Genomic DNA, 144179 nt, shown 5'->3' with positions numbered 1-144179 from the left:
GAACAAACGTGACATTACAGTTTGGTGTTAGATCTTGCTGGCTTTTAAAAAAATATTTACAAGTCATTGTGTGGAGTATACATGCCTACATAGGTACAGGGGGTAAATAGATAAATTTCCCTGGCAGGAGCTAGAAGCAAAGTCCTGGTTATCCTGTGAAGACACATGTTTTTGAGCCCAATTTTGCAGAACCCAGAAGATTTAGCTAACTTCTCTGACCCAATTTCCACATCTTCACAATGGGCCCATTAAATTATATTTATCTGCAGATACATGTGGCTTAATTCGTTAATGGCTTTTAAAGCAGTTTGAGATCCTTACATAAAAAGTAAATGCCACGTGTTGTTCATGACATATTTCCTTTCTTCAGTGTATATTTACAACAATAACCCCTTATTTTTGTTCTCTGCATAAAAGCTGCCATATGCACTGCAAAGTCTGTAAGATCCTAGAAACATAAATTTTTTCATATTGGAGCAGACCAAACATCCATTTAATCCAATATCCTGCCTTGCAGACCGACCAGTACCAGATGCTTCACAGGAAAGGACTAGAAACCCTACAAGCGAACAATTACAGAATAGCCTGTCCATAGAATTTTCTTTCCGATAAAACCACACGTTTGAGGTTATCTCCCTTCTACATATTTCTCCTATCTATATAAATGTCTAATTTTTTTGACATGCATCAGACGAAGTGGGTATTCACCCACGAAAGCTTATGCTCCAATATGTCTGTTAGTCTATAAGGTGTCACAGGACTCTTTGCTGCTAATTTTTTTAAATTCACTAAGCATTTGCCTTTAACATCTTGTAGCAAGGAGTTCCACAGATTATGCATTGTATATAGATTTCCATTTATCTGTTTTAAATTTGTTGCCTTTCAGTTTTGTTGACCATCTCCTGTTCTTGTATAATGAGAAAGGGCAAATAGGAGTGCACAATTTACCTCCTCTGATCCATGCATTATTTTGTATTCATGTGATATGTCCCTTCTAATTCACACGGAGAGAAACTCACCCCTTGCAGAATCCCAGCATGAGGTCCATTCACCACTTCCATGCTATTTAAGCCCCTAAGTATAAGTATGTGTTTGAATGTTTGGGCCCATATTTGCAGAAAGCGATTCAGCTGTAGCAGACTGCTCGGTCTGGTCATTCATGCACAGGGCCCACTTTGCTTCTGACGTCAAGGAAGGAAATACACACATCACCTGCTTTGGCCTTGCTCCAGAAAGTTAAACTGTTTTTAAAACTTCAAGAAGCTAAATGATGGATGGATCTGGTTTTTATTTACTCCCTATGCAGAATATAACCTACTTCATAAAATATTAACCATCAGCTTGTGTCTGATTTATAGGCCATCCTATTCCAAAGGGATGCTCTTTGCAGTCATACTTCTTGTACCTTGCTTAGCAGTAGTAAAAGAGCATGCTGCTCCTGTCAAGCACTATGTAATGTGGTATGGGTGCAGTCTGCTCAACTAAAAGGAGCACAATACTGGGATCCAGGAACTGCTGGGTTCTAATGCTAGATCTCACTGGCAGTGTGGCTCAGTTTCCCCAACTATGAAATCAGAATAATAGTAGATACTTAGGGGTGTTGTGAGGATGAATTAGTTAATGGTTGTAATAACAATAGCTAGCTCTTACAGCATTTTTCATCCATAGACCTCACAGCACTTTAAAACAGAGGTCAGTATCATTATCTCCATATGGAGAAGTGCCTCACTCCATAGGCCACTCACAGAGCTGGAAACAGAACCCAGGTCTGCTGAATCTTAGTCTAGTGCTCTCTCCATTAGGCCACACTGTCTTGCACTGCATGTTGAAGATAAATGCTAAATATTATTAGACCTGACATGACTGAAAGGTATCAAGCATGTGCAATACTCACTGGCTTCAAGGGTAGGTATTCACAATGGGACCTAGTATTATAGTAGTATTATAGTGCCGTGGAGCCCCCTAGTGGTGATTCTGTCTATTATCAGGATATCCATGCAGGCAAGACGTTGTACAGATGAGCTGACAGGAGCCTGAAACTGTGAGAGAATTCCTGGATTGGATATCTGTTATGGCATTTAACTGAAACTCCACACAACACTGGACTTTTTCCATACTTAACATTCTAAAAGCAAGAAAAACACGTTGCAAAATAGTTTGCCTCCTCACCCTGATTGTATCAACATTTTAATCGGAGTGTTTTTTGTCACTGCTGTCCCTTCCACATGGCGTTCACGGTCCAGCAATATCCTGTGGCAGAATAAGGTCATTCACTACTCTTCTGTCAAGAGGCATATATCCTTACTCCATAAGGAAATAGTCTCTCTCCTATGCGGGAATTCTCTAAACCTTTTACTGTTTCTTTAACAAAGGAAAGCAGAGATTAGTGGGTGGTGGAGCAGGCTGATGACAAAAACAGCGTGGTGAGAAAACTGAAATTCCAGCAGATGTTGGATATTTCCCCTGTATTAGAAGAAAGCATTGCTGTTGCATGTGGACACTTCTGTTAAAAGAAAAAAATACAATTTAATCATTGTCATCAAGAAAAACCGCGAGGCACATTCCTCTTCCCACCATTAGTCTGGAAATAGGATTTGCTCTGGGGTTTCATCTGTCTGTTTTACCCTGCTCATTACTGTGATATCTGAGGGGGTGGGGCAAGATCTCCGGCTAAAACCAAATACCATATACATGGTCACCTGTAAACGGGAAAGACAGTGTAGTCTACTGGTTACAGTTTGGCACATGGAAAGTAAGAGACATCAGGATGTTCTTTGTAGGACTTTGAGCAAGTCTCACCAATTTCTTTCTGCCTTACTTTTCTCCATGTGCAAAGTGGGGAATAATGATATGTTCCTACATTTTTAAATGCTTGGCGATCCTCTGAGACAAGGGGTTACTCGCTAGCCCATTCTTTCCTAGCAGTGCTACGATTTTGGAGTGCTGAGAAGCCAAAAAATCAAGCTGATTGCATGTAACAGACAGGGTCAAATTTTCTAGGGCACAGCACCTGCAGTTGGGGCCAGATTTTCAAAAGAGTTGAACACATTGGGTGCTGAGCTTTTTGGAAGATATCAGGCCCTTCCCTAGGTGCGTAAATGGGAGCTAAGCTCTTTTGTAAATGCAGTCCCAGCTGTGGATGCTGAATTCTTCTGAAAATTCTAGGCATGGAAATAGGAGTGCTGGGACGTTTTCAGCCTGGCTCTTATCCCCACTCTTTTTGATTTTCTAAAACACCCACTTTATCCAAAGGAAATGGGAGTCTCTTGTCCCCTTGCTCACTTTGTTCATAGTTCTGTGCCAGAAACATCTGGTTCTTCTATTCAGTCTCAGATTAAAAACAGTTGTGTTAGGGCCCATACAACAGGCGACCAGGCTACTTTCTTCACACCATATGATGGGGGCCCTGATCATTACACACCCCAAATGATAAGGACTGAGAGGTAAGAGACTCTTTCTCCCTGCAACAAAAAGAAAACTCCATTGGTCCATAGCTGAGGCAGCAGCAAGAAAAAGTCATCTTATCATGTTCTCTAAAGATAACCCTCCCTATCCATGAGCCTGAACTAATCCTGATTTCCAAAGCAATTCAGAGTTGCCCCATTCATTAATAATATCTTTTTTTAAGGTACAGTGTAGCCAGTAAGAGATTAAGCAAAGAATTAGCAGGCATAAGGTGAGTGGGATTGGATGCAGCCTTGTCCAGGGGATAGAGCGTTAGACTGGGTATCAGGAGAGCTGGGGCTGGCTTCTCCTGTGTGCATCAGGAGTAACTGATTAAAATAATGGAAATGCACCAGTTTAATGAGGAGAATCAGGCTCTGCCATTGACTCATTGTGCAGCCCTCGGCAAATCATTTCATCGCTTCCTGCCTCAGTTTCCCCATCTGCAAAATGGGGATAATGATACTTTCCCACCTTTGTAATGTGCTTTGAGATCTACAATGGGAAAGTCCTCCCTAGAAGTGCTCCTTCTTCTTGTTGCTTTTTAGCTGAACTAGCACAGTCAACTGCCTTGATCCTCTGAGAAGAGAGTAAGGGCCTGAACTTGCAGTCCTTACTCAGGCAAACCAGCAATATTAGGGCAGCATCAAGAAAAGAAAATGGAAGTGAACGTGCCATAAGACAATGGAGTATGGCTGCTTGGTTACATCCTCCTCTTCACTTTATATTGGGGTTTGTTATCTTCTCTCCTGAGCATAGGAGGTTACATGTATTGGCATCAAGTCTCCTTTCAGCCTCTCACTGCTCTGACCCTCCTGGGTCACTTTGCAGTTTGGTTCTGCCTTCCCAGGTGTTTGATACCCCTCTCTGCATTGCACCTGCACATTCAGTGACAGCTGGGAGGAAAGATGGTCTAATAGCTAGAGCACTGGACTGGGACTCAGGGGGCTTGGCTTGTATTCATGCCTCTTCTACTGGCCTGCTGGGTTACTTTGGGCTTGGACACGTCACTTCATCTGTCTGTGCATCAGTTTCTTCATCTGTAAAATGGGGATAATGATACCGACCTCCTTCGTAAGGTGCATTGAGATCCACTGATGAAAAGTGCTAGGTAAGAGCTAGTATTATTATTATTGGTTCTGCCATGGGCTCTGTGTGTGATCTTGAGAAAGCCACTTAGACTCAGCTCCCAAAATTGGGGTGTGATTTTTCTAAAGGGCTCAACATATTGAAGGCTGAGCAGTTCTGAAAATCTGGCCCCCAGGAGAGCTGCTGGGTGCTGAGCACTCTTGCTCCTTTTCAGCGGCTAACCACATTGACTCCCCAGTTGTTATATTATGGGCTGCTTTATCAGGTTGCTCTTCCATAGACTCTGTTCAACACCACCATACGATCAACAGGGATGTTGCAAGAAGGTTTATTTTAAAAATGTAGAACAACAGGAACCAGGATTGTTTTGATGAATAAATTATACTGGTGTTTTAAAGTCAAGATACCCGTTTAACTTGAGCAGGGGTGAACAATAACGGAAAAGCAGTAAGCGAGCTCTTCTCTGTCTTCACAATTCCTCAGAAAATTGCCATGATCCTTCAGCGTGTTTCCACGCACCGCCTCTAAGTGATCTTAACAAGTGTTTAGGACTGCACAGCTCTGAGGAAAGCTTCCTTCCAGAACCCTGTGCTAATCCTAGGGTAGAGAGCCCCACAGGAGAGTCTTAGGGCCAGATCCTACTTCCTGTTAAATCAATGCCAACAGTCTAGTTGTCTTCAGTGGGACTGGGATTAGGCCTTACAACTATATTTTTAAAATATGTTCTAGTTTGAACACCGATTGGCCCCATCCATACTCTGGGTCAGATTTTCAAAAGAATTCAGCACCCACAATTGAGGCGAGAATTTCAAAAGAGATCGGCTCCCACCAGGCACCAAAGTCAGTGGCATCCGGTGTGCTGAGCTGTCTTGGAAATGTGGCCATAAGTATCACAGTGGGGGCTGCTGGGTGCTAGAGAACTTTTGAATAGCTGGTTCTTGTTTCAGTGCCAAATGGGAGCTGAACCCTTGAAAATCTGGCCCTACCTGGTCAAAATGTGTTGGAAACTGGTTTAGCTGGAGCTATGTTTAAATTCTGCTCACACTCTGCTGTTTAATTTTATTCCTGGCCCAGCATGAATCAGGCCTAAAGCAGCAAATCCTTCCAGCTCATTTGGATCCAAAGAACTAAATGCCTCGTTTTTTGGAATCGTTCTTTTAATTCTACTTTTCCCACCAATGCCGGGATTTGTACTTTGCCTTGCGGTGCAATATACTATTTATAGCTCCAGTGTAATTGTATAGGAAGAGCTTATGCTGTCATTGCTACTGTATCAATGAGCTGGTGGGAATGAAATAAGTGCACAGAGGAAGCAGACAAAATTATGTAACGTTTCCAAATACGGTCATTTCATGTTGATATTCTCTAAACAAACAAGTAGATTTCCGCCCCCACCTCCCAAGTCACAATCACAGGAATATATATATTCAGAAACATGAACGTTTAAGATTCACAGGGCTCTTTTAGGCTCACTTCAGGAAGAAGAGAAGAGCAACTGGCATTTTTCAGACTGATAGCCCTCCATGGGCTACTTAACATAAACATTCTTTTAAGAGCACTTGTAGTTGCAAACACACAGCCTGTAAGAATTCAAACCTGCCACTTCTCATATTTTATGAAATCAGGCCCCTATGGCCTTCCGTCACCCCAACCAAATGGGCAACATACATGTGTTCAAGTGGTCGTTAAAAGATCTTGTGCCACATTCTCTCTCTCTCACTCAGAGTGATGTAAACCAGGGGTAACCCCATTGAAATCAGGGGAGATACACTAGGGTAAAAGCTTGGAGGACACCAACGGAGCAGGGAAGAACTTCCAGCATCCCATGTAGCAGACTGATGTCATCAGGGCAAATCTCCATCCACCAGAGTTTTCTCATTTTGGCCTTTGGTAATTGACGTCAGTAGAACTAACCATCAGAACTAACTTTCATTCAGTGACACTTGGGCTATAGGACCCCAAGAGTAAAAAGAAGGGTAGGACTGTCAGGAGAGAAGTCCCTGGTGGGGAGCAGAGAGTGTGGCCAAGATGTAGTTACTCTGGTGTAAATGTGAAAGAAAAGAGGAGTGCTTGAAATTGTTTTGGGGTGGGGAAGTCCAATAGGGTTAGGGTGGAAATAAGAAAAACAGCAAAGGATTAAAAAACAAAAAGAAAAATGAAAAGGTTACAATCAAACAAATGGAAAAATAGAAAATAAAAATCAGCAAAATGGCAAGGGCTGAAAAAGCCCCAGAGACACGATGATTAGAATGGATTTTGAAGAGTCTTGGGTTGCATCCCTTCCCCCTTCCGTTGTATTCTCCCCAGTTAAGCCCCAGTCCTGCAATTGGATCCGTATGGATGGACCCTGCACAGGGTCCCACTGCAGTCAGTGAAGGTCTGCATGGGCACAGGGGTCTGCTCGCTCAAATCCAGTTGCTGGATGGGGGACATGGATTGTGAGCTCTGAGGCTGGGATCCCATGCGGTTTATGTGCTGCACCTATCCCTGCTTTGGGTGCTGTAAAAACAACAATACATACTGAGGAGATTTGAGTGAATTAGCAAATGTCGGCCCTGGTCCGGCAAGAAGTTATTGATAGGTCACCATGTGAAGTGACAGATGTTGCCTCCTCCCAAGAACACCTTGCACGACCAGGGCCTTAGAAAGAGTAATCCTTTGAAGTAATGACAGAGTTGTGTTTCAAGACATCTCATCAGCCGTCCTGGTGATTTGATTGCGGATGTGCTGAACAAAAGAAAACAAGATAGCTAAGAGTTTGCGTCCATTTCATCTCTGCTGTCTCCGTTCAGAGATAACACAGATATAGCAATATAGACGTCCTGCGTCTGCTCTTCTTTTCACTATGCATGTGCGCGCACTGAATATGCCCTGGGTTCCTGTGTTACTTTGTCTGTGTGACATTTCAATCTGTCAGAACCGTTAAAAAAACCCCAACCTTGAAGATCTGCAGTGATCCCAAAAGCTAATGCAAATCCCGTCACTGAATCAAAATAACGTATCAGTCAAGCAGAGAGAGTTTTGACTACCTATGAAAAGCCACTTTTCAAAACAAAATGTACATCCCATCACTTCAAGCTCAAGGCAGCAAGTCTATGCTAGGAGGGTGGTTAAGGCCAATACAGTAGGCTAGAAACGTTTGTTAGTCAGAGGCCCTAGTCCTGCCAACATTTATGCGTATAATAGCCTCATTGACCGTACTGGCACTACTCACCTGTGTAAAGTTAAGCAAACGCATAACTATTTGCAGGACAGGGCGCTCTGATTCTAACTTGGGGTCTGCTAGTGCAAGCTCCTGTACCTATGAGGAGTCCCGTTGAACAGGGCTGTCCACAAAACAACAGCTCTTTTTTTTTTTTTTTTTTGCAAAACAAAGTCTGAGGTTTCAAAATTTGTTTTTGTTCCACTGTGCAACAAAACTGAGACCTTTCAAAATGTTTTGCGAAAAAAGCATGCCCGAGAGACTGGCTGTATAGCCTGCTGGTTAGGATGCTCACCTGTGATGTAGGAGAAGCAGGTGTAAGTCCTGCCTACAAATCAAGCTGAGTAGGGACTTGAACCTAGGTCTCCCAACTTACCTAACAACTGTGCTACTGGTAAATCTGCATGGGGGGAATTCCATCCTGTCAGCAGAATTTCCATCCTGGACCTGAGAAATTTAATCAAAACAGATACATTTCTGCAAAACTTCTTGATTTTGACAAAATGGCATTTTCAATGGAAAAAGTGTAGTAGAAAGTTTTTTTGACCAGCTCTGTGTTGAGATCAACGGGCCTGATTCTCCTCTCACTTACACCAGTTTTACACTAATGTAGACTAGTGTGAGTGAGAGGAGAATCTAGCCCTCTGGGACCCCACAGGTTTTCAGGGATTCCGAAGAGCAGATTACAATTTAGAGCCCTGATCCTACAATAGTGAATTCCTTCAAGCAGGGACTGTGTCCTCCTATAAGCGTGTACATGCCTAACACAATTGGCCTCTCATCCTGGTTGAAGCTACACTGGTGAAATGCAAATAAGAGTCACTTTGATAGATGGCTGTTTATGAGAGGAGCTCTCAGGAGTACTGGAAGTTTTGCAGGAGAAAGTAAAGTGCTCTTTTAACTCAAGTTTTCTGCTCGTGAAATATAAAAACATTCAGGAACATACTAGCTCTTGACGTACTTGCCTTTAAAATAGGCTTAGCACAATTCAGTTTATTTTTAAACATTTTTTTTCTATTTTTATCTATTTAAATTTTTAGAGTTGTGGGAAATTATGGGGGGCAGTGGTCAGACAATTATTTAATGACAGTAGATGCTGAGATTCAAAAAGTTAAAGCTTTATAACCATTAAAAACAAATTGTCAACATCACTTATCAAAATACATAAAGTCAATGGCCTTAAATCAAACTTTAAGAGTTCTCAAGCTGCAGTTTTCATACTTTGCCTGTCTGTAAATTTTGACTATTATTGATAGAAATATTTTTTCTTCGGTTTGTGTGCGCATTGTGAAATCAACATTTACTGATAAAAATCTAATCCTTCCAAGCCTACCTTTAAAGCATTTTAGATTAAATTAGTCCTGGGACCTTGTAATAAAATGAAACTGAAGTGAGGAAATGACATTCAACCACTGTGCAGGCCACACACTGTTCTCAGACAAAATATAACACAAAACTTGCTGACCTTATACGCTGTAATGGAGAGAGGACTGTAAGTGAAATTATATATATGGAAATTTTAGTACCAAGACTGAAATATCATATGAAAATATTTCATAAAATTGTGCAATTGACCTAAAATTTGAATCCAGGGAGGTTACACAAGGATTTATTTAAACTTCATAATACTAATGATCATTTTTGTAACATCTTATCTGAAAGCACATTAAAAAGAGGTGACATTTTCAAAACTCCGTTGTCTGAATCCCTGAGGTAGCTTTGAAAATATCATATCTAAGGCACTTTTCGTCAGTAGATCTCAAGATATTTCACAAAGTGAGGTTAAGTATTATTATCCCTGTTTTATAGATGGGGAAACTGAAGCACAGAGAGGTGATGTGACTTGCCCAAGGTCACCCAGCAGGCAGTGACAGAGCCAGCAATAGACCCAAGGACTCCTGTGGCCTAGTCTAGGCCTCTCTCCACCAGGCCACAGTGCCCCCCACTTTGCTGCACCCACCATTGAAATACAGTCATTTCGGGGGAGATATGTAGCAATTTTTTAACATATCAAAGAAGAAAGGCCTAGGAGTCAGGTAACGTGGGTTCTGTTTCTGAGTTTGAGCAGGTCTTTTCACCTCTCTTTGTGTTGATTTCCCCGCCTGTAAAATGGGACATGAGAATAGTTACCTGCCTCACAAGGCTGTTTTGAGGCTTAATTCACTGACGTTGGTAAACTCCATTGAGATCTTGGAGTAAAGCTGCCATGGGAGTGAAGCACCATGGGATCTCTAATGCTGACTTCTCATCCAAAAGAGCACACCTCTGGCAGCACAGAGATGCCCCACACCTGCAAAGGCACTACTTTCTGGGGACTCGGAGGGCATAGTGCCATTCCTGCAGCACCTACCTCTGCCTTGCAGGTTTTGCCATCCAAGCAGTGATTAAGCTTAGCTGTGCCTGCTTACAGATCTGAGGGCATTGGCATGGTGATAGCATAGCTAAAGGCACATCTCTTATCAAACTTGGGTGGACATTATCTCTTCCCAACATTCCTGGCTTTTAAACTGAGGATTGAATCACAAGCTGCAGGTGATACCTTTTTACTGGGCTCCCTAGAAACACTCTAGTTAAGTTCTCCAGAGTCAGACTGTCTTTTTCAAGCCACAAGGTATTTTCTGCTTCCTCCCTCTCCTTTACACAAATACATAATAATAGTCATCATAACTTAAAAAATACCCAGAAAGTTCAATGTAGTTTAGAATAACCCTCCCTTGAGTTACCTGGAACAAAACCGAAATGATGAGGAAAGGGGGCTACTTGAATGTCCTTGAATGATGGGTCTCTTAGAAGAACCAAGCATCTCTGTTGAGTGGGAAAGGAAATTTCCTCCCCACCCCATCCCCTTTTTAGGGGCAGGGAGGAAAAAAGTATTTTAAGGTGTGTTCACCAGAGCTTGGTGAAGCCAGGAGAGTTTGGGGGAATTTGTGACAGAGGGCTGTGAACCTTTAGGTGAGGCTGGGTGGCCTTTCAAGTGGGTCTGGGGCTACTTATTATTTTTGCGGGGGAGACTGTGAAATTGGATGACTTTGACTGACTTTCAGTTTGATTATTTTTTTGGGGGAGGGTATTTGAACCTGAAACTCAAGAAGCATAAAGTAGCCCAGAGCAAAGCCTTTAAAATAAAACACAGAGCCCCCTGTGAATCCATGTAGCTCAGTACAGCTGCTGGGCCTACAAGGCAGTTTTAAAAATGACTCCCTGTTACGATGGGGGATTTTTTACAGTGCATCTGTCATGCATGGTAATTAATAATTGTACAAAAAGCACCTTGCATTGGGGAATCTCAGAGTACCTCTTACGTACTGGTGCATTCAGCCTTGCAACACACCTGTAAGGATTGCCCTGGTCTTTATTGATAGATGGGGAAACTGAGCACCAGAGAAGTGATTTGCCCAAGGCCCCTCAGTGCATCGGTAGCCGAGCTAGGAACAGAATCCTTACCCAAGTCTTCTGATTCCCAGTGCTGTATCTTGGCCTCTATCCCTCGTTCCCTTAAAAACACATAGGGCACTTTAAACAAAGCCCTCATTGAAATTGCCCTGTGGAGACTCCCTCCTCAGCTGCCTGCAAGCATTGTATGGGGATCTACATTTTCCAGCCTCCCGCTTGCTTTTGTGGCTGGGCTCAGGCCTGGGAAACGGGGAGATTAAGGTTTGTGTGCAGCTCTGACAAAAACAGCTGGAATGCCCCTCCCTCCCCTGCTCCTTCCCCTTTTGTTCCAAGCAGGCGGGGAAGGGGGATTCGCAGAGCCCAGCGTTAGAGGCACATTGACTGAGCCTCTTCAGCAAGAGCAATCACCTTGCTAGGCAGCCGAGCCAGCCCCCATGACTGCAGTGCCTGCTCCCCTCCCCATGGCCTGCTAGGGGGAGGGAGGAGACTCCTCTGGACAGTCCCTGGGCTTGCCTGGCAGCAGCATCCTCCAGCTCTGGCTGCATCGCTGTCGTCAATTCCCTCCTGCTCCGGTTTCTCTCCCTCGCCTGCCTGCTTGGATGCAGCTAGTGTTAGCCTGAGGGAGTGGCAGGCTGTATTCTAGAGGGCTGCAACCTCCGGCTAGGGCTGGGGGCAAGAGGGGTGTGCAAACCGCCTGGAGGGCTCCTCCACAGCCCCCCTGCAAGCTGGATGCTAAGGAAGAAGGTAAGAAGGGCCTGGGTTGAGGGAGGGTGGAGAACACAGCAACAAACGAGATGCAGGGGGGCTCATCATGCAAGCCCATGCTGCTCTAGGAATTATTTGGGGGGCAGTTCTCTGGCCTGTGTTATCCAGGGGCTCAAACCAGATGACCACAATGGGCCTTCTGGCCTTGGAATCTATGAATTTTGAGCCAGCAACAAAGAAGGGGTGGGGGAATGAATGAAGCTGGTGCGGCTCCCTGTTGGAAAATGCCAGGGGTGGTGTGGGGGTGGGGCGCTGAAGTCTTGCATTGCATCTCCTTGCTACAGGATTGTTCATGGCAAAGCATTGTCCTTGGGCTGAGGAAAGAAAAGGGCATAGTCCTTATGGTAGGCTGGGTTTTGTGCTAGGGATGCTGCTGCCTGCAGCAGTCCCTTTTGGCTTGGCAGCAATTAAACGTGGAAGGCTATGTGGCGGGGAGAGACTGTTAGACGAGATTTTTGTTTTGAGATGTGCACTCCATCCCTAGCCCCCTCTCTCCCTGGAACACACCCACCTGAACACCGTCAACACTGCAATCCTGGCTTGGTTTGGATTGTAACCTCCACGCATGGGTGTAGGTTTGACAGGAAGGACACACACATGCTCATTGAATGGCATCCTCTCCTTAATTCCAAGCAGAGGGAACAAACGGGGACCTGAAACCAGAGAGATGGGACGGACATTGGCCGTCGTCATCTACTGCTTAACTCGGATCAAGTTCTGGTTTCAGACAGGAACTGGGTTTTCCTTTTGTGTGCTGGCTGTTTGATTGCGTGGCACTCTTTGGCTGCCGGGCTGGGCATCGCTGCTGATTTCTGGTTGTCTCATCATTTAGAGGTTGGCATTGACGTGCTATAGGATCTGTTTTCTTCTTGTCTGTAGCTGGGAAATGCCATTCTAAACAAGGGCAGACTGGAATGTATTGTTCATATTTCTGTAGTGCTGCAGGAGTATGTGGTACTTTGGCTAAATAATACAGCATAAAGACCAGGTCCCTGCCCCTTGCAGCTTCCATTCCAAACATAGGAAGGGGCTAGTGGTGCATCTGGACAGGCCCCATAAACATGAGCGAGCCAAAGGCAGAGGCGCCCGCCCGTTATCTTTCGGTATCTAGGCAGGCTGGTCAGAGATGTGTTTGGAAATGGCTTGAAGACAAAGCACTATGTCAGTGCTAAGCGCTGTTTGCTGGTCTGCTGATTGTCAGTCCCGCAGGCCTGTGAACCCCAGCTCAGAAATTATTCCTGCTGGGATGAGTGTCAAGTTTCATCAGCCCAGCCTGCATTGTGGGAAAGGAGGGGTTTCTTGGGGATGACTTGCATTTTAAGGGGTTTTTAGATTTGCGGTACCTGCCTTAGCTTTTGCTCTCTTTGCTGCTAAGCGACATTCCTCTATCCAGCTGCGCTCATGAAGAGCCCCTTCTAATCAGCACGCTTCAGCCTGGCCCTGGTATTGCTAGGGAGGAGCTGCCTGCCCTGGTCTTAAACTTGGGTTCATTATTGGGCAGTTTAAAACAATCGCTGCCTGCTGTTAAGATGCTTGAATGTAATCCATTTCTATGGGCCGGGTCCTGCGAGGAGCAGGTCTGCAGTCAGACTGCCATGCTCTCCCCAACCAATGTCACTGGCCCTGCCAGAAATCACTAAGAGTGCAGAACTTCAAACGGGCAGCGCGGAGACAAGCCACAGGTTAAAATGTGAGCAAAAGCCATTATAAGAATGTCAATGACGCGTTGTGTGAAAGGTTGAGTTATGATCTTAAAAGGCTGAGGGCTGATGTTTCGGAACTAGTGTAAACCTGCCTATTCAAAGGGACACTGTTGTGATCAAAATCACGGCCTGGATTATCTGCTGAGGCCAAGATTCAGTTGTGGCTCCCTTATATTCTGCTCAGCTCTGTGCTGTCTCTGGGCTGGGGGGCTGTACTAACCCAGTGGCGGTCAAGCTTTCCAGACTACTGTACCCCTTTTAGGAGTCTGATTTATCTTGCCTACCCCCAAATTTCACCTCACTTAAAAACTACTTGCTTACAAAATCAGAGATAAAAATACAGAAGTGTCACAGCTCACTATTACTGAAAATTGCTGACTTTCTCCTTTTTACCATATAATTATAAAATAAATCAATTGGAACATAAATATTGTACTTACATTGTCAGTGGATACTACATAGAGCAGTACAAACTAGTCATTGTCTGTATGATATTTTAGTTTGTACTGATTTCGCTAGTGCTTTTTATGTAGCCTGTTGTAAAACTAGGCAAATATCTAGATGAGTTGATGTACTCCCTTGAACACCTCTGCATACCCCCAGGAGCACACATACCTCTGGTTGAGAACCACTATTCTAACCTATGCCGCCTGGCAGTGGTCCTCTGTGGACTACTTACATATTAAATAAATGTGTGAGCCCAGGCAGAGAGAGCTAGGCTAGAACATGGCTTGTTCTTGTTCACCTAGTTGTTAGAACTTGGTTTGGCCTCATTCACAATGGTCAGATAAAAAGTATTTATGTAAACCCTCTATGATCTGATTTGTTTCAAAGGTGCTGACCACCCAGAGCTCCTGTTGAAGTCAGTGGCGGTTCCTGGTAGGGAGAGAGAGATAAATGGACTCATGCACTTTTTTTACTGCTTTATGAGTTTTATAAAGATGGCCTGTGAGTCTGTGGCTTTTATTTCTTCTCCTGACCCCCGCACTTGTTTTTTACATTAGAAACTCAGGTCTTGTTTGTCCTAGAGGACTCTGTGGTTGACAGTAGTACTGTAGCTCCCAAAGACACCAGCCAGGATTGGGGCCCCATTGTACCAGGTAGCACTACACAAACTCAGAAGAGATAGTCCCTGCTTAGACAGTGAAATGATGAGATTGCATGATTCGAGAGAGTGAAAGCTGAGCTGTTGGGTGAGGAAGGGAATTCAAGTTAGACAAAGCTTTGTGTGTTAATGCCTATGTAGCTTCATTCATTAACTAACATTTTGAAGATAAGATGTCTTGGAAGCTTTCAGCTCCTGTATCGTTTCAGGTTTCAGAGTAGCAGCCGTGTTAGTCTGTATTCGCAAAAAGAAAAGGAGTACTTGTGGCACCTTAGAGACTAACCAATTTATTTGAGCATGAGCTTTCATGAGCTACAGCTAAGCTCAGCTGTAGCTCAAGAAAGCTTATGCTCAAATAAATTGGTAAGTCTCTAAGGTGCCACAAGTACTCCTTTTCTTTTTGTATCATTTCAGTTGAGGTGTGAGAACTCACAATACACATGGTCTGAGACAAGTCATAGTTCTTCTAGCAAAACGAGAGAAGACTAGAGTTGACATTTCTAGTATTTGTAAGGTTAAAAAAGATCAAGCATGGGAAAAAACCTCTTTGAGGCCTTCTTTATACATTATAAACAAAGACTCAAGCCCACTTTTAAATAGAAAACTTTGTGGGTCACTGTTAGTGTGGGCCTATGATATAAAAACCTAGCTCCTTCTTCACCAACACATCTGCTCCCTATTTGTGTTCAGAACTGTCTCTGCTAACTTTAGTGACAAAAGTAATTTTTTATTACTGTTTACTCCTCTTAGCCCTGCAGAGCCAACACAGCTTAGAGAGAGTAGTCTGGATTCTATTCTAACTCCCTCATCATCTCCAGGATTGCTAACTGCTTTATTACCGTAATTCCCCAACAATGTCTGGAGACTGGGGCCACGTTATGCTAATCACTGCACAAATTAATAGTGAGAGACGCTATCCCAGAGATCTCTATGGTCTAATTGGATAAGACTGGCAAAGGGTGGGTGAAACAGAAATTAAGTGATTTGCCCAAGATTGCACAAGAAGTCAGCAGCAGATCCAGGAATTGAACCCAGACCTCCTGAGTCCTATATTAGTGCCTTAGCCACAGAATCATCCTTTCTCTCCTAACATGCATTTCTGTTGCAGAATCTTTATTGCTGACAGTGATGCGTGAGCTGTAAAAAAACAAACAAACAAAAAAAAAAACAAAACCATTTCAGCTCTCAGGTCATTGGTTGATTCTCCAGAGCTAGCAGTTGGGGAAAAAACATCTTTTTACTTGTAAACTGAACATGGGTGGTAGGTAGATTAAGAAACAAACACAGAACTCTACCATGTACAGAGTCCGTTTCAACAGCACAGACACACTTTTAACACAGTTCCACCTGCTCCTTAGATGGGGGCCTCATGCAGTTTCTTTATATTTTGCTGGAATGATAAAACTACCCAGGTCAATTTCACTTAGTTTATGGTCTGTTTCAGCTTCTGGTTTTCATGTTCTAGCACAGTGCTTCCCTCAGTGGAGAGATGACTTCATTCCACATGACTCTTGGAGTCGCACTTTATACCAGCACTCATCTCTCGTTTTGTCTTTAAAAAAAAGTTTTTTGTTTTTGTTAAAAAGCCAATAAAAATTACAACACTTTTGCATCAGCCCTATTGCCTTGGAACAAGTCCTAAAGGAACAATATTTTTATTAGCTACTTTGTAAAAGGAAAAACAAAATCTGATCCAGAAAATAGCCAGAGTTGGCTCAGTTACAGCAGAAGTGAAAGGAACACATTTAAATAAATGCAACCAAGGATTGTCAAATTGCAATCGTGTGGCTTAACATTGTTAACTCCAGCTTGATGACTTCAAATACTATATCAGTTTGGGTGGGTGGAGACTGTCTGGGCTCACAACTTAGAGTGCTTCTCTATGGATGTTTTATTATTTCTATTACAGTAGTAATTAAGTCTCTTGTGCAGTTAGCTGCTGTAAAATAATAAATAATTAAAATCATAAAAGAGGCGTGAAGTGAAGTGACTTGCTCAAAGTTATGTAGCAGAGCCAGGAATAAAACTCAGCTCTCCTGGGTCCCACTCGAGTGCCCTATCCCCTGGACCCAGGCTGTCTCCCAGGAAGGAATGACCCATATTAAGGCACAAAAGAGATGTGAGACATTGACATGGCTTAAATTTGTTACTTTATTTTGGGAGAACTATCTGAACTCCGGCACTGATTCTCACAGTGGCCTAGAACAAGTCACTTAACCTGTGTACCTCAGTTTTCCCATCTGAAAAATGGACTTATTTATCCATTACTCAAACAGAGTAAGATTTTTTTTCAAAAGCATCCAAAAGAATTAGGGCACCTAACTTCCATTGACTCTTAAAGGTAGCGTGAGGTAGCGTGACCTTATGAGGCAGAGCACAAGACGGGGATTCAGGATTCCAGTGTTCTATTTTCACCTCTGTCACTGGTCTGTTGGGTGACCTTGTGGCAGTCAGTGCCCCTCTCTGTGCCTCAGTTTTCCCATCTGTAAAGGAGGATAATGATAGTTCCTTTATAAAGCACTTATGACCTATGGACAAAAAGTGCTCTAGAAGAGTTAAATGGTATTGCAGCTCCATCAGGCACATTTGAAACTCACACCCATAGTACCTTTAAATGCATAATACACATAAAACCATATTACCTGACCCCAAGACCTTAGTCTAAATTAATAATAATAATTAACTTATTTAATGTATTAACATTTCACAGTGTTGCAGGGAAGGCTTCGTTAAACATTTGTATTGTACCTGGATTACAGTAAGAAGCTATGTACATGTTACTTGGGGTTTCCCTTTGATTTTTTTTTCCAGTCTGTTTAAATTCATTTTAGCTCATCAGCCCCTTCATGCCACTTCCTACCCGTGCCAGGGCTGATGGGCAAGTGTAACTTCCCTCCCAATACAGCCCCTGTAAAACCAACAGGCCCAAACGTTGCCCCAGGTTTTGGCACAATTACTGACAATGCCTTTCTCTGGGCGATCTGCTTTTTCTGCTGACCCCCTTGTTTGTTGCATCAGGTTCTGAAGACCTTTGTGTTCGCCAATTAGTGTTGGAAAGTTTTCAATAATTCTTTGAGCCTGGCAGGCGCGAAAAGCAGCTGCCTCTAGAAACAACCCAGATTTTCCCATCATTTGGGAGCGCTCCCATTTCCATTCATGACTTGTGAGCGTGTCTCCTGGATGGTGAAGTGCTTCTGAATGTGTAAGTACCCCAGAAAAGGAGGCCTCTATTGGAACAGTTTACGAGGCAATTGTGTCATGGAAAATGTACTGAACAGATTTTTCTTCAGCTTCGTTTTGAATATCGAGTATTTTGTGTTTGTAAAACACTGGTTTAATGCATGTGGTCACATCTCTGCATAGATGCTGCCCCGAGACTATAGTCTGCTTCTTAGTTACATAGCTTCTGTTTATCTCTACTATAGCAGTTCAATAGAGCTTCCACTTAGCTTAGTTCTATCACTTCTGTTTAGTGTATAGCTAACAGAATTACTGCTCCAGCTTGGTGGGTAGGGTCGGTCAGTGTGGGACATTGAACAAGTCACTTCACCTCCCTGGGCCTCAGTTTGCCCTTGGATAAAATAAGGACATCCTTGACTAGAACTAGGATATTTTACTTAGCGGCCATCACAGCAGTCCCGCCTTGAATGGAGATTTACTGGGGGAAAACATGGCAGAAATAAAATGGTGTCTCAACCCGTGTGTCACAAGGAAAATTTCTGTCCTTTCTTCCCTGCCTCGACTTCTGCTAACGCACGTTTGCTCAGTCCCTGGCTATCCTCTCCTTTGTGACCGGAGCCTCGCACTAAGTGTGGCACCAAGTCTAACGTTGCTTTTCTGAAGTGCTGCGGCACTTGTGGTGTGGTTTGAAGCATCCTGGGGAACCAGTGCAAAGGGTTCTGGGGTGAAATCAAATACAACCATTTAAAAGTGGATGAATGGTGAGGATTGTGAGTTAAAACCGCTATACTTGGGTAGTTTCCAAGGTGGATAAAAATCAATGATTTTTTTAAAAAAATCAATAAAATCAGGGTTTTTTTAGTTGAATTTTTTTAATAAAATGCTTTTTGAGGAAAAAACCTATTTCAAGATAGATACATTATAGCTCAAAGATATCTCATCATGGAATAGGGATTATAAATTCTAATTCTATAGTGTGAGACAATATATTCATGTAATGTTTAAGAAAAGTTTTGTAAATGAGTTCTAATAGTTCATGGATTAGGGACCCAATTTTATGGAGTTCCAGGGGCTCCTGTATAGATTTAAGTTAATCTTTCCATCTGCCCAATGGGACTCAGTGCTCAGGCTAGAAGGTACCATCCGAGATGCTTAGTTTTGCAGTTCTCAAACTGTGGATTTGTGTATCCAGAGGTAACATGCTTGTTAACAGCAAAAATGTTTTTAAATAAATAAATAATATCTAGTGGTGAGAAATAACAGACCTCAACCCTATTGTCCCTCTGCAAATTTGTGTACACAGAGTCAATCCCTTACCTCTCTCTAAAAGTGCAAAGTTTCAAAAAGTTCAATGAATAGAAGATTATTGGGGGAGGAGTAGATCTGGACAAGGAGAAGAAGTCTGGAGATAAATATAGGAAGGGAGGGTCAGGCAGCAGAAACAAAAGTGAAACTGTTTGAGCAGCATATTCCAGAAGTCTTGAGGTCTTTCTGAGTGTAGCCTTCATTGTTTTGAGATCTACCATACCATTCTCTCACTAGAAGGGAAAACCTATAATGGCAGCAGGCTGTAAAATATACCTATCTTGGGAATAAGAACCATTTAAGAAATGTATGTTTGCTGATGATGTTTTAAAGCAAGTCACACCAGTGAACTGGTGGAAGTCACTTGAGCACTTGGATTCAGACTGTTGAAGTGATAATCTCACTTTTAAGAGCAGTAGCTTCTTCTATTGGTGTAGAAAGAATATTTTCTTTCTTTGGACTAATTCATTCCAAAAAGAGAAATCGTTTGGGACCTGAAAAAGCAGGAAAGCTTGTTTTTCTTTTCCAGATTATGAACAAACAGGAAAATGAAGGTGAAGACGACTGAGTTAGCTGCAGAAGCCAATATTTAAAGTTTCTCATGTTGACCTGGCTGACGTAGTCTATTTTAATTTTTGTTTTTTGTTTTTAAAATATTTCATTTAACTATTTTAGTTAAAAACAAACAAAAACAAACCTGATTTAAAAAAAAACTTGAACGTTTAAATACATTCAAAAATTCTTATGCTTGTTTTGTTCAAATATTATATGTTTGCTGTTGAAGAAAAAAATCCAGAATACTTAACGTTGTTGTTTTAGTTAAGTAAAACAATTTAAATGTCTGTCTGGTGATGTTCTCCTCCTAATCCAGCAGGGCAAGAAAATCCTCCAAATATTAATGATTAACCTGTTGAATTGGAGATAGTTCACCTCCCAGTGACTTCATAAATATCTGCTTCAATTACCTTTGGTAAATGAAATAACCAAACAATCATTCATTTTCTGATATAGTTGTAAAACTAACTGAAAAGTTTTTAAAATAAATCACTTAAAAATGTACAGTGTGTACCTTCTAAAAATGAAACCTACATCTATCTCTGAGTTGTGAAGAATATGTATTAAGGTCATAACAACCAACAAGAATGTACTTATATTTATAAAAACCATGATTAAATCGAGTCTTCCTGACTAGTGATTTAAATCGTGATTTAAATGCATTTGATTTAAATCAAATCCCTCCTGGTAGTTCCTTTGCATTTGTTTTTTATTTATTTTAGGGAAAATACTGATCTTTGGCACTGAGAATCTCTGTATCTAGACGAGAAAAGCAGGTGATTCCATATTTGGAACAGGGCATGGAAATATTATAGGTCATACAAATACATGCAATGCACCAGTTAATACATCATCTGGTTAAAGTGGCAAAGTCATTAAGCTATTGGAACTAGAATGAATATAGATGAATAGCACTATCCTATGTGATCAGAACGGCCTCTTCATAGGACTGCCCGTTAATCAGCTATCTGTCAGCCAAACTTGTACTGAACATCGTGCTCAGCCTTGGGAAAGTCTATGCGTAAGTTCAACAGGACAGCACAGAATATTATGGAATTTTTTTTTTCCAGGTTTCGTTGGGATCTGCGCAAAAGCTTTTTGAACTTGCTAAATTCTGTTCTATAGGAGAAGCCTTCTGTAAAGGCATCCCCATAAATGGTGCTTGAGATTTTTAGTCTTGAGGCCTTTGAAGCATCAGCAAGCACAACTTTCCCCTATGAAAATGAAACTTCATACGTGATGTGACAAAGTTCCTCCTCTACCTTGGTGGGTCTTGCGCTTATTGGCGGATTTGCTCGCCTTGGAGCTTCATGGCAGCCCTTAGTTTGGCCGTTTTCGTGAACCCACAGTCCGATATATGAGTGCTTTCCGATAGCGCAGTGGCTTGTAGAAACCGTAAGATTAGAAGTATGATTAAAACCAGGCTGTGCGGCAAAGCTGCTCTTGCAAAAGAATCCTGTGCTGGTGAAAGATGCCGGATTGATAGCCCTGTCCTGGGATGTGTACACCCCATGCAGTGCAAGCCTCCCCCCATCCCACCCAGCCAGCTGTGTCTGAGCCCTGACGCAAAGAGAGCGGAGCGAGGGAGTAGTTCACTTTCCTTGCCTACTTTGCTATCCAACTGCCGTGCAGAACAGTGATTTCTGCACTGTGGATACCCATCTGCTAGGAACTAGCCTGTGACCTCTACCTTGTGTTGCATAAGCCTCTGCGCACCCATCTGATGAGATTGTTGTGGCTCTGTTGCATTAGCACCTAGAGGCCCCACTCTGCTTGAGGCTTCTTTATGGCAGTCACTGTACAAATGCAGAGCAAAGTCAGCCCGTGCCCCAAGAGCTTACAATCTAAAAGTCAAATGGTAAGAGGTGGGTGGAACAAAGAAGCTGGCAGGCGGGAGGGCAGTGTAACAATGATGGTATGATTACATGTTAGTTGTAATAAGTCACTTCGTAGCAGTAATTGAAACTTGCCATCTGCTGACTTGGGCAGAATTTGAACTGGTGACTTGTAGGGGGAATGCCCTTCTTCCATCTCCAAGCCCCTGAGTCATCCGGAGCTTTTCTTCCGAAGAGGCCTTTGTTCTGGTGCTCCGTAGGCTTAAGCAGGAAACTATATGTGACTAATGCACACTGGCCAAAAAACAAACATTGTTTAAGTTCCTGGCCTTCTTGTCTCCACCGCTATGGGTGGTGGGAATTACATAAATGAGTCTGTGTTAACTGTGGTCTGGGGAAATCACAGAGCTCGTCTAGAGACTCCAGAGAGAGCAGCAGTCGGAGAAGCATGAACCATGGTGGGTGGGTCAGCTTTTTGTGTGGGAAACTTAATGTGCTCTGGTGAATCAGCAAAGAGGAGGAGGGGTTCTGGGAACTGGTCTCAGTCAGTGCCGAGCTGCCCCAAGAATAGTGACGGACAGAGAGCAGAATGACTGCAATAGAACAAGAGCAGTGACAGGGCCTCCTCTGTGGCTTAAGGCTCAGTAATAATAGATACTTCACTCTTCCATAGCACCTTCAATCTGGTGATCTCAAACCACATAACTATCCGTGAACTAAGCCTCATGTCATTTTCCCTCCCATGAGACTGGTACTCTTATTTTCACTCTTCATCTGGCACAGGAAGCTGAAGTTACTGGCTCAAGTGAAAGTAGAACCCAATAGTCCTTGCTGCCAATACATTCTTCAGCCACAAGACCCATGCTCTAGGGCAGGGGGTCTCAAACTGTTTTCCCTGAAGCCGACCTGTGCAGCTGCTAATAGGCACCCACTGTTAACCCTTCTTGAGGAAAATTATTAATTTTAAGGATTAGAACATATAAACCATAATACTGTAAATAATGTCCATGCTTCCTTTTCATTTTAATGTAAACCAGTTGTAACGAGAGAAATCCCTGGCAACAGGCACTCAAAGCAATACTTCAGGATCATTGAAACCCAACAGTTTGACTTGACTGGAGAAGGCAGTGACTCCGGTGAACCACTGGGGCCTGCCTCAGCGCACGTTAGAGCTGCACAGTTTGGGAACCCCCTGGTCTAGCGTTTCCTCTCCCTAGAGCTCTGGGTTCAACCCTTACATTAGGTCAGCTCTTTGCTTTTGGGGGTCAGGCAGTGAGTCAAGTTAGTTGTTTCCTTATATTGCTTGTGTTAAGACCACTTGAAGAGCTTGCCTCCATGGGAGAATGCCCGTGTGTTAACTGATCTGATTTAGCATTCAGCGTTGGGTCACCAGATAGCAAATGTGAAAAATTGGGACACTTTTTTTTTGGCAAGGGGGGTGGGGGTGGGGGTTGGGTATCATTGCGTATATAAGACAGACATGCTCAGAATTATGTCTCAGCCGGTCACTGTTCTTCTAACGGGATTCCTGTAACAAATGTGGCACCTACAGCATACACGGTGGTCTGGTGTGAAGATTCACTCCATGGCTAACCAGGATGGTCCTTGTCTATCATGCTTAGGTCACGCTGTGTCCGCTAGAACGCAGTGGCCTTTCCCTGGAGAGACAAGGCATAGGAGGTTAAAAATACATCAGTAATTGGTTCAAGTGCTTTCAAAAGACTCTCTGGAATTCAGTGCAGTGAGGGATTCTGAGCACAGTAAAGGCGCCTAGTTTCTACCCAGTGGCCTGGCAATTTGTCAAGTGAAAACTTGATCCTTTGGGAGCCCCAGGAAATGGAAAAAGTCTGATGCTCCTCTGTGGTGAGGAGAGTTCAAAATGCTGCCATCCAAACTGTTCTGCTTTGATAGTATGATACATGTAGACATAGGGGCAAGATTGGCTCACCTTACTTATGTGAGTAATCCCCTTGACTTCAGTGGAACTACTCCCAGGTTTCGACCCACACAAGGGTGAATTTACCAGAGGTATGCAAGGGAGAGTAGGTGAGGCAGGTTACACTTGCTCCCCTTTCTCTCCATACACATCCAACTTAATTCCTTAAACTTCTCTTAGAAACAAGAGCCTGTTGGCACTTTGCTGTTCAGTCTCCATCTTGAAGTTGGATGCATCAAACCTTTCAGCAGTAAGACTTTCAATCCTACCTTTAATATAAACCCACTGGGCTAAATACTTCCTTGTCTTGCACCTGCCTGTGGGGTATCAAGTGGGTCAGAATGTAGCCTGCTGTTTTAAGGTGAATCTTTGCTGCCCCTGGGTAAACAGAAGTGTATTCCCCCCCCCAACTTTCTGAATTCAATACCGTATGTTGCACCTGCCTTTCAGTTCCTCTCTGCAAAGTGGGACAGTGCGTGGGTAGAAAAAAAGACCTTAGTCTTGTTTTCATTTCATAATCAAAACCAAGGGCAGAGGTTAGACTACTAACCATGACCAAATCAAGCCACATGCATAAACCCAAGGTGTGACGAATAACTGAGTGAGTACAAGCACCAACTTTAATGCAGTGTTAAATGAAGCAGTCAAAAGCCAGGACATTCCCAAAGTGATGGTTTCTGTTGGAGGATATACTCCACCATGCGGTACATCTGGTGTATGTTATGGCATGTATTTAATTACAGAAAGAGTCAGATCTAAAAGGGTATGCCATGTTTGGTAAGTTGCAGAGCTGTATGATGGACTGTATTTATCATACCTCTTTAACTGCCTCCCTGGGACTTTACCCACTATTCTGTCTCCTACACGACTCTTTCTAAATAGGGCTGGGTGATAATTGGTAAGTATTTCCATCAAAAATTTGTAAAGAAACAATTCCCTCCCCCCCCCCTTTTTTTTTCCAATGAAAAACTTGGGCTTGACCATTGAAGTCTATGGAAATCTTTCCATTGATTTCAGTAGTCACTGGATCAAGCCTAAGATGTCCCACACTGATTAAACCAGTAGGACATGCCTTGCCTGCCTGCCATGGTTGTACCATTGCTCCTATCCCCCACATGGATGCATGGCAGGACCCATGGCATCTCTGGGAGCTTTCAGTCCCTTTGTGGCCTGTTGGTGCCAAATCGCAGCTCCACTCCACAGACAAGAACCCCACTCCATCCATGGGAGGATACCAAGGAGTTGGAGGTCATGCAGTTTCCAGGCCCTTCCCTTGGATTTTTCCCATTGATGGGGGATGGTTTGGGCCTTCTACTAGCACATTTGTGTTGTTTACATTACTGATATCTAAGGGGCTGATCCTTCAGTTTTCAATAAGCATGTTGCCAGCATGGGGAGTACGCATCCCTGTTGACTGCCATAGAGATTTTGAATCTGTTAACTGAAGGCCCAGGCTCATAATTATTCCCCAGTTGGTTGATGATGAGGTGTCTGAGTCTCCTTAGCCTGTGTTTTTTCTACTTTGGTTTAGTTTCTGTATTGTGGGTATTTTTATTACACCGTATTAGGCAATAATCTCATATTTTTCCTTTGATAGTGTTTTCTTATGTCTCTGTGGCTTATTGAATGCCTAGACAGCACAGTGATTAGTGCAATATAAATGCATAGACTGATTATTTAGTAAAAAAAACCAACAAAAAATTAAGATACATCTAGGATTTCCTATTGCACTATGCACTAATTATTAGAAAACCTGGATAAAGAAGAGATTAAAGACAGACATATTAAGAGATGAACATCTTCCATGCATGTGGCGAGAGCAGTGTGAGGGCAACAAATCATTATGACCATATCAAGAAACTTTTGACTCCTCACCAGGGAAAGAGAGATGTTTATGTTTGCCAGATAACTACTGTGTAGTCCAGTGAACACTCCATGGTGCCCTTCCCTTAAAAACTTGATTATAGCACAGAGCCACTCTTTTCTCTCAGCTATTTATCACAGAAAATATTTTCTTGGTGAGTGATTCTGGCCTTCTTAATTAAGAAGGAATATCTTTTCTTCCCCCTTCCATCATGCATTGATTAAATTTGAGGATTTAATCCTAATCTAACTGGTGCTTTAGAAATAGTTATTTTATCTCTGACAAGCGGTCAGAAACTTTATTAGAGAAGCAAAAAGGTGAATGCATGACCACGTTGGATCAGAGGGAACAATTTATGGAATTAAATCTGCAGCAAGATAAAACTGCTCTCTGTTTTCAGCATCTGCTTTTTCCTTTGGTATCGGCAAAGCCGCAATTTGGCTTTATCAAATCATCCTCTTTATTTTGACTGGCTTCATTTCCTGTCCCTCACGAAGGCCTGGACAGTTTGAGCCTTGCCTTCAGAATTACTTCACTCTCGAGGCAAATCCTGCTCTTTGGTACGTATGGCGAGTTTGGATATTCTGAACTTTGCAGAATTCCTATGGCAACAAAGACAATTCCCTGCATGTAGGGAGAGTGAGGTTTTTTTTTTGTTTTTTAAACTCTGTGCTGTGATGAACTGAGGGCAGAATTTTTCCCTCTGTTGGCCTATACTCTGTGGGTGGGTGGCAAGATGTGTTTGTGCACCATAACTGGGAGCCACACGTTCTTATTACAAGGCCTGTGCTGTTTCACGCCGCTCTTTTAGTGACTCTCATTCACTGTGTTGCATCAGCATAAGACTTTGGGGCAGGGCAAGGATTTAATCCATGCTTCCTTTGGAAGTCCATGCGAATTTTGCCATTGACTTAATCGAGTCAGGATATTATGTTCTATTCTGTATACATATTCCATGCTCATCACCTTAGTATCCGAGCACCTTCCAGTCATGCATTAAGGAACATGGCTGACATCCGTTACATGTTTGTTCTCTCATCTTCTCCCCAGGAGGAGAAGAATGTGCAATGGGATGTCTTGTATTTATAATATAAATGTTGCTGTGTGCTTATGTTAAAAAAGGCAAGGACAAAGAAATGCACCTTACACTTGGAGAGGAAACTGATGAGGTTTCTAAAGGTCCTTAGTTCTTAGGGGATTCTGTTCTACAAGATTTCACCTCAGGTCTTTGCATTCCTCTGAAGCATCTGGCACACGTCTGGGAGCTGTGTAAAGAACATCCGTGGGAGATTTGTACTAGGTTTAAAGACAACATAGTATATGACTTAACTTTTTTATAAAATGAATGATATACTAGTAACTTGTTTAGTTGCTTTATTAGCGAAAAGTAGAGCTGGTCAAAAAAGGGCAGAAAAATTAGCAAAAAACTTCAAAATTTCAAAAAATATTGGAGTAATTTTCATTCCTCATGGTTGTTAAAAGGACCCATTTTTTTCACTTTGAATTTTTGTCATTAACACTTTCATAGATATATGATTTTCAAAAAAAAATGTTGGTTTCCTCACCCCTTTTCCTGGTTACCTAAGGAGGCTGTGGAATCACCATCATTGGAGATTTTTAAGAGCAGGTTGAACAAACACCTGTCAGAGACCTCAGGTGTACTTGGCCCTGCCTTAGTGCAGGGGGCTGGACTAGCTGATCTCTTGAGGGCCCTTCCAGCCCTACATTTCTGTGATTCTATGAAAAAAATTCTGTTTATGAAGATAAATGTAATTTTTCACCCCAAAATTGTTTAAAACATTTCAACCAACTTAAGTCACATGTTTTAAAAAAATTAAGATTCCCCTTCCCACCCCAATAAGATTTTAGTTTAAGGGAACAGTAGAATAAAAATTACTTAGTTGTCACTGATACATTATTTTTTTAAAAAAAAAAAGTCAAGTCCTATCAGTGGTACATGATAGAGTAATAGCAGAATTAGCAATAAATAACATCGCTCATATAGGTCATTAATTCTGCAGAACACATTTAATAAGTGGTGTGACCGAGAGCCTCATAAATCTCTGGCTTTCCCTAGCAGTGAGAGCTGGTCAAAGTTAGGGTGTCTGTGTGTAGAGCTCTCCTACGTCTGGGCAGTCCAAGCCCTAAATATTTATGTCCGTTTTTTCCATCCTTTTGACACATCCCAAACACATTCAGTCCACAGGCATTATTCAGTTAGATTTAAAGTAAGAAGGAAACCTACCTAAATCTTCAGGTGCCCTACGAGTATTAATATCATAAAGTCCCAGCAGCATTACGTCCTCATTCCAGCAGGAACTCAGCCATCTAGCTATCTAAAGAGATGCCTTTTCATCCCTCCTTCATTATAGGAAGTATACCCTTAGCCCTCTCCAAAAACTGCATCAAACAGAGCTCTTTTGTAGCACGCCTGGAAGATTACCAAATTCAGCTTATTTCCAACCAAGTGGGGGAACAGCTTTCAGAAATGGAAAAGATGACTGGGAGCAAGGAGCCTGTCCCTCTGGAAACATAAGGGGAGAACTTTCAAAAGCACCTAGGTAACTTAGGATCCGAAGTCCCATTAATTTGCACTGAGACTTAGTTATTCCCCCCTCCCAATACTCCTTGCAGTATTGGATGCCACACTGGAACTTAACATAGCTTATTTCCATCCTTTTGGGAATAAGTGCTTCAGTTCAGATGTTTGCTTTGTGATTCCCCCCCCCCGCTCCCTTGGCTGAGAGACTGCGACCCACACATGTGCACAAAGAATCTTGCTTGTCTTGGTAGGGTCTCTCCCAAGAACCCATTAGCACATCAATCGGGAAGCAAGGTAGCTTACTGTGTTGTTAATGCCAGGTGCACTCCTAGCTGCAGAGGAGAGCACACCACCAAGTAATGAAACAGGTTCGCTCACGTGATTCTTTCATCCCCCATAATCCTCTTCAATACAGAGCCAATATTTTAGTTGTAAACTTTTCCTTTATTCCTCCTCTTCAAGCTAATTGAAAGCCCATGGAGTTTGTCTGCAGCTGCTGTGACGTTTTTGTATCCCTTGTTGCTCTTCTGGGTCTTACATGTATATTTTAAGGAATGGGATCTTCAGTAAATGACTCGATATTAAAGTAGTCCTGCACTACCACCAATCCATGGACTGGAGCCACAAGGGGTTAGTCCTCCTACCACTGGGGTCACCCCACCCAGTCACACCTCTCAATTCAGTCCCCTTCCATCTGCAATGGTTTAGCAAAACAAAGTTTAATTTTTTTTTGCTTCACTTCAAAAAATTACATGGGAAAGGTTTTTTACTTTACTTTTCCTCTGTATTGCTGTAAACTTGCTGCAAGGGGATTGGGCCAGTGCCTGAGAACTAGAAAGTGAAACAGACTGACTGTTTTCAAAGGCCAAGCTGAACCAAGTGCAAAATGCAGAGGGCAAAAATCAGAGATGGTGTTGATCAGAGGTGACGCATGGGGCAGGGAGGGTTATGCAGGGTCATGTCTCCCTCCTCCCCCCCTCCCCGATTTCTGCCAGGATTTATCTGCTTTGCCCTGAACCCCGCTGCATCCCACAAAACCTTTAAATTGTGCCCCCTTCTCCCCCCACCAACTATCAACGGTTACACATCGTTTCTGGTGTTGATAACTCTTGATTTCATTTAAAGTCTAGCAATATTTGGTGTTTTACTTAACATGACTCCAGGAGCTGGAGTTTTATTAAGTGAGAATCTCAGCTTTCTTTTTAAAAACATGTGTAAGGGGATTTTAAATTGGGGAATGTCCTGCAACACGTTGTTCACCCAGATGATCTGCCAGCATTTGGAATTTTATTTATCTTTTAGCCATAGTATATATGGAATATATCGCACAAGCACAAAATGAATTTGCTATTACTGTGTCCGGAGTCAACGTTACTTCTTTAGCAAAGCAGCTGTGAACAGAGGAGAGAGAGAGAGAGAGTGTGTGTGTGTGTGTTTTGCTTCACAAGCTGCCTCTTTATTGTTAAAAGTGCCAGAGCCTTTGAGCATAATTCAGATGTGTTGCTGCAAGGTCACGCAAGCCCTAAAAATGAATGAGAGGCTATTTACCCCCTTGCCTTCCCCTTAGAGGGCCGCATTCCCCGTACATTGTACTTGTGTGTGGAAAGCTGGCATATTACACTTATTCCAACAGCACAAGCAATTGGGTTTCTAAAGGTTGTTCTAGCTGGGAAGAGCTTAAAATGAGAGCAAGGATCTGACCCTGCAAATGGTTACTTATACAAGCAGTCCCATTTGAAGTTGTGGTTACTCCCATGAGTCAGTATTTTACAATGTCTGTTTTAGACCACTTCTCAAACAGCACATTGTATTCCTAGGCAGCATGTTGCATGACAGGGTTTGGTCTCTTTTCTTGTCAATACTGCTGAGATGGTAACTTTGGCTACTTTTTCTTTTCCTATATTTGCTTTCGGGCCCTGATCCTGCAAACGTGGGCATGCATGGCCATAAGATTTAAAAATCAGGCTACTTTTGTTTAGTTGCTTAAAGGTGGATTTAGGACTCTAAATAGTAGGCGTTCACACTTATAAATTTTGCCTTTACGTTTTATGGAACGTATCACCAGTGCTTTGGAGAGTATTTTATTTCCAAATGCCACGTGCATCTGTGACAGTTGCTTGCAAGCCGAGATCTGTATTCTGTGGCTGACCCTGTCTCACACTGATGAGCTGAACCAAAACCTGAGATTGGAATATCCCATTGATTTGAAGGGGGGTGGGGTGGGAGGACAGGTTGAATTCAGGATCTGAATTTTGCACCTTGTGCTTCCCTTCAATGGGACGCCAAGCTGGGGCGGTGTTGGATATGGAGGGCAGGGCTCCACGCTTATTGGGGAGAGCAGAGTGGCTCACCAGCAGGGGATCCTGCAGCAGGACTCTGCCAACAAAGCTGACAAAGGCTTCTGCATCTCAGCCCTTTTATTTGTTCTGTCACTCCTGCTTTCCCTCTCTCGTTTGCTCACCACTCTTAAACAAACGCTTCCTGTAACAGGAGTTCAGAGTAATAGCAAATCCATCATTGCATCCTCCTTTATGCATGCTGCTTTGATGATTAACTAGGGTTCTTCTGAAGCAATTCTGTCCGGGGTTATGTACTTTTTATAGAAAGCTGTTTTCTGAGCCTGTGTCTGCACTTAGCTGGCGGCTGTTTCCCTTTTTTCTATGCCTGCGAGTGTGCTGAGGTAACGCAGATTCATCTTCTTCTCTCTGGCTCTAAAGAGAGAATATAAAATTTCTGCTGTCAGAAAAGGACTTTCATGTCGTGCATTCCTGGGATGTTTTTTCTTGGCTGTGGGAACACACAGAGCCATTGATTTTAGTCGGAAGGGACTGGGGAAGAATTTAGTTGAGATTTAGAAAATCCCTGTAGTCTGCATCATCTCAGAAGAGGAAAAATGAGAGCAGAAGAATCCAAGCTGGCAGGCCCAACGTCTCCCCAAAGGGAGGCTGGGGTTTTAAGATGGAGTCAGTCTCCTTCATTTTCATGGGGTTGCGTTGAAAGGCGAAGCGCTGTAACCCGAGCAAATGCGACCGCGTGTGGGAAGGGGAAAAGGAATAGGAATATGGGAGGCATTTCCAGTGAGCGGCAGATCTTCAGGGGCTCAGTGCCCATAATCAAAGACAGATTTTCAAAAGAGCTCCATTCCCACGTAGGCGCCTCCAGAAAGACCAGATTTTCAAAAGTGCTCAGCACTCAGCAAACTCCCATTGTGACCCTCCTGGCCAGATTCTTAAGAGCTGATCATGCTGATGTCTTGAAAATTAGGTGGACTTATTTTGGTACTTTAATGGGAGAGGAGCTCTGTTGAGAATCTGGCCCCCATTGTGGGGGCTGAACATTTTCCGAAAAATCTGGGCCATGATGTATTGCGTGTGGAACACTGGTTCAGCTCTTGAGCTCATCCTCACTGCCCCTCTACCCATTCTAATGGCTCATGTTAAGTGTGGAAGCCGTGTGCAGACTAACATTTGTTGGTTAGAATGAAAACCATGAATTTCCTTGGTATTCGTTTGCTTGTGAGCATTGATTGAGTGTTTTGAAAGTAAAATCCTCCCAAAATGCTTTTGCACAGAGGTTTCTGCCAGAAGTGCTTGAGTGATCATTTTGAAACCCTTTGGTTTCCCTTCTCCGGTTTTTGTTTTGTTTTTTAAAAATAGTTAGTCCCAGCAGGGAGTAGAAACAATATAATGTGACTCATGTGGCCAGTTGCACCCCAGGAACACTGAATAGTTGAAGATTTAGTTGACGCACATAGTTAGTGGAAAAACGCATAGGCCGCAATATGCTTGCGCGGTATTCTCACCATTCCAAATAATGAACGAATGCATCCAAGTCTGTTCACAGATAATCTGCAAAACAGATGAGCAGGCTGAACTCATTGAATAAATGATAAACTTCCTATAATTAGCTTGGCTGTAACTGCAAAGCCCTGGATTATGAGACTTCCTCTGCTCTGAGGCTGATAAACTGTGAGGCTTCTTTCTTCAGTCTTACATTATTGTTAAATCTCTCCCTTCACCTACCCACCCTGTGAACCTGGGTCATGAGAATGGATTTAAACAGCATTTCTGCTACAATTCATAACGTAAAGGCCTCCCAAATGCAACAGCAATTCATGCAGATGAAAAATAAGACCAGGGTGGAGTGGGGTGCAGGAGAGAATGGGTATAACGAGGGTAACAGCATTAATAAAGGAAGCATTTAGGCTGAATATGACAGTGAGGACTGTTAGAATGTGGCATGGTCTTCCAAGAGAAGTGCTGGAAGCCCCACTTGAAACTAGATTGGATAAAATAATAGGAGGAAAAATACCATGAGAATAATCCTGCACTGCCTTTGGAGGATGAACTAGATGACCTAATAGGACTCTCCCAGCTCTAAATTCTATGACTCAACCCTCTCCTCTTTCTTTTCCCTGCGGTCCAGATGCCCACAGTCCCCTCTGCAGAGAAATTTCAAGTCTGGATTGCATGGATGGCAAATACCCAAAGCTGGGCTTAGGTTTGGAATCTGCACTGGACTCTTACTCGCAAGGTTCTTTCCCCCTCTCAGGATCTCTCTGCTTTTCACTAAGCAGGGTTAAAAATCAGGTGGTCCAGTTTCAAAAAGCCGCCAGTCTAATTCTTAGCAGCAGCAACACCTGCTCTTTGCTGTTTAAAATGCTGAAAGACTGTGTCCCTCAGCCTCTCTCTGGGGACATCTACACTGCAGTCGGAGGTGGGATCACAGCTCAGATGGGCATATCTGCTCTGGCTTTAATCTAGTTTGTTCAGTTAAAATAGCAGGGAAGATGCAGTGGCCCATGTTTCAATGCAGGGGCAGGCCCATCCGGAACCCTGGCCACCGGCTCACATGGCTCACCTGTCCCCGATCTGCAGTCACACCTCCGATTGCAGGGAGAGGCGGGCGGAGAAGTTTGTCGCTTTCCCCCGTTCTGTCGATGAGCCGATCCGAGATTCGTGGCTCTTGCTGCGATCTTGCTCATTGTCACAGTCCGGGTACAAGTCAACATTTTTCAGAAGTGGCTTCAGATTTTGGGTATCCCCAATCCTCTTGTCCTGATAGCCTTTTCCAAGGCGAGGAGTACTCTGGGCTCCCATGGACTGCAATGGGGAGAGGATTTCACCCAAGGAAGCTTGGGAGTCTGATGGGGGTGTGCAGGTCCCCAAAGCCCTGCCACACTGACGTCAATGAGAGCTTTGCTGTTGACTTTTATGGGACCAAAATTTCACCTCTGGTGTTTTTTTCCCCCCCACCACTATGAATTCCCTCCTTTCTTGGTTCCCTAAGCTGATGTCATGTGGACATCTTCCTTGCTGAAACTTACTCTGAGCGTCTTGTGTATTTATAAGCACTCAGGACTAAAAAGCCTTGGAATTCTCCTTGTTTTTGTGTTTTCCCCTCCCCTGTGCCCTTCTTCTCTATGTCCACTTGCTGCAGCCTCTGGAGTGTTGCCCGTATTCTCCCTCTTGTTGACCCAGCTTGTGTTGGCAGATTTCGGGGTCGAGGGCTGACACCAGATGAGTTACTTGACCAGTGCCTTAGAGTGACTCAGTGTCAGAGCCAGGGCTAGACCTCAGAAGGTCATTGTTCCCAGTCTTGTGATAAATCCATGAGCTCCAGCTGCCTCTTTACATTGTGCTTCTCCTCACGTCCTGACAGTGCTGGTATCCTTTTAGTATAGTGCTTCTGGAGCTCTGCAGTAATGCGTTTGCTTAGTACTAAGTGAGAAAAAATTTCTGTGCCTTCCTTGCCAGCAGCCAGGGTCACCAGATTTGGGAGGAATTTCCCCCCCCAGGTCAAACTGGGGTTTTCCTCACCTACCTCTGCAGCATGGGGCATGGATGCCTCCTAGGATCATCTGGGCATATCTCACCTGATCACTTCCCTGTCATCGCAGAGGCCTCGGCATGGGTGGTACACAGCAGGTTTGGCTCCTGAGGGCTGAAAGGCGTTTAACAAGTCGTTGTGTTCAGCGTAGGGGTATTGGGGTGACATGTCACGGCCTGTGATATGCGGGAGCTCAGGTGAGATCAGGGGTTCTCAGCCTTTTACTTGCTGAGGACCCCCCTCAATAGGCTCTAAAAATGCCAGGGCCCGGTAGAGGGTGAGGGGCTCCGGGCTGGGGGGCCCTTGGGCATAGGCATAGTTTTATTTCTATTTTGGGGGGTGCAAGGACTGGCAGGGCTTGAGCCAGCTCCGCACAGCGGGGTCCAGGGAGGGAGCGCCACCTCCCCCCCGACTCACTCAGGAGGCCACCCACCCTGTCTGGGCTGTGGGGGGACGCAACCAAAACTATAACTCAAAGGGGGGGGACTCAGTTCAAAAAGTTTGAAAACTGCTCAAGGTGCAGGGTGGGGGTAGCTAGGGGCTGTGTGTGGGCAGGGGGGTAGCTCGGGGCACAGGGAGGGGGTAGCTAGGGGCTGTGTGTGGGCAGGGGGGTAGCTTGGGGCGCAGGGAGGGGCTAGCTAGGGGCTGTGTGTGGGCAGGGGGGTAGCTTGGGGTGCAGGGAGGGGCTAGCTAGGGGCTGTGTGTGGGCAGGGGGGTAGCTCGGGGTGCAGGGAGGGGGTAGCTAGGGGCTGTGTGTGGGCAGGGGGGTAGCTCGGGGCGCAGGGAGGGGGTAGCTAGGGGCTGTGTGTGGGCAGGGGGGTAGCTCGGGGCGCAGGGAGGGGGTAGCTAGGGGCTGTGTGTGGGCAGGGGGGTAGCTAGGGGCTGTGTGTGGGCAGCTTGGGGTGCAGGGAGAGGGTATCTAGGGGCTGTGTAGAGGCAGGCGGGGCTCCCAGTGCAGCTCCCAGCTTCAGTAGTGGTGGGGGCAGGCGCTGGGGCTCCCAGCTTCAGCCCCATGTTGCTCCCAGCTGTGGGGCGGGAGGGCACTGGCTTCAGCCCCATGCCACTCCTGGCTTCAGCGCTGGGGCTCGGGGCACCGGGTTTCAGCCATGAAGCTCCGTGGACCCTCTGAAAGGGCTCGCGGACTCCCAGGAGGCAGCGGACCCCCATTTGAGAACCGCTGGACTAGATGATCTAATGGTCCTTTCTGACTTTAAATGCTGTGAATCTGAATGTGTGACGGTGGTGGGAAATGAGCTCAGGTCTCCTGGGTCCCAGTCTAGTGCCTTAACCACAAGACCATCTTTGCTCTCTGAACTGAGTCTGACTTCTTTGTGCTCTTCTTTTCTCCAGGTCTGTGACGATGGAAGAAGGGGTCCATCATCTAGAAGCCTGACTGGGTGACAGTAGGAAAACCCTCCAAGAGACGGGCAGCTACTAGCTTGAGATACAGAGCGAGACAAACATGCTGAAGCCAAGTGGACTTAAAATCCCTGGCAGGGCAGGGAAACACTCCAGCCCTGTGGGACGGACTTCGGGGACAGCTGCAGCTGCGGCCACTACTGGCTCAAAGGAAGGTGAGACCTGGATTCATCTAGGGCCTGGCCCAAAGCCGACTGAAGTTACCTGGTGAAAAATGCCTTAAGTGTGGGTTCTCCTAGTTTTGAAATCCTCTGTGCTTGTTCTTCGTGTTGGCATAAACAGGCTCATCAGGGCTACTAGGCAAAGCAAGTATATTGGAATGAGAGAGTTGTCCCCCTCTAGCGGCGGATCTACAGAGTTGATAGGGACCTGCTGTTTCTACTTGCTTTAAAGGTTCTGCTTTAGCTTAAGACGTGAGATGTTTGGAGCTGAAGGAACCGGGTTGTAGTCCCAGCTCTGCGTGCATGTGTACCTGTGTGACTGATCTAGTAACTGCATCTGTCTGCAGCACATCGAATCATGGAGTATCAGGGTTGGAAGAGACCTCAGGAGGTCATCGAGTCCCACCCCCTGCTCAAAGCAGGACCAATCCCCAACTAAATCGTCCACATAGGTTCATTTGAGTAGGCTTTTTTCCCCACCTGCACAGGGTGTACAGAACGAAGGCTGAATTTCTTTTTTAATACAAGTGTTGTACTGTGGTGACAGTCGTGGTGCAATTACAGGGCACTCAAGGGTGGGTGGGTGTGTTTGTATTTGAAGAAAAGCTGCCTGGGGAATGAAAGCATCCCTCGTCCACATGCACAGTAGGCACTGAAGGACAGGCTGACAGGAGTAATGCGTTGTCATGAGATAATGCAAGAATGGTTTTGCAGTGTTATGATAGTGAACCTTTCTGACTGATGGAACTTGGAAGGGGGAGGGCAGTTTTTGATTATCCTGAGTCAGTGTAGCAATTTGGGTTGAATCATTTGCAGGTGACCTTCATGCTATGTATCCTCACTCATATCCTGCACTGTGGGTGTGTGATCTTCAGATTCTGCATACTGTTAACACATCACTATGTGTAGGGAATGTGGTTTAGCAATACTAGGGCCAGTGTTCAGTGCAACCCTAAAAATTCAAGGCAGTGCAAGCTGCCCTTCATTTAGGGCTATAGTTTCCAGTCTGTGATTTCTCCTGGCTGCTGTGTTTTAATTTGAAGCAGATTTTGGCTAACTTTTTAGGTATAAAAATTGTTTCTGTTTTAAAACAATTCCCTTAAAATATATAAAGCGGGTCCTTTCCAAATGCTTGTGATCCCAGGCATAAGCCCAGGTATGGAGAATCTCTAGGGCCTGCCAGCCCCTCCACTAGCTGTTTTCAACACTACAGAGACTTTTTCACTGAATGCACCCGATGAAGTGAGCTGTAACTCACAAAAGCTTATGCTCAAATAAATTTGTTAATCTCTAAGGTGCCACAAGTCCTCCTTTTCTTTTTGCGGATACAGACTAACACAGCTGCTACTCTGAAACCTTTCACTACATATTTCATTAAAAACATAAACTCAAATGTTTGCCTTGATGGGGACATTGCTGGTTTTAACCTAAAATCTGCAACCCTCTCATTCCTCCCTCACCATAAGACAGTGTTCACTAGCTTTGATTAGTTCTGTGTATGGTTCTGTCCCTTTAGAGAATAGCATTTTTTAGGTGAGTTCAGTGTAGGCACAGAAAGGCCCCATGCTCCGATATGACTTTTTTGCAGGATCGGGGCCACAGTTGACAAAGATCTGCTTTGTCATTGCAAAGCAAGTTAGTCTGAGGTGATGCTTGCGCAAAAGAGAGGGAAACCAGGCAATGATTGCTGCAGTGATGGGACCATAGAAGTGTTGTTTTAAAAAAAAAAACCTTGTGGAATTTCAGTGGCAGGGAGGTTTTATCAATGTATATTTGTCTTATTGACTCTTTGCAAGGAGAACCGGGGTTCAGGCAGCTACATCTGCATGCGCTTGCCACACAAAGAGCCCCTCTCTGCTCAGTGACTCTGACTCTGTTCCCACTTCAGTGCCACTGATTTGTTCAGGACCTTTGTAGTAGATATTTCTGTTCCTTCGATGGTGAATAGCACCTCCCTCTGCTCCCACCAACTGTCCCCTGGAGCAGATTGCAAAAACCTTGGGATTTAACTTGCTTTTCGCTGTCAGTGCAAATCTTTTCTGGGCTGCCAATCCCAGTCATCTCATCAGACTCTGGTCCAAATCAGTAGCTGGCATAAAGTGGCTTTGGAGTTCATGGAGCAACACTGATTTACACCAGCAGAGGATCTGGCCCTCCGTGTTGTGTTTAAAATTCTACTGAGGGTGATGTGGTGATGAAGACAGATGTGGCTATTAGCAGGGTTGTTGTTTAGCTTTAGGACCTGTCTCTCACAATTCAATAACATTAAAAGCCTCCTGATGTCTAAGTATTAGGGTGAGATCACAGTTAAAGCAAATGGAGCAAATTCTCACTGCAATGATTTATTTTCTGCAATATTTTCTCTGCTCTAGGTGGGAGTGATAAATTAACCCAGTTCTGATTCCCTTCCTCTAGTTTAGTCCCATAGACTTCAGTGGGCCTAGCTGTGAAGGTATTGTTATGCTCAATAGTATCCAAATCTGCTCCTGAAGTACCAGGTCCAGTTATGGGGCAAAATACACCTCCCCTTTTCCTCCCCCCCGGTCTGCACTAAGTGCTGGCATTTGAACGGTGCTGCAGTGACTGAGAGCGAAGTGGGTCAAAGATGCCTCTTTAGCTACCAGCACTTGATGTTGAGTCTATTTTTGAACCTGTAGCAGAGGGCGAATTATAGTTGGTCTGGCTGTAAGGAGAAAGGGGGAAATATCCATCGTCCATGGACATGTAGCTGCATCAGAGAGATCCCTGTCCGCTGCTACCCCCTTCAAGCTGCCAGTGCAGGGTCTCAGCATAGGCAGCCAGCATGCGTGTTGCAGTGCGAAAGGGTTAATAAGCAATGACAACTGGCCTGATGCAGCCATTCAGCTGGGTTTGGTGCTTGTTTACAGCAGCTCTTTTGTGCCTCTGTCTGCCACAGCCATCCGTCGCCATGATGAATGTGCCCCCAAAGCAGGCCCAACACATGCAGCATGCAGTCTCGTGCTGAGTTTGACCTTTGCCTGCAAAGTTTAAAAACAAGGTTGCTCAGAAGACCAAGGTGGAGAGGTGGGGGAATACTCTGACCTGCACTTCTCCCATGGGGTCAGTGGGGGAATGACTGTATGGGACTGCAGTGGTGCAGAGAGGAAATAAAGGGTGGGAGGTAGGTGGGGAAGGATCTGGCTGGTGATCTTGGGTATGCAGCATCCACAGGCTGTAAACGGCCTCGGGTGTTGTGCTGGTTATCGTTTCCCTGCTGCCAGATGGACTGCTACCTCTTCCCCAGATCTGGGCAGGCAGCATTTAGCTGCAAAGGGCATGCTGTCCTTGGCTTCACGCACAGCATGGTGATCCCTAGTGAGCTGCTGAAATAGTCGCTTCTCAGAACTGTTCCTCCATGCCTGGTGGGAATGGGACCGAACAGGACTGTGGAGCCAGCCACGTGCTCATCAGGCAGCTGTAACAGCAGTGATGCAGCTTGTAGCAAGGCTGGGCCGCACACTCCCTATTTCTTTGCTTTGATCCTGTACACATGCCACCCCCCTGCCCGCTACCTCACCACTGGCGGTAGGAGTGTGGGACACCGGGAGGGGCTAGCCATCCCTTTCTCTCACTCCCTGCCTGCCCTGCTCTCTCTTTGCATGGGTATTATGAGAGGGCACCCCCACTGCACTCCAGAATCTAGCAGCCAGAACCGCCTGTTGCTGGCAGGGAATGTTGTCTCTTCATCAGTGTGCCTTCCTAGCTCGGAGAGGAGCTGTTGGGATGGTCTTGTAGGCACCCACTGAGCATGGATGGGGCCCTGGGACAGCAGCTGGGAGAGCTGGTGCTGTGGTACCCACCCTGGTTACCCCAGCTACTAATGGGACTTAAACAAACCTACACCATGATACAAAATGTTCCCCTCCTTTTCCTGCTGAGATTGGCCTTGCTCTGGTGCCTAGTGGTGCCAGAGTGCCACAAAATCCCGCCCTCCTCCCCTCCAGCTGGCATTGACTTAAACTTTTGTCAGCCACCTCAGCAGCAGGGCCCGGCCTTGCGTGGAGCGTGATTGCACTCACCAGCCTGGAGGGGGTCAGGGCCTGAGGATGCAGAGCCCTGACCCCTTCCTGCACCCCAACCCTCTGCCATAGCCCAAAGCCCCCTCCCACACCCTGAACCCCTCATTCCCAGCCCTCACCCCCGCACCCAAACCCTCTGCCCAGCCCTGAGCCCCTCCCATACCTCAAATCCCTTATCCCCAGCTCAGTTGGGTTGTGGGCATCAACAATTTTCTTCAGCTGGTTCGCCAGAAAAAAAGTTTGAAAACCACTGCCTTAGATGGCTCATAGCCTTAAATGCTCTGGCTTTGTGATTCCTGTGGGCGTGGAGCGTTGGTGTGTTTACAGTCTTGAAGGCTGGGATTTTCAAAGGTGCCTAAGGGATTTAGGTGCCTAAATATTACTGAAAGCCAATGGAAGATGGGCACCTAACTCTCTTAGGCTTCTTTGAAAACCACAGCCTTAAAACGTGACTCTCCCTTTGCTATCTTGATCGTCCTTCTCTCCCTCACCAGTCCACCCCCCAGACGTTGGAACAATGGGGAGGGTATGAAAATCCACCACAAAAATGTGACTGAAAAGCAGGCTGGAAATCCAGCTCTGCATGTTGCTGATACAGCAGGGAGGAGATCACCACTAACCTGTTTTCTTGTTTCCCATCGTCTACCAAAAGGAGATGCCAAGTGGGCCTGCAAGCAGCTAGGGAAGTCTGTGTGTCTAAAGCTCCGGAGTTAATTTTCAAATTTCTTGTAGCCTGTAAAATTTCTGGGTCTGACAAACCTGTCTCTGCCCCAGCCTGCCCCCAGACAGTCTCCCTTTGCTCTAGCGTTCTGGAGCTGCAGGAATGAATGAGCAGCAATGATGAATGGGGTCCACACAACTTTCACAGCTGGTGGAACAGGTGAAGGCTGCTGCGAATAGAAATGTTTGCATTTCAGTGTGTTTTTCATTCGCTCAAAAGAGCGTTAAAGTAACTCGGTGAATGAGGAAAGCCTCTCCTTTCATGCTGCAATCTCCTGTCAGCTGGCCCTAGGGTTCATTTACAAGGCATTTTATGGCCTTTCAATCCTCTTTGGGATTAGAGAACTTTTAGCAAGGAGAAAAAGGGGGAAATGAATATGTTCAGAGCTTTGGCAGGTGCTGGGCGCTCCAGTGCCTGACAGAGATGGTGCTCAAACTAACCCCTGTGTCCTGAACTTTGGGCGGGGTCAGAGTCTGAACCCAGACTAGATCCACATTTTGCAAATGGGCCCTGTTTTTTTAGAATGTGCAGACCCCAAATTCAAGACCCAAACACCACCGTGCTCTGGCATGTCTGCCATTTGGATCCAAAGTGTTTGCATTTGGGGCCCAGCCCTACTGCCAGGAACTGAGGGGAGGCAGGCGTACCTAGGCAGCACAGGAAACTTTCCAGAAGCCTGAGAATTGCACCTAATTTGCATACAAACTCACCTACCTTATTTTTAAATCAAAAATTAATGCGCAGGACCCTCATATTTGCTTGTGAGTCTTGATAAGATGTTGCTCAATGGTGCTGCCCACAAGGAATGAAAACAAAATAACCCCAGGCCTTCAGAGCCATTAGTAAGGAATAGCCAGCTTAGGCTCCAGCCTGTTCGAATAATTAGTCTCTGTGGGCTGTACTGAAAGTTTTATAAACCAGGGAGACTGTGAGGCTCAAGGATGAGGGTAATGGGATGCGGAGGTGTTTGCTCTGAGCTGAAGGTTCCAAGTGGGCCCAGGACAGTAGTGGTGGAAAGTGGGTCATTACTTTCTGGTGCATGGTCAGTGGCCTGCATACTATGAGTTGATAGTCTCAGTTTGTCTCTTTTAGTGACAGTTACCCATCACATCTTGCTAAAAGAGATGCTGTAGGTCAAACAGAAGGTACGATGGATTTGATGCAGGAATTGCTGGGTGAGGTTTCTCCAGCCTGCGTTATGCAGAGGGTCAGACCTGATGATCATAACGGTTTCTTCTGGTCTTAACATCTGTGAATCTAGAGAAACTGCCCCCACAGTGGGCACTGCTTGGTTCCTTTATTGGAGCTTTGGGCACAGAAGCTAAAGACTGACTGAGTCGTGGAGACTGAACAACACGGTCACTCCCTTTGGGTCAGTTTGTGGCTCCTTTGTCAGATGCTGTGGAGAAGCTTGGGCTGTCCCAGTGCTGTCTGATCTTCAGGGCTGTCTCTCAGATGCCTTTCACAAGTACATGACCGCTTACAGAGGGGAGAGAATAACGTTAGGACTCCCATGGAGAGGGCTGCAGATTAGGACTCTGCAGGCTGCAGTCTGAGCATTTCTGCTATGAACTGTGGCAAAAGTTTCATTTTAAAATTACGTGTCATGAACTTTGTAGGAGTTGGACAGATCTTAGCAAAGGTTTGAGCTATCCAAGGGGCAGGGTGGGGGACAGGTAGCTATGCTGTCTTCAGTTTTCTTTCTACAAGTGCAACTGGCTTCTAATGGATACTTATAGTTTTATGCTCTTATTGATTCCATACTGAGAAGTCTGTAAATGCATGCATCTGAGTCCCATTAACATTAATGGGCTATGCCTGCGTGGAGCCAGAAGAGAGTAAACCCATCGCCCATCTAACTTCTTTGTAGGACTTGTGCTGCGCGTCTCTCTGCCTTCATGGGTAATCTTTGTTTCTCTTTATTTTATCTGCAACTGCATTAATAACAATGTAAAGAACCTGCAAATACTTTGCATGCTCCCGAAAGGTTGTCTGGCATCTGTCAGAGTACATTCTGGTCATGTAGTGGGGAGAGCGAATTTCTTTTGCCTCTAGGTTGATTTTGTGATGCGATGGACAAAGGGAATGCAAGGAATGAAGAATGTGTTCTTGATAGGGAATTATGCTTAAATAATTGGAACCAACCATGTCTATTCTGGATGTCTCCAAGGTAAGTGCTGGCATTTCAGCTTGTTTAGCTGTTGGGTTCATTTAGCGTACGCTTCCTTTTCATTAGACTCTAAGAAATCAGCACAGAGGCTGCCTGATGATGTCAGTCTAGTAATTCTCTAGGAAGGGGTTCCAAACAAAACCAGAAACTATCCAACTACTGCCGAATGCAAAAAAGGAATAGCCATGTCTTCTGAAGTTGATTGGTTCACACAAGGGGCTAATTCTTATCTCCATACAGGCTTCATAGCTCCCAGGCCAGTAATGTTAAGTTTGGGTGTTGCACACAGATGAATCTAGAGAGATTAGATCCCCATGCCGAGGAGCCAGAAGCTGCTGTTGTTTCTAGCAAAGGTTTTGTTTTGTTTTTTCTTTTTGTTTTGCTTCAGGCCTTCTGGAGCATCCTTTTGTTCTCTGTTAAAGGATATTCATTCACACTTGCAGAATGGATTTAGGTTAAATCTAGTGACAGTTCTTGACAACATACTGGCAGTGCTTGAGACATTTACTGGTCATTTCTTCCTCGGGTCTCTCTTAATGGAGACCACCTCAATAGCACAATCTTGCACGGGTGCTCAGCATCCTGCTGAAGTCGGTGGGAGCTGAGGGTGCTACGAAGCATCTCTCAGGTTCAAGCCCCAAATGCTTCTGGCGCTAATAAGTTTAACACTGATTGTTGCACTTAGTCATACCTACATGTCTCCATTCTTTTGTCAAGGAAGGTATTGAATACTGGAATGCCAATCCAGCTACCTATGGATTATTTGCAATTTGATTCAGATATGTACCAGCACGTTACATTAGCTAAACCTAAAGAAAATTGCTTTTAACAGTTACTGCTTCATGGGCCTCTGAAATGAGGTAGGTAGATAAATATGTAGTGGCCAAATACATTAAATTAGGTTCAAAATGTATTCCCTAATAATTCTTCCTTTTTACGTGCTTGTGCCAAACAGTTTAACAAGTGTGTGTGAACCTACAGAGGAGCAGAAAGAAAACTGCAGAGCAGTATTACACTACAGACAATGCAGTCCCACCCTGCCAAAAACATAGGTCACCCCTAACTATATACATGATAACCCTGTGCATTCGCATTGCAGCTGGGATGCTCTTCCTCTCAGTTCTCTGTGTTTGGGGGACATGTCCATGTTTGGGGGGAATCTGAGTCTCATAAGCAGCGTGGGGACTGTACAGCGTGGATGGTACAGGAAGCAATTGTCTGCATGCTTGTAGAGACAGCATAGCCTGGGCATGGATTGATACTATTCAGATCACAGTCCTATTTGGGAGTCCAGTTGCTTGGACTGAACTACATTTATAATGGCAAAAGGCTTAAAAAGGGGAGCTAGGATGGTCAGGCAACAAAGACGGTGGCAGCAGCATCGTCACAAGGAGACGCACAGAAGAGAATAGATCAATTAAGTTTTTTAAAAAAAATATTATTGTGGGTGTGACTAAAATGGTTTGAATGAAGGTCATGTGATGGAGTCTAAATCCAGCCCCTGATTGGATGTGATGATGCTCTCCAGAGAGTTTTGCATATCTGCCTCTAATCCCGGAAGCCAAATGTTTACTGGTACTATTAAGAACCTTTTTACTATTTGAACAGGACCTTGATTCAGCTCACACATCCCCGATAAGGGCCTCTCCGTCTATACTCCTGCTATCTGGAGTGTGACTTTTTGAAGGGGGAGATAATCCGGGGCTGGATTCCATTTCCAGAAAAGACCTGGTTTGATGCATTCCAAGCAATACAGAAAGGTATCGAATCAATCCTGTTTTAGCTAGTTTCATGGGTGATTTCTATAGACAGTTGAGAGGCTGATTTAATTGTCTTACTCATTAGATGCTCTTGGAAGAATCTGATATAGTTAATCCTTACCATTCAGTGCACTCCTTACAGAATTGCACACTCTGAAGGCATATGGAAGTCAGATACCCTCCTGCTCTCTCTGTCTGCAGCCTCCTCACAGAACAGCAGGGAAAAAAATCCTCTTTCCACAGACATTCAGGTCATGGTGGTTTGGACAGAAAGTGCCAAGCCCTGTTTGCTGGTGTAAATCTGGAGTAACTGCATTGCCTTCAGTGCCATGCTGATGAAAATAAGAACAGAATTTGGCCCAGCAGCTTCTGTCTCAAACTATTGTGATCCATACTGGCAACACATAGCGCATTAATCAGAGGCTTGAGCCAATGTCCATTCAAAACTCCCATTGCCCTGACAGGCTTCGGATCAGGCTCTAGGATTATAGGAATTGCCGAACAAGATCCATGGAGTCCGGTATCAGCCTGAAGTAGGTGAAACTCCTCTTATAACACACCAAGCCAATTATACAAACTTCTGGTCTACTGCAACCTATATTGCCAGACCCAAACACTTGAAAATCATGAGTCAAGCTCCAGAATATCAGCAGATTTTAAAACTCTTTGGGGGTTTTTTTGGTCTTCTAATTTCAGATCCTTTAGGTTCACATTTTCAAACTCTTTTCTACAGCCAAGAGAGCTAGGCACTTAGCGCTCGTCTACATGGGGACACTCAGGAAAATTAATCTGAATTATCGAGAGGTGTTTATTCCAAATGAATTAGTTAAACACATTAAACCCTTGTGTAGGCACTCTCATTTGGAATTAAAGTGTCCTTAATGTAAATTAAATTAATAGAATTAGCCAGTGTTATCCCCATTTTACAGATGCAGAAACTGAGAAGATTCATGGAGTTTAAGGTCAGAAAGGATTATCTAGCCTGACCTCTTGCATATCATAGGTCATTAATTTCATCTAGAAACCCTCATTAAGTCCAAATACTTTAGTTAGACCACTGCATGTCAGTCCTTAGGAGACTAAGCTGTGTGTCACAGGGAGAAAACAGGAGGGACTGGTCCAACCAATGCCAGAAGCCCCTGCTAGGGCAGGGAATTATTAGGTGAGACATGTGGCAACTTGCTCAAGGTCACACAGTGAGTCAGAAATGCAAACAGAACCCACTAGTTCTGTCTGTCAGTCCCTTGGACAACCCCTTTCCCACCTTCATTGCAGTCACAAAGCCACCCACTTCCTTCCTCTGATGCTGTATCCAAAATGCTTTGTTCCCCTAACCCTAAAATCCTTTGTATTTTTTTCACCAACCCCCCACAAAGACTTTAATCATTTGTTAATGTTGGTAAGATCATTGTGCCATACAGAGATAAAATCTGCCTTTATTTTCAGTTTATGTAAATTTGATGTCTATACATTTTAAATAAATATAATCAACTACAATGAATACTTAATGAAAACTTCAGAGACAGTATATTGCATAATGCTCTATAGTCCACAACCCTCTTTACTGCAGTAATGTACATTTTGGAAGAGCTTTTTGTTTTGTAACCAGAAGGACTAGAAACATGACTTAGACAACAGTTTAAAATTTACATTTTGGATTCTGTAGACAATTTCATGACCACAGGAAACTGTGTGACCTCAGAACCGAGAATTGCTGCACAAAACAGCAGTGTGTCTCCAACTCTAGGAACTACTTGAATGCAGGTACAAGTATAAAACTAACAGTCTAATTCTATTTCGAGGGAGTGGAATGATCGGAGATGAGTTTTGAACACAAACTGCTACAATGCTTGAACAGCTTTTAGAATGGGAGCAAACTGACTGCTCAAGGCCAGTCAAGGATGATGAGGTATAAATAAAATATAACCTCCTGCAGGATCATGCATACCTGGGAAATTTGCTGTGTCCGGGTTTGGCTTGAGTATTCAATCCAGGGAGATGAATAGAGGCCCTCAGGAAAATCAAAGTGCCTCTTCTGAAGTCTTTAATTTTGTCTGGAATCTTAGTTTTGTTCTCATTTGCATGCTGGAATGATGCAACATGCTATTTGGTGAAGCAGCTGAGACATAAAGCATTTTGGAGTGGGATACCTGCTGTCAATGTGGATATCTTTGTCCCTGCTGAGGGTGTGTGAGCGCATGTGCGGTTTTAAGGGATTAGGTATCTGTGGCAAATGGGCAATTTGGCGTTTTCTGCAAGTAGTCTCTGTTTATGCTCAACTCATTGCCTCTTGAATTGGACACTGAGCCATTTAAACCAGACATTGAGAACAAACTTGATGGCTCAGCAAATTTTCACCCCCAGCCCCCAATTTCTGTTATTAGATTAATTAAATCAAAACAGAACAACAAAACTGCATTCTAGACACTGGATCAGTGTGTGGGCAGCTTACTGTGTGTGTTCACTTAGGAAGACGTATAGACAGAGCTATTTGTACATTGGTACCTACTTGGAGAAATAAACATCTTACGGCCCAGTGAACTGAAACTGCATTTCAGTGCAGTTTGTCCCCAGCGTTGTACGGGAGTTTCTCTGGCAGTTAAGGGGTGTTGAGCTTTTCTTGTCCCATAATTCCACCGGGGTCCCAGAGATATCCCAGCAGGCCTTTTGAAATCTCTTTGTTTCAAGGAATTGGATTGGGCGCCAGGTTACAGCTAGTGTGGCTGTGTGGTGAAGCAGCATGTATGGTATGGGGACCCTGCACTGTTTATGCTGGTGCCATGCCAGGGGTTCAGTTAACACTGATTCAGCTCTGTGCTGCAGCATCGTGTTGGTTATTTGAAAACAAATCTCTTTGACCGTTCTGATTAAGAGCCGAAAATGCTAATTCCCCCTTTTTAGTTACGTTTTGGTCATCCTACCTTCAATGGGCATATGTTTCCCTCACTGACATCGGTGGGAATAGAGAGTGTGGAGGGAGGGCATGAGGTAGCTCCCAGACCATACAGGCCACATGACTTGCCTGCACTCAGGTTAAAATGACCTTATTGCCAAGAACAATAATTTTAAAGAATTCTATGTTACTTAATGGCCTGAAAAGCCCTAGGATCCATTTCTTGCATTTACATTCTAAAAGAACCATCCATTTCTCTCACTAGCTGCTGGAGTTTGCTGTTTTAAAGCCACTTTGGGAAGCCATTGAAGTCTAGTGATTACAAGGAGGGCCTGGGAGTCAGAATGTGGGGGTTCTGCTCCTGGCTCTTCCACTGACTGTCATTTGTGGGCCCAATACTAATGGGAGCTGGATCAGTCCTTTAACGTATATGGAAAGGCTCCCACTGGCTTCAGTAGAATCAGACCCTGTTATCGTTTGGGGGAGCTCAGCACCAGACAAGAGATCCTCAGCAGTTTTCAGGATTGGGCCCTGTGTGTGTGAGATCACTGCTCCGTGCCTCAGTTTCCCCCCGTAATGTCTCAAGCATGGCGTGAGGGTTCATTAATGGGTGTTTAAAGTTTTTTTCCCTCCTCTGAATCTTGTGTAGTTGTTCCTCCTCCCATTTGCACATGCGGTGAAATGGCTGTCATCCATTGAGGCTGGGGAAGGAAGGGGCGAGCCGAAGAGGATGGCTCTGTGGTACAGCAAGGGACCTACTGCCGCAGTCCTTCGATTGCTGGGCTGTTATGACATATTGTGTCAGCAATGGTGTGTTGTGTCGATGCGGAGGCCTGGAGGGGATTCATTTTAGATGCCTTTGGTCAGCCTGTGGTTCTCTGCATTTGTGTGAATGAGGCCGAGTGGTCCAGTCCAGCGTGCTAATCTACTGGGACTCAAGAGATCTGCGTTCTAGCCCTGGCTCTGCTGTTTGACTTCAAGCAAGTTACTTCTCCTCTCTGTGCCTCTGTTTCACTTCCCAGCTTTGTCTGGCTTGTCTCTCTTTAGCTGGGAAACTTCTGTTGGACAGGGCCTGTCTCTTATGTGTCTGTACAGTGCCTAGCACCTGATCTCAGTTGGGGCCTCTCAACCTTCTTGAATCATGTCCCACCTTAGCATTGTTTTCACTTAGAGCCTCCCCTTACAATAGCGAGAAACACCCCTTACCACTCAGACATGGTGTCACAACGCCATTCGTGCAAATTTGGCCCGGCCATGTCTTCATCGTGAATTAGAAGGCTTGCCAGGCTCCCTGGAAAGCTTGACTTCCCCTCACCCCCCCGAGTTGAGAACTGTTGCTCTAGCTGTTACTGTAACACTATTAATAGTCATTATAACAAACTTAACAATAAGCTCATTGTTATAAATCGTAATCACATACAAAAGAAAATGTAAAATGTTTGCTCCTCCACAGGATGTCAGAGTCCCTCAAACCCCCACATGTGTGATAGGCACTAAGAACTCAGATCAGGCTTGTTAGGGGCAGCTGATGTGCACATACTCTTAGGCTTCAGGATCCAGGTAGGTTACACTAGTCAGCCATTAGCACAGCCTCTTCCGTGCTAGAATTCTGTTAGCTTGTTTGCAGAGCCACTGCTATACCAATGACTTGACGTCTCTCTTTAAAACTTAGGTGCAAAAAATGTCACACAGGCAAATAAATATCCAATCAGAGTATCCCAGTGTGGAATTTCTAAGTCCCCCTGAGGAGCACAAGTTTTAAAAAAGCCTGTATTGGGGTCAGATTGGAGGGGGAAAGTGATGGTCCCCTGTCCAAGTTCTGCCCTTAATCCCAAACTCCTCCCATGACCCCCTATCAACTGGGTATTTATACTAAAATGCTCAGTAACAGTGTAATATTTGACAGGATTGGCATTTAAATCGTATGTTGGCACTTGAACCTCATGATGACAATGGAGATGACTTGGGCAGATTATGCCTCTCAGCTGTTGTTCAAGGTTGCAACTGCATTCCCAGGCAGACAGGTTATTATCACAACGGTAAGGGCTAGAAATTTAACAGCAGACTGGGTCATTATAACCTTGCCTGCCCTCAGTCTTATCTGTTGACCAACTGAATCTGCTCATTCCTATCTGGTAGAACTTGGAACAAGGCTAGACTTTTCTTCCCAGTCCTGATGTTGCCTCGCTCTGTCTCCCTCCTGCTGTGACTTGTTTCTGGCTGGAATGACCAAGCCCAGCAAGCCACGGTAGAGCGTGCAGCCAGGGTTTTTTAGATCATTTCATTTTTCACATGGCTTACTCTTAACAAATATCCCTGACACAAAGCTGGCCCTTTCACGTCAGTCAGTGAGGCTTCAGCATGGGGGAGGGAGGGTGTGATAATTCAAGCTGTTCTTGTTGAACCAAAACAGCCGTGCTAACATCTGATCCATTCAAAACAGGAGCAGGAGGAGGAAACTTTTGTCAAAATGGAAAAGGACAAAAATTGATAGAGGAGAAAATAATTTTTTTTTTTTTGCTTCCAAGGGGTAGAATGCTAAGGACGGAGAGTAAAACATAGTTAAATGCTGGTGACCTATTAGTGTTGGATATTTTGCTGGTTCAATATATTTGGGTAAATCAGTCCAGTGTGTGGGTGTCAAACACGTGTCCCACTTGTGGTATGTCTGCACTGCAGTAAAAGACCCCGGGCATGGTCACGGATGGCCATGGGGCTCAGGTTGCAGGGCAATAAAATTGTAGTGCAAATGTTCAGGCTCGGGCTGGAGCCTGGGCTCAGAGACCCTAGGAGGGGGATGGGTCTTAGACTGTGGACTCTAGCCCGAGCCCAAACGGCTACACTGCTATTTTTAGTCCTGGAGCCTGAGTCCGAGTCAATTGACCCTTGCTCTGAGACTTGGTGCACTGGGGTTTTTTATTGCAGTGTAGACCAGGGGTCTTAAACTCAAATGACCATGAGGGCCACATGAGGACGAGTACATTGGCCCGAGGGCCACACCACTGACCCCGCACCCCCCGCTGCCCTGGCGCCGCCCCCACTCCACCCCTTCCATGAGGCCTCACCCCTGCCCCGCCTCTTCCAACCCCTTCCCTGAAGGGACAAAACAGGGCTGTATGGTCTAGTCACCCTGAATGCCCAGCGGGAGGGCTGTAGCCAAATGTCGTCATAGTCGTTTTTTATGTCTTGAATGCCATGTAGTGGGACTGCAGGGCGCTGTGTGTGTACACAAAGGGATGGTTTTGATTTGGATGTTGCTCTGTAACAATGTCCCAGCCAAGTTCTGAAGATCACCAGTTTTGGTATCAAATTTAAATGTAAACGCCACTTGGGGCTGAAAATGACCCAGTGAGCCCCTACCCTGGATACTGACCCAAATACCGCTGTGCGGGTTTCCAGGACACATGGCTTCTTGTGATATCTCATTCTTGGATGTGGCATTGGAGTCACCCCCCTTTTCTAGCTGCTATTTCTGAGCACACAGGGCTTCCCAGTGAAGTGATTTAATACACAAAAGTTCATGCTGGGGATTAGAGTGCAGTGACCTATCTGAAGTACACCTGGTGCTATTGAGCAGCATGTAACTCAACCCTGCCTTGTATCAAAGAGAGACAAAACTCAGACTTCCTCTATTTTCTTTGTATTACAGCAACGACTGTTCTGAACTGTGGAACGGAGGATCGTCTTGCATTTGGCAGCTGGCTGTTTTTTCAGGAACAGTAACTTGTTTGTCACAAACATGTGAAAGTGAATTCAGGAAAGATGAAGTTTTGTTTTTTAGAAGGTCTGCACATGCTGACTTTGTTTATATTTAAATGACACTGTAGGAAGAATCAGGAGGGCAATGGTATCGTATTAATGAAGCAGGACCGATTCTGAGCCCAGCCAATTCGATAATATAAATATCTATGGTTGTTCTAGTTTGTGGTTCCCTTTTTTCCTTATGGTTGCCTGGGTACCCCATCTGCCTGTTTGGATTTGGGGTGGACATTGATGCAGCTTCTAGGGCAGGTGGTGATTTTCAAGAAGCACTCAAACTAGAAACAGCACCGTGACCTTCAGCATTCGTTGCATATCCCTATGTGTATCATGGGCCCTTTTTGAGGACAGGCTAATATTCTGTGCTCACATCAAAGAGTCCAGCATTTTGTGTATTTAATTTTAAAAGATCAGTACAATTTCCATTGTCATGGGGGGGAAGAAACCCTTCAATGGCAGTGAATGCTGAACCGTGGAACTTCATAGATTTGTGCCAAAACTCTTGTGTGTTTAAGTGGATTTCAAACCATCAGTTTCCCACAGCTGGTAAACAAGTTTGCAGTGATTGGGTGAAAAATCCACACATGATGCTACTGAATATTGCAGTACTTCGAGGGGTACACTGGAACGCAAAGATATAATGAGATATTGATCACCACTGTTTGCAAGGGCCAGCTCCTTGCTGTGTTCTGTGATTTAGTTTGGGTTCTTGAGAGCTGGATTTAGCTATCAAACACGCATGTCCATTGACAATACAATTCCGATGTTGGGCTAGGCATCCAAAAAGACCGTGGGCTGGTCTTTGCAGTGTTAGCTTAAGGTATAATTTGAGTTAGCGCCTAACCTGACTCCCATCTAGACACAATTTCTAGCTTGAGTTTCATGGTGCTTTAAACTCGAGTTAGCTGGTCTGGTGTGGGTTGAAGTCGGAGTGGGGCTGCCAGTCGAGGTAGTAATGCAGTGGGGATGCGGCTACAGCCATAGGTGCTGGAACTAGGGGCGCTGCTACTCTCCCTGGCTTGAAGTGGTTTCTATCATATACAAGGTTTATAGTTTGGTTCAGTGGCTCTCAGTACCCCCACGATACAGATTGTTCCAGCACCCCTGGTGACAGCTTGAGATAGCACAACTCAGCTGTTAATCCAGTCCCTCTGATACTCCAATTGTTCCATGCAGCTCAAAGGTATGTCTAACCCTGAGCTGGAAAGTGTAATTTCCAGCTCAAGAAGACATACCCACACTGTCTTGATAGCTAATGCAGGTATGTCTCCTTGAGCTGGAAATTATATCTTCCAGCTCTAAGATAGACATACCACGAGTGGTGTTTTGCATGTGGCTTCTCTGAATAGAGCTAGGCTCTCTCGAGTGAAGTAACTCAAGCTAACTGTTGCAGTGAAGACAAGCCTTGTGTTTGACTTCTCTAAGACTGTCCTGTGTGTGGAGGCGTTCAACAGGGATGCCCAAAGGGGCAGATAGGAGTCATCCTGAAGTGAGGTGACACACGCCCTTTCGTTACCCCACTGGAGGGTGAAGGTAAAAGCTTGCTATGTAGTGCCTGAGTGCCCCTGGGAGGTAGGAAAGTATTGTCATCCCCAGTATATAGATGGGGAACTGCAGCACGGAGAGGTTCTATTCCTAGCTCAAAGGAAGTCTGTGGCTGAGACAAGAACTCAATCTAGGTTGCCTGAATTCCCAAGCCAATGAGTTAACCTCTAGTCTAGGCCATCCCTTCTTCCCAGATTTTTAGGGCTCATGTAATTTCCATTTATCATCAAGAGAAGATACGTTTGTGTGACTAATAAGGTCATGAACACTTAGTACATATGCTGGATTATACAGATTTGAGATGCAGCCCCTTAGGATGCCTTGTGTGTCCAGTCAGTGTCAAAATTCTGGGTGTTGCTGAGCACGTAGCACATCTCAGGTGCTACCACAAACTAATAATAATACTGCAATAAGAATTCGATTGATAGACTGGGATCTGGAGTTCCTGTTATAGCCTGATTTTCTTATTCGAATTTGTCACTTTGCTTTTTGCTGATTTCAGTGAGAGCGGGAATGTTTGAGTTAGTTGCATTAAAGGAATCTCTGTTTAATTGCGTGTGTGTGTGAGAGAGAGAGAATAAACTGAATGATCTTTTGTGTAGATAAATATGCCACAGTGGTGCTGTTTGATACTCAAGTCTTTCAGTTAACTCTGTCTGTTCAGGAATGACTGCAAAGTTATTTTCTGTTTGTGTCAGTTTGACACAAGAAAACTAAACTAAACTCGGGCCCAAACGAAAATCGCTGATCCAAACACTTATTGCAAATCCAGATCCAGTTCAAAAGTTTGCAGCATGGCTCCTTCTGTAATTCATATAAAACCCAGACAGCGTTCACTTGCTCTGTCTGCTGTTACTTGTTACTGAACACAAACATTTTCCATTAAGAAGCTCGTGAGACTGGTACTCTCAGTGCTCATATGCCTCAACTCTCTGGCTGGGAAATCATTTGTAAATGTCTCCTTGAAGGCCACTAGTCATCTCTCTTTTGTCAGATCAGTTTAATGAGGGTAGTTGTCTTCATTTCCTTAATACCAGCCATCCTAAACCCTGCTTGCAGTTTACGAAACTCTTGTGGCCTGGAAAATCCCTCAATGTGGACAACTCTGTCTGTGTGTGCACGCACTGGATTTTTTGACTGAACTGATGCAGAAACGTGACCTTGTTTGTGTTATGGAACTTTCAGAGCTTTTAGGACTTTAGTGTCATGGCAGGTTCAAAAGCAACAAGCACATGGTAGAATTAATCTGTGGATCCTGAGAGTATGAAATGTATTTTGCACACACAACAGGTCTTTGGTAACTCGATGCATATTTGCTTTACTCAGTTAATGGTTTGGTTTAGTTAAATGGACTTCACAGGATCGTTATCTGACAATTACTGTAAGTGTATCGCCACCAGGTGTTGTTACCACTCAGACGTCTGTCATGTGGGATCCTGCAGCACTATGCCCCCAGCTCGTTCTTTAACACTGTCCATTATATTCAGAAGTGTTGTCACTGCGATAGCATGGGCTGGGTGTGACCCAGTTTGCAAAAACGGGAAAAAAATCATGAATCTTACCCAAAATTGTAACTAACGGCTTGTCTACGTGGGGACATTGGCATAGTTATACTGGAATGAACCAGAGGTTCTCAAACTCCGTGAGCTCCATTCAGGTGGTCCATGGATAGTTCCCTCTAAGGCAGGGGCGAGCAAACTTTTTGGCCTGAAGACCATATCGGGTTTCAGAAATTGTATGGAGGGCCGGTTAGGGGAGTCTGTGCCTCTCCAAACAGCCAGGCGTGGCCTGGCCCCCATCCCCTATCCAACCCCCGCTGCTTCTCGCCTCCTGATGGCCCCCTCAGGAATCTTGCGCCATCCAACCCCACTGTTCCCTGATGGCCCCTGTGGGACTCCTACCCCATCCACCCCCCTGCTCTCTGTCCCCTTACCGCCCCCAGACCTCCCGCCCCTAACTGTACCCCACGGTCCCCCCCCTGGACTGCCCCGCTGGGACCCCTGCCCCATCCAACCACCTCTTCTCCCTGACCGCCCCCAGAACCCCCACCTCTGACTGCCCCCTGCCACCCCATCCAACCCCTCCTCTCATTCCTGAATGCCCCCCCCGGACCCCTGCCCCATCCACCCCCCCTGCTCCCTGACTGCTCTCGGAACCTCTGCCCCCATTCAAACCCCCTGTTCCCTGCCCTCTGACCACCCTGACCTCTATCCACACCCCTGGCCCCTGACCACCCCCCGAACTCCCCTGCCCTCTATCCAGCCCCCTCCCCCACTCCCTGCCCCCTTACCGCACTGCCTGGAGCACCGGTGGCTGGCGGCGCAGCTGCACCAGGACAGGCAACCATGCCGCGCAGCACAGCGCACCGGGTCAGGTCAGGCTCTGCAGCTGTGCAGCCCCAGGAGCTCGCAGCCCCACTGCCCAGAGCATGGCGCCCGGCGACACAGTGAGCTGAGGCTGCAGGGGAGGGGTCGGGGGCGAGGAGCTCAGGGGCTGGGCACAATGGTCCTGCGGGCTGGATGTGGCCCGCGGGCCGTAGTTTGCCCACCTCTGCTCTAAGGTGCGCGTCTGGGCGGCTGCACACGAGAGAAGGAAGGGCCACCCGCCTAGTAAGTGGAGCCACACAGGCTTGACTCCACTAATTAGGTGCCTGGACCCTGGTGAAGACGCACATGTAAGGTGAGGTGGTGGCCTTGGGGTGAAGAGGGGGTAGGTGGGAGGGGCAATGGGGTGAGAAGAAGGATTGGGGGAATTTGGGACGTGCAGGGCTGCGGTGGCCAGAGAAAGAGGCGACTTTACCCAGCTCCAGAGCTGTGGCCGCCGGGGAGAAACGGCCTTTCTTCCCAGCCTTGGCTCCATGGCTGCTGTGACGGGGCAGAGACCCCTCTCCTTCCCAGCTCCAGCTCGGGGGCTGCTGCGGTGGAGGAGAGCAGGCACATCCATCGCATTAGAAAGGTAAAACTACTGATATTAAAATATGAGTTGTGTGCTTTTATATGTAGAACAAAAAAACGTTTATTATTATTAAGATTTTTTTTTATATAGCACTTTTATCCAAAGCGCTTTACAATAGTTAGCTAATGGTACAAAAAACATTTGGAAAGATCATTAAGTGGTCCGCAATTTTCAAGTGGCCCTTGGGAAAAAAAGTTTGAGAACCACTGGAATAAACTATGCCAGAATAACTTCCCATGTAGGCACAATTCTGGAATAAGTTATTTTATTCCTGAATAATTACTCCAAATACAGTCACTTTTATCCTGTAATTGAGTGTCCAAGTGGGAGTTACTCTGGAATAGCACTAGTGGAAAATTATTCCACTATAGCTATGCTGGCCAATTTCTCCTTGTAAACAAATCCTTAATCCAAATGTGTCTTGAGGTTTATAAAAATGGAATTAATTTAAATATGCTGGCCACAATTTTCCAAAGTGACCACTGGTGGGTTTTGGGGGTCTTTTTTTTTTTTTTTTTTTTTTTTTTTTAGGAGGATGCTTCAATTTTTAGCTGCTCCACTTGAGACACCCCAAAGGAGCGTAATTTTCAGAAAACATTGAGCATTCATCCTCTGAAAATCAGGCCCCTTTCAGGCATCTCAAAATCCCTCCTGACTCTTGAAAATCATGGGCCTCCCCTAAACGCATTTTAAATCTGAACTAAACTGCTGAACCTTTCCATGTGTTCATTAGGAAGGGGAAAGCACTTTCTAAATGAGGTCTTTTGGTCGTCACAGCAAATAACCCTTATGTAAGAATCAACGAACATGACATCCTGCTGAGTAAATCCATTTTGGTGCTGTGAGTTAATAATCCCCAAATGAAAAAGGAGATCGTCCTATGCAGCATCTGGTTGCCACTCACCTTTCTACCTCCCCAGGCTGCCAAAGTCTCTGTATCTGCTTTTGTTCAACAAAATATGCCAAAAATGCAAGCTTCTTGGTATTTAAAAACATACAGGCCTGAAGCATAAGAAAAATCTGTGCTATTTCACTATCTATCCACAATCTCTCAATATCTCTTAATCTAATAAGGATGCTGATAAACCAGCCCGCCTAATGTTCTTTAACCATAAAGATTAAAGGTCTGAAATACTGTGCTAATCTTAGTTTAAAGTGATAGCAAGTACAGTAGGTGGTATTAATTCTTAGGTAATAATCTAATCAGTATTAACAGTGCTCAAAGAAATCTTGAACTAAATCCTTTCTATGGACTATGGCCACTCAAACCTTCATATTAGCAGCAGGGATAGAACTCAGAGCCTTCTGCTTCCACAGCATAGGCCCCAATCTCTTGAACTAAAGGAAAATCTCTGTCTGCTTTTAGCAATATAGGTACTATAATACATGCTTGAAGATTTCAGATTCTGTCCCAGAGATGGCAATGGCACACATACCCACAGCTGCTGGTTTGTTACGTGCCTCCCTGGTCAGACAAACTTATCCCTATGTATCTGGGGTTCAGATCCCAAAGATACCACGTTACTGCTGGTAAAATATGTTTGTGTCCACTATTGCAGTGGTGTCTGATGTAGCTGGAAGCTGCAGAGTAGGCCCAAGGACCATCTAGCATAAAGAAAATGTACATGCTGAGTGTATCCTCATTGGAAGAGATGAAAAAAAACAGTGTGACATATAGCTTCCTGTACATCATGCTTTGTGGAGATCATGCCCACTTTATATTTAAAAGGGCCTGTTTCAACTGTTGTTTACTGACTTTGTTTGTAAATTACCCTGGAGTTATATACAAAGGTGGGTTTATTGTTATTTTTCTTTAGACTGTGATGCTGTTCAGCTTTGCACAGTGCAGAATGGGATGATTGTTATGGAATGAAAAATGGCAGCGATCCATGTCCAAACCATCCCCGTTGTTCATAAAAGATCAAAACTCCATCAGATAAATGCTTGTTCGGTTTCTGTGCAGTATGCATTGGAGAGAGAGAAACCATTTTGTGAAACTGCTTCTGTCGAGAACATCCTCTGATTGCCTGGCAAACAGTCCAAAGGAACACGCTAATCAAAGCAAACCACATGGCGTGGCCAAAACTCATTCCATCCCTAGCAGCTCCCTCTTCTGCTAGTACCAAGAATGCCCATCTCGCCCATTGTGTAGTTGGTTTCCTATGAGTGAACTTGTGGGTGAGACCTTTCAAAAATGGAGGTCTTTGTTTGCTCTGTATGGCCATTGAAGATCCCATGGGACAGGCTGTGTAAAGACAGAAATCTGTTTGAGTAGGGAACTTGTAGCATTCAGCTCATGAGCCAAAAGCCAGGGTCAGCACTTGATGAGAATTCTCATTCTTCCTCACTCTCTTTCCTTCACTCCTCCCTCATATCAGGCCACTTTGTCGTCATTCCTCCCCGTCCAGAGTAACTGAAGCCCATTTTCCTGTTGCATCAAAGCTTTAGCTAGAACTTAGTGTATAAAGCACGGAAGCTATTCCAGGAGACAGAAGAGGAAGCTGATTTCGGAGGTGCCAGAGGCACAGCCCTTGTCTATGCCAGACACTGTCTGTATTCCCCACAAGATGGGCAAGCACAGTCCCAGAGTTTTCAGCTCTGCACTTGGAGAACTTTCAGTCTTTCCCCCAAGTCAGATATAAATCTTCTTGATGGTTTCTTCCTCCCAGGATGCACTTCCAGGCCGTTCAGCCATACCCTGCAAAGTGCTTCTCCCTCTAGCATGTGAATGCTTGACCGGCTCTTGTGACTTGAGGCCCCCTTTCCTCCCACCTCATCCGGCACTTTGAAAGAGACATGCTAAATCTCCCTGCAGAAAACAGCTGCTCCATTGCTGTGTTCAAACTGAAATGAATTTGTTCAGGTTCTTTTTTGGTGGTTTGGTTTCATTTGGGGGGTGTTTTTTACCCTTTATTTTTTAGGAACTAAACCTCGCTACGTTTCTAAATGAAACGTTGTTTCAAAACAAAAAGTCAAAATGTTGTTAGTTTCAAAAAGGTCAAAACAAACCATTTTTGAAAAATTCCTCCCCGACACCTTTTTAGTGGCTGAAACTGGTCACCGAATTCAGCCCAAATTCACCAGTAGTTGTGGTTGACCCAAAGCTTCGGTTTTTGGCCAATAAACTGTTTCTCCAGAGATTTGTACCCAGCTCTCGTAGCATGGGTTTTGCTGCCGGAGTCGCTGCTCTACAGAGGACAAAGCTACATCTCTGTCTGTCCTGGCTCTGGCTCTTTGGAGTAGAGCAGCTGCAGGAATCTCACCGGGTAGAGAGGCTGCCTCTTCTCTAAATATCCAGGGACATATCTCGGCTGCTGCGGAGGGACACCCTCAACCCCCGCTTCTTAGATGGGCAACTCCACCTGCAGGTGACATGGGCTGTAGCTGACCATGACTTGCTGAATGCAGAGTTCACTGCCGTATCGTGGCTGCTGCCCCATTTCACCTCCAGACCAAAGGGATTCTACGGAGTAATTCTAACACAAGAAATGAAAGAGCTGACGCGCTATCAGACAAACCCCAGGGGTATTTGATTCTACGGCTAATGTTACTGTTCAGTACCCCACACCCTTAGTGAGGGGTGGGGGCCCTTCTAAGCATGAAAGCATCTATGTGTTGCCCATCACAAATGAGCAGTGCCAGTTTTTACATGGAATTGGACCAGAAACAGGGATTTGAAAGGAGTCCAGTGTATGACATCCCAGCTGACACCAGACCGTAGATCCCACGTCATCACTTAGGCACTAACCCAAGCAGAGAGGCAGGCGTGCAGAGAGCACTAATGGATGGGAATGTCGCTCAGGCTCTTGCCTAACGCTTGTGGCAGCTCAGACGTACATTATTCCTCTTCTAAACAGCAGACCCCTTGGCCAGCATCCGGGCTTTCCAGCTGACACATTCCTCCTTCGCTTGGTTTCAGCTGTAACTCATTAGTATGAAGCTGGAGAAGCACCAATCTGTCTCCCTGACAATGGGCTGAACAGTGAGAACAGCTGAGGATTGCAGGTGCTCAGCACCCCCAGGATTTAGCCCCATGTTTGTAGCCACGTGAGCTAAGGCTGTGATGGAAGATCATGAGCTCTCCTGCATAGGGGTGTGAACTGGAGGAGGAATGATTTTTGCTTCCCCCGCATATAGCGTTGGCTAATTGGCGAGGTTCTTTATAGCAACCCTGAGGCTATTCTATGTTGGCAACTGTTGGAAACAGGGCATTGGACTAGATGGACCCTAGTATAGCAAATCCTAGGCTCTGTTTTGCCATGCGGTGCACGTTGGCAGTTTCCCAGCAGCTGCCCTTCTGCAGGTGTGCAGTATGCTGAGATTTGGATGGAATAACCATGGTACTTTGCCCTCCCCCAGAGTCCTCTTCTACAGGAGGACATCCAATTGCTTTCCAAACACGAATCGAGCCCCACCTGAGGTAGCTGTCATGACTCCTATTGTATAGTTAAGAACCCTGAGAAACACAAAGGTGATTTGATCGAGGTCATGTGGCGTGAGGAGGAGAATAGATCTTAGTTAAGGTTCCCAGCCTCTGGATGCTAACCATGAGATGACTGTAAATCGTAGATTCCACGGCAATGGAATGGTGTCACCACCGCAACTTGCATAGTCCACTACAAGGAGCTTTCCGGGAAGGTGGGTGGGTAGCAGGTATGGGGAGAGGGGGGTCATGCACTGGGTTAAGTCTGAGACACGCTCTGCATTGGGGTAAGTTGATATTTTATTTGGTAAACACCTGTCCAGTTTACCAAGGGGGAAACAAACAAAGCCTCTGGGATTTAAAATAGAGACTGGGAAAAAAGCCCTTATTGTGAAGCCTTTCAGTAAATGTAATATGTGCTTTCTCACTTCAGCTCCCTGGGGAGAAAGTGGTATCTATCTCTCTCTCTCTTTTTATCTAATGAGGCTCCATTTTATCAATTAGCTGGCTTTCTCTAGATCTCCATGGCAACACAGCACTGCTGTTGAATTTCTGTTCCTTCTGGCGACCAGTGTGCATGGCACATAGCTGGGGAATAATAGGATTAGCGCGGGGTTCTGTTGGGTACAGGAAACACATGGATAACGTTTATGGTGTACCGTTTTCCTGCTAAATTCTTGTTCTGTTTTCTCCCCCTGGGAACAAGCTCTCTCTTCCCCCTTGATTTAAATTTTATGACGACAATATCTGGGAAATATAAAATAGCAGCAGCTCTGATGTGCTCTGAGAAATCAAAGGGCGCTGAGTGAGTAGACATGTGGCTTCCATTCAGCATATGCTGCCACAGTCTGCCTAATGAGGGCTTCAGTCAAGGGTACCCGTTAGTATCCACAATGTGCATCTGTCCTGTACCTGCTGCTCCAACGTTGAGCGCTTTCAGAATGATCCCTTGCTCCTGTAACTACTTGGAAACTTCTTTCTTACCCTTCCTCCCGGCTGGAATGTCCAAAAGGCGGTCTCCTGCATGGAGCAGTCCTTGCAGTTTAGCAACATGTCTCTTGTTAGGGTTTTAACGGGAGCCAGACAGTTAGGCTAAGGATCTAGTGCATCAAATTAAAACCTTTTCACCTTTTCAATCCTTGCTGGAGTGGAACATGTTATCCCCTTGAAGTGCTGGCATCTGAAAACAGGGTTGGGGGTACGTGATGTACAGTCCATCACAGGACACGAATCTTGCCTAACATGCCAAGTATGTCAGGCAGCCTCAAAGCAATTAATTAGCAAGCAAGAATGGCCTAAACATTTAAGAGGACCCAAACCCCTCAAGAAAAACAGTTCTGGGGCCTGGTGGCTCAGAGCTGGCCACACAATCCACTTGCTTTCCAAACGATACAGGGCAAAAGACCCAGGCCACCTTTCTGTCTATGGAGAGGGAAATTAGTTAAAGCAGGTCTCCTGGGTTCTGTTCTTGGCTGTGCCTCGGACTCACACTGTGACCCTGGGTCTGTCACTTAACTTTGTAAGTGAACAGTAGTGCAGATGTTGCTCATTGTTTTCCCCCTGTGAGAGATCTGCCTTCCAAGTGAGCAGAAATGCTGTCATTTTTTCCTTCACTCCCCAGTTGTGCTTGGCAGCTTTGTCACGAGGCAAAGATTTCTCTCACGTCTCTACCTCTGACTCCCCTGCATTTTATCCCTTTGTTTCTCTCCTCGGTTGCTGGCATCCTGAGTCTGGTGTCCCACTGGCCTCAGTAAAATGTAGCTAGATGGCAGCAGACAGAGGGGAAGCTCAGCAACGAATGGGCTATTTTAAAGATGCTGCAGGTTACTGCAGGTGCAACACCCTGGGAGCTCCATGGGATCTTATCAGAAAGTAGGAGCAGGCAAACCATTAGATTTTGTGACTCCAGGCTTAGTGGCAAAGGGCATGGAGTTCCAACGGGGGGGTGATCAGTGTCTCAAACTCACCAGACAATCCTGTCACAACACCCTCCTAGTGGAGAGTAGGGTGGCCAGATAGCAAGAATGAAAAATCAGGATGGGGGTGGGAGGTAGAAGGCACCTATATAAGACAAAGCCCCAAATATCGGGACTGCCCCTATAATATCGGGACATCTAGTCACCCTAGTAGAGGGCAAGCTCAGAGCATGGGAACAATGTTGACTTTCCCTGTGCTCTGGCGACAGGCATCCAGAAGGCTGGCCTTTTGTACCCAGCCACTTCCCCATACTGCTGGCCCCTTCAGGTCATCTCCACACTGTGGATGGACTCCCAGACATCTCTGGAGTAGTGTCATAGAGAACAAGACTATCCAGAGTTACAGTGGTAAATAGTTTTTTTTTTTTAAATGAAATTGGTAGAAACCTTCATGCTTCAAGGGAGTAAGCCAACCTGTAACTCTTGAGGGTCAGGAGGAAACATTCCATGAGGGCAGTTTATCCCGTAATTGCCTACTGCAGGCTTTTCTGCACCTGCCTCTAAAGCATCAGTGGCTTGGATACTGGATTAGAGGGACCACTTGTCTGGCTGTTCTGATGTTCCTAGAATTGTGCTGTTAATTAAGGGTTGAGGCTGTCAAATTTGAACCTGGGTGCAGTGTTGTTGTAGCTGTGTTTGGTCCCAGGATGTTAGAGACATGAGGTGGGTGAGGTAATGTCTTTTATTGAGCCAACTTCTGTTGGTGAGAGAGACAAGCTTTCTTGAGCTTACACAGAGCTTTTCTTCGGGTCTCAAGAAGTGGTCTGTTTAAGCTCATCTCTCTCACCAACAGAAGTTGGTCTAATAAAAGATATTGCCTTATCCACCCTGTTTTTCTAAATTTGAAACAGCAAAGATTGGGTTTAGTTTGGCTATTGTGAGCCTATATGCCTCTCCTGGTTAATATTTTACAGAGCCCCAAAGTCTGCTCGCGGCTTTATGGAAATCTTAGAAAGACACAGTCCCTGCTATGAAGTTTGCGTCTCAAATTGTAGATGACAAACAGTCGGGGGAATAGGACGAGGAAGGGCTGTCTTTTCATCATGTGATCAGCACGGTCACTCACTTTATGCTTGTGCTGGTTCAGATAATTATTTTGTATACAAATAGCGCAGATGATGTAATGCACTCCCTCGGTACAGGCATGGTGAAAAATGAGGAACTGTTTTATGGAACCATTCACCCAGTCCGAACAAATAATAATAGCCCTGCCTGTGAGATTGCTCTGTCCAGGAGTCTGCTTCCTTTCAAACTCTCCTAATTATTTGCTGCATTTAGACTGTGGTAATTAGGTTGTGGGACTGAAAGTTCTGTAGTTCTGCTGCCACAGGTTGATCAAGCAGGGATCTAAAACTGAGGCTGAATAAAGTCCTGCTAAGCTCTCCTCTCTCCTGGTGGACACAGCATCAGCTACAGGAAAGATTCCAATGATTGTTTCATCTTTCATAGACAAGTCAGTTGTTACGAATATATGCGGCCAGCAGGAGTTAGTGTGTGCTGGTGTATTGGCAGATGGAATTCCAGAATTTGTTTCCAACTCTGCCTTTGACTTGTGTGTGTGTGTGAACTTAGGCAAGTCTGTAGTCCATTTTGTGCCTCAGTTTCCCCATCTGTAAAAAGGGGGTTATAATAGCTACCTCACAGAGATGTTGTGAGGCTTAATGTAAACTTCATTTTGGTCCCTAGTTGACAAGCCCTGCAGAAGTGCAAAGCATGCAGTGCTGAAGCTTTATAGGGATGGACTTGGATATACACTGTAATAAAACTGCTTTGATCATCCATGAATCCAGACGCTTCAGTAAAGCCAGTGTCTAAGGCCCATGATACAACAAAGAACTTAAGAATGTGATTAGGTGTTTTACTGAATCCAGGTCTGAAACAGGAATATAAATTGTGCTTTTTATTTCCACTTTATTAAACATCCCTGTCAAGATTATATAAATATAAATAGATAGATACATGTCGATTATTAAAACTGAAAGAATCTTTACAGCGTAATTTGTTGTTCCTGATTTATAGTATTCATTTACTTTCTTGCACTTGTGGGCCATTAAACTAGAATGGTTGGTTTTATTTTCTGTTTATAGTCAGTTTCACTTCAAGGTTCTCATGCACAAATCCAGTGCTGATAGTTTTGTTTTCCAGCTGGTAAATGTTTGATGGTAATTAAACAAATAACATCCCCCCACCCCAACCTCCTCTTTGTATTTGAAATATGTAATAAAAAGCTTGAAAATCTTGTTTTGCCAAAAATTTTAACAGAAAAGCTAGTTCTTGGAGATAGCCTACTTGTCAGTATTCCTTTAATGTGACAGCTATTACTAGAATGGGAGAGACATGGGCTTGAAAGTAATGTAAAGCACTTATAAAAACCTTTTAAAGAGAAAACATGTGAGGATGGGCAAATTTCAGAGCAGGGTTGAAAACCAGAATGGAAAACAGCCCAGGAGCAGAAGTGTATTCACAGCTTCAAGGAAATGGGCTGAGCTATCATGGGTCATTGTGCTAGACACTTACTGCATTCCTCTGTTGGTCCTATCAGGTTCTGCAGAATTGAAGGGCCTAGTCATCTAAAAACTTAACATGAAGAATAGGGTCCGATTGTATGATACCCCTTCTCCGGCTGGTCCATAGAGTTTACTATAGTGAGTTGTCTCAATGACCTTGATTGGATTATGCTCAGTATCAAAATTTTGCAAGATTGGACCCTAATTTTTTTTTTTTTTGATCCACGTGTGGCCAGATGCAGTGCTCTCTTCCTGAGTCTGCAGACAGACTGACACAATAGCTCTCAGAGGCACGTGAGCTTCATTTATTGCAAAGGCTGTCTGTTGGCTCAGAAGCCTGATGATCACATAAGTGTCAGTGCTCAGAACTATTTCCGTGCTGGTTGTTTTAGCAGAAACGTTACGTTCTACAGGGAGTGCATTTAGCCCTAGCAGAATTCAACTAGAGCACCTTTGCTGGTTTTGTTTTTATTGCTCAGCTACGCCTCTGGCAAAGCCGGGGGCATCTTGGTTTGGGGGCTTTTATGTTTTTTGGACTTTCCAGAAGTTGGCACCTGACCTGTCATGCCCATTACTTTTGAGAAAGCTGAAGGGAACAGTAGAGGCTGAGTGCTAGTGAGCGGGGAACCTGAGCAAGGTTTGCAGGTCGTTTCAGGTAAGCGCTCACAAGTCTGACTGCTTCCTGGAACAATCTGAACCTCTTCCATTAGTGAAGGTGGCACAGGGTGAGGATCAAAACCCTTGTGGGTTCTAATCCTGCAACTGACTTGCTGAGTGATACTGGGCAAGTCACAGCACAGTGGATTAAATTCAGCACTCCTGTTGACTTCAAAGGGAGCTTTACCATCTATGCTGTCAAGGCTGATTCCCCACTCTGGCACTTCGAGTGCAGAAGGTGGGGGCCCACAAGGATTCTAAAAATTAATACTGGCCACTCCAGGCTTGTATAAAGCTCCCAAGGTTACAGTTTCTCTCTGACCTTGGATGGGTAGATGCTGCCACCACTAACATTCAAAAAAACCCCTTTGAAACCAGAAAAGTGCACTTGGGAATTCCTTTCTGTGGGGTACTCTCAAGCCCTTTAAACCCTCACCCTTCGGGGAAGAGCTGAGAAAGAAAAACAAAGGAAATCAGCTCTTGCCACCAGCTAATTTAACAACATGCACAAACCTCTTAGGACACCAAAAATCCAATCCTGTTCTTAAAAAAGGTAAATTTCATTAAAAACAAAAAGAAAGAAATCTGGAACTTAGGCTTTTGATAGATTTAGAAAACCCACTTACAAAATTTAAACATCAAGAATAACCTTCTTGAGGTCCAGCGGAAAGGTTACAAGCAAAACAAAAAGCATTTGGGGTTAGCACAGAGGAGTCTACAAGCCAATTAGAAATAAACAGAAATAAACCTAATTGCGTCTTTCTAGACATTCCCTAATTTACTTACATATCTGGGGTTTCAGATAAGCAATCTCTAGGTGTGATCTGATGGTTTTTCAACTTGTCTCACTGCCTGGCACCATCTGCTGCTCTCCCGCTCCTCACCTGGTACAGAAGTGGTGCGGGAAGTCACCCTTCTACTTGCCTGAGTCCAGTAAAGGAAGTTCCTTATTCTGGATTTCATCTAGCTCTGGGGTGATGAGTTTCAGTCCCAGTGAAGTCTGTAGATTTACAGCTGTTAGTGCGAGAGGACTGAGTTAGGCTTTTTGACATCTTTGTTTTCTTATACTGAGACTAGTCCAGTTGGTCCCCTTACTTCTGAGTCTTGGCTACATCTCTTACAAGCTGGATGCAAAGAGCCACACAAAGGAAGCCATTTGCAGTGCACGACAACAGCAAGTTTTAGAGGTCCTACAAAAGTGAGCATGAGCTATGCTACACACCCTCAAGCGCCATCTACTAGCGCTTCACCTGTTAACTCTTTGCATATAGTGAGCATTGCCCTAACACCACCAGGGAAAACCGATTTCCCATTTTTCATAGGAGTGATTTCCTCCCTGAGGAGAGGTGGGAAATGAGCTACCTTGGGCCTTTGAGCACCTGCCAGGATTCCTTCTGCTGCCCTTTATTAATGTTCTTAGTGCTACTTCTGCAGAGCATCATACACGCAATAATTACCTACCCTAATATCCTTCCAATGCTGCTCTGAGGTTGGTAATAAGTCGTTTTATTTCTGACTCTCCTCCTGTGAATGGGGAAACAGACACAGGTAAGTTCTTAATAATGCGTACGACAAGGCAGATACTGGCTGAAGTTGAATTGTTTATGAATAACTCCCCTCTTCAGCTGCAGAGGCGGGTCAGAGTTCCAGATGTGTAAGTAACCACTGTCGCTCCAGTCTTTGTCTGTGACCTGTATCTGTGTCTGTGTATAAATATGTAACCTGAATGATGGTACCGGATCTTCTAGTTTTAATAAACTTTCCTAGTAATCTGGCTTCACATCACACCAAGTCCTGTTTTCCTTCAATTTGCAGGCTCACCTTTGCACAAGCAGGGTCCCACCTCCACTGCCAGCACCGAGAAGTCAGGATCAAAGGTCACTGAGGTGGGCGATGACTTCCTGGGAGACTTCGTGGTGGGCGAACGGGTCTGGGTGAATGGAGTGAAGCCAGGCGTGATCCAGTATCTTGGGGAGACGCAGTTCGCCCCCGGCCAGTGGGCAGGGGTTGTTCTGGATGACCCGGTGGGTAAGAATGATGGATCCGTTGGTGGCGTACGTTACTTTGAGTGCCAGCTGCTGCAGGGGATTTTTACACGGCCCTCCAAGCTGACCCGCCAGCCCGTGGCGGAGGGCTCGGGCAGTGATGCCCATTCTGTGGAGTCCCTGACAACTCAGAACTTGTCGTTGCACTCGGGGACGGCTACGCCGCCTCTCTCCACTCGCGTCATCCCCCTGAGGGAGAGCGTCCTGAACAGCACCATGAAAACCGGAAACGAATCTGGATCTAACCTGTCAGACAGCGGGTCGGTGAAAAAAGGCGATAAAGACTTACGGCTTGGAGATCGTGTCCTGGTGAGTCTGTTATCCGTTCAGTGGTCCCACTAGAATGGACAGGTCCTGCTGTGAAGTGCTTGCAATCCAACTAGAGACGAGGAACAGTAAGGACACCACAAATAGGTAGTGAGAAACAAGAAACAAGCATTACAAATATCAGACAATGAGATCACTGGATTATGCAGGTGTTATTTTATAGACATTACATTACTTTGTACTCCTGGTTTATTCCCACGTGCATGAACAGGGTGAGGGGCAGACAGGTCGAGGGAAGGTGGGGAGGTTTGGGAGAGAACAGGATGCTGGCAGGAGGTTGAGGGTGGGTGACAGGAAAGCTGAGTAGTAGGAAGGGGTAAGAGAAGGAATGGAGGTGAGGAACAGGAGAGCAAAAGAGGGCAGGGCTGTGAAATAGAGAGATGAAGAAGGTTTACTCTTTTCTAATCCAGGTTATATATTGATAGCTGGTCAGATTTGTGGTTATGCCAGCCTTTGCTGAATCTGCCCCCAAGGCTACCGGCTGTCTTGTCACATGTGGTCAAAGCTCTCGCACAGCATTTGCAGGGAAGCTGTCAGAGCAGACGTTGCTCCTTAGTGCCTCAGTTTCAGGGCGCTGAACTGGAGAGACCCGGTACCTCTTTTTCAAAGAGGCAAGGGACCCACAGCTCCTATTGACCTCTGCTCAATTTATGTTGGCTCAGCATGTTTGAAAATAAGGCACGACGCATTTCAGGCTGGGCACCTGAAAGCAGTGGCCACTTTTGAAAAGGTTAGCCGTAATTTTTGGAGGGCCATTCTTGTTTGCTCTCCCTCTGCTCTACAGGTGGTTGTAACAGCTTCACCTGAGTACATTTCTGCAGGGCATTAAACAGGGCCGGTGCAACCACTAGGCGAACTAGGAGTCGCCTAGGGCGCCAAGTGGTTGGGGGCGGCCAAAAGTGCGCTCTGGGGAGGCGGTGGAGCAGAGGTGAGCTGGGGCAGGGGTGCGCGGGGAAGGCCACGTGCAGCAAGTAACTGGGGTGAGGAGGGCGGCGCACAGGAGAACCGCTCCCTGCCCCAGCTCACCTCTGCGCCGCCTCCTCCTCTGAGCACCGCCCCGCTCTGCTTCTCTTCCTCCCAGGCTTGAGTGCCAAACAGCTGATTGGCACCGCAAGCCTAGGAGGCGGGAGAAGCGGTGGCATACTCGGGGAGGAGGCGGAGCAGAGGTGAGCTGGGGTGGGGAGGGCTGCACGAGGCTCCCGGGCTGAGGGAGGGGGCGGCGGTGAGCTGCGGCGGGGGGGGGGGCCTCAGGGCGAGGGAGGCGTGGGGAGCTGCTGTGGGGGGGGCGCTTCAGGGCAAGGAGGGCGTGGGGAGCTGCTGTGGGGGGGCGGGGCTTCAGGGCAAGGAGGGCGTGGGGAGCTGCTGTGGGGGGGCGGGGCTTCAGGGCAAGGAGGGCGTGGGGAGCTGCCTGGGGCGGGCAGGGCTTCAGGGCAAGGAGGGCGTGGGGAGCTGCTGTGGGGGGGCGGGGCTTCAGGGCAAGGAGGGCGTGGGGAGCTGCTGCGGGGGGGCGGGGCTTCAGGGCAAGGAGGGCGTGGGGAGCTGCTGCGGGGGGGGCGGGGCTTCAGGGCAAGGAGGGCGTGGGGAGCTGCTGCGGGGGGGGGGGGCCCTCAGGGCAAGGAGGGCGTGGGGAGCTGCTGCGGGGGGGGGGGGCCTCAGGGCAAGGAGGGCGTGGGGAGCTGCCGCAGGGCTGTGGGGAGGGCGCAAGGTGGAAGTTTTGCCTAGGGCGCGAAACATCCTTGCACTGGCTCTGGTGTTAAACAGCGTGACCTAGCATCTGTTCCGTGAGGTTTGTCCTTCCTCCGCTCCTTAGGGGGAGAATTGTGTGTTGATGTGGCAGATTTACATTTTGGGGGTGTTTTTGTAAGAGTACCGCTGCTCTCTGTTTCTATCTGAGCAGGCAGGTCGCAGAAGGCCTTGCTCTTGGAGCAAAGGCTGGTGAGGTTTATGACCCTCTTTAGTTCCTGTGGGAATTCATTCCAAAGTCTGGGACCAACCCCGAAGGCAGTGCTGACTCCTGTGCACACCACCATTACTTCAATGGTGGAAAGTTGCCTTTTGCCGGAGCAGTGGAGTTGCTGACCGCAGTCCTCATTCTGGAGCTTTAGGCAGTTTTTTAGGTACCCTGGTATTGAGTGCCTTGAAGACAAAGCGTCGAGATCCTGAACTTACAGGACTAGACTCCTTGAACAAGACACAGCTTTAATCACCCTTGCTGAAACTTGAACATAACATAAGAACGTAAGAATGGCCCTACTGGTGCACCACGGGTCCATCTAGCCCAGTATCCTGTCTTCCGACACTGGCCAATGCCAGGTGCCCCAGAGGGAATTAACAGAACAGGTAATCATCAAGTGATCCATCCCCTGTTGCTCATTCCCAGCTTCTGGCAAACTTGACTAGCCCAATGGTATGTTCCAACAGTAGCATAATAAATTGGCAGGATCACTGGTCACCAGCTACTCCCCGTAGGCAGGCCAAATGGATTCTCCAGCTGTTTATTTTTGTTCTGTATGTCTACAATTGAAAATCCAACGTCTTTAAATCTAAAAAATTTAGACAGTTGGGCTGTCAAGGTTCCTTCCCCACTCTGAACTCTAGGGTACAGATGTGGGGACCTGCATGAAAGACCCCCTAAGCTTATTCTTACCAGCTTAGGTTAAAAGCTGCCATCACCAAAGTGTTACACAAAGAACAGGGGAAGTGCCCACTTGGAAACGTCTCCCCCGCCAAAATATCCTCCCAAGCCGTAAACCCCTTTTCCTGGGGAAGGCTTGATAAAAATCCTCACCAGTTTGCATAGGTGAACACAGACCCAAACCCTTGGATCTTAAGAACAATGAAAAAGCAATCAGGTTCTTAAAAGAAGAATTTTAATTAAATAAAAAGTAAAAGAATCACCTCTGTAAAATCAGGATGGTAAATACCTTACAGGGTAATCAGATTCAAAACACAGAGAATCCCTCTAGGCAAAACCTTAAGTTACAAAAAGACACAAAAACAGAAATATACATTCCATTCAGCACAACTTATTTTATCAACCATTTAAACAAAACAGAATCTAACGCATATCTAACTAGATTGCTTATTAGCCCTTTACAGGAGTTCTGACCTGCATTCCTGCTCTGGTCCCGGCAAAAGCAACACACAGACAGAGAGAACCTTTGTTTCTCCCCGCACCCCCCAGCTTTGAAAGTATCTTGTCTCCTCATTGGTCATTTTGGTCAGATGCCAGCGAGGTTATCTTAGCTTCTAAACCCTTTACAAGTGAAAGGGTTTTCCCTCTGGCCAGGAGGGATTTAAAGGTGTTTACCCTACCCTTTATATTTATGACATGGGCTAAAAGTGATAGTTTGTTGTTCTAGGCTAAACCAGTTGCATCATGGTAATGAGCACTGTGCTTTAATAGATGCCTAAAGGGGGAAGAGTAAAATGAAGTATTGCTAAGTAAATCACAATTCAAGTGAGTTTGAATGCTATGGTTCATTTTAACTTTGGAGACAGATCTTATTTGTTTCCTTGGGTGGTGGGGAGGGGAAATAAGCATTTACCATGATACCAAACATTCGGAAGAATTAGGCAAGGGAGCACAAAATCTTTTGTGACTGTATCCCCTTGCAACGGTACTAGAATAAAAAGTTAAAGGTAATTTTAACAGACAAAGATGACAGGTTCCAAAGTGGTTGGTCTGGGTAAGTCCTAGGCAATCTCTTCACCATTTTACAGTTTCTGCTACTACTTTTGAGCTGTCTGGTTTTTCTACCTTTTGGCACCTGGTTGCTATGGTGATGGTTGCACTAGAAAAGCTAGATAGACAGATCTGCCTGGGCAATAGTGCGGTAGCATCCAACATTTTCAGTTCTCCACTAAGCTGGTGTAGACCATTTTGGAATCTGGAAAAACCGACTGCAGGATTTAGCTAGGAACAATGCTCCCCAAGCGCCTAGCGAGTAGAGGCTAAACATCTTTCTAAGTCCATGTTAATTTCTGACCTGAAAAAGCTTGTCTGCAGAAGAGCTGGGTGAGCTATTCATAGCAAACGATTTATTAGATAAACAGAGCCCTCTTTGCTGTGTACAAATCATCTGCCAGCAGTCATTGTATTTCTTAATTGGTTCATCATTCACAATGACAAGCTGATATTCTATGCAAACATAGCTCAGCCTATAGGTCGCTTGTGAACTACTCACTGCAGCTACGGGCTTTGACTACTGGCTGTTCATGTTAAGTGCTCACCTAAGTCGTTCAGCATTATTTATGCTTCCCAAGTGGCTGGTGAAATTTTTATGGATCAGAGGAGAAGCTATTGAGGAAGGAACAGTCCTGCACTGGATTTATAAAAAGGCGCCGGGGGAAGGGGCGGGAGGGAGACTGGAGTAAGTCACCAGGGCTGCCTAAGTCCCCAGTTCAGAACAGCCCTGGTGCACAAGTCCATTCCTATTCCATACAGCACAGAAGCATGTGTGTCTCATTAACTTCATGTGCTTAAGTGCTGTCCTACATAGGCCCTTGCTCAGGAAAGTATGCCTAATACCGCTGGGTCTACTCTCGAAACTTTGCCAGTGTTTGTCTGTTGGGGTGTGATTTTTTTTTTTAGATGTTTTTTCACCAGCAAACACCCTAGTGGAAGCGCAGTTATGCCAGCCTAAAAGTACTTTTGCCAGCATAGCTTATTTTGCTCTGGGGATCAGTATCCGTTCTTTGACAAAAGAATTTGTCTATTTGACAAACATACTGGTGTAAGCTGCAGTTACACTAGGTGGGTTTGCTGGCACAGCTGTACTAGTAGTTTTCTCATGTAGACCTGGCCTAACTCATTTTCAAGTTGGCCACGTGCACACTGGCACAAATACAGTTTTGCACAAGTATTCAGAAGACTTCAGCTGTCTGTGATCAGTCTTCTGGGTTGAGAACAATTCCCTTGTAACTGAGCTGCAAATGCCACTGAAGTAAATTTGCAGATTTTTATCCAACCAAATCTCTGCTCATACTTTTTTTTTTTTTAACACAACATTCACCTGCCTTTCTTTTCTGCCCTTTCTCTTACAGTTCAGACCTTGTCAGAAAAGGCTTCTTTAACCAGTCACCTTAGTTCTCATTCTCTCTCCTTCTGCACCACTGTCTTATTTTAACATCATTTGAACATGTTTGAAAAGAATTTCACAATGTCTTTGTGTTTGGTTGCTTCAGTATCCACTTGATTTGCTTCCCTTGAGTTGATCTCTTTCTGTCTTGTATTTATTCTCTCAAATACTTGCCATAAAGACCTGGCTGTTGATCCCAAGAGGTTTTGCAATTCATCTTCCCAAACTAGTTCTTCTGAGGCCTGCATACTGCCCTCCATCCATATTAACATCAGTGGAAGCTCCCTGACGCTCATCAGGAGCAAAGTATGGTCCTTAATCTTAGCAATTGGTAACGGAATAGCCTTGGTAAATCATCTAGGCTATGCTCCTGTTGTCTCCCCAGTACCTGCTAGAGAACTGGGAATTTGCAGAAACTCCAGTTTAGTGAGTGTATCATAGGCTGTTTGGCTAGGGCTGCTGTTGTAGGAGTTCCCTTCCAGTACTCAGCAGGTCCCCCTCATTAGACCAGGACTGACAGTGCAAACTCATCAAGTGTTTTGAGCAGTCCAGAGACGCCCCTGTCTAATGGGTCACTCCGTGTGAAACCACGCTGACATCTTTCCCCGGCTGCAGAAGCTGCTGTTCCCCCACCCCCTGAGAACTTTTGGCAGAATTCTCCCGTAGAACTTGGTGTAGTCACAAATCACAATGGCCTGGCCCTGCTGTCTGAGTAGGAGTAGGAGACGCAGTGAGCAGGGTGCATGGCTCTGGCTCACTGCTGTCTGCACCTGCTCAATCAACGACTTTGTGTTTTTTAAAAAAAATACAGGTGGGGGGTTTGCGGTATTTATTTATTTTTTGAGAGACTAGAGACTGAATTCCCAGGGACCCTGGTGCTCAGTGCATGTCTGTTCAGGTCACCGTGCCGGCAATTGTTTTACTCTTTGCAGTCGAACTAACACAGCAACTCCTCTGATGGCAGCATTTGGGAGAGTTCATCCCAACTTGAGAACTATTCGGTTTGTGTTCAGTGGTCTCAGAGAGCAGAAACCTCCCCTAAGCCGTCTGCTAGGGATAACGTCCTGCTTTGGGAAGTCCCCAGCAGGCACTGAGCCAGTGGACCCAGTTCCTTTGCCTCTCTCCCCACAGCCTCTCGGAGACGGTAGCCTGCTGGTATGAATGAGAGAGCAGCTCCCAGTCCGTGCCAAGGCTGGGGTTGGGGCAGCGAATCGTGGAGCTGTAAAAGGCTCCCTGAAAGGCCGTGCACGGGCACATCTAAACCAAAGCTGGGCGCAGCAGAGAATCTGCCCCAAGGATTTTAAGATGTGTTGCAGCCAAATGTTAAGCGACTGTCACTGTAAATATGCTTTCAAAACTAGAAATAGGCTCAGATACCAGAAAATCGCTGGCCTATCCAGTCACTTTTTTTTTTCATTTAAAAAGTTCATTATTTAAAATAGTTTTAAAAAAAAAAAAACTTAATCGGGGAGAAAACATAATGGTGGATGCTCGAATCCAAAGCGTGGGAAACGTAACGCTGATGCTGTTGTGATCCCAAACGTAAAGACAAGAGGAAGCTGACTTTTAAAAGCAGCGCAAGAAACGGCATTTAAATCCCGCTAACGTTGTGGTGGAAAACGGCCGCTCAGGAAATTCAGTGTTGCGATTGACTTGCCCTCCTTAATTCACACCATATGTGTCTGCCTCTCCTTTCCTCCCTCCCCCCTTGCGAATGAATGATGCGGTGTGTTTTTGCCTGTTCTTGTGGCAATCATAGCTGAAGGGAGGGAAAAAGCTCCCACCTTAAAGGGGCACTGTGAGGTTGCTGAGTCAAAGAGAAAAGGCTTCTAGACAGTGGCCCATAGGGAAAAATTTACCTTCATGAATTTTATCCTTTTTGATCCTTCCCCCCCGCCCCTGCAATCCCCAAAAACGAACGGTTCCCATTGTGGAACTAAAATACAGTCCAGAGAATTTTTTAAATTACTTTCAGACCAACAGATCATATAAAGTAGGTTTTAAAAAAACAACCCTTGATCTACATCAACTGTGTTCTTTCTAAACTCTGGACAGTGGTATATAGTGCAGACTTTTATTGTTTGGTTACCCTGTCCTTCTCATTCATGCCAGTCTTGCTTCATTCACCTCTTATAGCCTACCTAGAAGCTCTTTGGCGTAGCCTCTGTCATGTACTGTATTTGTACAGCACCTAGCACGATGGGGCTCCTCCTGGTTGAGGCCTCTAGGTGATGATGGAATATAAATGATTAATAACAACTATCACCCACCTACTCCCAAGATCAAAGGAGAAATACTCTGAGATTTTTTGGGTGGGGGTTTCAGTGAAGCTATTATCCTGAAAAGCAGAAGCTGTAGAATAAACATGTGCTGTGATTAGGCTTATGCAGACTCTGTATTCCAGTGGCTCCTACAGGACTGAATTAGGATTGAGCTCCCTGCTGCGCTAGGTGCTGTATAGACACACAGGCCTAGAAAGAAATGATCTCTGAATTGCTTGCAGTTTAGGCTGAGATGCAAGAGAGAAATGGCAGGAGGGGAGGGTGAGGATAAACAGCAGTGAGATCATGGGGTTATATGGTCCAATGATGTGTGCTTGATTCAGCAGGTATCTCTGCTGTAGCAGAGTGCGAAATGTAACTAATTATGTTTTTGATTGAAACATGAAAAGGAATCATAACTGGAAATAAGCTTTCTGAATAAACCTGCATGCCTCGACTGCTGTAAGTAAATTTCCGGTCATTCGTTCTACAGATTAATACTACTTACATGACTTTATTTCCCATGTCTATGCTTTTCTGGAGGATGCTATGGATCTTGTCATTTGGGAAGTGGCTGTGGGCAGCTGGACTCCATGGAAGGCTTTTCAAGTAGAGGACAGTATGTATTTTGTGTAAATGCTCTGTCAACAGAGCCGGGGAAGGTGGTGGAGGGCGCTCTGTCGGATTGACACCTCGCAGCTGTAAGTTCTAAAACTCTGCATATGCTCCTAGAGTTCTGTTTTTCTCCCTCTGGCTTTTCTTTAACTTCATTGGAAGTCGTTTGTGTCCCAAAGCCGTTTTCTCTCTTCAGTGACTTTATGTTCATCTGTGACTATATTCAAAAACCCCTTCGGACACACTTCAGGAGCTGGGCAAAGGGTTGGCATGGAGTTTTCCATAAGGAAAATGAGATCATATTTGCCTTTGGTGGTTGCAAACCATGTGTTTCCCGCAGATATAAGAATGACATTAATGTTCTAAAGCCAACGTTGTAGAACTCTTCTCCTGCTGTCCTGTAAATTATTGCTGAGCAGTTAACACTTACTTTAGCTAGACCAGAGCTTCCCAAATTATTGTCTGTGGAGCACTTAGGGTATGCCTACACTGCAGTTAGACACCTGCAGCTGACTTGAGCTCATTGGACTTGGGCTAAGGGGCTGTTTAATTGAGGTGTAAATGTTTGGGCTCAGGCTGCAGCCCAAGCTCTGGGATCCCCTGTCAGGGTCCTTCAGCCCAGGCTCCAACCTGAGCCCAAATGTCTACATTACAATTAAACAGCCCCTTAGCCTGAGCTCCATGAGCCTGAGTCAGCTGATACAGGCCACCCATGAGTTTTTAATTGCAGTGTAGACATACTGTAACTGGTGGTCATCAGAGAAGAATTGGCTTCTCGCATTGTGCTGGCTCTACCCCATTTTCCAGTGGGGAGAAACAGAACAGACAGGAGTGGGGAGAGGAAGTGAAGAGCTAGAGCAGACAGACAACTCCTTTAAAAAACGTTAAGAATACATGAAATTCTCTCGCTGTCCCATGTATGCAATTGGTGTAGCTGCCGCAGGAAAATGATGTGACTGCAAATGCGGGGGGAGATCTATTAAGATGCAGTCACTGCTTTGGAAAAGTTTGGGGATCCTGGAGTTTGATATCCAAGTACAGGGAAAGGATGGTGTGGTGATCAAGGCAGTGGACTGGCAGTCAGGAGAATTGCTTCTAGGCCTGGTTCTACCACAGACAACTTTGGTGGCCTTGGGGAAGTCACTTAAGTTAACACTTTAAAAAATGGCAGCTGATTTTTGGGTGCCCCACTCAAGATGCCTTGGGCTTAACCTCTTGTAGGTGCTAAGCACTCTCATTGACTGCGGATGCTCACTACCCCTGCATATCAGGTCCACAGTTTCTCAAGCTGTGCCCCCAGGATGAGCTAATCTTTGTCTGATGGGTGAAGCATAGTGGATTGTTAGAACATCTCAAGGTCGCCCTTTCTTTGCAAAGAAGTCCTGACTCTCCGCTATGTTACATTTGGCTTTAGTGGAGTCACACTAGTGTGAAACCAGAGTAATGTAGTGCAGACGTGGGGCCTGCGACATGTGGTCATTAAAGATTTCATGACAAGTTTTTAGGAGAAAAGAGTTAACTCAGGTGTCTTGGCCACATTTCCAGTTTCTTTATGCCTATGAAGAAAATCTCCCCTGTGTTTTTCATTTGGAGAAATTAATTTGGAGGAGCGTGGGGGAATTAAAATTTGTGTTACTTTGCTGACACATGAGGGTGTTCCACTCCAGAAAAGGCTGTTTTTTCAGTCATGGGGCAAGTGACTGTTCCCTATGTCTGTCTAGTAAATAAATAAGGGGAAAAAAGCACTCCATAGAGGTATTATTACCTTTAATCTTCCTCCCGAACCCTAACCGGGAGCATGCTCTTTATTTAGCACTGAAATATGGAACCATAAATACAGAGCTGGGGTTGTACAAAGCAGCACCTAATGGAAAACTTCTTGACGCTGCAAATAAGTGGATGAGCAACTGATCTAATATATTATCGTGGGGCATCCCCCTGTATCCTGATTCTATAGGTACAAAAATCTATGCTTTAGCTAGAATTTACTGTAGATGAAAAATGTTAGATAATGTAATCAGCCTTAGTGCCAAGAAGGTGAAAGTATAAAATGAGAGAGAGAGAGAGAATAAGCTGAGCTGGACATCTACGCCTGGTGGGAACAGACTCTGTCTTCACCCCTTTGAGAAGTATTTTTAATTAGATTCTTCTCTCTGATGCGCATTGCAAATTCTTTCTTTCTGTCTGCTGTCTATGCAACCCCTAGCTCCTGGCAAACTACAGAGGCGTCTCAGGAATAAACTAATCAAATTCATTTGATTCTTTTTTCTTTTTTTTTTAAAGATATAAACTCAATCTGGCAGCCTGAAGCTGAAATGGGCCTTTTACCATGCGAGTCTAAATAATTTGAATTAATAGCTCACACGTAACAAGAACTACAACCTAAACCTCTCCAATTGAGCAGTGACGTTGCCACTTTCTCTGCTGCCATATGTTGGCCTTGAATAACTTAGCAGCACCTGAGCCCATTGGAGTTCAGCTGCAGGAAAACGGTAGTGGATATTATTCAATGGCAAATTCTGCCATTCTCTTTCGTAGCCAGTCGGCCAAGTTCATCCAAATTGCCATGGTGCTCCAATATAAGGTTTTGCAGGAGGGCAGTAAGGAAGTCCCTTTCCTGGGTTTGTATCAGTCTCGGAAGGGAGACACCTCACGTTCTTTGCTTCCACCGAGGTACTTAGTGCTTTCAGAGAAGATATAATTAATATTTCATCACCTTCTTGCAAATCTGTCCAGGGGAGAGCAACAATCTGTCTTGGCTGGCGAATGTAACAGTGTGGTCGGCTCTAAGACCCTCTATAGATATGTGGGCAGCTTCTGCTGAGTCACCTTAAAATCCCTGCTGTCAGACTTGAGGTAACTATTGCATAGCTCCAATCACAGTATAACTGGGTGGGTGCCTCTCGTTGGAACAGAAGGAAGTAGGAAAGAAGAGGTGGTCCTGGAGGGGATTGTAGGGACAGCTGAACTCAGGGAAGTAGCTTAGGTTGAGGTCGGTGTCAGTTTTCAGCAGCCAATAAGACCAAACCTCAGGTGGGGGGTGAACTCAGACCCCAACTCAGGGCCTCTGCTCTCTGAGCATGAAGTAGGCATCCAGCCTGCTCAGAGCATGTGATGGTGTGGATGGAAATGCATGTTGGGGAGGCTCTGTAGGAGCCCCCCTAGTCCTTAATGGATACCTGCTCTAATGGTTAAAGCATGGGATGTGTAAGGATTGGCAGGACTTGAACCTGGGCCTGCAGGGCTATCAGGCAACAATGCAGATTCCTAACTAGCTGCCAAAACTGCCCTGCTTCTCTGTTCCTGAACTCCCCGTGTTGACCTTGGCTCAGACTTGGATTCTGACTCCCAATCAACCCCTGGAACCATAACATGGACCCTGATATGGTACTGATCCTCAGTCTGATTCCTGACTGTCTCCTTCTCTGACCCTTGGCTTAGTTCCTGACTCTGACTCCGGCTTGACCCTCATCTTGACTCTTGACCATGATATTGGCTCTGACCCCTGGCTGCGCTTCTGGAATCTCAAGCTCCTGCCACTATTCTGCCTGCCTTTGCCCAGGATCCTGACAGAACAGAGATTCAAGACATCTGCGTTCTGTCCCTGGCTCTGCCACTGACTTATGTGGCCTTGGGCAAGTCACTTAGCCACTCTCTGGCTCAGGTTCCCCATTTTAAAAGGAGCGTGATAATACTGTGAGGCTTAACTCATACGTCTTTGAGGCAAGGAATTCCTGAAGTGGAAGGTACCATAGAAGCACCAAGTGTTATATTATCAATATACTGGCAAAGGGAGTAGGAGCTACACTGAAGGAGCGAGACCGAGAATATTGCTTCTAATTCTGCATGAATAAAATCCTTTAATTTTTGGTCACCTCAGCCCGACTGATTCACTTGAACCCTTTGAACCTTGGTAATAATTATAGTTGCCCTGAGGGTACTCAAGTAAACTCCTCTCCATTCCCTCTTCTCTTCTTCCCTCTTTTCTCATACTGTCTGGCCCAAAGCAGACTCTCTCCCCCGGCCCCCCCCCACCATGGGGTTTAAAGGAAAACAGCTCGCTAGCCCAGTGTAGACGAGGTGTAACAATTCTGAAAGTCCTTTAGGGCACGTCTACACCGCAACTGGGAGTGAGCCTTGCCGCCCGGGTTGACAGCCAGGCACTAGCTTCACTGGAGCTAGCAGTGTGGACGTTATGGCACGCACGGAGGTTGGAGCCAGGGGGTCAAGTGGGCTTGTACTCGGGTGGCCAGCCTGTGCTGCAACATCCACCCTGCTATTTTTAGGACGCTAGTGTGTGTGTCCGTCCGTCCGTCCGTCCGTCCGTCCGTCCGTCCCTTGGCTGGGCAGTGAGCTCCCGGCTGCAGTGTAGACATATCCCTAGAAACAATCTTCCACATGGACGGCCTTGTCTACCCAGAGCGTCAAGTTGAGCATATCCACGCCAGCCAACCCGAAGCAATATAAGGTTTGGCCTTGTGACCCTACCAGAGTGGCCTGCACTGATTCAGGTGGGCTGGCTGTCATCTGGGACAGCTATCATCATCTTGAGTTTCCTAGCGGAGATCGTCTCCTTGCTCCCTATGGAAATTTCCTTCCCTCCCCCCAAATGCCACACATGTGGGTCCCCTCTTTATGGCCATGCCCCTGCCCCACATTACCATGAAAGGAGGTGGTGGTGGGCTCTCTCAGCTGGTGCACTAGTGAGGTTGGTCAGCTGAGGGGACTGTCAGCTCTGACCCCCGTCAAAGATGCATAACTGCCAGAGTTGATGGCACCCTAGTTGTGCCAGTCTGTTGCGCCTACAATGGCCTACAAGCGTCTGAATGATAACGAGTTGGACTCAGGGCTTAACCCTATAAATTATCAGATTAACTCCACCAGTTGTTGTCTGGCACATGATCTGCTGTGGCCGATCTATGCGTGAACAATAGGCAAGTTCCACTGCCTGAGAGACACTTACAATTGATTGGTCTTTCTAATGTAGACCAGGCCCTAGTTGTTACAGAACTAGTGGTCTGAAGCCTATATGTTGTGTGGCTCAAAAACAAAGCATCTCCTAGCCCTGGCTGGATTATGGAGGTCCCTGGATAACAGACAAGGACAGGCAGCGTCTTTGGATGCTGAATGTTGTATGATTGGGGTTTACAGGGTCATGGCTATTGACAGAATCCCAGACAGGAGAGACAGGAAAACCCCACCCCTTAGGTCTTTTAGTCTAGTGCAGTGGTTCTCAAGCAGGGGTCCGGGGCCCCCTGGGGGGCTGCGAGCAGGTTTCAGGGTGTCTGCCAAAATAAACCAGAGAGGAGGGCTGGCGTTAGACTCATCGGGGCCCAGGACAGAAAGCCGAAGCCTGAGCCCCGCCGCCTGGGGCTGAAGCTGAATCCTGGGCAATTTAGCTTCGCAAGGACTCCTGAGCAACTTAGCTTCGCAGGGCTTCCTGTGGTTTGGGGCTCTGGGCATTTGCCCTGCTTGCTACCCCCTAATGCCGGCCCTGGCTTTTAATCTACTGGATATGCAGAAAAACAGTTGTTGTGTCACAGGTGGGCCGTAGAGTTTTTATAGCATGTGGGGTGGCCTCAGAAAGAAAAAGAATGAGAACCCCTGATCTAGTGGTCCTTCTGTGGTCCCAAATGTGGCTTTCTTGCTGTTGTCACAGAGAAGTAAAAGGAAATAACAATCCCAAACCAACCTTCCTGCCCTCATTTCACATCAGCCCTTTGGAGGCCTTCTCTGTGTGCATGCATGCCCTCATAAGCATTCATTGAGCTGGCATGCTGGCAAATACTAGTGTTCTGCTTGCAATATATATATCATTAAAGAGGAGTTGTAAGTGGCCTTCAGCAGATAGGACTGTGTTATTAACATGGACAGCCTTTATAAGAGAGACAGCCTTCTAAGGAGAAACAGTAATTCTAGGGTTTCCTCTCACATTGGATCCTGAAAGGATTATTTTCTCATTGCTGCTTGAGAGATGTGTGCAAATATCTCTTGCATCAGCTGCATTAATGGAACTTGTATCTCTGCAAATCTAGCTGCCCTGGGGTGATGGGTGGAGACTCCCGACTCAGGTTTCAGTAAAAAATCTTTACAGCTTCATTAGGGAAAATTTTCTCTGTCCTGTATTTCTGGTCCTGTACATTCCTTTGACCCTCACTTCCCTATTGGCTTGGATGGTGACCTGACTTTCGGACAACACTTGACTTGATACAAATTTTTGTTTTTTAAACAAACTATTCATGGCACCTACATCACCACATGAGAAGAGACCCATATTGCACCTTAAAACCATGCTGTGCTACTCTGCAGTGAGTGACTAATGACCTTGTGCCAAACTGGCACATTGCCAGTTGGGCTCTTTTTTTCTTTGTGTGTCTGTCTCCCTGTTTCTGAAGATCATGTTTTCTCTCTTTCCCAGGCATTCTGTAGCATCTGGAACAAAACTCCCCAGGCACTGGCCAAAAATATTGCCCTCCGTAATTTAATGCTTGTGTAACACAGTTCCCCACCATGAATGCTCAGCACTTCTGGTGACTGGGATCTTCAGCACCAAAGTTCAGGCTTCTACCACTTGGGCTACAGAAGTAACTCTGCTGGCTGTTAGTTGTAGTAGACTCCTTATCCTCTGTGTGGATGACCCACTAATGGAAGAAGTGTCACACAGTCAGCATGTTCCAATGGTAGTCATGTATAATGATGATCATTCCTACTTCAGCCTTCCAAATGACAGCAGTGCTTTGCAGCCTTGAAGAGTGCTCAGGGTTACTGTAGAGGGAGTGAGTCAGGATTGGTAAAGTAGCCACCAAAATGTTTTAATCAGGCAGTGCAATCTCCCTTCATTGGCTTCCATCAGTGATGGTACTGTCTGTCAGTTTAGAGAGGGCTGCTGAGAGCAGGGCCTGTAGCCGTAGGGCGAATGGAGCGGATGTAAGGGGAGAAATGGTGAAGAAGAGTGAAAATCAGAGAAAAGAGCAAATGAAGACTAGAGAGAGGAGGCTGGAAACAGTCATGACTCATGGTTCTGTAGCTGCCAGGTTGAAACAGTGTCTAGTCCTAATCAGCCAAAGTTGTTTAAACAATATGTTAGAAACTCTAATGAGGATGGTGGGATGGTGTCTGGAAGGATAAAGATCATTGACTTTTCAGCCTTGGGATACTGATTTGACTCCATTTTTGTCCTTTACATTACATGTTTTATGCCTTCCTTATCGAAAGTGACACAGTAGGTGTCTTTAGCTTCACACATTTTCCTTCGCTGTGCTGTCTCTCAGAATGAGATGCAAGATTGATCTACTCCTCTGGCTTCACTTCGTCATAGGATTTGAGCTAATGCTTTCTCCTGAAGTGCTTAGAGAATGTCAAGATTGGGAAAAGGGCAGGATTGGGAAAATACTGGCCAGTGAATGACTTTTAAGCAGATCTAGAGGGTGAGTCTGGAGTCAAACTTCCCCCAGTTTACAGGTGTTTGGATCAGAGACAGTTTTAGTTCATCCCGATGATGCCCCTTTCTTGGGTCTGAGTGGGATGGGTGAAACGGTTTGTCCTAGATGTTTTGCCTGAGCTAAAAGGCCTGGAGGACTAGAAATGGTTAAAAAAAAGTTAAAAATCATAGCTGTTTCTTTTGCAGGGTTCAAATCAGACCCCCCCCCCCTTTTTTGCAAAAAATAATAACAACTAGTGATTTTTATTGAAACAATAATCCAAGTTTCTCGTTTACTGAAAATCCATTTTCTTTTTGGTAATATTTTTATGATAATCTCAATTTAAAATTTTCATTAAAAATTTTGGAACATGACCAAGCGGGGTTGGTTGTTTGTTTTTTGTGGGAAATTTTTTATTTTCTAAAAAGGCCATAATTAATGTGGTTTTTGTTGTTGTTTTTAAATTTGCAGCAAACTATATGGAGGATTTACTCTATGAGCACAGTCCCTGAGTTGGGGTGGGTGGTAGTGTTTGCTTTGACTTTGTTTCCTAGAGTAACCAGGCCTTAAGCTAACAGGGAATACTGGGTGTCTCTCCAGATTGGCAATGCTGCTACACATCCTTGCTCTAGGTTGCCAGTTCAAATCCCATCCAGCTCAGGTAGTCCTTCCCATTCATGGCTCTGTGTGTATGTAATGTTTCCAATACAAATGACACTAATTTAGCACCTAAGGAATGAACTATGCACTCCTTTCAGAACAGACATGCTGAAATGGGGGGCAGTATGGTGTAGGGATTTATTCTTCAGAGTGATCAGTCCAGCACATTTCACCCAATCTATGGAGTTGCAATTACTGCCTGAGTCCCATGGTGCAGCAATGCACAGGTGTTAGAGGTGAATAAAAACATGCTTTGGAGACAGGAATTGCAGCTCGGGAGGGCACTGTCCAGCTTCTGGTTTCATAAGGAGGAAAATCACAAATATGGTTTCCTTAGGTTTCATGCCCCTAGTGACCTTGGCAACACCAACAGCCTGTAGCTGTCCTCCAGACTTTAGTCTGCTGATAGTGGCCAAAGTAGCAATGCTAAATCCAGGTCAGACTTAGCTGTTTCCCATCTATAGGTTGTGGAGTACTTTATGAAAGCAGACATGTACTGAAGAGGAAATTGAGACACCATGAACTGAAGTGACTTACTCATGGATACAGGCCAGGACAGTAGCAGAGCTGGGAAAAGAACCCAGGAGTCCTGCGTACGTCTCTCATGCCCTATCCATCGGATCTCTCTGGCTGCCTCCATACAATTGCTGCTGCCTTTGTTTCCCCAGGCAGCCCTACTACTCTCATTCCAAAGTGATAAAGCTGTGAGCTCATTTGAGTGCTTGATGGAAATGAATACCTACGTTTTGATTAAACCGTTCAGCTCATGGGCTGATGCAACCTGCCAGCTGGCTTTTTTAAAAAAAAATACTTATTTTAGCAGCATTAGCAGATTATCAGGGTTGACTAAATCTGCATGTCTGAGTCAGATGAATTTCCTGGGTTCACCACACACACATTCCTGTATGCCTGCCAGGGGATGGGACGTTCAACAATTGGTTCTAATGCTATCATGCAAATATGACAGGCTCGACTACTCATTATTGATTTATAAATGTGTTCCCCAGTCCCTTCAGGGCTGGGGGAAGCGCTGCTTGTCATGGGACAGTAGGGTTGCCAGCCCTCCAGGATTGTCCTGGAGTCTCCAGGAATTCAAGATGAATCTTTAATTAAAGATTATCATGTGATGAAACCTTCACAAGTAGGTCCAACCAAAACTGGCAACTCTATGGGATAGTTGTGTCTATGCTTGCTTAGGGGATAAGATAATCCTGAATGATGTATGTTGTATGGAATATATCAGGATAGCTAAGAGAAGAATTGAAACTTGCTTTAGGGGAAAACTCCATATTGTTGTCACTGTTAAGTGGAGACAAAAATGTTACCAGTTATTACTCTTTTGGTTAGTGGAGTTGACTTTTTTAATAGAGATAGTTATACTAGTAAATGTCCTTATGTGGATACAGTTTTACCAGTTATAAGATGTCTTATACCAACAGAGTTATTCCCCTTCCCAAATAGGAATAGCTATGCTGGTATAAATCACCTTTACACCAATATAACTGTGTCCACACACGGGGTTGTGCTGCTTTAACCATCTACGTATTGCTAAAGCAGTGTGACTTTCTAGTGTAGACAAGCCAAGAGGAGGAATAAGACTTTAGTGTACCACTGGTTTCAGAGTAGCAGCCGTGTTAGTCTGTATTTGCAAAAAGAAAAGGAGTATTTGTGGAACCTTAGAGACTAACAAATTTATTTGAGCATATTCGCAAAAAGAAAAGGAGTACTTGTGGCACCTTAGAGACTAACAAATTTATTTGAGCATATTTGAGCCACAAGTACTCCTTTTCTTTTAGTGTAGCGCTGTGAGAACCAAGGACTAATCAGGGGGAGCTGATCAGACTTTTAAGTTGACCCATCTGGTATCCACTCCAGGCCCACATAGCTTGTAGAAAGAAATGTGACTTCGTGTATCTTTATAAACTTCATTAAAAGCAGGGAAACATATAACCTAAAGCTAAGCTAGTATTAACATTAAACTCCAGTTATGAATACAGCTGTCAACTCAAGGTCAGATTAACAAATTAGTCTTGATGTTGGATTAGAATTAAATCTTCAAATTAATACCATAAATAATCAATCCTTATAAATTCTAAGATGAAGGTGAATGTCCATTTGATTATAAATCTTAACTAAAGAATTCTGCTAATGTCAGTCAAATACATAACTTGAATGGTTAAATACATTTAATACTGAAACTGAATTACTATCTAAAGTCTGGACCACAAACTCAGAGCCAATTCTAAAGCTTTCTTGTTAGACTTCAGTTCTTGTGTGGTGGCTAACCCTTTCCTCCTAGTCCCTGCAGAGATATAATACAGACTTTAATAAACACTCTTATTAAGAAGTTTGACAACTCTTCTTTACCAGAAATTACAGCACGCAATTTCAAGCTTCTCAAGTTGTTTAAACATAGAATGCATTCTGAATAATTTTATGAGACCATACCTAAGGTCTGTTTAAACCTGGGGAACATGGACACGGCCACACTTTCAATTTCACCCCTAAAAATAAAAAGGGTGGGATGTCTTCCAGTGAATGAAAATAGAACATTTGAGATAATAGCAGTGTTGCAAACTCTTCAGCACTTGCAGACATCTGCTCTCATAGTGTCGGGGCTGAATCTGCAGTCAAGTAGCCTGATGATGATGATCCACTGACGCAGTGCTATGTGCTAGTGGGCCTGCTTTGGGTACAGGGAAAGACTGATCAGAGGCCAGTGGCCTATTTGTTGATGTTGTGACTTTGTCTCTCCAAGGTGATCAGTCTTGGAGATTCAGGAAGGTCAGTCTTCCCTCAAGTGGCTTGGGGACCCAAACGGCGAGGATTCTTGGCTTTCCCCTTGATTTTTATAGTTTGCAATCTTGACTTTCTCAGCCTTGATGCGCTTCCTTCCAGGATTCCTTCCGGGATCTTTGGACAAATCAGAGATGAGACCTACCTTGGAGCCTTGCAGCCTCATCCAATCAGGATCAAATTAATTCGTCCTTAATTAGTGTCGCTGTGGAAAAATCCTGCTTAAATCAGCAATTCAAAAAATATTCACTGTTTTGCCTACCACAGAGCCCGTAAGTCTGTAACCATCCTTCTCCCCCTCAAAAAATCTGCATGTTTGAGGAAGCTGGCATTGTCTTACAGGGTGAAAGGGCTGAGGATAACTTTATGTCACCAGTTTACAGAAAGTTCAATATAAAAATAACTAATTGGAAAACCCCAGCAACAAAACCAGTCACTTGATGTTCATTTGTCAGCAAAATTTTAAAATTCAAACTTCATAGTTTCATCATGTCCCATTTCTTATTCCTCTTGGAAACAAGGCACCTGCAGTAACCTTTCTATTTTGGAACTGAGTTATTGGTCAAACAGCTTCCCAGATGAAAACCGCTATCTAAGAGCTAGGTGGTGGTATTATTATTTCATTATTACCTTCTGAAAGCTACTTTAAAGCTTTAATCATGAGGAAACCTATTTGCAATATAAAACTTTATAAGGTTTATAGGTCCGTATAAGCTATTCTCCATTGGTCAAACTGGACAGTCTCTACGTAAAAGAATAAATGGACACAAATCAGATGTCAAGAATTATAACATTCATAAACCAGTCGGAGAACACTTCAATCTCTCTGGTCACGCAATCACAGACATGAAGGTCGCTATCTTAAAACAAAAAAACTTCAAATCCAGACTCCAGCGAGAAACTGCTGAATTGGAATTCATTTGCAAATTGGATACTATTAATTTAGGCTTAAATAGAGACTGGGAGTGGCTAAGTCATTATGCAAGGTAGCCTATTTCCTCTTGTTTTTTCCTACCCCCCCCCCCCGATGTTCTGGTTTAACTTGGATTTAAACTTGGAGAGTGGCCAGTTTGGATGAGCTATTACCAGCAGGAGAGTGAGTTTGTGTGTGTATGGGGGTGGGTTTTTGGAGGGGGGTGAGGGAGTGAGAGAACCTGGATTTGTGCAGGAAATGGCCTAACTTCATTATCATGCACATTGTGTAAAGAGTTGTCACTTTGGATGGGCTATCACCAGCAGGAGAGTGAATTTGTGTGGGGGGGTGGAGGGTGAGAAAACCTGGATTTGTGCTGGAAATGGCTTTTAGATAAGCTATTACCAGCAGGACAGTGGGGTGGGAGGAGGTATTGTTTCATATTCTCTGTGTATATATAAAGTCTGCTGCAGTTTCCACGGTATGCATCTGATGAAGTGAGCTGTAGCTCACGAAAGCTCATGCTCAAATAAATTCGTTAGTCTCTAAGGTGCCACAAGTACTCCTTTTCTTTCTCCTCAGAACGCAGATAACTCAGCAAACCTGCTGTAGCTTCTAATGTTAAGAAAGATACCAGCTGGTGTTGTGTTGCTGTTCAGTCACACACGCATTTTTATTCGTGGTGTGCAAAACATGTAGAGTGTCACACTGCTTCCTACCTGGCCTGGACTATGCACGTGGGTAATTGTGCCTCCTTTTTTCTTTGGTGTTGGTTTCTTTCTGAGGCCTGGTCTCAAGCTTTGCAGGCATAGCTGTGTCAGTTAGTGGTATGATTTATTTTATTTATTTTGCTGAAATACCCCAAAGCCCTAGTGTAGATGCAGTTACATGGGCAAAAAAGGTCCTTTTTCTGGGATAGTTTCCACTCAGGGAACTCGTATAAGCTATACTGGCAGTAGAACTTTTATGCCAGTATAAACTGCATCTCCACTAAGAGGGTTTGATGGTGCAGTTACCCTGGTAAACCTTTTACGTGTAGGCAAGGCCTAAGAATAAAATATGTGCAGTGCTGGACCAATGGTCCGTCATACCTGGCATCCTGCCTCTGTTGTTGCTCAGTATCAGCCATTTCAGAGGGAGGCCAAAAACCCAACCCAACCACTTGTGATCCAGGCAGCTCATTGTGTATGAGGGCAGAAAGCCCCTTCATGAAGTCTACCACAATTAGCTGACCTGCTGAAACATGAGATTTGATTACCTCTGCCTTAGCATCTTCTTCCCAGGAGATGGGGAGTGAGGAAAATCTTTGTCTGTCCTCAGTTCTCGGAAGAACTCCTTCATTGCTGGAGGATGCCTGGAATGGAGAGTGTCTGAACTGGATCCACGTGTTCTAACTGTGACACAAGAGGGCTATGCTGCAAACTTTTTTTTCTTGCGCATCCCATTCCTTATCCTCCCAGTCTCCCCACCCTGTGTGTCCTCACTTTAGTGCTGGTGCTTCTGCTTCTAACCTCCAGCGTTTTGATAACCAACAGGTTGGCGGGACGAAAACAGGAGTTGTGCGCTATGTGGGAGAGACAGATTTTGCCAAAGGAGAATGGTGTGGAGTGGAACTTGATGAACCTCTAGGGAAGAATGATGGGGCAGTCGCTGGTACAAGGTACTGTATACACTCTCTGTGCTCCAACTTGGGGTCTGAATAGGATGCCCGACACCTACCAATATAATGTGGAGTCCAAAAGCTAGCTGCTTAGGGTGGTCAAAGGAGGCAGAGCTAGAACTTATGCTATGAATTTAAGCAGGGGACGTCTAGTCTGTATATTGTGGGGGGAAATATTCTGACGGCGAGGTCTTTAGACTGGGAAGTAGTTTCCCCAGGGAAGTGATAGAAGTCCCCTCATTGGAGTATTTTTAAACTTTTAAAAAGTTTTTAGAGAAAAGTTTGTTTGTTTGTTTGTTTTAAAGAGGACATCAGTTGTTGGGTTTTTTCTCACTTCTGGTTTCTGTGATTCTCTGATTTTATTAAGACCACTCACCATCAGACGTTTCCTTCATAAATCCTTCACTTTCCCTTGTCTATATATAATTCCCTAGTCTATGTATAATTCACCCTTTCCGCTTTCTACATAGTAAGGACATGAGATCGTCTCAGCATGCTGGACATCTCTTCTTTCTGGAGGTGAGGCTTTTAATGAGCCCTGAATGAACAGTTAATTATGTTATTGCTCCAGGCTTGTAGTGATTCTTAAGCATGACATCTGTTTGTAGACAGAATTTACAACCCCTGAATCCATTCAGTGCCTTCTACAACAGTGTAACTTTTATCGGGCATCTGTCTGCTGGTGAAGGGCAAAGTTGTGAAAGTCAAACGGATCAGTTTGGCACTGGACATCAGAAAGGCAGTGTGCTCTTGCAAACTATCTCCAACTTCTGGGTCTGTGAAACTGGGCAAAGGAACTGATTAAACTTCTTGCTGCAAACTATGACCCAAAACCTCAGATCTTGAGTTACCCTGAACTTTGGGGAAGTTTTGGATCTGAGTTCTGCAACTTGTGCTTGACTCGTGTGGAAATACAGTCGGAACAGACTCTCCAGATGCTTCGGCAGGTCCATTCATGGGAATAGTGGTAGGGAAAGTTCTCAATCCTTTTAAACCTGATAAAGATTGGATCAATGTTTTGGTGAGTTCTCCCAGTCTCTGAAATGGTTCATTGATCCCTGGTCTTCACTCTAATTTTTCAGGTGTTGTGCAAAGTCCTATAAATCTTTGCACAGCCCTGATCTCTCTATTTATGGCTATAAATAAGTGACCAAAGGCAGTCTGATTTTGGTTAGTAAATAAGGTACATGGGCTAGCAACAGTACCATGAAACATTATTACTGCTTCAGGGCTTCCTCAGGAAACCCAGCTATGGCAGAGGCTAGTGTAACATCAAAAATAGCATGGAACTGCCAATTACTCAATAGGTCCTGGTTTCTGCAGCATTTCTGCCAGCCTGGGTGCCTGCTGGCCACGCGTCTTTATTTAAAATAGGAATGGCTATGTATTGTCCCATGCCAGCAAATGACTAGAAGCGGAGAGTCCCTGGGGCCCAGCAGCGTCCCGAGGTGAAGGAGAGAAAGGAAGGGAGGATGCTGTAGGATAAGCTATGGAATGAATCCAGCCAGGTTCCTGCTCTCCATCACTCAGCCATAAAGTAGCTGCAGGTTTCTATCTTCAGAACGGCCCAAAGTCACTTGTTTTCTGTGTGACACAGAAGGTAGGGGAGGGCTGTATTGAGCGTAGGGCTCCAGGGTTCTGCTACTGAGATCCAGTTCTGCCTCTGGCACCACTTCCCGCGAGAAACTTGGTTCTGCATCCAGCTTCCTGCTCATTGTCAGGTTAGCCTTGCTCTGAGCAGGAATTCACCTTTCTGCTCTAACGCCGTCATGCTGGCATCAGGGGTGGTTCAGGTAAGTAGGAGACCCCCGGCAAAGCCTGTCACCGAGCTCTCCTGGCCGCAGGACTTCCTCCCTCGTCACTTGCCCCAAACCCTGTGCCACGCTGTCAGATGTGGTGAAGAGCTCACAGGAGTGACTTAAGGGGCTAATGGGTAGAGTTTTTCAGTTTAAACAGGAGGAGGGAGGGGGAAATCTGTACTGTGCTATAATATAGGGGCAGGTCTCAAGGGACTCAAGCGAACCAGAGAGCTCTTAAGCAGTACAGTGTAGCCCCCGATACATCACTGGCACATCAGCATCAAACCTCTGGCTAACAGTTCAACCGGCACCCACTGGAGTGGGTCTCCCTTCCTCCCGTGTTCTGACTGCAGGTTTGGCAGCGTTATCTCAATTGACCCTTCTAGCCCAAGCCGACCTCTGCTTTTCTGTATGTCACAATCCTCTATGGTTGAGCTGTTAAAGCCGCCGAGAGCTGTGAGAGGCTCAATGAAGCCTTTGGAGGAAAGCCGTCTTGCTAAAACACACACCTTTTGTTTTGCTGCTGGAGCACAAAGGATCCCCTGAGCCGGCACTCGGCACCTGCCAGACTCCCTGTCCCCAACATTGACCTGCCATGGTGTTGTTTTTAATGCACCATGCTTGTCCCAGCAAAATCCCAAAGTCCTGGGACACAAGCAGGGGAGAAGAACGCATGCTTTGGCTTAGCTAACTGTTGCCATCTAGTGACTGAGACTCTCATCCTGGTTTGTTTTTCAGGCCATTGCTGGGTGAATTTCTGTTGGTCTTTGGGTGACACGTTAGCACGGCTGACGCTGATCGTACATGTGACAGCACCTCATAGCGGTCTCCAAAGAAGGCCATTGTCCCTGGGGAGCTGGAGATGGTAGACTGGCAGGGGGTGGAGATGAAGGAGTGGTGCCGCCATCTTTTGAAATCTGCCGCTGCTGGAAGAGCAAAACCTGAGAGAGTGGCACTGTGGGGAGCTGGGAAAAACCAGTGGAAATGCCTAGGGGTGCTGTAGGAGTGCGCAAAGGGCGCTTGGTGCCTGGCACTTGGCTCTGGCTGCCTCACCTGAGAGACAAAGCCGTGGTGGCAGTTGTTAAACGTTCCGAATGGGATGATTCTGGCACAGCTCCAAGTGCTGCAGGGTCAGGGATGAAACTCCAGGCCTGTCCCAGGTGGCGTGACGGGGTGGTGCTGGTTAGCCGGGGGAAGGGCAGGGCCGGTGCACCGGGGTGGAGCACAGAGTTTAAAGTTGTCGTCCCCTGGCGAAGGGCACTATCCATCCCACCCCCTGCCCTGCACGGGGGACGAATGCTGCGCAGGGCTACTGGGCGCGTACCCAGTATTCGCAAAGCAATTCCCAGGCGGAAGCTGCCGCACAAGGGCCCAGCATGTAGCGTGTGCAGCACCATGGAAGGGCAGAGTATTGCTACACTGTGCCTGTCTCTTCTGTCTTACACCAGGCTTTGCACTGGTGTAACCCACTGACCTGACGGGAACTGCTTGTGATTTGTACTGGTATATCTGAGAGATGAGTCTGGCCCATTATTTTCCCATCCAGGAAGCAACTTGACAGTCCATTAATTCACCAGCGTTTGTATTTGTCTTTACCTGCTTCTCTTTTCCACCCTCACTGTTCTGTGACCCTCAGTTACCTTTACTCACACTCTTATTTCCATTAGCAATTTTCGTAGTCTCCATTTCTTCCCCTTTTTCCCGGTGCACACTCTTTCATTAATGAGGACTAAGAGCCTACTTGTGCTGCCAGTAAAGGGAGTTACTCCTTAGGCTCAAGTGGCAGAGATCTCTGTTTTGGATGCCAAAAGCCCTAGGTTCAAGTCACTTCATCTTTCTGTGCCTCAGTTTCCCCATCTGTAAAAGGAGGATTATGTTACTACCTCCTTGTGAAGTCCTCTGAGATCTACTGGGGGAAAGTACTATGTAAGAGCTGGGTATTATTTTTACTAATGACCTGTGAAGAAAGATGGCGTTCCAGCTACAACCCCTTACAAGTCAGACATCCTTTAATAGTGACTTGCGGTCACTACCAATCTGGACCGAAACAAAGCTAGCAGACTAGTGATGGTGGGCTCTGTGGTCTATTACCAGTCCTCCCATGCGTAGCTCATTGTAACAGTGTGATGCTGAGCAGGGCTTTGGCTAGTTTGCAGAAGCCACGTTGCTTTTCCAGCTTGTTTCCCCAATCTGCAGTGAGGTCAGCAAGCAGTGATCTTTTCCAAGGCCCAGGGCCTGCATGGCAGCCAGCAGAAGGGATGAGAAGTGGGTTGTTTTTGAAGTTGTTTTGAAAAGATTGGGCTTGAACAGATGCTTGCAAATGAATCATTTTCTCCTCTGGATGGAGAACAGGCTGTTCTACGGCCTCCCATATACATGGAATCAGCCTGTGACAGACACACATGCTGCTGCCAACGTTTACAAGCCAGTTCACAAACAGAAGGCGATTTTGGAACCACTGCTCACATCTGGAGAATGCCGACGTCGTGTGTCAGTAAAGCCAATACTTGGTTAATATTAGTATCCACATTGGTCTTGTGTATTAATTGTTAATCATTATTCATTAGTCACTATTTGATGTACAGGTGGGATAGGTTTTACTCCATCGTTTCCTGCAAGTGGTTCATTTTCAGCATTAGGAGACGACTCCCAAGTCGGACTGTATCGTCTCCCTTGGCTACCGCACTGACACCAGAGGATGTGACACACACAGGCTTTCTGGTTTCAGTTGCTGAACTGCAGCAGACCAGTGACAGCTTAACCATGGCTTGAGCAGATCAACCTGTGCTCCAAAAAGGCCCCAAGTTTCTGGCAATGTGGGTTTCTGGCACCCATGTGTGGAATGGGGCTCCCAAGTGAGACTTGCCTTCATCTCTTGCCAGCAGCAGGATCAGCACAGGGTTCTGCTTCCAGACTTGAAGTAACATGGTTTGAGCATTGGCCTGCTAAACCCAGGGTTGTGAGTTCAATCCTTGAGGGGGCCATTTAGGGATCTGGGGCAAAAATTGGGGATTGGTCCTGCTTTGAGCAGGGGGTTGGACTAGATGACCTCCTGCGGTCCCTTCCAACCCTGATATTCTATGATTTCTATTCTAACTGCAGAAATGGAATCGCACCTGAACGTGCCCATCCCCTTGTCTCCCTTGTGGCTCTTGTTTTGGTATTTTCCTTCTTCATTTGTCTGCATCAAAATCATCTTCTTGTCTTCTCTTTTCCTTTATCTTCCTGCTCTGTCTTCCTTGCCTCCAGTAGCCCCACCTGGAGAGTCAGTGATGAGACAGAGACAGCCCTTTCTGCTGGAGTTTTCAATCCTGGTGTTTTGATTGGGAAGTATAATAGGGCAGTTGCTTCCTGAGCCATCCCCTCTGGCCAGAGTTCCTTAGCAGCAGCCTCCCTCCTGTTCTCCCTTTTCGGGGCCCCCTTACAGAGTCCCCACAGCCTTTCTTGTCAATCCTACCGTCCTCCACGCAGGGGTGGTTTAGTGCCCGCAACCAGTCAAGCCCATCCTGGGACTCCAGAGGTTGGCGCTTAGCTTCCTCCCACCAGCTGTACCTCTGCAATGCTGCCTCGTTCTAACCCAAGCCAAAGAGTACCTGGAGGGATGTCCATGGTCTCCCGGTGCTTATACGTGTGGAGTCTTGGCACTGCCCTGGCTGACAGAGCTAAGAGCGCAGGAAGCTTTGGATTGATTTGTGGAGTCATCTCAGTGGACAGGAGTTGGGTTTGAAGCAGGGGGCAAGGGAAATTATTTTGTAGGCCCAGCCCAATATGCTCCCATTTGCTGTGAACTGAAAGCAAGTAGTTTTCTGTTCTGGGTTTGATCAATTCTGAATAGGCAGGTGCGAGGCATCTGGAGCAGGGGGAAGGAGAGCCGGTGCCTTTCTCTGATGACAACATGGGTAGAGGGAGTTTTTGACACACACATCTGGGATCCTGCACAAGTCACCCTGCTCCTGGGTATATACTGCAGGAAGGTCACCTCTATCTCATTCTTAAAAAAATGTCCTATCTTCTCCTCCTTCTGCCTCCCCATATGGCAAACCTCTATCATCACCTAACAGTGCTGAACTGGAGTGATGTACCAGGCAGAAAAGAGAGCTGTGGATGGTGTCACATTAACCAAGTCCACAGCACTCATCTTTCCTTTCCTCCTCTTTTTTTTTTAAGGGTACATAATCTGGTTAAACAGACTAACAAAACCAAAATGTCTTTACCCAAGTGACTAATAAAACCCTACATTGCTCAGGGAGGATGATGAAATTCAAAGGCCTCTTCTCATTTGTACTAAAGCTCCTTTCCATGCTCTGGAAGTGCAAAGGGGCCTTAGTGTGGGCATGAATTTAATTTACTTTCACCTTACAGCTCCTTTGCACCGACAAGTTGGTATAAAGGGGCCGCAATAGAAATCAGAATTTGGTCCCATCCCGTGGTTCCCATCTGCTGTGATGCTTGGTGTTTTTTTTTTTTTTTTTTTTTTTTGTCCTTACTCACTGAGTGTGCACAGTGAAATCTGACTGGTCAATGTCACTTTCATAGATTTCAAAGCCAGAAGGGCTGCTATGATCGTCTAGTCCGACATCCTGCATAACACATGCCAGAGTCCTTCCCCGTAAGAATTCCTGTTTGAACTGGAATCGTTACTGATTTACTTCAAGCTGTGTCAGGGTTACAAATACTCGAAGATGAATGGTTAAAACTAAAAACACAACAACTCTCCACCTTATTCTTATTGATATTAAAAATATGATATAATATAATATGTATGTTGCTGCAAATGGGGTTTATGTTTTGCTTTTGGATATAGTCGTTCCTGTGAAAGCATTTATTTTATTTAAGCAAACCTATATTTTGGGCCTATCCTTCCAGAGGGTGGACCCTTAACTGCCTCCCCCAAAACACCGGAAAAGGGGAATACTCTAACCTGTTCTACACATGGAGTCACAGTAGGCCACAGTGTTGGCGAAGAGACTGTTAAATCTCCCTTAATTCCCGATTCAGAGTCTCCGCACTATGATCATCTAATCTGACTTCCTGTATACACAGTCCATAGAACGTTTCCCAGAAGTTGGGAATCTTTGGTTGGACTCCCAGCTCTGTCTGGGTGTTGCCCAGTGTGGGGGGTGGTATAGGTGGGGACAATACCCTTTCTGACATTCTCTCTTTCTCCTGCTCCAGGTATTTTCAGTGCCCCCCCAAATTTGGCCTCTTCGCTCCCATACACAAGGTGATCCGGATTGGATTCCCATCCACCAGCCCTGCTAAAGCAAAGAAGAGCAAACGGATGGCCATGGGAGTGTCAGCCTTAACTCACAGCCCCAGTAGCTCGTCCATCAGCTCTGTCAGCTCCGTGGCCTCCTCCGTCGGCGGCAGACCCAGCCGGAGCGGATTGGTGAGAGGACCTGTTCATGCACTGTGCAATTCAGACCTAGATCTCTCCTGCTCTGACTCTGCAAAGTGGTAGGGCTCGTACTGAGCATGTTAGCAGGTGCATTGGTGCAGCTACTAGTGCACAGTCAGCCGAGAAATGGGAAGTGCCGGGGAGACTGTGACTAATCTTAGCTTCCTTCCTTCCCCCTTGGGTGGAGGCATAACAGACGCCCTGAGCATTTGGGGTCATAAAAGATCCCATGACACTATTTGCAGAGGGAGGGGCACTGACTCTGATGTCATGTCCATGGATAATTATATTCTGCCTTCCTAAAATTCCATCTAGATTGCGATATTTTTCATTTCCGGTCCTAAATGGTTGCACAGCATTGCCCTGCAGTATTTAACAGCTGCTTCCTTCCAACTTCAGAGGTGGCCACGTTTTGTTGTTGTGGGAAAGAATTCCTACGAATCGTGTGTATAAAGCTTTGGGGTTCCCTTGAGAAGCCAGGCACCGTGGGAATGCAAAATATTATTATTAACAGCTCTAGCTATACAGGGCGATCAATGTTGACCACGATCATCTGGGCTGTAGCAGAGAGGGACAAACAAGTGTCCGCCACGGGGAGTGGATCCAACATTCCCATCCTTGCCATCCAGTGAAGAACAGCCCTGGCAGCTGAGCTCATTTCGTTTGGGAGTTTCTTCAGTGGCTGTCATAAATAAAATCTATTTGTGAAGAGAAAGCAGGTGTTCTTTAAAAGTTCAAATTGTTCTGTAAGTTCAAATTGTGATCTTCACAGCACCCATCACACCCCCTTAGCCCTGTTCCTGGAGAACTCCCTTCCCCTCGCTGCCTGGAAGAGCTATCCAGTCTGCAGTCTCATTCTGACTAGGAACCTCACCCCCACCCCTTCCAACTAGGCCATGAACTCCCAGCTCCAGACAGCGCAGGGTCTGCGGGCTACCGGATCAGTGGATTGAGCTGCACTTCAGCTCCAAAGGGGCACTGTGTGTGTGTGTGTGTGTGTGTGTGCAATTGCTCTGTCTGGCTTGTGAACGCTGTTTGCACAGGGGGAAAGAGCACAGTGACAGACCCTTTACATCTTAACTGTTCTTTCTAGCTGACGGAGACCTCCTCTCGCTATGCCCGGAAGATCTCTGGCACGACTGCCCTGCAGGAGGCACTGAAGGAAAAGCAGCAGCACATTGAGCAGCTGCTGGCAGAGCGAGATCTGGAGAGAGCGGAGGTTGCCAAGGCCACCAGCCACATCTGTGAGGTGGAGAAGGAAATTGCCATCCTGAAGGCCCAACATGAGCAGGTGAAGCATGTGGCAAAGGCAGGGCCAAAAACCCTTGTACTATCTCAGACCTCCCCTGCTTCGGGCTCCACCCTTAGCTTTAAGCTCATCTGCTGGCAGGTGTTCAGGCCAGTTGCATCTTGGCAGCTCAACCCACAAAACTGAAGCCCCTACAACTTGCCATTAGACAGAATCTGGATTTGGTGCCGGTGGAAGACATTGATGTATTCACCTTTCATACTGCTATAACCATGTCCATTCCAGGAGATTTCACTGCGTTACCTACATTGGTATCTAGATTCTTGGTCCCAACGTAGGCCATTTTGTGTTGCCTTCATGCACAAAGCAGCCAGACAGCTGCCCAAATGGTGCAACCAGGGGTTTCCCCATCACTGATTCTTGCTGCGTGCTCTGCTGTCTCCACATTCAGGGTGGGAAGTATGGAGAGGCAGAGCACAAAGTATTCCTGTGAGCGTCTCTCTAATCAGTAATGCCTGATCAATAGTGGTGAAGACTGAAGTGTCAGGAGTCCATCTGCTGGTGAAAGGAGAATTCGTTCTCCTTGGGCCATTCGCTCCACGGTCTCGCTGCCGAGGCTGCCAATCAGGGATTGTATTCCAGTGTTTCTTGCAGTGCCACCAGGTACTGAACTAAATGAATAGCCCCCAGCTATGAGTAATGTTTGGTCACTACTGGCACTGGGTGAAGAGTCAGGAAAATTGTGCAAAGACATTTGCACAAAAGTTAAACATGTTCACTCCCCTTTTTCACAAGCATTTGTGCATATGGTGTTTTGTTTGCATTAAATTGTATATGGGGCAGTGCTGTAAATGCATAAACTCTTATTCCCACGTGGACAGGAGTGTTTACTCTAGTATGGGCCCTGGCTATTCACATTTATAAAACTTCCACTGTCCACTCAGGAAGCAGAAACGATACCATGTGCCATAGCTGTCCAACCACATGCCAGTCAGACAGCCCACAGAGCTTGAGAACTGTTTGCATAAAGCGTTCATCAAACAATTGCCAGTAACAAATTGATTCATAAAAATCAGTCTCTTCATAGCTAGCTAAGGAGCAGAAAAAAGGGCTAAAACTGTCAGATAAATTGTTCACCCAGCTCTAGTTACCGCCAGCCAAGGCTGGGTTTGATTTGCTGACCTCAGGCCAGATTTTCAAAAGAGCTCCGGGCCAGCTTTCACGTGCTCAGAATGGATATCTAGAGTCAGGTTTTCAAAAGGGCACAGTACCCGGCAGCCTCCTATGTGCTGAGTTTGCTGGAAAATCTGGTCCCTAGAGATGAAAGCCTCCATACAGATCATCTACTAACCCCTGAGCTATCCAGTTTAGTCCCCTGTTAAGCTTTTAACAACTGTGTATTGCAAATGTAACTGGCTGGCTGTGGGATGGGATTTCCTTTTGTTACAGTATGTCACAGAGGCGGAGGCGAATCTCCAGCGAGCGCGGACCCTGGTAGATGGGGTGCAGAAGGAAAAGGTGGAGCTGCTGAACCAACTGGAAGAGGAGAAAAGGTAACGTACTAAAGGGGGAATGGGGTGGGACTAGGAAATGTGCAAAAATAGCAGAGGTAATATAGCAACAGGGTAAGCTGGAGAAAGTGGAGAGACAGGCCATAGTATTTCAGTGGTGCATTTTCCTTGACTTAGATGATGATGCCTAGCTCTTACATAGTGCTTTTCAGAACGTATCCTGGACTCCGGGAGCTGCTTGGCTCCCTGATTCCAATGCATGTAAAATGCATTGGGCTTTAGTTGGCATTGGTGTTGTTCTTTGCGTGGGCAGTGAGTAGGTGGTGTGAAGACCTGGGAAACAGATGAACAATGTGAGTGAAGTAGATGGCGATGGAAATTAGTCATGCCGAGCTGACTGTAGTTAACGTATCAAACCATTCAGGCCTTCTGTCCAGTGAGGATTATCCAGTAAGGTGGCTGAAGTGCTAAAGCTAATCACAATAGAAAGGCAGTGTTTGGTAGGCTCGGGTTCCTAGCTTCACCTAGCAGTGTTCAGAGGAGACTTGAGATGGGATCATTACTTGTATCCCCCTGTTGCATCCAAAACACCTGTGCCTTCCTGCATGAAGTGTAATCAGCCAAATCGGCTCAATTGCTGCTTTGAATTTAAAGAAATCTGAAGAGGAAAGTAATCTCGGAACATTGGACGGGAAGGGCCTTGCTGGGTCACTGAGTCCAGTCCCTGGCCATCGCAGTCATCCTGTCATACGATCCCGCTCATACATGTATCAAGCTCCATTTTTGAACGGATTGGGCTGTTTCCCCCACGACCCCGTTGGGAGGCTGTTCCCAAACCTCACTCTCACAGTGGGTACAGACCTCCTTCTAATTCCCAGCCTCCATTTATTCCTGGCCAGCCTCTTTCCTGGACAGATAAGGGTATGGGAAACTTCGCACTTCGGAGAATGGTCGTTACTGCTTCTCGTCCAAAAATATTAGTGCGATTAGAACCACGCTGTGGCTGTTTAATACAGGTGGTACTTAGGACAAAACATGCTATCAGCTGAAGCTCCGACATTCCCAAGATTACATTATTCAGTATTCAGCAGGACACCAGCACTTCAGAGAACATTTGCCGGGTTCACTGGCTGGACTCAGGGTGCATGGAAAGCAGCAACACATGGATTATTAACAATACTGCACAAAAGGGTGTCGCTCTCCCACCAGCCAGTGAAGTTAGTCAGAGCGCTGCGGTTGCCAGAGCCTTTACACGGGCAGGGATGGGCGTCAGAGGTATTAGCCTGAGGGAAAAAAGCATTCAAGGAGACATTTGGTCCACCAGGTATCTTTGGTGGAAGATGGACCAGTTGAGGGTGTGCTGTCTGAGACCTAGTAAACCTAACAGAATGTTGCACTCCGGCGTAATGAGACTATCCAGTTCAGTGCTGGGTGGACCATGTCTTATTTTCAGTAGGTCAGTATTGGGAACAGGGTGTCTTCCTCAAGATGGCTGGTGATGAGGCTGTCCGTGGTCCTGCACCGAGGTGATGTGCTAAGGAGTGCACAGGCAGGTTCCCTTGCAGAGTTATCTGGAAACAGCAAATCTTCTGGCGCTCCAGGGTCATGTCAGTGTCTGAGAATTAGCAGCGTGTGACTGCTAGTTTCTTGAGCTTGGCAAGAGACAAGGGGTAAGACTCTGCCAATATTTCTAATAGCAACTCGATACTGTAGGGCTTTGAGAGCTGTCTACTGTGGGAAGGGGAGGGGCAACCTGAGCCGGCTGTCCCCTTGGAAGCACAGAGGGCAACAGCAGGATGCTGTGTTATGTTGCCAGCATCTTTGTCTTCTCCAGTGTGTTTTTGGAGACAAACCATTACAAGATGAACCCTGTGGGGGCAGTGAGGCTGGATTATGCTCACAGAGAGAGAACAGCCAAAAGGAGAATGAATCACGAATCGCTTCTGGATTGTGCCCTGACAATGACCATAGTCATTTATGGCACTGAGTATGCTCTAACTAATGCTTGAAAGTGGTGGGATTGAAGCATTTTAAACAAATCGGGCAGTCAGCAAAGCCTTCCTTTGAAATATCAGAGTTAACATATTTTTGGCTTTCTTATTATTCTGTCATCAGAAAGGAAAGAGAAACACTCCCGGCATGGGGTTCATCCCAGTCCTATAACTCTAGTTATGGGATCCGACCTTCCCCAGAGACATTTCCTTCCCCACTCTGCTTTGCAAGGTGATGATCTTAAAGGCATCTGTGGGAAGGGAGGGGAAAGCTGAGTTGGAGTTAAACCTTGTTTACCAAGCACCAGGTACTGACCCTGTCACATGTGCCTTCCCCCAAATCTCAGATCCTTCAGACAGCACCTTCCTTGTACATGTGATAGCATATGAGACGTGTGTTGCTGAGAACCCGCTGAGAAAGAAGGTTTGCTCTAGTCAGCCAAGTGATCCAAAGACTCAATTTACAAAAAGCCTTCTGCTGATGGTGAGAGTATAAAGACGTTTCCCTGGGCTGTGTGTTTGGTAGTTAAAAGGAAAACAGTGACTCACTCTCCCTTTTTATTTGAAAGATGCCCCGTCTGAAGATGTTCCTTCACGCCCAGGACTCCCACTCTTTCCCAGCTCCCTTTTCCACGCTACAAGAAACAGGAGATTGTTTAACCCGAGACAGCCGAGTTCTTGCCTAAGCAACAACAGATGCCTCCTCTAATTAGAAGAGGTTTAGACAAGGAAGCTTGTTTTTAAAGTTTGATATACACAGACAGAGCTATTTTTATCCAGGACGGAGAATCACCGAGTCCATCTGGTTCCCACGGCAACATCCACCGCTCAAGTTTATTGTTTTTAAAAAAATCTGATAAAAGAACAAAGAAGGTTGAATTTACAAGAAGATTGAATTGCAATTGTATCATTAGTGGGTTTTATTTTTGTAGTGGAGTTGCCTATGTGTATGAGAGAGCACAAGAGAGAGATGCCGGTACAGCATTAGTCTCTTGTGAAGATTTTTTTTCTGCCAGCCTGGTTCATCATTCCCACAACATGGGGACGTGAAACACTGCCCCTAGTCACCCATGAAGGGAAAAGCCCTGATTGTCCGTGAATATCCGGCAATGAACCCTTCAGCCCTTGGCACTGGGATTTCCCAAAGCTTGCCTGTGAAATGCATCAGTGAATAGCTGGCAGAGAAACCTTGCTCAGTCCGATGGTGCCAATGGATTAAAGTCAAAAGCTAAGTCCTCTAGTATCCATATGGAGCTGTACAGCAGCCATGCTCACTGGAGGAGTGTGGTATGGCACATTGCAGAAAGAGGAGTGTCTCTTCTTTGCATGAGTTATGCTAATTAACTGCCTTCCACAGGGCGTGCTTAGCTTCTGCTGAGTTGTTTGCGTATATGATTTATCCATATCCCACTCCTCTTATCCTTTTGTTTTGCAGGAGCGTTTTGTGGCAGCTACTTATTGATAAAATTTTAATCCTGGCATTACTGATTTTGTCTTTTCTCCCCCCACCCCTACAGGAAAGTGGAGGACTTGCAGTTCCGAGTGGAGGAAGAATCCATTACCAAGGGGGATCTGGAGGTAATTTGCAGCACACTTGTTGTAATGTATTGTCTGCAATTGCATTTGAAACTTTCCTTTAACAATTTCTGCTGCCTTTTGCCCAGCTCTGTGACCAGGATGTGTTAGTCATTGCTGTGCAAGGCTGATAGATTACTTATTACAGAAAAAGAAAAGGAGTACTTGTGGCACCTTAGAGACTAACCAATTTATTTGAGCATGAGCTTTCGTGAGCTACAGCTCACTTCATCGGATGCATACCGTGGAAACTGCAGCAGACTTTATATACACACAGAGAATATGAAACAATACCTCCTCCCACCCCCCTGTCCTGCTGGTAATAGCTTATCTAAAGTGATCATCAAGTTGGGCCATTTCCAGCACAAATCCAGGTTTTCTCACCCTCCACCCCCCCACACACAAATTCACTCTCCTGCTGGTAATAGCCCATCCAAAGTGACAACTCTCTACACAGTGTGCATGATAATCAAGTTGGGCCATTTCCTGCACAAATCCAGGTTCTCTCACCCCCCTCCCAAAAACCACACACACAAACTCACTATCCTGCTGGTAATAGCTCATCCAAAGTGACCACTCTCCCTACAATGTGCATGGTAATCAAGGTGGGCCATGTCCAGCATTTCTGCTGGACATGGCCCACCTTGATTACCATGCACATTTACCATGCACATTGTAGGGAGAGTGGTCACTTTGGATGAGCTATTACCAGCAGGATAGTGAGTTTGTGTGTGTGGTTTTTGGGAGGGGGGTGAGGGGGTGAGAGAACCTGGATTTGTGCAGGAAATGGCCCAACTTGATTATCATGCACATTGTGTAGAGAGTTGTCACTTTGGATGGGCTATCACCAGCAGGAGAGTGAATTTGTGTGTGTGGGGGGGTGGAGGGTGAGAAAACCTGGATTTGTGCTGGAAATGGCCCAACTTGATGATCACTTTAGATAAGCTATTACCAGCAGGACAGGGGGGTGGGAGGAGGTATTGTTTCATATTCTCTGTGTGTATATAAAGTCTGCTGCAGTTTCCACGGTATGCATCCGATGAAGTGAGCTGTAGCTCACGAAAGCTCATGCTCAAATAAATTGGTTAGTCTCTAAGGTGCCACAAGTACTCCTTTTCTTTTTGCGAATACAGACTAACACGGCTGTTACTCTGAAACCTTATTACAGAAAGGCATTGATAGTGAAGATTATAGACTGAATTGTGAAAAATTTCCCACATGGTGTTAGCCGGTCATTGTTATTTCTAGAGATCCACTTAGGATGAACCATGACCAGCTTGCATGGTTTTTAAACCTGACTTTGTCCTAAGTCATGTTAAACACCCATGTTAATTAAATTGTGTATGTTAATGCATTCGAGCATATCTTTTCCTACTGCACAGCTGCTGTCCATGGCCTGCCTCTCATTACGAGCAGGTTCAGTAAGGTGTATGATCCCATATCCCAGCTCCCTTCTGGGTACAGCGCCACACATTCTTATCTAGGCCTTCATCCACCAGGACTTTCCTGTGGAGTCCTTCTCTCACAAGCACAGACAGTTGTGGTTTGACGGGTTTGACATTGCAGTGCCTTTTTTTTTTGGAAGGCGTCGGGGTTTTTCTGTACAACGGCACTGCAGCCAACTTTGTACAAAAGTGATCAGCACTGGCAGGTGACCTTCTGTCTCAGGTTCCAGTTCAGGAAAGGATTCCCTTGCAGGAGGAGTAAGGAAGAGTGATCTTTCTGAAAGGCAAGGCAGCTTCCAAAATCTCCCCTTCCCCTTTCCCTAGGCTCTAGAATTAGGCAAGTTAAGTCAGCCAGGCATGTCAAGGAAGCTGCTTCAGCAATCAGTAGTTCAGCAGTAAATCAATACAAGGCCAGAGAAGGCTGAGAAGGAAAATCCTTGAACTAGGCAGGTCCTGGGGTGCCATGTGTTTTTCTGGACATTAGAGACACAGAATTGTGTTGACCACCCTTAAGAATAAATCTCTGCTTTTTAATGGGAGGAGAAGGCAGAGCAGCAGACGGCGGGGGGGGGGGGGGGGTTGGAAAGGCGCAAATCAATACTGTGCGGAGCGCTTTGCTAAAGCTTTTCTAGTGCAGTGAGCCGTGCCTACAGGACCCCTCAGTTCTGGGTTTAAAACCAGCCAGGGGATAATTGCAATGGAACAAGGCTTTTGGAAGGTGTGTTTTTCATTTTCACAAGATGACAGACTGTCGAAGGCAAAGTGCCTCAGTGATATTTGGTTCCTGGACATTATTAAATGATGTACTGCTGGGTTATTCTGCAGATGAAGCAACTGCGAGTAAGAAAAATAAAACAGAGCTTGCTGATTGTACAGGATGTGGTTTTTATCTTGTACACACACATACCCCTGTGTGGAGCTCCCTTTCAGTGTCAAGCTTTTCCATCTGTGCCTGGCAGAAATCACCTCTCGGAGCAACAGGGTAATTCATTCACTACAGTTTACTCAGCCTTTGGTCTCTCTCCTGAGAATGACCCCTTGGGATAGGTCTTCACTGCGGAGTTAACTTGGGCTTTTACTCAAGTGTTGCTCCTACCCTTCCACCCCATCATTTACACATCAGACCCTCTCACCCAAGTTTAGTGCTGTCATCCCAGGCTACCTAGCCCAGCTGGGGTGATAGGCTAAAGCCCTAATGGGGTTTTCACTCAGGCTGGTAACCCACCAGTTCCTTCCCACAATTTCCCTGAGCGCCCAGAAGGACAGATGAGTTCCCCCACAATTCACTGGGACAGAGTCATGGAGTGGCACAAAGAACCATGGGATGGGCCCCCAGAAGTCCTAAGGACACATGTGGTGATGTTCAGTGCCAGTGAGGGCAAGATAACTCAGGCAGGGCTTCGCAGTGGGGCTGCTCGCACCCGAGCTGAGAGGTGCTGATCATCTGAGCTAATAATTCTGCAGTGAAGACAGACCCTAAGGGACTGAATGTGATGGTGGTTGAGATTTTCAAAAGCACCTAAATGACTTAAACAACAGCCCCATTGAAAGTCAATAAGACTTGCGCTCCTTGATCAAGTAGGGGCTTTTGGACATTCTAGCCAGAGGGCTTTTTTGTTCGGTGAACATGTGTTCCCTAGGAATTGTGCTGAAACCCATAGCTCGTTTCATGGAAAGCCACCCTAGAGCCATCCAGTAGTTACTACTTTCAGTCACTACCGTCCTTGTTCAGCTTTGGACAAGCCAGCTGGGGTAAATCTACACTGCAATTGGACACTCGCGGCTGGCCCAGGCCCGCGGGGCTCAGGCCTTGCAGGGCAGCTGAATTCCAATGTAACTGTTCAGACTGGGGCTGCAGCCCAAGGTCTGGGATCTTCCCACCTTGCAGGGTCCGAGAGTCTGGGCTCCAGCCTAAGCCCGGATGCCTACGCTGCACTTAAACAGCCCCTTAGCTCTAGCCTGGCGAGCCCAGGTTAGCTGGCACAGGCCAGCCTCGGATTTTGAATGGCAGTGAGACATACCCCCTAGAGGCAAAAAGCCCAGTAACCCATTGTCACTTGCCCCACCCCAACTTTTCTACATCCCTTGCCCTGCTGACTGTCTTTGGGGAGCTGTGATTTCAACATTTATCCTTCAGGAAGTGCCAGCGTTCATTCTTCATTAAAAGGCTGTTTCCAGGTCCTTCCACATTGTACAATCAAGCAATGGGAGGCTCTATGGTTGCAAAATGCCGTCATCTCCCCGTGGAGCCCAAGAGCATCGTCTTAATGATGTCTTCTTAATGGTGTCTTGTTCTCTGGGCTTGGGGAGGAATTAACCTGAAATTCCTCCTGAACTCAGAGTCTCTGCTGCCCAAGCAGGCCGAAGCTCTAGACTCCGTGCCTATGGGGTGTACGTAACAGCAGTGTTGGGTTTTTAAATAGAGCCTGACCCACCCCAAATGCTGAGACGCTCAGTGATGTAGGTGGCGCTGATGGCATCTGTGTAGGTCATTTTATAAAACAGACTATGTGCTTACAGCTAGCCGCGTTCTAGCACAGAGGTGACATTCCAGCCCATCCCTTTGTGAGAGGATCGCTGCGTCCACATATTGCAGCATCCCTCTCTGCAAACGAGCAAGCCTAGCACTTTCCTGAACATTCATTCAACTGGACTATCCAGTCGCTGGGCTTTTATTCAAGGATGTGAGCAAGTCAGATGCTTTATGGGGGCAGGGGGGGCCTAGCACAAAAAGTGCTTTATCAAGGAGGGTGACAGGACCAAGTGCAGCTCTGTGCAGGTTAGAGGTGTTTTTTTGGCCACCTGTAGTCTGTGACTGCAATTTTAGCAGCTATAAAAGCTGCAGGGCTGTCTAGCTAGATCTCATTTGTGCAGGGAGGACAGGGACCTCCAGAACAATTTAATTAGATTTTCTCCATTTATATGCTTCTGCATGCTAGAGATGAGAGGGCTGATGTCATAAGTAACAAACAATAGCAAGTACAGTGTGTGTGGACTATAGGAATACTGTAAACCAGATTGTCATACGGTGCATGCCAGTCATCCCCACTGAAGAATCAAAGGACTGGAAGGGACCTCAAGAGGTCATCTAGTCCAGTCCCCTGCACTCATGGCAGGACGAAGTGTTATCTAGACCATCCCTGACAGATGTTTGTCTAACCTGCTCTTAAAAATCTGCAGTGATAGAGATTGCACAACCTCCCTGGGCAATTTATTCCAGTGCTTAACCACCCTGACAGTTAGGAAGTTTTTCCTAATGTCCAACCTAAGACACCCTTGCTGCAATTTAAGCCCATTGCTTCTTGTCCTATCCTCAGAGGTTAAGCACCTCTTCCTTGTAACAACCTTTTATGTACTTGAAAACTGTTATCATGTCCTCTCTGTCTTCTCTTCTCCAGACTAAACAAACCCAATTTTTTCAATCTTCCCTCATAGATCATGTTTTCTAGACTTTTTATCATTTTTGAAGAGAAGAAGGATGCTTTCTATTCATCATCTTCTCATTTTGTTCCTCCAGAACTCTTACCCCAGTGTATTTCAGTGGAGTCTAGAGGTTTCTGCCCAAATATTAGTAGGCATAAAGACAGGAGCAAGCCACAAAGCTCATATCCAGGTTTGGAATTGTCTAAAATTTGGAGATATTTGGATCTGTGATTTTTGTTCCCTGATGGATGTAGGGACAATCTGTGAACTTTGGCTCAAAACATCTCACAAAATGCAGTGTGACTTAGATCCAGGCCCATCTCTAGCAGCATGATGTTGCTATAGCTTTTATCCTTTAGAATATGGGAGGTAAATGCAAGAAAGAGCTAAAGCCTATTTATAATAGATGATCTTGTAATAGTAAATCTTAAAATCCTTAAGAGAGACTGTTGCGATCATCTGCTGGAATTCATGAGATACATCATGTATTTTAGTAAGAAATTAGCTATTCGTATAGCTCATAATGTGTGGGTAGTAATTAGGGTTAAAATTGGACCTGAGCCATAACGTTTGGATCTGAATTTCCTCAAATTTTGGGGTTGAGTGGGTCTCAGAATTTGGTCTGGTCTAATTAGGGCTGGATGAAAGGGTTTGTATAAAGTAAAAGATGACATGTCAGTTTATCTTAATGTTAAAAAAACCCATATTTGAGGTCTGGAAATGTTCATTTAACTTCTCCTCTGTTTTTCATTTCCGTATGCCTGTGGTCTTCCAGGGTTTTGACGAACAGCAGAATGACTGGAATGCTAAGGGAAGCTGCTCTGTGATTTTTCCAGTTGAACCAGAAACATAAGTATCAGTGTCAGGAATCTTGCGAGATTCCTGGACTAGTTGTGAAATGGATCAGTAAAAGATCCCACCTTTGGAGCGCTTATATTTGACCCTTTGGAGAACAGAAGTGGGTGGTAAATTACTACCATTGAAAAGATTCTGAATGGCTAGTTGAGATAATTTTGTGAGTCCATATAGCTGAAGGTTCAGTCAAAGACATCAGGCTAGCTGTTACCATTGTAAATTCATAGTAATGCCATTGAAGTTAATGGAATAATTCAGGTTAACGGCACTGTAAGTGAAATCAGAACCTGGTCTAGCTCTTAGGAAAGGCATCTTTGAGCTATGTGGAGATTGGGGGGAAAATCCCCACTCAACAAGAAGGCAAATTTCCCCCTTTTCCTTTACAAATATCCAGCTCATGTCTGTGCTTCACTAAGGTTCTTTTGCAAGCCTGGCAATTTTTGGAGACGTCTTTAAGAGACGTTGTTTGTCTTCTCCACCTGGAGTCAAACAGGACTGATAAAACTTGAAGTGTCCTGAATATATCCCCCACAACACACCTTTCAAGATCCATTGGTCCTACACATGCCTGTTACAACCTGTGGTGAACCTCATCCAGTGCATCAAGTGCCCCAGCAAACTAGACAATGACTACACTCTCAAATGAACTCACACAGAAAAGTAATAAGACAAAAATACCCTATCCCCAGGGGGTGAACAGTCACTCCATAGCTGACCTTTCAGGCCTCGTCCTCAAAAGAAACCTGCACAACACCTTCAAAAGACGAGCCTACAAGCTTAAATTCATAACTCTGCTAGACACCAAAAATCCTCGACTCAATAGAGACACTGGTTTTATGTCTCATGACAACAATCTATGACCTACTAGCTCTCCTTTGTTGTGTGACTGCAAAGGTGCTAAGTGCCTGCTTCATTTTGAACAGTTCCTTGCAATGTGTTAACTCCTTATACGAAATAGTTGGTTGCACCTTGTGTTTAGCTGTGGCACTCTGAGTACCTTTCCCAGACCTGAGGAAGAGCTCTGTGGAACTGGAAAGCATGTCTCTTTCACCAGCAGAAGTTGGTCCAATAAACTATATTACCTCACCCATCTTGTCTTTCTCATATCCTGGGGCCAACATGGCTACAATAATATTGCATGTACCTGACAGTCTTGATTTTCACCATATTTGATCTGATATTTAATAATATTTTCCAGACTTTAAAAGAAAACAGATGGGTGCAAACTTAAATTTTCTCCATTCACAGAAAAGGAGCCAAAGCTCATTCATTCATTTCCATCTCAGATCAGGTTGTAAAGAAAAAAAATTTCAAATGAATTCAGGCTTGGGAATGGGGAAAAAAAATAATGAAGTGGCAAGTGAAGGGCAGAAAATTGCCTAGAACAACTTAAGTAACCGTATAGTCCTTGTCATGCTGTGGTCTTGGTGGATCAACTTTGTATTCAATAGAAAATAGTTTTGAAAGTTAAAAATTTGAAAGCCAGAGTTTGCATGTTGATTCCCCCCCCCTTCTTCACAGGGAATTTACATGATATCAGTGGCCAATACTGATGTGCTTAAATAATAATTTTGCTACCAATAGAGGAATGTTATCTAGTTGTTAGGGCAAGGGACATTGAATCAAGACTTCTGGATTCTAATCCTGGCTCACCCACTGAACTTGAGCAAAAAAAAAAAAAAAAAACCCTCTCTGTGCCTCAGTTTACCCAAGTAAACTGAGGCATGGGGGGTGGTTGTGAGACTCAAAATTTGAAAATCATTTTGAAATCCTTAGCTATAGATGCTGTACAAATGCAAAGTACTCAATTATACCATTTTTTTCTACTTAAATTTCCTTCATTGCTTTAAGTGATGTATATTTTCTGGTATTGTCACTACACTGTGCACAGTGAAACCTGCTTGTAGTCAACTACGTCATAGTTGAAACTCTCTCTTTATTGCAAAAGGCAACTCTGCCAGTAGGCAGCCTCCAACTGTCCACATTGTCTACGGTGAATGGTCTTTAATTGGTGCATAGACCTTGTACTGATTCACATTCGCTGGGGTGGATTTCTTCTGTTGTGAAGTGTTCTCACTATGGCCCCCATGCAGGAAAGCACATAAGCACCTGCTTAAGTCTCATTGCCTTTAGTGGGACTTAAGCACCCTTCTTGAATAGGGATGCTTTGCTAAAATGGGCCCTATAAGAGGAGTCCACTGTATCTTAAATAGCCACCCTGAGGACCATGTAAAATCCCTTAGTAACCTATTTCTGTTTGGATGAATTTTCCTGCCTGTTGAGACCTTTATTCTCCTCCCATTGTGAACTGCCTTTCCTTGTCTTGTACACGGAACATGATGTTGCAGCCTTTTCTCTCTGTTTTCTGCTCTCTCCCCTGTTGTTGTTGTTGTTTTTTCTTCCCTGTGTGTGACCAGACTCAGACGCAGTTGGAGCATGCCCGCATACGGGAGCTCGAGCAGAGCCTGCTGTTTGAGAAGGCACAGGCTGAAAAACTCCTCAGAGAATTAGAGGACACCAGGGTAATCCCAACCCCACTTTCCCTGCCGGCAGACCAGTGTGCTTGTCAGCTGCATTGATGCCAACAATGCCTTGTTTGGGATTTTGTTGTTTGGTTTGAGTTTGGGCGTCCATGGTTTGCGTTTTGTTGTTTACTTTATTTGCACTCCCTTTCTGGAAATAGTAGCACCATATGATTTTGCCTTTGCTTCTTGTGTGGTGACTCGTTTTTCCGACATGCGTTTGCTTCTCAACCCCATGACGCCATTTGACATGAGCGCTTCACAACTCACCATTCGATTAACACCGCCAGATAAATAACAATGATTAAACCTTGCACGGTTCATTTTGCTTCCGGGGTCCCTTTAAACTACGGTAGGAAATAAGTGTGACAATCAATGTTGCAAACATCCTTCCTTCTATTGTGGATGCTGCAATTTGAGATAGAAGATAAGGCTGAAGCGTCTAAATGGAACTGCTCCTAAGTCGTAGCACTATAGCTCTGGTCACTTGGGTTAGTTAGGCTGTAGGATGCAGGAAGGGCTGTCTAGAGGAGCAATACATCACGGCTTTAAGGAGCCTTGTTTGGGGCAGGTGAGGAGAAGGTTTTTCTTGAAGGTGTTACATGGTGGGGAGAGCAGTTGATTTCTAAAAAGACAAGCAAACTGTCAGGACTGTGATGTGGCCAGAGGAGAGATAATCAGGCCTAGTGGTCAGAGCCAGAGTCCAAGCCAGGGGTCAGAGCGGGGATCAGAACCTGGGGATCAAGCCCAAGTCAGATCCAGTGCAGCTGCCAGTCAGGAGATCTCCCAGTTGCTTGAACAACTTCCCTGTGCCGCCTTCTGGCTTAAATAGTATGGTGGGGCCGATCATCATCTCCAGCCATGAGCCTTGTGGGTGGGGCCACTGGGAGAGGTCAGAGTTCTGCTAGCCCCTCACATCCAGGAGTTTTGGGTGGGCTGCCGAGTAGTGGCCAGGCTGTGAGGACTGCATGGGAGCTTGTAGAGATCACCCAAAAGGCCAGGCTGGAGTCTTCCAAACTGGTGAAAGGGGTTTGAGCACCCCATTCCCATTAAAAATGAGTGGGCGTCAGGCATCCAGCTCCCTTAGGCAGCTTTGAAAAATTTCAGCCTAAACAAATAAATAGAATGGATCAGTTATGTTTTGGTGCTAAAGGAGTAAATGTTGTAGATTTGCTTGTTTGTTTTTACATTTCCTCTTATCAGGTCTGTTGTTCTGTACCCAAAGGTGCCCACCTCCACCGTGATCAGCAATCAAATCAGGCCAGAAAGATTAAACTCAGACAGCTAAGAAGCTACTCAAACCCTGTCATGCAGTGTAACTCATAGCCAGCAGTTTATTCTCTTACATCTTCTAGCATTCTACCTTATTTTTACTTTGCTAATAAATTCTAACAAGACTCCATGCGTAAAATTTCTTTTCCTTTTACACCAGGGTAAACCATAAAGTTGTGAAGGTGCCAGAGGCTCTGAAGAGCTGAGCAATAAAAGGAAATGTTCATGATGTGTACAATCCTGATTTTAATATCCACCATATTCCTGAGTGTACAGTAGCATTTTCTATACATCACTTGGCAAGCAGCCCAGTTGAGAAATATAATGGGATTTCAGGACATTATTTTTAATAAACCCCTGTAACTTTTTAGTAGCTAATATTACAGCAGTTGTTTCAAAGAGACATGTTGTTTCTGATTCAAACCAATGGTTCAAATTGGAAGCATGCATTAAAACCAGCATAAAGGCCTTGATGCAAGAAAGTATTGTTAATTACCCTGGTGGAAAAACTGTAATCGGATTGAGGATGTTGTTTTTCTTTTTAAACTGGCTAATGTGCTTGGGATTTGACTGTCCCTGGAACACGTCTACTAAAGAGAAGCAGACAGCAAGGAAAGGTGAGAACTTACTTTGTGTCCTTTTTTTTTTTTTATTGTTTCAGTTAACTACGGTAGCAGAGAAGTCTAGAATCCTTCAGCTGGAGGAAGAGCTGAGTGTCAGGCGTGGTGAAGTGGAGGAGCTGAGACAATGCCTAAGGAACTCTCACCAGGCAGAGACCCCTGAGCACAATCTTGGTCTGCAGTCAGAGGCGCTTCGACTGCGAGACCAGCTGCTGTCTGCCAGCAAGGAGCACCAAAAAGAGAGCAGCCAGCTAAAGGAGAAGTACGAAAAGACCCTGAAGAAGCATCAACAGGAGATAGAGAAGCTGAAAGCCGTCAATGAAAAATACTCCCAGGAAATCGTTGACCTGAAACACAAAGTTCAACAAGCCACCAATGAGAACATGGGGCTGATGGACAACTGGAAGTCTAAGCTGGACACCTTGGCTTCTGACCATCAGAAATCTCTGGAAGACCTCAAAGCCACCCTGAACACAGGCCCTGATACCCAGCACAAGGAGATAGTAGAACTGAAGGCCGTGGTAGAGAGCATAAAGATGGAGCACCAGCTTGAACTGGAGAACCTTAAAGCTAAGCACGATATTGAGACTGCTGTTCACATAAAGGAGAAAGAAAGTCTGAAGCTGAAGCTGCAGGAGGCCAGCGACGAAGTGGAAGAAAGCAACAACAACTGGAAAACGCAACTGGAAACCAAAACAAACCAGCACCTTACAGAACTTCAGGACATGAAGGACAAGTGCCGAGATGCCGAACTGAGAGTGCATGAACTGGAGAAGCTACACAGTGAATATAAAGATCAGGCTCAAGCAATAGCTTTCTTGAAAGAGCAGATTTCTCTGGCTGAGAAGAAGATGTTGGACTATGAGACACTACAGAAAACAGAAGCCCAGAGTAAACAGGAGATCCAAAGATTGCAGGAAAAAGTGCTTGTCTTAGAGAACAAACTGCAGTCCATGGAGGCACTGCATCCTTCTCAGCATGCCAATGTATGGGTTTGGGCTATTCTATTTATATTGTTTTGTCCTTAGTATTCCTCATAAGGCTAACCTGAATTTTGCCCTGTAGTATAATTTGCTTGGGCTTCTTGGCTTTAAAGCCATCTGATTCTTCATCTTTTATCCATGTCTTTTATTGTTTTTCTGAGCAATCCAATCGCATTCCTGGGTGGGCCCACGAGTGGGGAGGAGGAGGCGGCATTGCCTGCACTGGGTAAAGGACCCTGTTGTCTCCCTGCTCACGGAAGTGAGGATACTTGTAACGACACCACTCTGTGTGGGTCGTTGGACTCGAAGGTGTATGCTGGCAGCCGGGGGTAGCTAGTGCAGAGGCTCTTCATGCACTTCATGCATGTGTCGCCACTATGGAAGGGCTGAACAGTCGTGGGAGAGAGGCAAAGACAGAACCGGTATGAGATTAGGATGTAGCCTGACCTAGGACTTCACCTGAAGGCATCCTTCATTCAGTGGAAGTCAGTAGGAGCCATAAGGGAGGAAGGCTGCTGTGTGGTTAAGCCAGGGGACTGGTAATTGGGACATGATGGGTCTATCCAGGCTCTGCCACTGACCTGCTGTACGATGTTGGGAAAGAGAACTTCATTTCTGTCTTTCAATTCCCTCATCACTGATGGAAAGTCCCTATCTAGCAGGGTGTTTAGAAGGCAAGGTTATAACGGAACAGCTGATGGGGATGGTCTCACAATGGAGAGGGGGGAGGAGAGTCTGCCAATCAAGGCACTAGTCACACATGATGAAACGTCTGACTTCAAAGTGATTCATCCACATCTTAGTGCTGATTGGAGGACAGGCAGTAACTATCATAACCATGGAGGGATCTGTTTCTTCTGAGCTTATTATAGGTTTCTCTAGCCCACCAGCCTTGTTATTCTGATGCCCTGTTGTCTGTCACGTGGTACCCTCCCATCTTTATGAGATGATATAAGGACAAAGGATCGGTCTGTGACTTATTCACACAACTTGTGCTAGGTGATAGGAAAATCACTGCAAAGTCTCTGTGTGTTTGGAGCCTCTGCCCGTACTTGCACTTTGTACAAGAAGCTAGATAAAAAGAATATTCAAAGCAAGAGAGAGTTCCTGTCCCAGTCGGGTACAGACAACCAAAAGCAAGCCTTGGAATATACATTGTTTGCTTGAGAATAGGTATTTGAAAGGTACCCCACTGCTCCAAATTAAGGCCCCAATCCTGCAAACATTTACTATGTGCTTAATATTAACTACCATGAGTAGTCCCATCAGTTGCATGATAGTAAAATTAAGCAGCTGCATGTGTATTGTTAGGCTGAAGCTTAATACTAGTAAAATAGCATGTGCATTGTGCGTGAAAGGAGGGAAAGAAACAAAAAAGAGGAGGAAGAATCTTAAGCATTAATAATGGTGTTGGAAGGGTTTTCCAGCATGCGTCCTCTCTCTTAGCTAGGCATGAAAGCTACAGAGCAAGGGCTCCAGCACTCAGAAAATATACCGTGAGTTCGTTAATAGAAAACTCTAGTGTAACAGCAAAGAGTTGCTGTCTACATCCAATCCTAACTCCAAAGAAGAGTAAAGAAAAAGAAAGAACCGAAGGTCCAATCCAGAACCCATTAAAGTCAATTGAAAGACTCCCATTGACTTTATTGGGCATTCAGTTGGGCCTAACGTGTCTTGAAAGAACTAACAGCCAGAGAGAAAGCAATCATATTGACCCTCTGATGCAAATTAAGGCCAAGAAAATGCAGCTTGCTGCTGGAATGAATGCATGGACAAAAGCAAGAGAGTGTCATTGACACAGGGTAAATTCTATTTTTTTTTAAATGTCTTGGCTAATTTGACATAACGTGAATTATCCAAATATTTAAAAGAAACAAATGTATCTTATGACTCTGTAGACTCCTGCTTCCCCAGGCGTTCAAACATGTGTTTTGGTAAGTTGCAGTGAGATGACTTTTGTTACTAAGAGTCACACCAGAGGCAAGTATTGCATCCTCAGAATCTGCTTCTAATTCTGTGAAGTCACTGACCACAATCCACTAACTGGGTGAAGCCAATGATACTTAAAAGTGCTTAAAGTTAAGCAGTGCTCAGATGCTTTGCTGTAACGAGGCCTGGGCTATAACTAATCAGTGTGGTTGTCCCTTAAGGCCAGGAGTCTAGTGACGGTAGTTAAGTAGTAAGGGAACAATAGCGTGCATTCACTTAAGTGACCCCTAGACAGGTAGAATGTGGCGTCCCCTGAGGAAAGAGGAAAAAAGCCAGGTGACTGGATTCCACTCCACGGTGGCCAATGCCTTGGGAGAGCAAGCTGTAGGTGTGATTGGAGCAAAACCAGTACCATAGCGCCAAGCCAGCCGAGTGCATAGAGACCTGCAGCTCACCTTTGAGCCTGTTGACTGTTGTTGTTGCCCTTCATACGGGAGTCGAGCTTTGTTTGGTTTGATGCCACTTATGTTCTCCTAGAACTGCTGTCGTTTTCAAACAGTCTCCGCTCCCTTGCTACGGGTTGCAACAAGATTTGTCATGATGATACCTGTGGCATTAATAGCACAGCCATTAGTGCGTCTATGCCACGCGCTTCTTTTATAAACGTGGCCTCCACACATCCCCCTGTATAAGTGAAAGGTCCTAGGTGGGTCTGCATTGCTCCCAGGTAAGCGAGTTGTTAATTGAACTAAAATTTCCATGTGATAAAAATAAGTCTGAAATTATCCGTGAAGAAGGAAAAGCACTGAGACTGCAGTTCAGAAAAGCACTTAAGCATGCGCTGCAGTATTACCCGGAATTTCAGCATGGGTTGAGTCATGGTTGTAAATCACAGTATTAATTCTGATGCCAGCTTAGAGAGAAACCAAAAGGCAAGACACACAGAAGGAGTTAAAAAGACTCCTAGGGCCATCCCTTGAAGGAGCCTGCTTTTCAGAAGGTGCTGAGGACCTGTTATCTGGCAGTCAGAGCTCTTTAAGGTGTCTCAAGCTGAGGCCTCAAAAACTGATGTACCCAAAATCCCTAGTCACTGATGAAAATGCTGAAAATGACTTCTTATCAGAGATGGTCCAAACCAAAACTCCAGATCACCCCTCCTATCCCTGAGCTTTGGGGCGTATGGATCCAGAGTTTGCAGGTTGAGCCCATTCCTAATGATCCCTTTTTGCATACACTGAACTCCAACATTGTTGCATGAAAATGGAAACTGGGCCCTTTCTTTGATCAATTATGGAATTCGGGCCTTCCATTAAGAGAATGCCAGCTGTACCCACCTCAGTGCTCAACTGTCTGAGTGACTTTTTTTTTAAATCACCTCTTTGATTTCCCTCTGAGAAGGATGTAAATCTGATTGGCAAAATATGAAGGCCAAAGGACATTGATGCCAGTTGTGTTCCTTATTGTGCCTGCTAGAGTTTTAAATTCACTGACTTTGCTTTGATTCTACAGAAGATTGATGGTAAAGAGTTCGTGGGCATTTTATATGTGTGTATATATTTGTGTGTGTGTGTATACATATATTTTACGTTTATTTCAGATGATTGAAACTAATGATATTTCAGAAGAGAAGATAAAGATGAAGCAGGCTCTGGAAGGTAATGAATTTCACTGTCAGAGTGATTGACATGCCATGTCTTTCACTCTTCTGCTCTAGCTAGAAAGAGCTGGCTGAAAAGGGCTTGGGAAGTTTATGGGGGAGGGATAGCTTAGTGGTTTGAGCATTGGCCTCCTAAACCCAGGGTTGTGAGTTCAATCTTTGAGGGGGCCATTTAGGGATCTGGGGCTAAAATTGGGGATTGGTCCTGCTTGAGCAGCGGGTTGGACTAGATGACCTCCTGAGGTCCCTTCCAACCCTGAGATTCTATGATTCTATGTCATCTTTGTGCTTTTGTGTAGGTTGCACTGGTTGTCTGGCTTTTTCACCTGTGTGGCTGGCATGCCTGCCTGAGCAAATACAGTGGAGGACTCTTATTCCAAAATCTTCCCCCCACACCTACAATATGGGCCAGAACCTCGGCTGGTGAAAGTGGGCATTGATCCATTGACTTCAGTAGAGTTGCACTGATTTTGCAGCAACTGAAACTGGACCATAGAATAAAAATCACTCCCATCAGAGGGTGGCTAACAGGAATGACGCGGTGCATGTTGCAACTGGCTAGAAGAATTTGGAGTTTTCCCTCTACCTTGCTATAAATCAGATATGAGCCTGAAATGAAACCCCAGATCTAGACACACAAACTTTGGATAAGGTTTGATTCAGAGCTGAGTTTCACTGGGGTTTCCATCTCTGTAATAGACCAAACCATAGCTCTGGAGCTGAAAAACTCCAGAGTCTGGAAAAATTTTGGTCTGGATCCATGCTTTGTGGCTCTGGCCCATTTCTGCTGTGTGGATCTCATCCCTGTTTGAACTTGCATGGGTTTGAATTTCACCCTGTATAAATGCCAATTAGTTCATGGAGTGTCTTTCGTTCACCTTTGGATTCAGACTAAAATACTTTCATGCTCTATTCCCTCCTGCCCACACACGCACAAGTTATCATTCTGCCTTCTCTCTCTCCCCCGCCCCCTTCTTTTCTCTGCCCTGCAAATGCCATGTGGGGGTGTATTTTATACCAGGTCAGATACTTGACTGATAGTTAAATAACTAGGGTAGGACTCAAGCACTAGTCCCTTTACTATTTGGTCCCTTTACTATGTCCAGCAGCAACTGATCTTAAGATGGTCACTGAATCCATGTGTATTTGGCTTCTCTGAGTCTAAGCACTGAACAAAAAATGGATAAGGCGGATTAAAAAGCTGTCTCAGACTCAGGATATTGCAGCACTTCAAATCTATGGCTTTGATTTGATTGTGTGAATGTGCTGACTCTGCGCAACTTCTGACTTTGCTTTTTCCATCATCGCTGCCTTCCAGGGTAGCAGGTAACAAATGGAATTGCGTGGAAGGCTCCTTTCTGTTTGCTTTTTCATAATATTTCATTCTTCCTTTCTTCACTTGTCATCTGTTGTTTAAGCCCACCCTCTGATATGCTTCCTATCTGCGTGTCTCCGCTTCATTTAAGGTCAAATGGGGATGAGATGCTGTGAGACACAAATCAGCTGGTGCCACCCATCTCTGCCTCTCTCGAGAGGGTGGATACTGTGTATTTGCACCTAGTCATCTGTCTGGGCCACAGAACCCTAAATGGCTCCATACACCATTGGCCTTCACTGTGTGACCAGGCAAAGCAGTTGCCAAGGATGTAACCTCTCTCTCTCTCTCTCTCTCCTTTCCATTCACCTAAAGAACTGCAAGATAAGCTGAGTAAAAGAGATAAAGAGGTGTCCTCCCTCTCCTCCCAGACTGAAACTCTAAGGGCCCAAGTAAGTGGTAAGTTTCCCTAATCCAGTGCTGGTGGGAACTAGATAGTTTCATTGTGGCCTTTTTGTACCTCCACCATTACAAGAAGAATTTAGGATTTATACATTAAAGCAACCTAGTAATGTGTGTGCATAAACATGCAGTTGTCCATGTATAAGAGGATTGTGCTTAGCAAATGTTTGTTCTTGATGCAGTGGGCCCAATTCTACCCCAGAGAGATGCAAGTAAATCCCATTGAAGTTACTTGTATCTGGTAGGGAGAGAATTTGGCCCAATAATCTTAACAAATTGGGAAGCCAAAGGGGATGTAGAAATAAATGCAGCTGGGTTTATAATTTCTGGAATCTCTGCTTACACAGGGCTGGTGCTGCTGAGCATTTGCAACTCTCATGGACTCCAGTGGCAGCTGCAGATTACTTAACTAGACATAACTAACTAGGGGAAGCCACATGGTGCAAGGAATGGAAATGAAATTGAGAAATGAAGTCATCCAAAAAAGGAATGTAGGTAGGGCCTGGTAGACTTTTTTCCTCCCCTTTTATTCTTCCCTTAGCATTGGAAAATAAATGCAAAGCTGGAGAAAAGAAGGGAGATTCTCTGTTGAAGGAAAAGAAGCGGTTGGAAGCTGAACTGGAGACCTTGTCCAGGAAAACCCATGATGCTTCAGGCCAGCTAGTCCTGATTAGCCAGGAGCTACTCAAAAAGGAAAGGTTGGTCTTTTAGAAACTAACTAAAGAGGCTGCAGTGTTATGATCCTTAAGAAGGACCCAGGCATACGTAAGATACACTCTGAATTTGGCCCTATTCAGAGCATCACTATTTAACGTACAAAAAAATACAAGTTGAATGATTGAAACCCATATTTCAACTTTCCCATCATCTGGGTTATTAGGATGTTGGGTGCCGGTTTAGTGCCTCAAGGGCTGAATTACCAAGAGCACTCAGCTCCCACCACTATCCCAGGTTTTCAACACACAGCTCAGCTCCCGCTGAGGCACTGAAATAAGTGGCCAGATTTAAAAAAAAATCAAATAAAAAAAAATCAGCACATTGGATGTAGAACTCTTTTGAAACTGTGTCCTACTGGTGGAGTCCAGCTGCAAAGGTGAGCTGAGTCCTGATGTGAATTTTTCCAATTTTGGGGGGGTTTAGACGCAAGGGTCCCAGTTTGGCCCCCTCTCTCAGACCACACCTTGTTAGATGTCCTCTTTCAAAGCTGAGAGAAGTTGCAAATCACACACACACACACACACACACCACCAAAAGACGACTGAATACATTTTCCCCTTTGTGACGTTCTCCCCATCCCTCCCTCAGGAGCCTGAATGAGCTGCGAGCTTTGCTACTGGAAGCAAACCGTCACTCGCCCGGGCCAGAGCGGGACCTGAGCCGAGAAGTGCACAAAGCAGAATGGAGACTGAAAGAGCAGAAACTCAAAGACGACATCAAAGGCCTGAGAGAAAAGCTGATAGTTCTGGTGAGAGCAAGATGCCCCCATCCTTGCTGGTTGGCGACAGGTGTCTGGGAGGGCTTCACCTAGCTCCTGGTCTTTGGAGGGTAAATGTGTATGGCAGAACAGACAAACATGGGAAGGACTTTTCACAGCCTGTGGATTCTTTTGGTATCATTGAATTTGCCCTAATTTTGTGAATTTTGCTGTCATTCAGCAAATTACACTGGGGCTTCCTTTGGTGTCTTGTGTATGTGAACCCAGTCTAAGAGGTGCTGGCTGGCTGCAACCCCCACTGGGTGTGGTCCTGGGAGTTTCGGCGATCCCTCATCTCCGAGGGCAGGGCATGCAGAAAAACATAAGAACCTCAGTGTTCCAAACTGCCTGATGTTTTTCAAGTGCATTCATTTTTGCGTGCCCAATTTAAGACGCCCCAAATAGGCCTCAACTTCCAGTGGCGAGCATTCGTAATTCTCTGAAAATTGGGCCCCTGTGAAGTGTCTCAGATTGGGCACCCAATAATGGAGACGTTGGAAATGACTAGTCACTTTTGAACTTTTATCCAGATGGAGGCCTGGTTGCTAATGGAAAGTGCTGTCTGCTGATAGCAAATCCTTGCAAAATTGTCATGCTGGAAAGCAGGCACTGTCATTTTATTGTGAAATGACAAAATACAGATTATGACAATATGGAGCCTATGACCTTCCTTCACAGCCACACTGCTTTGTTCATAGTACGTTATATCTTTGACAGAGGAACCATCTCAAACTGTGTATGTCAGCTGGGGCATAGTTTAGCATGCACCTAGTAAAAGTAATCCTAAATGATCTCAGTCCTTCGTCAACGTTTGCTGTCCCCTTTGTTTTAGAACTGTGCCATACAGCTGTACTTACAGAGAGCTGTGCATTTATATTCATTTCACCTGGATTGCCAACCCCAGATGTAAAAAAAAAAAAAAAATCTTGAATCAAGCCCTGGAAAGTCGTGATTTTATTAAAAAATATGTTTTCAATTTGCCTTTTTTCTCTGAGCCTTTAGGATGCACCTGGGTCTTTTTTTCTTTTTCTTTTTTTCATCTTTTCTCTGCAGCTGTGATGGCTAGAAACTGATTTTTTTTTTTTAACGTTGAGATTCTCATGTAATCACATGCCTCCGGAAGCTGGGGCTTTAAGAAAAAACACCAAATACCATGAGACTCATAATAAAATTGTGAAAGTTATCTTGTTTTAACGGTGCAAAATGGCAGGCACGCTTACCGTGCTGTATAAATAATATAATCTGCATAACTGAGGCCTCACATACCTACACTTATTTTCAAGGGATTGTTTAAAAAAAATCTTGGCAATGCTTCCTTTCCATCTCAAGCAATAGCTGGAGTCATTTTGTTTTATATATTCGTTGCAAGACGTCAGATTTCCTAAAATAAAATAGTAGGAGAAGAATAGGAAGAAAATACAAAGTTGCTCGTTTCCCCCTGTTGTTTATTCCTCGATAAGGCAATAGAGGAAGAGCCGAGTGGACAAGAAGAGCTAATGAGACTTAATGATTTTTTTCAGATCTAGATTTGTGATTCCTGTAGACTGCAGCGACCTCTAGAGGAGGAGACTTAAGTAATTGACTGAACTCGGCTAGTAACAAATCTGAGCAGCCCCTTGTTGCATTTAATACTTTGTTCTCTCCAACCTTGCTGTCTGCTCTGATTCGTTACTGAAACCAGAGTCTGGCACAAGTCACTCTCAAATGTACTCTGCCCCTAGTTCCTATGTGTCTATCAGAGTCTAACCTGCTTCCCTGCTTTTTTTTTCTTTTTTTACCTTTATATGTCAAGGATAAAGAGAAATCGGTAACAGATCAAAGGCGGTACTCCCTGATTGATCCTTCATCAGAGACTGAGGTTCTCCGGCTGCAGCACCGACTGATCAGCACGGAGGACGTCCTGCGGAATGCACTGGAGCAGGGTCAGCAAATGGAGAAACTCATGGAGGCTATGAGAAGTTCTTCAGAGAAAACACAGGTAGTGCACTCCCCCCACCGGAGCAGCGAGTTACCTGATTGCTCGCGCCATGGCAGCCATGTGCCCAGAGCAATGCTCTGATGGGGCCCCACACCACCAAGGAAATCAAAGTGGTGCTGTAGGTCGTGATTCAGTAGGTAGCCCTCTTCCCTCTGACAGAACAAAGCATCACAGGGGTGCAGTGTTCGCTACAGATTCTGTCTTTCAGATGAGATCTAAAATCAACTGCATGACTCTGTGTGGATCATTAAAGATCCTCTGGCACTCTTCACAAGAACCAGGTGTTAGTCCCAGTATCCTGTGCCAAATTCCAGTGTGGGGAATTACAGTCGACCTATTTAAATGGTAACTTCACGTGTATCTCTTCATTTCATGTGGGTATAGCATTGATTTCCTTTCTTACGCTGTAAATATGGTGCTGCTGGATGGTTTTTACACATCTACTAGGCTTCACACCAGAGTTGGCTGCATTCATGGGTATAGAAAGGGACTATATGTGGGTGGGTGGGTATGTCTACACTTCAGGCTGGACGGGGTAATATCGGTGCTAGCTCTAAATGAGCTAACACACTAAAAAATAGCAGCGTAGCCATGGCGACATCAGCAGCAGGAGGGGCTAGCAGCCTGAGTGTGTACCTATGGTCTCAGATGGGAGCGTACTCAGATGGCTAGACCCTCCTGCCACATGCGCTGATCTGGCTACATTATACTGTTCGCACTCTAGGTCGATCAGAGCAAGCATGGGTATGTCTCCTCAAGGTGGGGATTACACCTCCAAAGTGGAGCCAGGCCCTGTCTATCTGTATCTAGATGGGAATAACCACTGGGAACAGCCTAATAAATGTTTTCTTTCTAGCAGTGACCCTGGCTGGGTTTTCACTTGGCCTAATGGGGAGAGAGAGAGACTTACTTTTTCTCTTGGTTTATATTAATGCACTGTTCCTGGCCTATAAGCTAAGACTATTTTTTCATTGTTTATCTCCTTTAAAATGGTACATGAAAAGTGAAAAATACAGATTTAGGTCATCCCTCTTCTTTGTTCTCATCAGAATTCACTTTCCCTGCCGCCCATCAGCACACACTTCTTCAGTTTCCAAGTGCTTTAATAGAGATCCATCTGGGAAAGGTTTTTCCGTCTCTCTTGCCAGTTTCCTCAGAACTCTTGGACAGTACCTGACTCGAGGGGTTGGTCAGCTGCTCTCAAACACCTGCGACCGAATCCTTCTGATTTCCTCCAGTACTTCCTTTGCCTCCCCTGGGAAATTTAGAAGTGCTTCCAGCATCTCTCCTACATCCTCTGCTGTGAGAGCGGAGGATGAGAATCCATTTAATTTATCTTGGCATGCTCCAACCTTTTCTGTCATTTACCCTTAGTGTATCTGAGACCTGGGAGCTGCTTCTGTGGAAAGGCCCTGGTATTTACATTAAGCTCTTTCATTCTCTATCTTTTGCTTTTCGGACCGCATTTTCTCTGAACTCAAGTCTACAATCAGTTTACATCTCTTGGAGGCCTGGTGTTTTTACACCTTACATGTGTTCCTTTGATTGAAAATTTCCTCATTTACCTTGTCCTAAAAATGTTCATCTCTTACAGCAAGTGCATACTGCTCATAATGCACATTCAGAAGGATACTTAATACTGCATGATATGACCTAACCATTACGCACAGAGGCTAGGGCCATGGTTATTTTTTCCTCTCCCCTGCTGTGCTGTTACAGGTCCAGGTACTTTATGGCAGGCAATCTGGACCAATGGATATCCTGCTTCTCTCCCCAAGTGCAGAACACCACAAAGTCTACTGCAGGGACAGGGGCAGGGGTGGGATGGTTCATTTATTATCTGTATTGCAATAACACTCAGCGATCCCAATCAGAGACCTGGCTCCATTGTGCTAGGTGCAATACAAACACACAATAAAAGGATGGCGCCTGCCCTGAAAACGAGACAAGTCTAAGACGAGAATGCCGGGTTTGGCGTAGACAATTCCTCTGCACACAGAAGTGTGGTGAAAGCAGCCACCTGCCTTGTGTGAAATAGAGCTGTGTATTTTTCATTCCGCACCACATGCCACAGCTGTAGTTATGGTGACAACTTTTTGTTGTCCAAGACATAATGCAATCCTGGCAGTGTCTCCAGAGTGACTTTAGCTTCTGTTGTAACCACCATGTCTTAAACTGAAATGTGTCATGATGGATGGCTACAATACCCAGTGGTATGGTGGATATGTTCCCCCTTGGGAGGAATGCTAAACCCCGATGGTGCTAAGACATCTTCCCTTTCACTTTTCCTTCTCCAGAAATGGTCCAAAAATGGTATTTATTTTTGTTTTTCCTGAAAGGAGGAAATATCTCTGCAATTCTTGCACAGAGAAATCCCTCTCTCTTTCTTTTTCATAGAATAATTTTTACATGATTTTTTTACTTTACTCCATATCATTTATTTATATTACAATAGCACTTGGAGGCCCCCTCAGTGTGCTGGGTACTGTACACATACACACACGGAAAGAGTCAATCCCTGACCCCTGGAACTAACCATCTAAATAGACGGGACAAAGGGTGGCAGAAAGGAAATATCATCCCCAACTTATAGACGATAACTGAGGCACAAAGAGACTAAGGGCCAGATTTTTAAAGGTATTTAGGCATTGCTGTGCTCAGCATTGCAATGTCTAGCTGATTTAGGAGCCTAAATTTCATTTTCAAAAGGGATGAAGGCACTTAGGGGCCTTCCCATTGACATAGATGGTAGTTAGATTCCTTAGTGCCTAAATCCCTTTTGAAAATGAGATTTAAGCTCCTAAATCAGATGTTGCAACACTGCGTGCAGCAACACCTAAATACATTTAAAACCCTGGGCCTAAATGGCTCATTCAGAGTCACACAAAGAGCGTGCGGTGGGGTCAGGACTGAACCCCCATCTCCTGAGTTTCAGTGTGGGAAGTTCAGGGGAACTTGCTTAAACAAGGGTTTAAGGATAAGGCCAAGGACTTTGACCCCGTGAATGGAGACCAATGGGCACAATGGGATGCACTGAAACAATCATGGACTCTGGTTGTGCTTGGCTAGATACTGATTTTCAATGACAGGTTTCAGAGTAGCAGCCGTGCTAGTTTGTATTCCCAAAAAGAAAAGGAGTACTTGTGGCACCTTAGAGACTAACCAATTTATTTGAGCATAAGCTTTCGTGAGTTACAGCTCACTTCATCGGATGTAAGCCCATTCCACGCTGCTCTCTCCCTGACCTACAGAAACAATCATCCCTAAAACACAATAGCCATTTTGGGGGGATCCAGCTCACCGCTGTTTCCCCTTGTCTCTCAGCTGCACTGCCTTCACTTTGCAACACTCTAAAAAAGGAAATTGCTCATTACCACAAGATGCTGCTGCTTTCCCTTTGCAGGCTTATCAGCTGACATGCTCTGGACTCTCTTGACCGTGCATGTCTGGCCTCACAGTTAGACAAGGAGTTGCAGGAGCTGCGATGTAATAGCACTGTCTCCATCTCATTGTCAAGTAATTGGCACTTTACTGTTGCTGTGGCCATGACTACAGCTAGGTATTAGCCTGTAATAAAAAATCTCCACATACTGCATGTCTTTGGAGACCCTGATCTCATAGCTTTTCAGGAAATGACAAGGATTTGGCACTCAAGCTTCTTCTCAAAGAATTGGTAATAATTGCTCTGGGAGATTTTATTTAGTTTCTAGCAAATTACATTCCAGCTTATTCATTCCCAGCGACCTTGTACTCGGCGAAGTTCACGTCTAATTTGTAGTGTTGGATGCGGCTGCCACTCAAGGCACAGGCTGTGTGTCTTCTGCAGGGACTGGGGAATTTACTGTATTGCAGAAAAATGGAGTGCCCTGTAAATGCCGGTATAGAGTAAGCTGGGACGTGACTCCGGAGTAATTGATTGCCATGCAAGAAGCAATACCAAGTGCAGTTAGGAATGATCACGGGGCAAATAGTTCCCTTCTAAAGGCTCAATCTGAATTTCTAGGATCTAAGCTTCCAAAACTCAGCCTGGCCTTTCTCTTCTCTCTAGCTGTGTCTGCCCGTAATCACTAGCTTCGTAGCCCTGATCCACTACTGCTTGTAGCAAGAGGGGAAGCTGTAGTGTAATGATAGTACCCGGAAAGATAATGGAGCAAATAATAAAGCAATCAATTTGCAAACATCTAGAAGGTAATAAGGTGATAAGTAACAGTCAGCATGGATTTGTCAAGAACAAATCATGTCAAACCAACTTGAGAGCTTTCATTGACAGGGTAACAAGCCTTGTGGATGGGGGGAAGTGGTAGATGTGGTATATCTTGACATTAGTAAAGCTTTTGATACTGTCTCATATGACCTTCTCATAAACAAACTAGGAAAATGCAACCTAGAGGGAGCTACTATAAGATGGGTGCAAAACTGGTTGGAAAACGGTCCCCAGAGAGTAGTTATCAGTGGTTCACAGTCATGCTGGAAGGGCAAAATGAGTGGGGTCCCGCAGGGATCAGTCCTGGGTCTGGTTCTGTTCAAAATCTTCATCAATGATTTAGATAATGGCATGGAGAGTACACTTATAAAGTTTGCGGATGATACCAAGCTGGGAGGGGTTGCAATTGCCTTGGAGGATAGGATAATAATTCAAAATGATCTGGATAAACTGGAGAAATGGTCTGAAGTAAACAGGATGAAATTCCATAAGGACAAATGCAAAGTACTCCACTTAGGAAGGAACAATCAGTTGCACACATACAAAATGGGAAATGACTGCCCAGGAAGGAGTACTGCGGAAAGGGATCGGAGGATCATAGTGGACCACAAGCTAAATATGAGTCAACAGCATTACACTGTTGCAAAAAAAGCAAACATCATTCTGGGGTGTATTAGCAGGAGTGTTGTAAGCAAGACACGAGAAGTAATTCTTCTGTTCTACTCGGTGCTGATTAGGCCTCAACTGGAGTATTGTGTCCAGTTCTGGGCACCACGTTTCAGGAAGGATGTGGACAAATTGGAGAAAGTCCAGAGAAGAGCGACAAAAGTGATTAAAGGTCTAGAAAATATGACCTATGAGGGAAGACTGAAAAAATTGGGTTTGTTTAGTCTGGAAAAGAGAAGAGTGAGAGGGGACATGATAACAGTTTTCAATCACATAAAAGGTTGTTACAGGGAGGAGGGAGAAAAATTGTTGTTCTTAACCTCTGGGGATAGGACAAGAAGCAATGGGCTTAAACTGCAGCAAGGGCAGTTTACTTTGGACATTAGGAAAAACTTCCTAACTGTCAGGGTGGTTAAGCTCTGGAATAAATTGTCTAGGGCGGTCGTGGACTCTCTGTTGGTAGAGGTTTTTAAGAGCAGGCTAGACAAACACCTGTCAGGGATGGTCTAGATAATACTTAGTCCTGCCATGAGTGCCGGGGACTGGACTAGATGACCTCTCAAGGTCCCTTCCAGTCCTATGATTCTGTGATCTAGTTAAAGCTCCAGAGCCCTGTCTCCACTGTAACATCCACCCGTGCTTCCGTCAGCAATGCTTTTGGTGGTGGATTCACAGCTGTCAATCTTGTCAGTGTAGAAAGGGCTCTGAATGAAAGCTGGCATGCCACAGCCATACGCTTCCAGCTGCTCCTGGCCCTCCTCTCATGCTGGTTATATTGTAGTTGCAAAGGATGAGGGCCCTGTTCTCGCTGCTAGAGAGCCACGATCAGCGTTTGACTTGGCTGTCGTTTTTAAAGGTAGAAACCAAAGCCTATTCCGCCTGGCTGACTCATCTCTAGAGATGACAGGTGCTAAGTGGTGAACCCACACTCTTTCTGTAGTGCCTGGTATCCTGAAGAACTCAAAACTCTTTGCAGATTAACAGATCCAACAGCATGAGGCAATGCTACCCAGGAGCTGAGTGCAAAGAATGGGACCTTGCCCAGTTGAAACTACAGGGGGAAATTCCATCTCTAGGAAGAATGCAATTACCCTTCCCCCCTGGGAGATTTGGCCAGGATCCAGAGGTTAAGAATCCCTTGCCAAGAGCACCGTGGGATCTTTAAATTCTAATTTCCCAGCATGCAGCAGTTAATATCAGATCTGTATGAAGGGGAGTTAGTTGTCACCTCAGATGTCAAAGCTTCTGGGGAGTTCGATGCTTTTTATCAGTGCCCATCTTCAACCATATCTCATCTGTTCTGTTACAGACTATTGGAAACTCGGGATCTGCTAATGGGATCCATCAACAGGATAAATCCCACAAGCAGGAGGTAGGTTATACAATACTGAGCTATTTGAATTAAAAAATGCCCAGGCAGGACCTCTTTCATGGGGTCTCTGCCGTGCCAGTGGCACGTCTCACACTGAGCTCATCCCCTGGAGCGTGGCTTTGACCATAATGTTCCACAGCAAGAACAATTGGCTTTGCATAGCCCTCATTCCCAAGTGCACTAGAACCAATTCCCTGGAGCAGCTGCACCCGCAGCTGGGACTGGCCTGAAACTGAAAGTACAGATTTCAGCTGTTGCTGGAAGCTTTGAAAACCTCTGGGTCCTAGAGCTTCCAATTTAAAAAAAAGAAAAGAAAAACCATGCAAAGAAATTGGTAATGTGCACACTGTGGTGCCTTGGACTATTGACCTGGTGCAGCTAAGAAGTTCCATATGCATCTTCTATATTGGACAGTTCTCTCAGATCAGCACTCATATGTCTCTCTTCACATGTCAGCACAAGTTAGAACCTTCCTCAGTTCATCAGATCTCTGTGTATTTCACAGTATGGACCATTATTGGGGGAGGCTTACTTTTATGCTCTCTCAGGTTCTCAGACCCGAGGGAGAAGGTCCAAGGTCTCAGAATTTTGTCTCTTCACTGGTAACATGGGTCAGATTGATTAAGTACCTGGTACCTTGTAGTGGCATGGCCATTTCACCATGGTTGAAGATTGTCCTTGTATGCAGAAAAATGACCATCATCCCCTCTTCAGACTCCTTCTTCTGAAGCATTAGGGATGGCCATGACTGGAGATGGGACATTGGACAGGAAGGGCCAGTTCTCTGAAATGGCAGCAGGCGTTTTCTCTCTCAGATGCTTCACTGGCTGGTTCTTGCTCACATGCTCAGGGTCTAGGATTCGCCACGTGGGTGGGGTCAGGAAGGAATTTTCCCCCAGGTCAGATTGGCAGCCACCTTGCTAGGGAGGATGGTTTTGCCATCCTCTGCAGTGTGTGGGTGCAGGTCACTTGCCAGGGTTATCTGGGTTTTTCTTGCTTATGCATTTCCCTGTCTTTGCAGTGACCTTGTGCATTGGTGCACCTTGGTCCCCACTGTTCTCTGCCTGTGACACATAATGGTCAAGTCTCCTGTGGGCTGTAATACTTTGGTCTAATTTCAATTGTTGGGTTTAGTGTGCAGGTGCTGGATGGTGTTGGTGGCCTGTGATGGTGGACAGGAGATTAGACTAGATGAGCTGGCGATCCTATAACTGTATGGCTCTATGAAGTTTGCTGGCTTCTTTGGATAAATAGCCAAAGAGTCTGGTAATCTAGATTACCTTGATCACATATTCATTGCCAAGGCCTCTGTTTTCTTAACACAATCTCATTTCTTCCAGGAGAAGCACTGATCGAGAAGAAGAGGTGGAGAGGACCATTTCATGCCAGTATCTTCTGCACACCGACAGGAAAAGGATGCACCTCCTAAAGACTAGCAACAGTATTTTCACTTTAAAAACAGGACTGTTTATAATGTACTAACTGACCTAAATAGGACAATCCCCTGGTTTGTATTTTCCAAGACGAGCATCATTCCAGAAGGAGCGGTATGGCAACCTACCTGTGTAAAGATCCTTTTGTTTTGCTTTCTTATCCATATCGGTTTTGAAGGTGGAATTTGTATTGGCCAAGTGGACCCTCCATTCATCCCACCTGAACAATGTGGTCTGGCTGAGAGCTGATGGTGGCTGAAACTTCATCAGTGTTTCCTAGAACCCTAGAGGAAACGCAAAGCAGTTTGCTTGGGGCATTAGAAAATTCCTAAGTGTGCTCCCAAAGTCTGCACTCTCCCCGCCAGGTAATCCCTGTCCCTCTCCCCCACCCACCTGCGTAGTATGAAGAACTACAGAAAAGGGTTGGCTGGGCTGGCTGTGCTCAAGCCAGTCAGCGTGGATTGTAGAAGACAAGCTGTTGGGACAGTCTTCCCCCTTCCCAGCATAGAAGACCTCCCAGCCGTAGGCCACGGAGACTCCACTTAGTACTGTATGATAGCACAGGGGACACCTCATCTGATTTCAGGTGATATAATTTATTTCAGCTATTTCTGAGTCAGTGTTTACTCTGAGTTGAAGAAGGGGAGGGAGCCGCTGGCAGGGGTGAGTACAGGTCTCCTTAGCCTCTCTCCTCCGAGAGATCTCTTAGCAGGACCGGCTGTGCCGGGGCCCAGAGCCAGGACCCATGGGTGTGTTGTGGCATGTAGAGACGTACACAGCATCTGGCTAGAGCCTTTGTATGCCTGTTTGTGAGGGTCTGAGTAGAAAACACACACATAGGATGTAGTCACATCAGACAGATGCCTCTAGGCTCTGATCCCTCTCCACTGCTATCCACAGAATTGTAATCACTAGCTGGAAGAGATGGGCTAGCCTAGCATTAGGCTGCCTTGGCATTGCCCCTACCATTCTCAGTTGTCTTTGGCTCTTCAGTACGATATCTGACGGGAGAGGGCTAACATGTTGCTGTGAGCATTCTTGCAAGAGTGCCTTATAACAGGGACTGAGGATGATATTGAAACAAAGGCCCCGTCTAGAGCAGAAGGCTCCAGCTGTAACCAGAGCAGATTTCTGTTCTTTCCTCTGTTTGCTGGGCACCTCAGACTCCCCCTACTTCTTGTAAGTGGGAGTTCGGGGTGCAGGTTTGGGCCCCAAAACAACACTGAGGGTCACATTTTTAAAGCAGGAGCTCCAAACCACGTGCACAGAAATCTAGGCACAACTGAGCACCCAGATTTGCACAAAAAACTGTTGCCATTGTGGGTGCAGAGAGCCAGTTGTGCACCTCTGTATCCATCTGCAATAACTGTCCATGCAGGAGGAGGAACCCCATTGCCTGTGTGTATTTGCACATGGAGTTGGTCCCTATTCCAAGGGCTGTATTCTAGCCTCAGTCTTTGCACTAAACTCCCATTGGGCTGAATGGGATGATACTTGGGTGGAGCGAGGGTAGAATATGGTACTAAGTGTCTGAGACAAACCCCTTGCTCTGAAAAGAAATATTCACCTTTCGATACCCTGGGACCATAGGGAGCAGCAGCAGATTCTTAGGCTCCATTCAAACCCCTGATGGGGATGGGGCAGCTTCCCAAGGGGGGCATCAGTACCTGGAATGTGGGGCAGGGCTTGGATTGACATATTGCAGCACCAGTGAAATGACTAATGTTTAATGGGCAATCTTCTGGTTCTGGGGGAGAAGAGGCTTGTCATGGAAACAAACGACTGTTCTTGATGCTGTTTGATCCTTCCCCCCACCCTCCTCCAAGGGAATTAGTTGCAGAATCCCTTTTCAGAGGTACACAAATCAAATTGTTTCCTATTTCTCTGGAAATGCAGCATTTTGGCCATATTTACCATAATGCAGCCAAATGATGTAAGGTTGTGAACAGCTCAGTCTCTTCTCTGGGCATCCCTATGCCGCTCTGAAATGCCTAGATCAAGTCCACTGCTCTGCTCCTCTCTCCAGCTCTCTGCCGCACATCCTGGGCTAGTTCATGAGCTGGAGCTCCCGTGGACGTGGACAAGAGCTCCCAGCATGGCAGGAGACGGCCGAGGTGTTGACTTCCTGTGAATCGGTGCCATTGCACATGAGCTGGGAATCTGGCCCTTGGTTTTCCTGTATGGTTTTTCTTCAGCCGCTTTTGGCTACTCTGAAATTCTCCAGCCACCCAGAGTCTGGAGCAGCTCGAGGCAAACTGGGGAAGAGCTTTGCCCCACCCGTCCAAGTCTCCTGCACGAGGGAAGCCACTAGACCTCTTGCCGGGCGGTGAAATAGAGTTAGGCTCTTTTCACCTGGTGGGGATGGTGGACACTGGATCTGTTTCAATGGCTGAGATAAGGAGGTGGGTTCAGGAAAGTGAGGCATGTTAGGAGAAGAAGCCTAAATTTGGTTAATGAGTTCAGAGGGTTAACAGGAGTTCAGGTGGGACAGGTCCTGCTGTGTGGAACCAGCACCCTCTACCTGCATAGAAGAACAAAGAACTAATCATTGCCTCAGGCTTGGATTTTCAAAGCGCCTAAGGGACTTAGGAACCAAAAGCCCATTGATAGACAGCCCAAGTGTGTAAAATGTCATAACCAAGCAAAACTAATATACAGCAGGAGGTGCCATTTTGATCATTTTGGGGTGGTATTTTCAAAAGCACCAAGCACAGGCCGCCTGACTCTGCTGCCTCTGAAATTAATGGTCAAACGCCCACTGACTTCAATGGGAGCAGTCAGGGCAGTGCCATGGGCTTTCGAAAATGCCTTCCAAGGCTTAGGGAAGGCAGCAGCCATGTGAGTGCCCAGGAGTTCCTGGGACTTATCAAGTGGAAAAGCCGGGGGGGAGGTTGATTTTTTAATTAATCTGTATTTATTTTCCATCTAGTTTGCAAGTGACATGCCTCCGTTATTTAAAGAGGATTAAATAGCAACTTTCTGCATCGCTTTGCAACCCTCCTGCTTCCCCGGGTTCAAACAGGAGCTGCCCACTGGGAGGTGTGCACTGGGCCAGTCCTCTGCTGGTCTGAATGGGGCAAAGCTCTGAAGTGACTGGCACTGCCCTGATTGAAACCAGAGGAGAATTTGACCTATCAAGATATATCAGGCCAGTGCACCTGAGTCCATTCAGTTACGGGGAGAAGGGATAAGAGAGCCTGCTTTGTAAGCTGGCTTTGACTATCTTCTCAGGATCTAATGCTCTCTAGGATATAACTGAGGGCATAGTCTTTAAGGGGAGAGTAGCCTTCCAGGGAAAGGCCTTACCACAGCAATGGGCTGCACTGAATCACACGCTGTCCCGCAGGCTCTGAGTTTCCCCTTTTGGAAAGCGATCTCTGCATAGAGAGAAACAGCGTGGGGCGAACCTGTTCTCCTTGGACATGCCACAGCAGCCCCAGGCTCTGCCCCTGTGCACCCAGCCATATAGGATCAGCGCCCCATTTCCAGCTCGCCTTGCAGGCGGGAGAGTTACAACAGAAACAGATGCCCCTGCTCAGGAGAGCCCAGCCAGGAGCTGAATGCCTCTGGAATGCAGATCACACAGGGTGCATTTCCTCCCTGTGCAGCAGGGCCAGCATGAGGCCTGTGAAGTCCCGCAGAAGTGAAACAGGCACCAGAGACAGCGGCGAGGAATTTCCCTAGTGCCCACAGCTCATGCTGGCCCTCCGCTCAGGTACTAGCTGCACCCGTAGATTTTAGGAGACCAAATTAGAAAGAAACCCAGAAAGTGACAAGTCAGAGGGTCCCCTTCCACCACATTTATTTATAAGCTTCTCGCTACTTTGGCCCAGATACAGTGGTACATAAAGTACTCTGCAACATTCTGTGTAACTGGCATCATCAGTATTTTCAGGGGGGAGGGGGTCCTCAAAGGGAAGTTATGCAGCCAACTCCCATTGGCAGTCAGTAGGAGTTGAGAGCCTAGCTCCATTTGAAAATCTCTCCCATCAGCATTAATCCTAGTGATCTTGTTCAGAGCTTCAAATCTGAAGTAAGATAGGGGGCTGCTTTCTCCTCCGTGACCCCCACAGTTGTCTCCATTGCATGTTCCATGCTGGTATCACACCCAGGGCTGTGTGCAGAATATGCCTTCATGATCAACAACTGCAGTGTGGGTGAGAGGGGAGAATTTTCCCTCTACAGTCAAGGGGTCTTGCGTGAGAGCTAGTTGCTTGGAAAAGCAGTGCTGAGGTGTCTGGTCCACCCATGCACCCTTCCCATTCAAATAGCAATTAAGGGCCTGCACAGTGGTTGAATCTGTAGGAATTATGAGTCCACGCTGTTGAAAATTGGGACTTTCTATCCATTGTATTAGTTCAGTGGCTGGAAGAGTGTTTTGTTTTGTTTTCCCACTGAAGGCTGAGAAATCATCTGAAGAATAAAGTCTCCCTGCCAACTGGAGAGGCTCTTGAAGATCCAGATTAGCAACCTTTCCCCTCATCCTAGCTAAAGAGAAATCTTACAAGCATTTGGATGGCAGTACTGGCTTTAACCTTTTCAGAGTTCAGAAAAGTGAAGCGGACACACAATCCCATGCTAATACCCATGGGTCCTAAATTAATAGCTAAGACATACCAGCTACTGCCCCATCCCCTGCTCTGATCAGTTCCTTTGACTTTCAGTGGGTATGCATGATGGTTTCATGAAAACAAACAAAAAGATGCAACTGAAACCTTCACAAGATTCCAGTACCCTGTTGTTACAGCAGCTTTTAGCGGTTCACCACTATCTTGTAGGGAATTATTAATCCACTAAAATCTATAGGCCTCCATGTAAGTTACCAGAATAAAGGCGATAGTAGATGTATAAATGGATGATAACATTTTACCCAGACAGTATGTATTACAATTTTGTAGCTTAGTCATTTTTTGGCTATCGAATTTTGTGAGTAAGATAAAAAAAAAAATGGTTTGACTGCAAATGTTTATTTTGTTATTTGATTCTTTTCCCTCCCCTTCCTATGTACAAACGCTGTACAAATCTGAGTCCACTGAGTGTAACTACAACAGATGTGTATTAATGTACCACAGACCCCAGTAGTGGCTTGCTAAAGTGTGGTGAGCTCATACTAAAACAATAAAACTTGTGGCTAAAGTCGGGCACGCCCGCCTCTTCCGTCCGAGAGAGCGCAGGCCCGGTGGTGCACGCTGGCTGGCGAATTGCCGGTCGGAATGTTAAAAGGTTCCTTCCCGACTGAGCAGACAAACGTCAGGGAAGGGATCACGCACATGGAAGGGGGGGCTTTGTGATCACAGGGCACCTCGCACCGAATTCAGGCCTGGCGTGAGTGATCTGGGTATCCTTCTTTGGGGCTGGATATTGCTAGACTTTATTGGATGGGCTGCGTGTCCCTGCTTCTGCTCCCATTGACCTCAATAGCAAAGCTCCCCCTGGCTTCAGTGGGAGCAGAAGTGAGTCCTGTGTCAGACTCACAACCATAATTCAAGAAGGCCAGACTTCAGCTTGTGCATTGCCGGCGCTGGATTGCTCTGGCACATGCAGTAAAGAATAGGTGTGACTGGTGATCTCAGTCCAGTTTCCGGTGTTGCAGACCCCCAACTGGCCCCAGCCACTAGCTGGCAGTCTGAGCCGAGAAGCAGAAGGCTGAATTCTCCTCTGCCCTTTAGAGGTCAAGGTTCGAACACAGTGGGGTGCAGGGGATGCTTGTGCAGCTGCTGCCCCGCTCTGTCCAGAGAGGCCTTTGGTTACTAGAGCTGTCAATTCAGCACCTTGCCCAAGCACTCAATTCACTTTCAATTCTTCAGGGGTCTTAAAATATGCATGAGGAGGGCGGGGAATGAATTGCAACCGTCACCTGTCAGCAATCTGACATCGCTTCTTATGAAAATCAGCCTTACTGGGTGTCAAGGAGCCGATTTACACCGGTTCTTTGTGGATGCTAATGTTCACGTTACTATGTGTTTAATCAAATGCAGATATGGGAGCTAAGTAGGAATAAATGCATTGGAACTGCTCGGTTGCAGGAGCTGGAATTTAGTCAGGGATGCAAATGTAAAGTTACACGGAAAGGACTATGGGAAGGCCCCGCAGATGGAAAAACTAGGACGAAAGTGCTCGGCTCTCTGTTGGAAATGGCCGAAAAGACTGGGTGGATCTGGAGGAGCAGAGAGACCAGATTTTCCGGGGGACAAAGTGTCAAGAGGATTGTTGCTGTTTTCCAGGCAATGGTACCCGATTTGCTCACTTTACCTCTGTGCTTAGCCCAGCTCCTCCAGTGGGTGTTAGGTGCCTACAGACCTTTGAGGGTCTGGGCCGGAGTGACTTTGCTGAGGGGGTAGGGAGTAAAGTCCTAGGTAATAATCAGTTTAACGGGCTGCAAAGATTGTTATTTTAGGTCATTGAAGCTCTGAAATTCTTCTTCTTTATATTCCTGTAGCACCTAGCGGCCCCAAGCAAGACTGGGATCCCATTGTGCTAGGGGCTGCCTGCACACCTAGACGAGACCGACAAAGATGAGAGAGGAAACAGGTACACAGAGACGAGGTGACTCGGTGCCCTGAGTTCACATCAAAGGTCCTGCCCACTGGGCCACAAGCCCAGCTCACGTGGCCAGCTGTGAAAGGGGGACACACATGCTACAGGACGGGGGAGGTGCCCTAGCCGCAGTGCTCCCCCGGGTCCGCACTTCTGGACAGGGCCCAGGCATCACCCACAGCAGCAGACTCCCCAAAGAGGGTCTGTAGAAGCCCAGGAGCCATCTCCCCCGATGCAGGGCTGGGCAGGCACACTGCATCTTTGGAAAAGGCCAAATCCGCAGGCTGCAGAGCAATACGTCAGGGTGCCGACCTCAGCACGGGCAGCGATGTAAAGCCATGACTCACCCTGTGGGTTTTGGTGCCAATGGGATTTTTGCAAACAGCCCTCCTGAGCCTCTACAATTGGTTGCAGCACTCCCGCCCATCACCCCCTTGTAGTTGTAGTCAGTGGGCCAAAGAACATGGATAACGCTTTCAAGATTTGGCACTAAAGGGAAGGAAGAGGGGCTTGCCCAGCTTGTGGGTTGGTGAGATTGCTGCCAGCTTCTCAGGTGTGTGCATTGGCTCGGTGGTGCGATGCCGCTCACTAGGCAGGCATCTTACTGCAAAAAAACCCAGCTCGTTCTGTTGCGTGACCTCGGAAAGATGATTGGGCTGAGAGACCTGAGTGCCAGTGGGACTTCCTCACCCCATCGGCTTCAATTAACTGGTCTGATGGAACCCCAGGCCGGGCTGGAACAGCTCCCAAAGGATCAGGCTGGCATTCGCAGAAGGGCTCAGGATGCTGAGCATGGTGGAGCATCGCAATGGAGCTGCCAAAGACCGAGCTCTTCTAACATCTGGCCCAATCTGGGCAAGGTCACCCACTGGACCTAGAAGCTGGGACTGGCTGACAGGGGAGGGATCACTCAAAATCGCCCTGTTCTGTTCATTCCCTCTGAAGCATCTGACCCTGGCCACTGTTGAGAGACTGGCTCCTGGGCTACCTGGACCATTGGTCTGACCCAGCATGGCCGATCTATACTGTGTCTGAGCATTCAGTGTAACTGGCTGCTCGGGGGCCCAGACTGAGGAAGGTTTTCACTCGTGTTGGTGTCAATGATGGGTTCCATTTATCTCGCCTCCAGGCTTGAGTGAAGGCTCTCCCGATGGCCTGAGCACTGCCCTGGCTCTGCCGCCCCATGGGATGTCCTGGAGGGGGTCAGGGAAATGGAGATTCGAGACTGGCGGCCATGGGGCAGCCTCGCTGTGCGGCGGGTGTCGGCGCACTGGGTCAGTAGGTGCCCATCTGCTGTGGGCCGGGCCGCTCACCCACAACAGCACCAAGTGAAGTCAGCCAGGCCTCCCCTGCCACCCACAGCAGGAGCAAAGCATCAGCCATGGCGTGGGGTGGGAGAGTGAGCTCTGCCTTCCGGAGGCTGTTGTTGCCAGGGCCAAAGTAAACCTGACCAAGGGGGATTTCAAATCCAGTTCTCTCGCATGAGCGGACACAGCAATCAACTGACGGCGTTTCCAACACCCCCGTTCCCGGAGCAGGTGAGCACCTCCCGAGCCCCCCATAGCAAGGAATCCTATCCTGCTGGGGGAAGGAGGGAGCAAAGAATTGCACCTGGATTTTCCAAGTCCATACTGGATCAGCCTTCCGCCCTCAAACGGTACTTGGGTGCTGCCGGCCAGCTTCCCCCGTTAGACCGAGAGGGTGACCGCTCTTGTTCCTGTTCCAATACTGGGCTGAAGGCCTCTGCCGTGAGCCCCATGGGCACTGCCTGGGCTCGGGGCTGTGTCACGACGGCGCTCGCGGGAATGCCAAGGGAGGGGAAACGCCCGTGAGCCGTGACAGTCCCTTACGCTCGCGGTGAAGAACGAGCCGTCAGCAAAGAACGCCCAGGAGAAAATCTGCTACATTCAAACATCAGCAGCCCCCTCCCCATCTAACCAAAGGCTCGTCAGAGAACCCGGCATCCAGTTGTGACTGAACCTCCTCTGTGCAGCCTAATGCGCCGTTTAGAAACTTGGGCTTGCCAATGCTCTGAATAGCCACTGGGGGGCGCTGTGGCCCTTCATAAACTAGAGCCCTTGTTTTCGAAGGGATAACAGGGCAGCCCCATGTGTAAAATCCCAGCTCTGGGTGATGCTACATGCCGCTATAGCCTTAGAAGGAAGCTGATTAAGTCGTTACTAGCAGAACCTTTCCATACACTTTTAGTTTGAAAAGACTTGCTCTTCCATTATCTTAATCTCGGAAGGATCCTGGAGCATGTAAACTTCTCTTTGTAAAACAGCTACAGCATGAGAAGAACGGGGGTAACTGCCACCTCGTTACCCTATCTCTCTGCCTCAGCCCTGCGTTGGAACAGCAGCTGGGGCCCCATGGGTGCTCGCCCTCCAGGCCCCATTCAGCCCACGGCTTCTCTGCTGGAGCTGCTGACATGGTGGGTAGGGTTCACTGGAGAATACTGATGGAGATTCTCCATTGTGTGGACAGCTGTCCCCTAGGTAGACTTGACATCACCAATTCCCTCCCCTACCCCCCGCCCCCATCAAACAGCCATCAATGCTCCCCAGAGCAGGGTAGGGCCATTATGTAACCTCCCCAACATCTCTGGATAGATAGGTGTGATCAGGTTTGGCAAACCTACAGCCAGATTTCAGGGGAAAGGACTTCAGGAGGGCAGAATAGCAAAGGGCAAGAATCACCAACACCCTGCTCAGGGGAAGGTGACTTAAAATCTCGTCCTTTATTTAACTCTACTTTGCAATTCATCAAGTGCCTATTTACCGTTCAGGGCCTGTGCACTTGGCAGTCCTTACGGATAATGCTGTCGCACAAGCCGTTGTTTGCAGACATGCGTTTCAGTGCTGTTAATCGAACAGGGAAGATAAATAAAACATGAGGTTTAAAGATGCCTAAATCACAGTGGGGGAGTAGATAAGCTCTTCAAACAAAAATATTTCATTTTATTTTCATTATAGCATCAAGCCAAGGAGCTCGAGCCTTCTGCCTGTTAAGATAAGTATGGCATTACCCAGTTTAACGATGCAGGGCCCAAGTGCACATGAACAATGGTGCATTCCCATGGCTAGATAGGCTGCAGGATCAGATACTGCGGTGATGGGCAGCAATACAAAATCCTAAGGCAGACGATAGGATTGGGTAGGTGTACGTGGGATGGCTCCTTGCTAGAGAACCACCCTGCTGCAGTGCCTATAAACATTCCCAAACCACCTCTGCTTGGGCACGAGAATGAGGCACAAGTGCTAGCGTGCAGGGCCGGGCACGAACAGGGCGTGTTTCGTAATCAGCGTGCCAACCCTCTGTTTAAAGGGCACCTTTTTAAATCATCCCCGCGCAAAGGTACGTTCCTGCCCCTTGTTTAGCAGCCTTCCATATATGCCTTTGCAGGATCAATCCCTTTCGCTTCCGTGCCCCCCAGATCAATCATATTGGTAATGATTATGTCAACCTGCTGGGGAAGGCCAGTGGGCCCTCTGACTCTGCTTGGGAATGAGTTTAACACACTGCTAGGATCAGGCTGTAAAGCGTCTGGATCTGGAGCCCAGTTTGTGGTTGAATAGCAGATACGGCTGCTGGGGTAGGGAGAGAGCCATATCCTGCGCCTTCTCAGGGGGCCAGACTCCATAAGCCACTAGGGTTTTCCAACACTCATCTGCAGGATACCATGAAGGAGGAGAGCCTGTAGCTGACAGTCGGATGAACACAAGAAGTCTGATCTGTCCCAACCCTCACTGGCAGTCCCGCTGGGTTGGCGGCTCTGTGCAAAGGCCAGCTCTGGGATTCGCGGGTCCGTTGTTGCTGTCATAGGGTGAAATGGCACAGGCCCTGCTCAGCTGCCATCCACCAGCACCAAACCACCCCAGACTGACTCTGTATTGAGACATTGTTCGGCCCAGAGGGTTGTACAGGAGAGTGTAGGTAAGAGCTGAACTATCGTTACATTAAATAAGGCCCACTAGACCAGCGAGCCGCTAGAGTCCATGGGCTTTTTATGTAACCCCTTTGGGGTTTAGAGAGCATGGCCCCTTTAAATCTTTTTCCAGGGGTGGGGGGCAGTGCTGCTTGTTACAGAAGGAGGAAGTGTTGTGAGACAAAGAGAGAGGGGGGAGACAGGGTGTGTGGCTGGAGCTGCAGACAGAAGGGCTGCGGCAAGCAGGCCCTCACAGAGTGAAGCAGCGAGAACCTGCCCAAAGCCCGGGAGGGACAGAGCGGCAGCCAGGAGGAGCACTGTGCCAGGGAGGAATCGCCTGAGAAGGACAAACCGGAGCTGAAGCCAGTATCACTGCTGCCCAGAGCTGCAGGGGGCTGCCAGTACTGGTGACCTTCATTGGGCAGAAAGAGGGAGGCTGTTAGCTAGTTAAGTGGGGACGTGGTCTCTGGGTGTGGCTTTGCAGAGAGTGGCAGAAGAGGGCACCAGAGGGGTTTGGTGGGGAAAGATGACTGGGAGCACCCAAGACTCACCACCGGACTGGAACTCTGCCCAGGACTCCTGAACTCTGTGTGCAGACACATTGCTCGGTGTCTGCCCTTTCAGACTGCGGTACCACGGGGCCTGTGGGAGCTTGTGTTGAATGCAACCCTGTTCTACTGCTCCCCCTATATTTCCCCTCTCATCCCCCTGTGAATAAATATTTCCCTTTCCCATATTCCTTTTGTGTGTGTGTGTGTGTGTGTTTTCTGAGGGGTTTGGAACAGGTGCCCCTGGAGTGGAAGGGACTTTCACTCCTGCACGTGCTTTTTCATTGCCAGAGCTGCCTGCAGAGCAGACTCCATCTTGGCCATGACAGCGCTAAAGTTACAGTTAATATACATAGCCTGAACCACATGAATTTTACAGCAAAAATACTGTTACCAAAGAGGCAGAGTGATCTAGTGGACTGAGCACAGGGCTAGTCACCATGAAGTCCCGAGTTCTAATCCCAGCTCTGCTGCTAACTCACTGGATGGCATTTAGGAGTTTAAATCCCATTGACTGTCAATGGGACTTTGGCTCTTAAGTCCCGAAATCCCTTTGGAAAAATGAGATTTTAGGCTCCTAAATCAGGTGTTGCAATGCTGAGTGCAGCAACCCCTAAACACCTTTACAGATCCAGGCCTTAACCCCTCTTTAAAATGGGGACAATGAGCCTGCACTGGGTTTGTTCTCCTTCCCTAGCAGGGTTGCGATAGGTGGCACTGGAGAGAAGATAAAAAGGCAATTGCGATCAACTGCTACTGTGCCGTACTGGAGCTAGAGCTGCCTTAGGGCTTGGTGGGGCGTAAAGACATGGTCTCATCGTCTAGGTTCTTATGTCTGTGATGATGCATCAGAACTTGTCTGCTGCGCATGGGCATTACTATTGCGATTTATTATTTGTGTTGTGGTAACTTCTAGGAGCCCCAACATGGCCCAGGACCCCGTTGCGCTAGGCGCTGTACAAATACAGAGCAAAAAGATTGTGCCCGCCCCAAACAGTGTCCACTCTAAGTGAATTGTGAGGCTCATGTTTCTGCAGCAGTTTGCGGGTAAGGGGCAAGTATTATTATTAAGATAGTTTAAAGAGACACCTGGCACAAAAAGGGATGATTTGATGCATCTGAAAGCAATGGGCCTAATTCTGATCTCACCCACGCTGGTTTCCCTCAGTGTAACTCTACTGACTGTGGAGTTACTCCTGATCTACACTGGGGTATGTGGGATCAGAATGAGGCCCGGTGTTTCCAAAGAGATGAAACTGGTCAAGTCCCATTCCAGACCCATTAACGGGGCAGCCGCTGCTGTCCCTTCTAACCTGAACTCCCAGGTCCTGCTAGCTGGGAAGCAGCTCCTGTGAAAGGTACCGGTGCCTCCTAGCTGACAGGGTGAAGTCCTGTTCTGGATGCAAGCTCTATCTGTATGGGGGTGTTGGCATTCCTCTGAGCCCTGTCAGGCTGGCGTAGCCAAAGTGCCAGGGGCTGCCCTGCCCTCTCTTTCCAGGATACCACTTGGTGACCAAGAGCTGGCTGGCTCAGGCCATGGCAGCGACTCGGACGCTCTCAAACGCACACCAAGCTGTGCTCACCTGGCGAGCCAGGGCTGTCAGTCCGAGTGATGGAGTCGCGTTGGCTCAGAGCACAAGGTTCAGGTCGGGACTAGAGGTGGATGTGGAAGCGGTGCGTGAGGTGAAATGGCCTGAATTGGCCATTTGGGGGTGACTGCACCTGCCTAGAGAGAGACCTGCTGGGAAGGGGCCGAGAGCATAGACCCAGCAGAGTATGAGGCGCCGCCCCAGGGAGGTGGCAGGGTGTTCGGCTGTCTCCTGTCAGAGGCATGGCACAAGTGTGTGCAAGCAGGAGACGTATCCAAACCAACCCAAGAGGTGTTTCCCGCCTGAAACGCACACATGACCCATTGGCAATGCCCTGCCTGTGCACTACGGGGCCGGTGCAAGTGGCATCACATCTTGGAAAGAGCAGGGAATTTAGGGGAGAATATTCCAGGGCGGGGTGTCAAGGGCGTACCCCTTTTTCCATTCAGAAAGCGCTGCTTCAGGATGAACTGCAGCAGCCCCTCAGAGGTCCCTGATACCCTGGCCAGGTCTGTGCCTCTAGGCCGTGAGTCTGTGTCAGGGGTATCAAACATCAGCCTAACTGACACACTGAGGTGGCCCTCACGAGCTAGCTGGATTCTGCAGAATCTAATTTCAGGGTTGCCAAGAAACCCTTCCAAATGTGACCCAGGCCTAACTGATGCAGTGCGGCCCTACCTACTCAGGGAGTTTTTGCACTGATGTAGCTATGCCAATCTAGCTGCTCCAATGCAAACCTCTAGTGTAGAGGACTTGCACTGTGCAAAAAAGTGACTTGCACAAGTGCCATTTATGTGAGCCACACTGATAATGGTGCTGGTCAAGTCTTATACCTGCACTAGGGGATGCCTGCACAAGGGGTTTGCACTAGTGTAGCTACACCAGTGCAGAGCTCCCGGATAGGACCAGGCCTGAGTCTGCAGGCAGCCTGAAGCAATGACTTGCTGAGGTGTGAACTCCCCCCACAACTGTTTATCTCAATAGGGTGTTAACTCTAATAACAGATAACACAAACACAGATGTAGTGACCACAAAAAGGTCATATTCTCCCCTTGATCTTTGGACAGTGCTTCGTTTGGTATGGATAGAGGGTTGTATGAGCCCTAAATATATACCTAGGGCCATGGACCAGAATTAAAAATACAGTTCAGCCCTCTCCACAGACTGAATTTGACATCCCTGGGCTATATATTGAAAACGCAGGGGCTGAGGAGTTTGGATTGATTAAGCACACCAGAATTTAGGGCCTAATACTTAAATCACAGCGCGAAGAGCTGCCCTCACCATTGTGAGTGTTTTTCTTCCCTCCCCCTCCACCGCTCTCTAATGAGCATCCGTGCCAAAAGAGCTAATTTCCTTGCAGAACAAAAAAGTTGCCTGAATACATTTGGAAGCTGTGTTGCACTATCAGAGTAATCAGAATTTAATTTGATGTAGTCAGGGCTCCAAAAGATGTTATCAGGGGGAACATCAAAGATAGATTCCTGTGCTTGGAAATGCTGCTGGAATACTTAGTCTGGATTTCTCATTGTATGGAGGACTTCGAAAATATCCCTCTGAATAACAAACAAAAAAAAAAGAATATTAAGTGTATTTGCAAATTAATGCCTTTTGTAGCTGAACAAAAGCCACTGTCAAACTACCTGTTTTACATGTCTGGGACTTTCTCTAATTAAACCATAATTATACAGTTTTGTTGTGTCTCATCATTTCTACACTTGGAAGAATTAAAACTGAGATTTATTTCCATGCGTGTTGCACAACTTCAGGCTGGAGTTCTCTGATCCTGCAATGAGAAGCTGAGCCCATTTAAGTCCCTGGGGCTCCGAAGGGTATGCAGGGATCTGCCCATGCTGAACTCATTGCAGGAGTGGGGCCTATATTTTTATTTGACATCTTGTTTCTGTGTCATGTCATAGAATCATAGAAATG

General features: G+C 45.9%; 1 protein-coding gene across 1 annotated transcript; it reads left to right on the top strand.

Annotated features, from left to right (window-relative positions):
* Positions 1-35209: 35209 nt before the first annotated feature.
* On the top strand, positions 35210-129689 carry CLIP2 (CAP-Gly domain containing linker protein 2). The gene is made up of 16 exons (XM_077836589.1): positions 35210-35321; positions 66549-67087; positions 88388-88512; positions 95487-95700; positions 96803-97000; positions 98408-98511; positions 101978-102038; positions 110176-110280; positions 112214-113158; positions 116682-116739; positions 118432-118515; positions 119060-119216; positions 119824-119983; positions 121785-121970; positions 128150-128212; positions 129553-129689. Exons 1-16 carry the CDS (start codon positions 35210-35212, stop codon positions 129562-129564), a joined length of 3123 nt encoding a protein of 1040 aa, XP_077692715.1. The 3' UTR covers positions 129565-129689.
* Positions 129690-144179: the final 14490 nt, after the last annotated feature.

Source organism: Eretmochelys imbricata, chromosome 17 (genome assembly GCF_965152235.1).
Source record: "Eretmochelys imbricata isolate rEreImb1 chromosome 17, rEreImb1.hap1, whole genome shotgun sequence".
NCBI classification, from domain to species: domain Eukaryota; kingdom Metazoa; phylum Chordata; order Testudines; family Cheloniidae; genus Eretmochelys; species Eretmochelys imbricata.
The sequence above is the reverse complement of the archived record's forward strand: the minus strand, read 5'-3'. Positions and strand labels throughout refer to the sequence as shown.

What these genes read in the sequence shown, in the direction of transcription:
- CLIP2 (XM_077836589.1), top strand. Translation starts at nt 35,210, where the DNA reads ATGCTGAAGCCAAGTGGACTTAAAATCCCTGGCAGGGCAGGGAAACAC. An exon ending in CACTACTGGCTCAAAGGAAG is followed by an intron (nt 35,322 to 66,548) that starts GTGAGACCTGGA and finishes TTCAATTTGCAG; the next exon opens with GCTCACCTTTGCACAAGCAG. An exon ending in GGGGCAGTCGCTGGTACAAG is followed by an intron (nt 88,513 to 95,486) that starts GTACTGTATACA and finishes CTCCTGCTCCAG; the next exon opens with GTATTTTCAGTGCCCCCCCA.